The sequence below is a fragment of the Bombus huntii genome, chromosome 15 (genome assembly GCF_024542735.1).
Source record: "Bombus huntii isolate Logan2020A chromosome 15, iyBomHunt1.1, whole genome shotgun sequence".
Classification (NCBI taxonomy): domain Eukaryota; kingdom Metazoa; phylum Arthropoda; class Insecta; order Hymenoptera; family Apidae; genus Bombus; species Bombus huntii.
In genome coordinates, this window is record NC_066252.1 from 9,682,102 (window position 1) to 9,826,280 (window position 144,179).

At 47.0% G+C, this 144,179-nt stretch overlaps 1 protein-coding gene across 5 annotated transcripts; it reads right to left on the reverse strand.

The window, feature by feature from the left end:
* Positions 1-23,792: 23,792 nt before the first annotated feature.
* LOC126874083 (uncharacterized) lies at positions 23,793-99,726 on the reverse strand. Of its 5 annotated transcripts, XM_050635696.1 has the most exons (6): positions 98,978-99,726; positions 95,696-97,489; positions 94,997-95,092; positions 75,138-76,547; positions 29,093-29,245; positions 23,793-26,793 (listed from the first exon to the last, which is right to left on the reverse strand). In XM_050635696.1, the coding sequence occupies exons 4-6, from the start codon at positions 76,194-76,196 to the stop codon at positions 25,822-25,824; spliced, it is 2,184 nt and encodes a 727-aa protein (XP_050491653.1). In that variant the 5' UTR covers positions 76,197-76,547; positions 94,997-95,092; positions 95,696-97,489; positions 98,978-99,726; the 3' UTR covers positions 23,793-25,821. The 5 variants fall into 5 exon arrangements, with proteins under 5 accessions (XP_050491653.1, XP_050491651.1, XP_050491654.1 ...); XM_050635694.1 differs by lacking the exons at positions 94,997-95,092; positions 95,696-97,489; positions 98,978-99,726 and adding an exon at positions 88,368-90,260; XM_050635697.1 differs by lacking the exons at positions 94,997-95,092; positions 95,696-97,489; positions 98,978-99,726 and adding an exon at positions 88,044-88,341.
* Between the last annotated feature and the right edge of the window lie 44,453 nt (positions 99,727-144,179).

The following is a 144,179-nucleotide window of genomic DNA, read 5'->3' on the forward strand; positions in this document are numbered from 1 at the left end:
GATTTTCTGCGTGGCCCCGGCTCTCGAGCGTGCGTGTACAGGTGGCCGCGCGAGCACTTGATAACACATTGCAGGCCGGGGTATTACAAATAATAACGATCCGCACGCGGACGCGCATACAGTGTGTACGCGAACCCACAGCGAAATAATAAATCTGAAACGTCAAACGGCCGCTATCGTCGCCATTATAAATATTTGTCTCTGGCACGCGATTATTTACGACGGTAATAATAGTCCGATATTCGTTCGAAGATTCGAAAAAGTTTCGTTCAACTTCTTCAAGTGCTTCTGCGTGTTATTCGAGTAGGGTGAGGAATTGTATAAGAATTTTATAGAAATTCTTTTTCCTTTAATCGTCTCGTCCCCTGCAAATGCCTGTTCATAGCATAAGACGCGTGATAATGGAAAGGACATTCGTACGCCTGGCATCGATCTCTTCGATCGCGGTGTTTGGACAGTGACATCTTCCAGGCTGGTCGTTGGAAGAGCCGCGAAATACCGAACGATCAGAGGTCGAGGAACGATCGAAAGCTATCGCGGGTAATTTCAGCGAGGAGCTCGTCGAGAGGGTATATAATCTTGGGGCGTGTTCTCGCGTGCATGGAGAAAAAAAGAGGAAAGATAGAGGGGGGGGAGGGAGAGGAGGCAACAGGGGTGGCGCGCTTTTTCTCGACCAGTCCCGGCGTTGACCGCAATCAACGGTTCTCGCGGCGAAGTAGGATGCGTGCACGCACGTATGCACGGCCGTGGGGGGCCGGGTTCGGTCAAGTGTGACGACGACGCAGGCCGCCGCACTCACGGTGCTTCTGACCGCAGCCCCAGCAGCTCGGCTGTGCCCACCTAGACACGTGTGTCGACGCGCACGCACACGCACAGGTGCGTGGACAGTCCTCATTATAGAGCGGCCCCGGCCGCAAACACGAGCACGTCGGTGTCCGCACACACGTAAAGCATGCGGCAATATCTGTGCTCCGGCTCTGGTACAGGCCGGTATTCATGAACACTACTACACATCTACGCTATAAATACTTATAATCGAGCACGCACACAGCACGGCGTGCACGGTGACACACTCAGGGGCCCTCCAGCAGCGCCGGTTTCCCCATTATCCACTCGCCCACTCGCCCGCCAACAGGCAGAATACTCGCATGATGACTATTCAGGGAAACTAGCAGGGGAGTGGGGCGTACAGGCATGGGTACATCGGAGTGAGAGAAAGGTGGGAGACGAGGGGGTTGATGGTGGCAGCAGAGGCAGCGGCGGCGGCGGTGGCGGCGGCAGCAGGGGTGTATATGCCAGCGTAGGTGGGCAACCGAGGGGTGAGATGAGTAGGGGGTGGTATAAATTATACCGTTCAATCGATTTGCTGTCAGAAGACCCTCCACTGGCAGCGAGGAAGCTCATGCTGCTGTTGCTGTTACCGCTACCGCGTTGCGCTGCTACTGTCGCTGTTGCTATCACCGACAGCGTCGCTGATGTTGCTGCGAGGGTGCGTTTAAGCGAACATATAGACACGAAGGGGCGCACGTGCGTGCACCAAGGGAGATGATGTGCATCGACGGTTGCAGGGGCACCGCGAGAAAGGGGTTGCTACGGAGTACGGATATGGAGCTGATTCCGAAGGGTTAAGGCTCTCGTGAAAGGGTTCATCTCTTGCTAGGTGGATAGGGTTGATGGGCAAAAGAGAGAGAAACAGAGAGGGATAACGAGAGAGAATGGGAGGGAGTCTAGCGGCGATGTCGATGCGATGCGTTGATGCTCGAGGAGTCGCCAGTTTGCTTTAGGGCCACAATTAACCTTTCGATGCATCCGTATCCCGTTGACCGATATATCGCTGCCTGTTGGCGCGTTTATTTACGCGACACGGAAACCCCGATGAAGAAATAGCGGATTCTCTAACCATCCGTATATATGTCCTTCACGCTCCGGTTTGAAAGAATTTTTAGATCAGAAATCGTAGAATTCCGCGTTTCCATCTTATCAGTCTGTTCGGCGAAAATTTATAAACAAAGTATCGATTGAATTACCTTAAATGTATCGTTCTATCCTTCTAAATTGTCCGATTAAACTACGAAAATGTTCCTCCATGCACCTCCAACTAAGATATTAATTCTTGTCTACAAGATCAATGATCAGAGCCAGCTGCGGAATTCCAATACCCAGAGTGCAGTCTCAAACAACTACATTCGAAACTGCTAAGCGGTCGAAAAAGAAACGAATAACTTCGGAGAACTTGTACGATAACCCGTTGATCGACGTTCCCGGTATTAACTGGGTCAACGTGACGCGATCATTCGACGTACCTGGCAAGCGCCGAAATAACAGTCAAAAAAGAATAAGTAACGTCGAAAATAAACTTGACTTGGTCAGAAATTCGCCAGCGGAATGAACAACGAGCAACTAACTTCGCGAAACCTCATATTCGTAGCGGCGAAAGTGGCGCCAAACGGATTCAAATCAAAACGCAAACAGGCAATACAAGGACGAGCGGCGGAAGGGAAGCGGCGCAGGAGTGAAAAACAATTTCAATGAATCGCGGGAAGCGCGGGAGAGTTAATCGAACGGTCTCGACCGTTCGCGTACGGGGTGAAGGGGAGGAGTTTGGAGGAGGAAGAGCTAGAGGATCGTAAAGGGGAGGGGGTGGCATTGCAGGCTAGCGCGAAGGGAAGGAAAAGTTTCGCGGCAACTTTCGTAATGCACGCCGGATAGTTATACAAAATTGAACGTCGGGGTGCCTCGGAAGGCAACAACGCAACACTCCGGGCAATGTGCCGTGTCTGGCGTTCGGGGTGGAAAGGGGTTGAAGTGGCAGCAGAGGCAGGAAAGGCAGTAGTAGGTAGAACGCGGTGGAGCGAGGAGATGTTGCAGGTGGTTGGGGCAGAGAGTCGAGATGCGGGAGTGTGAGTCCAGAAAAGAGGGTTAGGTCCCCGAGTCCTCGGTAACTCACCCTCCACCGCCGTAGAGCATCGCCAGAACTCCAGTTGTCTCCCTCTGTCTCGTTTCCTCTCACGTACCTCTTGCCATCTGCCTGTACGACTCTCTATCTCTGTCTTCCTCTCTCTTCCTTGCTCTCTCCCCCAATCCACACCCTTACGAGCATCACCCCCTACTCCGTCCACCACCCTCGTCCAACACCGTACGTTCCTATGCCTTCTCCTTGCTTCAGGGACGCACGATGTGGTTGTAAAATTCCAAAATCCAGAGAAGCTCGCCTAGTTGCTCTTCTTTCCGCGCGTTTCTTCATCCGTTTCCCCGGTATACTTCTCCGTCTCCTCTCTGTTAGCTCCGTCTCCGTCCATCCTGCCTGTTCCACTTCTCTTTCCCCTTCTTTCCGCGAAACCGAGGAAAGGACCGAAGCGGAACTTTTGCACTGAACTTCCTAGGGTTAAGCGTCCCCTCTTGGAAATTCCGGGCATTTTTTAGAGTCTCGAGTAACGATGGCAGCGACGACAAAGTAGTACAGTCACGTCGATGAAAGTACCGACGTAATTACGCGGAAGATTAATAATTTCAATAGAGCAGCGAACTCGTCGAGCGGAACGCTCGAAGAAAAGAATTTCTTGTGTCTTCATTCCATCTTTTACTCTATTAATCTAACAAGTTTCGACAATCGATTAGCGAATGGAATTAGTCATTCGATATGGGGACTCTTTTCAGCGCCGATCGCGAAATAGTTCTAGCAATAAGTACGCGATTCTCTAACAGGTAGAGAAGAAAGGGGGATGGTTGCGTGGAAAGAGGAGAAAGAAAGACAGGATAAGGTGTTCGTTCTATATGAATTTCAATGGGACGATGGACCTAACGCAATCAACAACACCGAACCAAACATCCCTTTGCATTCATTTTTGACGTTTCGCTTATCCGTATAATTGGCGTCCATTACGAAACGAAATAACGGTTGATAAACATCGTGATAACATCCGTTACGATCATAAAGAATATCTTACTGATAATTATACTCTAAAAATTATACTAAATCGTAGCAAAATGCGCTGGTATAGCGAGGGGAAAAACTCAAACGTTGCTCGTGCAAAAATAACGGGTTCCAAGAGGTCGTACGGCATACGATCAGAAGAAGAACGACGAAATAAAGTGGAAGCTTTCACGAAACGCGACGATAATTAAGGCGGCCCTGCCGACCTCGAAAGTACTTCTCGGCCCCTGGCTACTACGCCATACAGGCGAGTCTGTTATTCTCTTTCTCCCTCGTTCTCTTCGTTACCCTCCTCCACCCCTGTGGACTGAAACTCTCCTGCTTGCCGCCTTTCCTCCTTCCACGTCGTGTACCATCGTTTCTCCTCGCCTTCACCACCTCCCACATTCACCCACCCCAGCGCTACGCCCGACCTAAGGGTTGAAACCACCCTCCATTTCCAGTGGCAGCCAAGGCAGAGGCAAGCAGACTCTGCCTGGCAGACTGGCAGGCTGGCAGGGGATGTGCACGTCACCGTCTTACACTATCGTCCCGAACAAACACCACGTTTCCAACCCCGCGCCTGCCAACCACCCTCCTGGCTCAACTCCGTACCGTCATCTCCAACCTCCTTTCCGCCAACCCCATCCCTCGTCCTCCATCTGCGCTCCACGGTGGCCCAACCTTCGAGCATCCTTGCAAGCTCGAGGTTCTACGTACGCGTCACGGGACGCGTAGGTCGTCTCTGGGACGATCTACCGACTCTTCCGGGGTGGGCGGACCGGGAAGAGAAAATAAGGAAGAAGAGGAAGAAGCACCGACACCGACAACGCCACCGGCGGCCGAAAGAAAAGAGGAGGAGGTCGAGAGAGAGGAGAACGGTACGCGCCAGTGGTAGGAGGTACGTTTCACGTGGCAGAGTTCAAACGCGAAGAAGAATCTCGAGGTACCTCGAGGATAAGGGATGTTTCCGGCGCTCGAGTAAGATCGCTAAGGGAACTCTGAAACGGTGCTACTTCCCGCCCTCTCTCTTTCCTTTTCCCTTTCCATTCCTCCTTCTCTCTTTCTCTCTGTCTTTCACCCTCGCCATCTCTGCAGCCACCTCGTTTGCCCTCTGCACATCCTCCTCTCCTACGCGTATCGATTCTTACATAAGGGATGTTTTCTCGGAGGTGGATCGTCGTTCCGCGTAGGATCGGAGGGACAGGATCCCTGAGACGAGGGCAGAGGGAAAGAGAGAAGATCCGGCTGACCTAGGCAGAATGTGATTCGGGAAAAAACCGGTGCCTTGTTCCACCTTGAAGAAATGTCCGCTGAATGGCCACAGAAGAGAGAATCGCTGTTTTTCGGCGAGCTCGACGAACCTGGCGATTTCCGGGGATTTAAGGAGATCGAACGTACCCGTAGAAAAGACTCGTTTATAAAAGAAATGGAAATGTCAGCTGATAGGACATGGCATTCAATTGGTCTTCTAAGCAACGTCCGATTCCTCTCGAAATAAAAGTACTGATATGCTTTTTAACTTCTCTACGCGTTATCTGGATCGGATAACACGGATCATTATAGTACATTGACATTATAGTACAACATTTACTAATAACTCGTTTACTCGCTTGTTCCTGTAAAACGGTTCTTTTTAGAAAGAAGTAAAAATTTAACGAAAAGATAAGATAGCAAGCTACAAACACGGAGCTATCGATTGAAAGTATTTACGATCGGAACCTACGGTATAACCCATTACCTAAATCGTTCTATCGGTAGTTACTGGAAATTATTACGATTCATTAAGTGAAACAAGAAATAATTAAGCTTAAGATACCAGGAAACTCAAACGTAACGTAAAATTCGATTTCACACCCGATAAGTGTAGTACCGCATTAGTAGTATATAACGAATTTAAAACGAGAGATCATCGCGATTCCCGTTATTCCCTGTACGAAATATTTTCTGTAGGAATGTGGCAAACACAAGACCAACGGTATTCGTGCGGTATAATTAAATTAACCAGCGATCGGTCGACGCCCCACTAAAATCCAAGTCAAACGGGTTCACCTAATTTGCGTCACCCATCGCGGCGTACCGACCCTCTCAGAAATATTAGGTCCACGTATGACAAAGCACGACCCCTCATGTACGATCAAATCAGTTGATCTTCCAGCAACGTGCGTCACCGAATGGTCGAAAAGCCGCATGCCGACAATAAGTAGGGTGATTTTAATTCCCTTCCATCAGCCATCCCGTCCCAAGTTCATGAATACGCTTAACGATGTACGGGGTGAGCCTCCTAACGTTCTCGGTCTAAAATGTTTCTCCTCGTCATAACGATAAAATGAAGTTATTCCAAGGAATATAGTATGATTCTCGGACAGTTAAGTAAAATGAGTATGGCTTCAAACTGTAGATAGACATTTTTCCCGCTTTGAAATATTCTTAAATCATGTATTTTCGAGATTTTCGAAATTCTAGTATGATTTATAGCGCTAAAGGAAATCTTATTGCGAAAATGTTGAAATGCGGTACGCAAAAGTTGTTAAACTCCTAACGTTAATATTAAACCCAAAACACATTGCTTCGTATAATAATTATTAACCTATTAACAAGATACCAAGAAGGTTTGCCGGTTTAATTAAATGCCCCATCAACACATTCACGCTCGAAATTTCCAACAAAACAACGGCCAGAATAAACCTCTCGACATTTACTTTTCCGAACAGACTAAAGTTGTCCGCGCCTCGTACACGGAAACAAGAGAAGATCCGGGGGTTGGTATGGGACACGGGAGAAAGGAACGAGCTACCCTCGTGCCATTTGCCACCTTGTTCCTCGTATTTATGCTAGCACAGAGATCCGGCGTGTTTGCACGAGCTTTAAATCCTCTCTCACCCCCGTGTATCCGCATCCTCGCGGAACACTTACACCTTCGACCTACGGCTTTTCACCTACGGAGCCACGGGGATAACGCATACACGCACTGCATGATCGCTGTGATTTACCGACGAGAAGTTCACGCGTAGAGACTCGCTCCAGGCATTGGAAGTTAATTGCGTGGAAATTAATTGAGATCGTCGCGGAAACCGCTAGTCACTAAATTTTGTAGGAGCACGTACTTGCGAGCGATCGAGCCGTGTGATCGGAGCATATGCAGCTACGTCGATAGCAATTACGAGGACATTCGCTTCTTTCTTTTTATCCTTCTTACAGGCTTGTAAACTAGCCGTAATTTACGTAGCGGTACGTGTCTTACAAGACGGGAAGAATTATGACTTTGAACGATCCGTTTCTGATTTCTACGTAGTACCAGGCAACATAAATTGGTAAGTCAACTGACATTATGAAATATGTAATAAGAACATAAAATTGATTTAATAAGGACAAAATATTTTGTAGTTTAACATGAAAAGAAAGTTGTTTGAAGTATCGAAAGACGTCACTAGGTAATTAATTGGATGATTTATCGTTTAACCTTTTATAAAATTAAAATACGTAGATGCAACTTATTTTTATGTTACGTTCTAATTTTAACATTATAATAACGTAGGAAACTTTTTGGTTAGGTTTACCCAACCAAAAGAAAAACGTTATATGATACTTGTTAATAAGCATTGTATCATTGCTATATACACATATAAAATTATCAGGTATAAAAGTTATTCTGTATGTGTGTAAAATTAATACGAAGATATATTCCAATCATTTTCTCCCTTACCTTTTTACACGTTGAATTTTTCCCAAAAATCCATAAAAGAGGGTTATCAGGCGTCGGATATAAATGGTGGTTATAGATTTTGAAGTGTCAGTTTTACATTGTACACCACACACTGCTACTACACTACTGCAATAAATTTATGAAATCCGTTATAAAATTCCAACTAATCAAAAATTAATTTAAACACAAATAATGAGAGTACTATCTCCAAAAACTCGTGAACGTACGGATTCAAATATCGATTCTCTGCGCGATGTATCACTCATCGATACGATCACAGCGCCACAAGTGTCAAAACGCAGTATCGTCTTTTATTCTGCGACAGGTGCATCGTGTATGTGATTAGTCGTTATATTTTTTGTGAAACAATTAATAGTATAAGACTAAAATTGGAGAATTCAATAGCGTAATAATGCAGTGCGTAAGTGTAAATAGTGCAGAGCAATTAACAATGAAATTATGGGACGGGATCTTAAATATAACAAATTTTTTCAAAAATCCCAACGACGAGACTATTGCATTGTTCTTTGTAGTGATGCAATCATATTAAATAATGCTATACTAACGTACATTTGAGTGGCTGCATCTGTTAATTCAAATATTTAAAGCCACTTCATTAAGAAAACCATATACATTATTCTGTACTTATTAGTGTTAAAGTAACTGAGATGTTTGCACAAAATTATTCTATTAGTGACATAAATTACGAAATCGTGTGACAAGAAAAGGAATTACATGTCACAGCTACCCTTCGTTTCATGTGTTCTACAATACGTACATATATTCATCTATTATACATATACCTATATGTTTAATTCGTGCGTTTTGACATTTATGGTATTGCTATAATTATTATTTTCTCTAGAACATTCTTTACGTTATTCAATATTTTTGTCGGTTGAAATTATTAAAAGCAGTATGAATAATAAATTAATACACCATAGGTCAAGTAAAATATATATCAAAAATATACCTTCATTTCATTCTCTATATTCGTCGTTGAATTTTATTTGGCCAATTTCTCTTCTAATATGCCCATAATTTCGAACTCACTCATTTATTTTTATCTTTCGTGCTGTTCACTGTTTGAAAACATTTCTCTTAAAGCGTTTTAAAGAATTTACCGATTCGTATTCGGATATGCTTGACATAACGCCGAGCAAAACATTCCCACCACTGTTTCGCATGACGAAACGTAATATGTAGAACCATTCAGTTGTGGAAAGTCGTAGCGGTGAGATGTATCAATTCGCGTCGCGAAACCTATTAACTGCGTAATAATTTGTTCCATCGCTAGTTTGCTGCCTTTATACACTACTATTAGGTTTGTTTAATTATCACACATTCACTTACTCGTTTATTAAACACTATTATAATAAAATTAAATAACTTTTTCCATTTTTGTTTGTTCTTTCTTTTTTGACGTATATTTGACTGTTAATCTCACCGATAGCTTGTATTATTTGCTTTTGAAATAGGTTTTGAGTTTGTTTATCGTTTTGTTTTAATTCATAAATGATTAAGAATGTTTCATTTATTATAACGAAAGTACTCTTATATATATATATATGATTCTACTACCTTTTCTTAGACTATTTGTTGCAATTAAAAAAGATTTTAATATATTAACTTTAATAAATTAGAATATATCGAATTACTTTTTTATCCCAAATAAACTAAACGAATTATTTTATTGTTTCAATTCATTATTCTGAAATAGATCTCTGAATAGTCATAGTAGGTTATGAATAATATCTTGCTGTACTTCCCGCGCGAATTCTCTATAGTAGCGTCATCTCCTGACTTTTTTCAATAACTTTTATTATTTCTATAATGCGACGCCATTACAAACATGTTTAACTTTTGACGCGTTATATTATTGTGCTCTTCAAGTAAGTTTAACCGAGCAACTTTTATTTGTTACAAAAGTTTTGTTAAAAAATTAGTTACATCGTATTTACAGTATTTTTAAATATTTGAGATATTTTCTAATATTCATATCTATCTTAAGGACATATCCCATTTGTCCCAGACGTATTCCATTTTCGTAATATTGGTTATGATACTTTGAAATAATATATGTAAATAACAATCATTTCTCTTTACAAAAGCTAATATGAATACAGTAAAATATGAAGATAAAATATAGTATTCTTTTTTCTACTAATACAGCTTTTTTTTAGTAAATGTTTGTGATCGTGACCGCGCGCAATGCGGTCTGTATAATCTAATTATAATAATCATACGCGAAATTAGAGTCAGTGTTTGTTCGCCGATTATTACATAAACGAGCATGTAGTCTTTTATTTTTCGTTCTTTGTATATACATTTTTTAAATTCACATTTTCGGCATTAGAGTCAGTGCTCAACAGGATACAGCCTCTCCACAACCTTAACAATGTAAGTACTTTTTATATTGTAGCCCAATTTACTTTATTATTATTATTATTAAAGTTTCTATTGAACTAAAATCTCAAAGATTAATATTAAATTATGAGACGAATGCAAACGTGTTCCATGGAATCATTAGTTCCATTTTTCATTGTCTTAAACTTTTCAAATAAACAACACTGTATGTTTTTGAGAATAAATTGTAATATTTTATAATTTGTTAAAGGTTTTCCACCACCTCGGCTTCTCGCTGTTCTCTGAATCTGATGGTGCTTTAAAAACAAATAATGTAAGTATCTTTGCATATTGTATTTCAATTAATTCTATTCCTTGTATTTCTTTTTATTTCAAGTAACTAACTTAAAGTCTCAATATTGGATTATGAAACGAAGATACATAACTATGCTTCAGAAGTTATTAGTTTTAACTTTTAGATTTCAGACTATTATATTAGAGATTATTATTGGAATTTCAATCCTTATTTTCATTATCAAAGTTTTATGTTTAATAAAGATCATTCTTTCATTTTTTTTTTAATTTCTAAATGCTAAACTCTATCTTTATGAACAAATTATAATATCATACGTTCTGTTAAAGGTTTTTTGCGGTCACCATGAAGTCCGATAATTCTTCCTCGATGACCTCTGTTACGACCGCTTCTGGGCTATTGCAGCATCGATGACGATGACGAATTTCTCCGCATTGTGAGTCGCATATTTTTTTATCCCTTCATTCACTCAATCATGTCATAGGACGAAAGGTCCGAATCAACATGGATAACTGATTGTGTTACGTAGAACTTTCTGCAAGCATAATGATCTTTTATATCTATGAATAGTAATATTTCCTTACTCTGTGTTTTATTTATTAGCTCAAGTAGGTTTTTTGCACAACGGGTTTTTTTTATATTCGTAACACAACATTGATAATTAACATTTTATATCGGTAATGTTAATATAATGTTGAATTAGCGTGAATGATATACGCATCAAAATACGATGCTGCTAAAGTTCATGCTGCTACCAATTCTTTTTGTACAAGAGATATTAAAGTTTGGATAATATTAAGTTTTATATGCAAGAAGAAATTTCGCGACAGATATCAACAAATTTTGAACACTGCTTTCATATTTTCGAAAGTTGCTTTGATAACACATTCAGCTGAGATAATTTGCGGTACACACATTTCATGTATACCGCGTCTGTAATATAACTAAAGCATGGTTAAAAACAATCGATCGTACAGTTATGTAAATGTCAATAGAAAAATTTATCGATATCTGCAAATAGTATTTTAACAGTGATCAATGACAGCTTTCGAGCTAACACTTAACATAGATTGATAGGTCTGAAAAGCAGCAAAACATCTAATAGTGCGTACATATGAAAATAAAAACGCACGAAATTTCGGTAAATAAAAAATATATTCGTTGTTTTTAGGAATAGTTACAAATTAAAATCTGTTAAAATCTTAGCCCCTTGTACTATCGCAGGAACGAAGTAAAAACTACAAAGATATAAGATTATGCATTCGATCGAATTTTATCTTCGTTTCGGATAAAACATGCCTAAGACATTCTAAAAGCTATCATTTTTATTTTAATTATCTAATTTATTGGAAACAGCGCTAATCTTCCACTACTGATACATTTATCGAATAACTTCTACTAAATTAGTACTAATAATATAACTAATATAATAATAATAAATAATACTAAACATACAGACAAAATATTAATCGCCGAAATGATAGTACGTAGTCTTTTATCGCATCAAGGGTAGGAAAGATAATTCGAATCCTCTCTCTGATTGTAGCACTCGTTGAAACGAATTGCGACTACCACCCCCTTCACTTGCAACCACTTTAAACCTCGTTCTGCGATCGCTTGTTCTATGGAAAAGGGAAAGAAATTTCTTTCACGAAACTCTCGTTAGTTCGTGACAAGCACCGAGTAGGCGATGCGATATACTCTTAGTATTTGACTCAGCTTTTCCCTATATCCAAGTCATCCTACATATTCGGCTTTTCCACGAAATATCGAGACACGATCGCTGTCACATACAGAAATACCCTCTTCTGGATATTTCCTTGATAAAGTTGACAAATTTACGATTTTTCTTTCATTCCGAAAAAATAGCAGCTCTACTTCTACTTCTGTAGAGCACAAAATTCTAGTTGGGTTCGTGTATTACGAATAGATCAAAAAGTATGGCATGAGACTAATCTTATTCGGATCGAAAGCATGACGTCGACATTAAGTTTTTATTTTAGGGAACATTGATGGTATTTTTCTGCCCTTAAATTTTAAAATAACCAAAGTTTTTGCATCGACACTAATAATAATAGGAACGGACGCGATAGTAGTAATAGTAGTAGCAATAGGACTCGACACGTTTTCGATCGTAAGAAACGACCGAAACTAGGATCGGAAGGCAACCGAGAAACAGGTAGACAAACAAAGAGGTCGTTTGCTTGAAACTGGACAAAAGTTGGCGCGGCACCTGTAAAAGCGCACACTGGGGACAGCCAGTAAAAAGGAGATCGAAGTTCTTCTTCAACGAACCGCCATCTTTAATAATTTCACACTTGAGAAAAATGAACAGTCTATTCATAATCCTTTCTCTTGACGGGGTTCCGTCCTCCCACCGAAAACCCGCCAAAAGCGATCTACAGATCTCCCACCCTCTCTGGATTCTCTCTTTCTGCGTCTCTCTCCGTCGGCCTCGTTTCTTCGTACACCCGTGAAACGCTGCCGGGTGCTCATTCATTTAATTTCAGTCATTGCTGGCAGTCGCACCCCTGTCGTGCGACCGACAAAAAATAATTAGTGAAGCCTTACACCCCTCTGCCAGCCACCCTGACGGCCTCCTCTAGTTCCCACCTCCGTCGCACTCCCCTTGCCGACTATATTCTCCCTCCTACGGTTACGACGACTACGACGTCGACTACGACGACGACGGCGACGACGACGACGGCGACTCGACGCCCCCTTTCAACCCCACGGGTACGTACCTTGCGCTCGAATTCTCTCTCTCTTCGCTCGTTCCCTTTCCCCCCGTTTCCCTGCCAACCCAACCAACCAACGAATCACCCTCCTCACCCCCCACGGACTCTAACTCCGCTACCCTCCTTTCCTACTTCCTCCTGTACCACCCCCGGCCTCCATCTACTCCTCCACACCGCCTCCTCTCTTGAGCCACCCTCCTGAGCAGCAGCAGCAGCCGCCACCACCACCGTTCTACCGCCAAAACCCTAGCTCAGTCAGCCACCCCCCGGTACACTCTATCTCTGTCTCTCTCTCTCTTTCTCCTTTACGTTCCCTTCCCCCGTCCTCCGCAGTCCGCTCACCCTGGTCGTGGCCTCGGGCGGGATGATTCAGGCGCCAGTAGGGCGCACCCACCTTCAGCAGGGGGTGTGTTGGGGTGAGTTGGAACGACGGATGAAGGCAGAGGTGTGGAGGGTGGGTGGATGTGGGTAGAGAGAGAGTGCAAGGCGAAGAGGAGGAGGAGAGGAAGGAAAACGGGTGGATGGTAGTGGGTGTTGGTGGGTGGAATCGGGGGAGAACAGAGGAGAACATAGAGTGTGTCGGGGACTAGGAGGGTGGATAGCTGACGGGGGCGAGGGGACGTGCAGCTCAGAGGGAGAACGGGCTGCCAGAAGGTGGATGGAGAGAGAGTGTGGCAGAGAGAAGGTGGAATGGGGCGGGAAGGCAGGGGAGAGAGATACGCGCACGGAGGGTGGTTTTCCTCGGCTGAGATATAGGCACCACCGACGCCGCGGTGGGTTATATCCTGGGCTAAGTAATACAAGGAAAAGTGCTACGTGAAGCCTTCCTATCCTCTCTACCCTTCGCACGTCCTCTTTCACTCCATTTCTCTCTCTCTCTCTCTCTCTCTCTCTCTTTCTCTTTCTCCTTCTCTTTCTCTCTCACCTTCTCTATTTTTCCCTTTTCCCGTGCTACTCCGCATGGGATCGTCCGTTCTCTTCCTCTTTTTCCTCCTCCTCCACCGGTACTACCGCTGCTCCGGCTCCTCCGCCTCTTTCTCTCCCCCATTCGTTTGCCCACCGTCTTTTCTCTCTCGTTCTCTGTTTCCACGCTTTACGGTGCCGCAGTCTCAGCAGTAGTAGTAGCAGCAGCAGCAGCAGCAGCACAGGTGCACGACGCGATGCATTCTCGAGGGGAATGCATTGCGTGGATAGGGGGCCAGCTTTGTTGCTCTGACGAACAAGGCTGCCAGCCATCGCGAGAATAACTATGTAATGAATTACCGTTGGATGCTCATTAACGGATACTTTGGCGAATTATGTTGCGCACGGATGGCATGTGCTCGGAGAAAGATACCTTCCTGCACCCCCTGCCCCTCCGCCTCATCCACCGTCTCGCGCCCCGCAAAAACTGTCGGAGATAATTGTTTCGATCCTTTCGTGTCTCCGCGCGTTGTTCTTGCATTTCCGCCCAGTTTTCTCCTCTTCAATGCTTGCAAATTGAATCGCGAGGTGCCTCAAAATTACTAATAGAGCAAAACTTTGCTTGGGCATCAACGAGGATGAACTCGCGTGGCAAACAGCACTCGTAAGGAGAAATGAAAACGTCTAACGAGTGACAGTCTTTTTCTTTTCCTTTTCTCGTGCAAAGGCGAAGCGAGTAAAAGGTAAAGGCTGCATATACGAGGCGTATTTCAGAAATAAACGCCCGAGAGTTAGTTATAGTCGATAGAACTTATGAAAAGATTTTAATAAGGCTACGTAGATACGCGGTCTAGTCAAGGTTAGTATGTAAACGGTTCTCTTCGTTTTTTTAAGGGAGCTTTTGGTAAAGAGACGCAGATATTTTTAACTCCTTACTGGTATCGTTCAGTTCTAGTGGGATTAGTATGAATTATAAATGAGTTCGACTATTCAGCATTGGAGTAATATTAATTTAACGTTATATTAATTTGTACCCTGTACTTTACACGATAGGTGAAACAGAAAGAACAGGTGAAACGAGATACTCTAAAATTAAATAACATTTATTGTGTTTCTTGCAATGCATAATTCTATTAATGAATTAAATTTGTAATTCTGGAACATTACGCATATATGGAGTGTATTACGTTAAATTCATTCATTAAACGCAAGTAGAATGCGACACGGAAGTTGAACACATACGTGCAATAATAAATGTAATCTTATGGTTGTTATAATTTATGCGGGTATACTATCTGACGGACAAATGAGATTCGTTCTGATTTACCTATATGACTTATAGATTTATGAAACTGGAGATCTCACTAATTGACGATGCTATCTTTTAATTAAGAACGAGTATAGATAGGAAAAAATATGAAGTTGATCAGAAAATTTAGAAACTTTTAAACAGCTGATAAGATTCTTATTTCGTATTACTTTTATCAGAGTATGTACTTTAATCCGCAGTGCGTAATGTATATTACAAAATTGTTAAGCATAATAACATAAGTCCGCTTCGTCACATTAAATACAAAATCATAACAAGCACCACTAACCCACGCTTTTTCGAAAAGTTGAGGATAAAAGAGGAAAAAAAGTAATAAGTTAAAAAATATTACTAAACCCCTGTGCAGTGGTGTAGTTTGCACGTCAGCTCGAATCCCCATACGCATTATCACCGAAGACGGGGTTATTCCATGGCAAGCAAAATCCAGGGGAAAAATGCGAAGGAACCAGCTGAGGTAGTGGAAAGTCGAGATGGTAACTTGAGAGTGGATGACGCATAGATATAGGTTTCCCTGCCCGCGGCGAGAAAAATGTGAGTAAGAGAGGTTTGCGTAGTGGAGCCGCGTTCTTACGCGAACCTACCACCACGATAAACCGTATGAACGTAATGTTAAGTTGGCGCCGAGCTCTTTGATAACTTCTAAATGATGCGAGGATGTCACCGTGGCCTCGTGTGCACACGTAACGCGTGTAAAAACGAAATTTCCGTCGCCATTCCAAAGGCCCTACGAATGCTACAAGGAAAAAGAAAAGCAAGAGACGATAGAAAAAATCTTGCACGATGATATTTTATTTTAAATTTTTGGTTTACGATCTTGTCAAGTAGAATCTCTTGCTACTCGGTTAGCACTTTCGGGTACAGTCTGTATAACGATAGAAGCTTGAAAACCGTAACCCATTTCTTCGGTCAGGGATCCTACTTTATAGTAAACATTGCCTTCTTTGTTATGATAAGAAAAGAAATTTAATATTACCTTTTGTTATCGGCATGCAATCTTTAAAATATTGGGTTTCCCTGGTTGTACTTCTCTTTCTCATACCAAGTACTCGCGAACCGTTCCGTTGTTACAACGAAAGGTGTAACGAATATTTTTTAGGACACCGTGCAGCTGGAAGTCTATTAAATATTAATAACAGCGTTGCACGCTAGCGTTCTCTTGGCTGTTAGGGCAAACAAGAAAATTGAAGTAGAATTTTGAATCTCAAGATACTTACGTGACGAGGAACCGGTAATTATAGTACCTAGAAAAGCTTGCCTTATGCTTGTTAAACAATTCAACAGCGGGAAATTTTAATTATCGTGACATAATGGAATATAGGTTTTATTATTATTTTGGGCTAGGAAAAAAGTCACTATCTTTTTTACTATTTTTCGTGTCTTGTATATATTTCTGTCGTATTTTGTACAACGCTGAACTTAATTCCGTTTTTAAAAACGGATGTAAAAAGATCTTATAAAGACGAAACAGTATAGCTTCGTCTCTTAAATAAGTATGACTTCCTCCGAGAGAACCATACTAGAAATTGACAACTATATATGTATGCACACTGTACACGTACTTTAAAAGCTTCAATGTACGTAAGACAAAAATAACAATAGCTTGAGGTATAATAGGTTCGCGTAATAGGTCGAACAACTTTCTTGTAAAGATATGACATTCAAAACGTGACGAACACATTTGGATCTTCGAATTGCGACATCGCCTAACATCTTCCATGGTTTAGAATAAATCGTCACGCTTGGCAAGATGTATAACGATATAGGCCGCCCCTTCTCCGCCAGCGCCGATGACTAAAGTGAAATTAGCAAAAGTGAAAAGTAAAGACACCCTTTGGTGTCGCTAATGCCGCGGTCCAAGGGTGAGCATTCCTTCGCACAAGGGGTAGTCAAGATAAATTACATAACAATATAAGTAGGCGTCGAGAGTATGAGCCTGGAGGGGCGAAAACCCCTGGAGGAAGAAGAATAAAGAGCCATGCAAACAGTCCTCACGGAATTCACTCACCCCGACGAAAGTTGCTTCGAAAAAAGGTCGCGTTTGTTTAAAACGTATTTTAGCCCTTACCGCTTGAAAAAACCTCTCGCTATTTCCCCATCGATATTTTCAATGATATATATACATATGTATAAACATATTATAGTATAATTTTTCTATTTTTAATTTGATAATAATAATATTAGAATATTAGAAATTTGAAGATGATTTCTTCCGACGAATATTTCTTTTCTTGTGGGTAATCAGACCCTCGAAGATATCAACTAAATTTAATTTTTATTCCGCGAATATCGTATTTTGTATATTTCAACGTATGCAAATCGACGCGAATTCGTTACTTGCTTATTCGTTCTTTCGTTATTCAGTCAATATAACTCAAGTAAGCTTATGCATTCTTGTTATGCATCGAGAATAAAAGGGAATGCATTCAAGAAATTTAAATGTGCATCTAAAAATGTAGTAGCTATTCAATTGTTTCGAAGAATTCGTCTGATTATCTAAACTAACGAATCGTTTAGCACAAAACATTGCCTGTTTCTAAGGAAAGTAATCGAAAACGTCCGTTTACGAGATAATCGTTCCTTTTGTCGGAATACCAAGAATTGAAATATCATTGGCTATTTAATATTACTGTTTAACTCTAACTATTTAAACAGAATAAATTACGTACTTCCATGTGCAAATATAATTTACTCTGGCGATTCCATCATCGACAGTTCTTCTTAATTTAGAAAAACAGAGGTGGGAGGGAGAAGAAGAGAAAAAATCACGACGCGCGCGATGCAAATAGGGGCTTAGTTACCCGGCGCCGGAAAAACTGAAAATCTCGTCGCAAATTTTCATCCGCGGCTGCATCAAGAATTCCCTGCCTCGCGAACACGTGAATTTAAAGTGGCGAGCAATGGCAGGGGTGGCGAGCAGTAAGAAAAGCAAGGATCCTTGGGAAATAAATGCGTGACAAATACCAGGGACGTTTTAACAACGAGAACGTGGCCGTGGGAGCAAAGGACCATTCATTTAAGCCACATTGTTTCGGTTAATGCGTGACATGTGGTTGAAAAAACACGGTAAAACTCCAACAATGCACCAAGTGCCGACCCCTTTATCGTCCGGAGAGGGGTTAGCGATTCATCCCTTCATTATTCGGGAATTAGTAACCCCATTTCGTTTCCCCTCTCCGTTTCCTCGTCCACCCTCTTCGTCTTCGCTGCTCCCTGACCCTGTTATCTCGCTGGTCGCGTCTGCCTTTTCTATCGTTGCATCACACCGACTAACGCCAGACGAACTTTAAGTCGACTTTTAAACCCGATGAAATTTACTTCGAGCCGGAAATCATTTATAATTGAAACGTACCGCTGCTTCCTATTTTCCAAGGATATCGCGTGTAAAAAGGAAAACGTATTTCCGCAATCCGCCGTTTTACGTCCGAAATTTGAACTGTGAAATTCAATTTCAAAAATTTCATGAATTTACAAAGAAGAATTATTCGAAACTGTTTTCTTAAATTGACCCTCTTGTAAATTATCTTCCGGTTTCTCAGCCCTTTCTCTCCGAATATTCATACGATTAAACACCCACGTCTTGTCATTTCCTATAGATCACGCGTTTTAACCGATAACACGACCAAGCCGGCGGTTCTCACGATGCAAAAGTCAAATAAAGCGATCGACGTGGAGCGTTCGATCGGCGGAGAAATCACGCGTGATTAAAATTTCACGAGTTGCACGAGCTGTCCTCCGAGCGAAAACGCGTCGATCCGGCCGTTGGCATACGGGAGGCTGGTGTCGAAGACGCGCATTACCTAAACCATGAAACATCACACCGATCGGCGAGATCAACGTCACGCCGTGGCACCGGCGAAATTATTTATTTAGATTTAAACAAGCCAGCCACGGAGCTAGGCGCACATAGCGTACATACGTAGCGTACATACAGGCAGAGAGAAAGGCCGACACCTCGGCGCCGAACTCACCCTCCTGAGACTCTGCAGACTCACCTCCATCCCCCTTCCATACACCCTTTCAACCACCCCGCGGGCGAAGCATCCCAATGGCAGCCCCCGTTTCGCAAACCTACACCACCCTCCTCCACATCCTCCAACCTCCTTTCTGTATTCTCTCTCTCTCTCTCTCTCTCTCTCTCTCTCTCTCTCACCTACCGGCTCTACCATTCATCCTCTCGCTCGTGCTGCCTCTCTGATCTAGCTCCACTCTCTGCGTCTCTCTTTCCGTTCCTCGCGTTCTATCTCTCTCTCCTTCTCTCACCCTCTCTCGTTCACCCTCGCAGCCGTACTCTCTCGCTACGCTACTCGTCTCGACCCGACCATCCGCCCCCGTCCAACCACCCACCCACCAACCTACAACTCCTACGTACCGAGCGACCCTCGAGCTATCTCCAAAATCATCCCTTACATTCTAGAGCTCGGCGCGCTATCCTCCATAGAGGATAGAAGCGAGCGGAGTCGGACGTCGTCGACGAGGCTGAAAGGGGAACGAGGGAACGACGGTAAAAGGAGGGATAGGAAGGTTGAAACGAGGGTAGACACTAGCCGGGATATAGGTAGGTATACTGGATACTACGGGAAAATAAGAGATCTTCCCGCACGACTCGCGATACGAATTACAATGGCCGGCGGGGGTGGCGGCGACCTACGTTCACCCTCGTCCCCCCTGCCCTCTGCTTCTCTGTGCGACCTGCTCTTCGCCACCAGTTCTCTTGGTTTCTTACACAATTTGAGCCGTGTCGCGGTAGTCGGAATTTTAAAACGACCAGCCGTTGCTTGATCGTGATCAGCCTGGTGCTCGCTACGATCACTGGTAATGGAGTTGCGCGATATGCAGCCCGGTCTGGGTATTTGTTAATAACTAGGTTTGCACCCGGCGAGAGTGCGTCGGCTTTGAGCTGTCCAAGTTTGCGCACGGGAACTTGGGTCGGATTCTCCGTTGTGAATCTACAGGGTGTACGAATATTTTACTACTTGACATAGAAAAAAAGAAAAATGCTTTTCACCATGAAACTTTATCTCGATGTTATTTTTATAATTTTAGAAAAAAAGAAACGAAGCATTCGCGAAAGAATTCTCGGCAATTTGATTTTTAGAGCCGCTCAAAATCGCTGATTGAGAGGTCGCGCTGCCGAAAATTGTATCTTCGTAAAGAGCTATTTATCCTTTTTCAACCTCAAACAGCTGCCAACCTTTAATATCGGTTACAATTGTTTCTTACCTCTGCTTATCGTAAATTTTTGTAAATTTGTTGTATATCGATCAATCACGCGATATGTAGATTAATTCCTACAAGCACTGTTAGCAGCAACGAAACTTTTAACAATTTATTTTCATCTGTCGCACTACATGCTACTCGCAGATGACACTTGCACACGCGAAACGAAGAAAAACTCCGATGAAATTTATTCGAGATAATATCACACGGCGCTGATCAAACCTCGTCACAGGTAAACCTAAAAAGAAATGGGCAGAACTGTCCCGTTACACCCGCAATACCGTGGGTGAAGAATAGCTTCAAACCCTACGATTTGTCATGGGTCGATCGTCGGTGGCGCCGACTCGATATCGATATTTAATACCGCCGAAGCCTAATGGACATCCGCGGTGACGAACGAATCGAAGCAGGCATTGTCGAGCGATGGCGCAATTTACATTTTTCCCCCGCTGGAGGAAGCCCGTGACACGAGGAGATCACGAGGAGCTCGACGAAGAACAATGGACGTCACGCACGAGTCGTGGCATGCTCGTGAGAGAGAGAGAGAGAGAGAGAGAGAGAGAGAGAGAGAGTGAGAGAGGGTGGAGAGGAGAATGTTAAATCACTGGCCGATCGAGTTACGCCACTTAAGCTCCGATAATATAGTCACCGTGTTAGGGACGCCTTAATCGGTCTACCGAACCATTGAAAACGAAAGTCGGGTACTGCGGGTGAACGTATAGAAACGTGTAGAACGGGTGGGAGGCGAGCTGATAGGCTTCGATCACGAGTTCGCAACGGATTCCGCGCAATGCCGCGGGAAAACGTACGACGACCGCGTACTACCCGCGGGGAAAGTGTAACCGTTCGTTGAAATCTCCGGCAGAGTTTCGGCGCTTCTTAAATTTCTGCCGCAGAATACGACGCTCGTCGAGCTTATTGCGCCAAGCAAAGATCGCGGAAGTTGTTCGCGATAACGAATATTTTGAAAAGGGTCGTAGAGATGGTGAATAAAACAGTCTGAAAGATTTGCGATAGGAATCTTTTTCTACCAAAGATTATATTTTAAGTGGAAATGCTTAGAGAAAAGACGCGATAAATCAGATCCAATTTGATATCTTAAGAAGATTTCTTCTTTATATTTGTTGAAAGATTTTTATTCGTTAATCCGAGATTATTTGACACGTTCATACAGTTAAGGTCGATGTTAGTACTGAACATTCGATTTTAATCGATTATCTCGTTAATGCAGAAAGTTGCTGTTGCTTTTAGCTCAGCGCATCCGTCTGTCATTTCTTAACGCTTCAGTTCTATATTCTTAAAGGATCGTTCAATGAAAAAGTCAAATTCCTACCTGCAACGTAAACGTAGTAATAATAGTTGTTGATTTAATAGCGTTAGATGGCGAATGGAGAGACGTCCGTTCGTTGAAATCACCTTCAATTTCGATACTTATCCTCTATCGATCGCTTTGCCAGCGGCGAACGAAGTTGCACCCGCAAACTTGCCGCGTTTCATAATGACTTTTACGGTATATGGTTGAAGACAAATCAGTAGGGATCTCGTTCGAACAAGCAGCGCAATGGCTTGAATCTACTTTTGAAGAAACTCCTCTCGTAATCGTCGAATATAATGGCGACTTCTCACTCATGCAACCGTGCAAAATTAGTCAGATTATAGAGCTTCGTCAGCCGTTTACCGAAAATCATCGAACAAGACGATCGTATTTTATGATAACGCGTGAATGGAAATCGCGTGGAAGGAGGGCAATAAACCGAATAGAAAATTTTGTATTTTCGTGAAGACAACCGTGAATATTAGCTCCTTGATTGGTCATCAAGAATTTGATATAGATTTTTCATGAAAGCGTTTATGGTTTGACAGAAACACATAAGTATTATCAACGCGTTGTTATAAATGAAAAGTATTTTTCGTAGAAAATAAAAAATACAAACGAGAAATTAATTTCTAAAACTAATCTCAAATTTTGTCGAATGTATATTTTCGGATCGCATTCTATCCACCCTAACGAACTCTTATAGGATCGAGTTTCGTACGAACGAAACTATACGGAAAAAGGAAAAGAAATTGAAATAAGAAAGACTCGTTGCTTGAACCGGAGTTTACCTTCCTCGGCAATCGAGCAGGCGTCAACATTCGGAAGGAAGGATCGCGACAAACGGGATCGCCGTTGCCCTCGGGCAGCGGATAAGACCTCGCGGGATGATAAGAGAAAGAAAGAAAGTAACATGGAAGAAGACGAATCGGGAAAAGGAGGGACACTCGGGTTTCTTAGAATTCTCGTTATTCCAGACGAGCAGAGCCGACCGTGGCCGGGGAAAGCCACGAAATATCCGAAGAAAAACACGTTTCCAGAGCCGAATCGATAGCAACAATGCTGTGGCAAAAGCACGAGGCCTCGGCTCGCGTGAGGACGAAGGGGCACCGAGGAAAGGGGAACTCTCTCTCTCTCTCTGAGCCGTGCGCTAGAGGGTAGGTAGAGGGAGCCAACGAACGAGGGTGAGACAACGAGCGGAATACGGCAGAGAGACAGAGAGAGTTAGGAGAGGACAGAAAGGGGAAGAGAAAGAGGGAACCAGAAGAGCAGTAACAGGCAGAAAGAGAGAGGGTGGAAAGCGTGGTGCGAGGCAGCCTTATTGGAATCGTGGAGAGGGAGGTGAGTTTTCCTAAGGGCAGAGGGATAGGAACGGAAGAGACAGGTGGCGAGGAGCGAAGAAGGAGGGGTAGAGAGAAAAGGGAGACTTAGAGAGAGAGACAGGACCGGTTGATGGAACGAGGCCGCTACAACGTTGGCAACAGCCAGATGGGAAAAGGCTGCATTACCTGTGGTGCCTCGAAGAAACGATCCTTACCTAGAGCGATAGAGGAAGAAAAGGAGAGAGAGCAAGTAACTTGCCCCTCTGCCCTTTCCTTCTTTGTTAAAGGGGACTCTCGATCATTCTATCCTCTTTGTTCGTGATATTAAAGTACGTCAAGGCGCCGTCGATTCGACTGTACTCGGTTCCACAGCCAGAAGTGTCAATTGCGTTCATTGTTCGTTCGTAGAGCGTAAGATCGACGGATCTTTCCACGGGCTTTCCACAGTTTGTCTCGTGAAAAGATTATATTGACGGATGAAAAGTTGCGCGTATCTTCGTATGGATCGCGTCACGCATATCCAAGGCGACGATCATCCGTGGGATCTTTAATTTTCGAGCGCAGACTTGACACGGCACCAACGAGATAGTAAACTTTATATTAGTTTTGGAAATATCTGGATAAGGTTCGTCTCTCGGCGAAACTAATGAAACGTGAATGCGAAGAAGGAAAAATGAAAACTCTGTTCGTTCGGATTTTGCGATTTTATATATTTTCCCATCTTGTTCGTGTGCAATTTAAATATAATAAAATAATAATAATTAATTATTAATTATAATGATTATAACTGTCGCAGTAATAATAATAATAATAATAATATTAATAATAATAATAATATTAATAATAATAATAATAATAATAATAATAATAATAGGAATAATATTCATAATAATAGAGCCGCGCGCTCTTTTCTTTACCCCTTAACGACTAACTGCGCTATGTTACAACGATTATATACAAAATAATAGATTCGGTATTATTCAACACTTTCGAAGGTTCCTTCTCTTAAGTTACATTATTTTCTTCAAACGTCTGTCTCTACTTTCACAACGATTATCAAACTCCTAATACGAACACGTTCGCGCGTGATCACACGTTCACGCCTGCGCGGCGTCTTTAACGACAAGATAATATAATACACGAAGAAACTACCTTCTATACTTTTTTTTTTTTTTAATATCATACACAAGGCTAGTCTACACGGTCAAATACGAAAATGTTTAGCGTCGTACGAGTCACACCCGTGGAACCTGTCTCGTTCTCGACGATAGCTCAAACATCGATCAACGATTCGATGGAATTCCCTAAAAAGAGGAGATCCTCGTCGTGGCCTTTTACGATGCCTTTGGTATAATATTCGTTCGCGCTAGGTGAGGTCCCGATTACACGAAGATTATATTTGTTCGTCCTTTAATATTAATCTACTCTTCTGAATATAATCACCATTTCGTCGTAATCATCATCACGAGAAATCGGATGCTGCGAATTGAACGTAATTGTGCGTCTCACGTATCCAAAGAATCGATGACGAGTCTCGCGTTCGAAAACTGAAAATGTCAACGAACGATTAAAACGAACAACGTGAAATCGAAATGAACATACTCGTATATCGCAAATATAGATGGTGAATATTTGTTATCAGATATCTAAACTCGGAGTTCGACGAGATAGTTTTTGTTCCCGTGCCAAATTATCGCATATTCGTCGAACTTCGTCGACGATAAAACGAAAGGCCGAAAAGTGTCGCGGGTCAACGAGTCAGAGGTCATCATCGATCTTGTTCGACGGTTAAATATTCAGAAGCTGTCCTTCTAGCTCCTGTCGAAACCGCCGTCCATTTCGGGGACCTCTGTCTAACGAGCGGATCGCGTTCCACTCGGATCTCAAAATATCGAACTCGATCGCGCGATAGAAGGGCCTGCGGTGCTCGGCTTGCGGTCGTTCCCTCCATAAATCGACAACGTGCGACAGAGTCGACCCATATTTTGACAGACTCACGAATAATTCGTCTCGTTTCGCCGTCTATATCGAGCGCACGAAACGAGATCCGATCCAGCCCCGGTCCCGACTTTAACTGACGTTGACGCCACGACGCCGACCAAGTAATTGATCTTATCCGGTTTAATAGATGATCGCGTTAGCCGATAGTTTGAATGGCAGCTAGGATCGGATATTGGCCGCGTTAACGTTCTCTCGTAGAAGAACGTGAACGCTGGATCGGTGGATGTTAGGTCTGATTATCTCTCGATCCGGTATACCGAATACGTTGGAAATTTATTCCGTAAAGTTTTGAAGAATCGTTTCTATCAAATATATTCGAAGCAAAATAAAGCCACCATATCTCAAGGATTTACAAAGCTGAGATCGTTCAAGAGTCTCTTAAGAGATCGTGAAATCTGAAACTTGAACGTAAAGCTGTACCTTCGTTAATGGAATTCGGTGTACGGTAGTGACGAGATTAAGATTAGTATCGATCGAGTCTGTTTATGACTGCTTCCCCTGTCACGTTCCCATTCTTAAACCACCTAACGGAATATAATAGAAAACTATACTTTTTTATACTCAACGTCCGATTAGAACAATATATCCATCGTATCGTCTCCCCGGCTGCGACGGCTGTAACAAAAACTCTTTCGCAACAGAAGTTTCCAACGAGGGGAAGAGTCAATAGAACGCTCCAGGATTCTTTCATATCTTTCGCGAATAGCGTCCTTTCTTTCACGTACGATTCTCGCCGGTTTGTACCGACACCTCGGGGCCTATCATCATTCCATTGGTCAGCACGTTGGCCGCCGTGGGCAGAACGAGCGGGCTTGGCATGGTTATCGACGGTCTGAGTCTTTCCGTGAGGGCCAGCATCACTTGGCAATGCAGGTGCTGAATAGTGGCCAATAGATTGAGATTGGTGTCGATTAATCCGGTAGCAGGGGAGTATCTGTCCCTCTCGACGGTATCGACGATCTCGTCCGCCGGCAGAACGGTCACTTTCTGCTCGAGCTCGGTCTCCTTGATCGCTGCAGCCTTGTTCTTCTCCGCCTGCTGCAGTAGCCTCTGCTGATGCTTCAGGTACGAGGTAGTGATGGGAAGACTGTAGTCGATGGGCGTGTTCTTAGGATCGAGTCCAGGGCTCCACGGCCTTGGCAACGGTTGGCTGGGCTGAGGGGACGGCGTTCGACCCTCTGGCAGCATCCTTTTCCTCTTGGACGAGGCCGAACTTCTCGAGCTCGCCCGGTCCGATTCCGGGGTTCTTCTCGAGTCCGGTAGGCTGTCCGCGCTCGGCAAAAAGCTACCGGTTACTGGCTCCTTCTTCAGCAAATTCGTGATACTCAAGGGATTGTACTTCTCCTCTTTCTCCTTTTCGGTTTTCTCCGTTGTCGATGGTACGGCGCTGCCCTTCTGATGCCTTTGGTGCCTATAACTGTACAGGGGCTTGCCCTCGCCGCCGTGATTTCCCTCGCGCAGCTTGGGACTGCTTTGCACCGTCGTCGACGTGGTCGAGAGGGCATTCGGGCTTAATGGCGTCGTCGTAGACGTTAGCGTGGTCGTCGCCAACGGTGTCGCCGACGTGGGCTGCGGTTGATTGGATAAATTCGTCGGGCTCGGGGTCCGCGGGCGTCGTTGGCATTCCGTACATCCCAAAAGAAATCGCGTTACAGCCTCTCGGGGAAGAAACGCGTACGTTTCGGTGATCTGAAACGAAATAGAAAGTTTTGCGTTAGAGAGAAGAAGATCCGTTCGAACGAAGGAAAGGAATTCTATTAAACTTAAATAACTCTGGAAATCTGCTGGCGTTGCAATCTCGCCGTTCGTGGCGTTCCTCGTGCCGAAATTCGGCGTCCTAGTTTCGTCGAAATCGGCACGAGAAACGTTACGTGTCGTTCCCTGCCGCGATACAGGCAGGATTAGAAAGCACGGGCCTGCACTCTCGTCGTGAACAACGTGAGTGACCCCTTTCGTTCCGCTGTCAAACGTCAGCGTCACGTGGAGCCGTTTCACGCGGAACGCCCACTAGGGAAAATTCATGAGCAGTAACGGAACTTTGATGTCTTTGCGAGAAGGTATTTAGCCGGAGGGATGTTCTCTGCCTCTTAATAGGAAACGTTTCTCTCTAAGGAGGTGGAGGAGCGGCATAACTTAATCAAGGATGGGAGACTGCGAGCCGAGAAAGGCAATGGTCGACCCGCATACACGTGTGCAAACTAGACGTATATGTGTCTGTACGTACGTGTGGCTGGGTGAAGGTGCACGACACGCTGAGGTAATTCGATAAGATTTACTCGAGGCTCGTCTAAAAGGCGAAGAAAAGAGCCGTAAGTAAGAAACAGGGATAATGGCTTCTGGATCGACGTGACATACCCACGAAAGATCACCAGACCAGTAGACAGCGATCGCAATTCGTACTCCTCTCGAACATCGACAGAAGTAAAACGGTTTGGAAAAACAGAAACGTGCGGAGAAATAACGTTTCACCTGTTTCTTACGTACGTAGTTTTTCGTATGTGCCTGAAGCTATTGTTACTGTTAATTGAAAATTACACGTTAGGTTGTGAATTAAGCTTTAATAGCGTGCAAGAACTTTTGCGTGAGTCGATTAGATCTTTCGCCGCGAGGAAAACGAACAGAGATTAATAAACGTCGCTGGTGGAACGTGATTTTTATTACTTGTTAGCGCACATACGTTACGTGGAAGAAAAAGCTCTTGTAACGTTAATTTCAACGTCAAATTTTCCTATTAGACGAGCATAATTCGGTAGTATGGTCATCGAGCGTGTGTCTAGTCGATGTCTCGATCAGTTAACGTGCTTGTAATTCTTCTCATTTTTCGAACCTCATTTCCTGCCGAAAGAATAAAAAAAAAATATGCACGATAGAGGAGCATTGAAATTAAAATGAGCAACGAGTTCGAAAAGACCGCCACCTGGTTAGCTTGATAAACGGGTATCGACTGAGCGAATATTTCGACACTAGTTGAAACAGCATCGTTGCGGGAAGGGTGAATCGCGAGACGAGACGAGGCGAAGCGTGGCGGCGCGCGATACCGCGGAGGGTGAGTTGCCGCGAGCCGATGAATCGCGCCTTGTAACAGCGACTTAAACGTTAAAACGGTTGCAGGGTCGCGGTTCTAGGCTGGCCGGCGGTGCACGCGTGCGTGCGTGTGCGCGCGGCCGCGTGTGGGTGCACCAGTAAGCAGGCAATGCAACAAGTGTCCTGAGGTTTTGAATCACAAGCAGATCGCGGTGGTCGAGAGAGAGAAAGAGGACAGCGACGCGACTCGAATGGGATAGGGTGGCGGTTGAGGGTGGGTGGCGAGGGCGGGAAGGTCGGAGGGGTTGCGAACGAGAGAAAGAGGAACGGACAAGCGGAGAAAGAGGACGAACCGATCGGGTCGCGGGCGGAGGACGGTGTCACGGAACAGATATGATACCCCGGAGAGAGGTTTACGCAAACGCGCGCCGGAACACGTGAGATGACGTGTGGTATCGAGTGTTCGACGCTTGAATGCCTCGATACCTTCTCCCCCGGGAACGGTAAATATCGCGTGTCGCGGTCGGCCATGCAAGAATTCGGCTCGTACGATCCCGAACGGATTCGGGGTCATCGCCGCCCGTACCGATATATCTTTTCTCTAGGGAGATCTGCTCGCCGATTGAATTTAAATCGCATCGAACATCGCAGGGAAAATGTTGCTTCTTCCAAGGGTTGCGATGCTTTCTTTTTTCCTTTCGCGAGGTTAACCAGGAACGCGATTAGCCAGAGACTTTGAGATTTTTTGATCGTTTGGTTTTCTTTTTCGGTACGTCCGATGCGATAGAATCGTAGGATTTTGTTCCTTCGTGGACTCGATTAATCCTCCTAAGGATATATCTTTTTCACCGCACTGCACGGAAAGTCCGCGAACTCTTCGAACGTAGATGTACCGCTTAATATCCAAGCGCATCAACATCTACGGGAAAGTAACGAGTAGTAGATATTCCTGTTTGAAACTTACCGTCCTGTACGTTCTCTTTTGACCGGCATGCTTCCCCGGACGACCCTCAAGGTCAACATGGACAGCATGAATAATGTCGAAGAAGTTTTCAACGATCGCGACTTTCTTGTACACTCTTCCGGGTGGAACGGTACCCTCGGCGCCGTTTAACGTCTGAAACCAACGTATGACATAGTTAAAAATTCAATCTAACTTTTAAATAGTCGAGTAGATAGAAAAAAGACGATCAGTTCCGGGGATTTATTAGAATACGTCGCATTAATGCTTGTTGTTGCCAACTTATTAAACTTGGCGACACCTGCCAATTAAAGTAGAATTACACTTTCCATTTGATCGATTAGTTTCTGTAATAAACTTGGACAAATAACAAACGCATTCTGGATCAAATTTCATCGCGCAGGATGTGTCTCCCTTTGTAATTTCGAAATATCTATTTAATTCGACGATCGTCTTCTAAGTTTGCGAGCATCGATGCCATCTAAGTAAACGGCTGTAACTGCGCAGCAAATACGAAGAAGGTCTCTACCTTCGTGTCTGATGCACGCTAGATATCTACGGTTCCTTTACCGACGGATGTTCACGCTTTGCTATGGTCGGTAAAAGTTTGGCAACATCGCGTTCGCCGACTCTGTCGTCGGTAATACAGATTCCTATAGGGTCCAATCTCCTGACTCGAGATCGTTGTAACACCTCTTTGCAAATACCTAATTTCGTTAAAAGACATTAAGTAACTTTGGGAAATCGTCGTACAGACATTTCTCCGTGCTCTCCGACCTTTCGCGTTGTCTAATATCTAGAAGCTGAAACTCGTCAACCCATGTCGAAAAAACAGATAAACAGCGGCGATCGATTTTTGCAAACTTTAAAATTGCCTGAAAAATCCTAACAGTCAGCTTCTCAATCTGACTGACGACAAACGACATCGAGATACCCAGCATTCTACGAATACGTACTGCGTTTCCGTATCGAAACACTGGGAATCGAGGGTCGAGAGAAAAAATTCCAACTACCTCGGAAACTCGATTAACTGCGGGACGCGGGTGGCGTGACGGTCCGCGGGCATGGCCGCGGTCAGATTGTTCGGACGAACTTTCCGACCTTAAGAAGTTACGGGCGCATGCGCGACATTATTGTATTTCCCTAAACACCTGTTGAAGGGTAAAGTTGAACTCGTGGGGGGTTTACGACTCGGTTAAGTGGCTGCGGTCAGGCGGGATAACAATGCCGATATCTAGGTGACCGCCGCCTTAAGATAACACGCGGTGCGCCCGATCGAACGACCACGGACCGCCCCCGTCTCTCCCTCCGTTTTCCTCCGCCTCCGCTGTAATTGGACGTAATCGTGGCGACGATCCCGCGCGTCTCTTCTTCGTCGGGCTGCCAACGGAAATCGATGCTTTCGCAAATATCAGGGCGACGCGATCATTCAATTTTAAGCGGCCAACCGAACGGAGGTGGATTAAAACGGAGCAGACCGCGTTCGATCCGACGACCGATTTCATCGGGATATTATAATACTGAAATATTTCGCGCTATCGCCAGCGGGTTACTCTGAAAATAAACGCGTGTCTGGTGTGCAGACGCGACGCGGGCTCTGATATCAAATCGTGAAAAAATATTTTTCGACGAATCGGTTGAATTCGAGTACGGAATTCTTTAGCGAAAGTATAACTACGTGGTAATCGTGCTAGATGTTTTACGATCGTTTGAATTCGCAGCGCAGATAGCTCGCTGCGACGAACAAACGTAGCGATAGAGGTAAATTTAGGATAACGAAAGGAATTTCGGACGAGAGCTTTTGGATAATCGGATCGTTTGCGTAGGCGGATAAAATCTCCGATAATGTTGCGCGATACGCAAATATTTGTACGATGACCAGAGATCCTCCTTACAGCTATTCGCTCATTTTCTCCCACTCTATTTTCTAATCTAACGAAACTTTTCAAAATTGTGAGTTTCGAAGGTGCGCGACTTAATGTCAAAATTAGTTGACCGTCTACCGTCGTTCTTGCCACTCCATAAACCAAGCAGAACCGCGTCCCTAAATTTCTCGACAACGAGAAATTTCATGCAGTAAGCGTCAAGAGACCGCGATCCCGATCCCTCGAAACCCCAATATAATCGTCGATGATCCAGCAGAGTACCGGGGTCAGACAACGTCCGGAGTCCACCCCCGTCGAGATAGCCTGTGTTCGATCGAAACGGGCGGAGATTAACCTACTTGAGGGAGTGTATGTGTCTTGCGTCCGCTTATGTAAACGCACACGGGGGTGAGTTTCATGGCTGAATACGGCCGAGCAACGGACAAGGAGAAATAGAGGGCGAGAGAGAGGAAGAGAGAGAGAGAGAGAGCTCGGCATTCTGTCGCCTGTGGATGGCCGTCGTGTCACGCAGTGCGTATTGGCATATAACGAGAGTCCACGGTCTGCCGCATGCCTCCACGGGCAGAGATGTGTCTGGAAACGCGTCGACGTTGAATATGTATGCCACTTTGAGCCAGTCGTTCTAAGAGCTGTTTTAATGTTTAATACAAAGCGGAACGCGAATGTTCGTGCTTTGTTTTCCGTTAGAGCGCCGACGTCGGACCTTCGAGCGTCTTCTTGGTGCGGTTGCATTCCAGCTTGCAGGAATTTTCATCGAACGGAGAAGTTTCAGCTCGAGATAAATCGATAATAGTTTGGATCGAACTCGATCGAGCGGCGCGAGTGACGATTCCAAGTATCTGGAAATCTGCGAATCGACGCTATTCCGTTTATCGACACGGATAGGCTATCGAGTTTTAGCTTCTCCAAAGAAACCAAACGTTGGTTTTCTCTAATTTTCGTAATTTTCGAAAAATCTCTTTCTCTCTCTCTCTCTCTCTACAGGTCGAAGATATTAAAATCTCCTTAACCGCGAAACTGCGTGCTAAATTGCGTTTTTGTTTTCATCTATCGTATCGCGTAGCGATAGGCATGGCGCGTGCAGAAGGAAAATGGAATGCCAATAGCAACGAAAGTGTTAAATCACGGCTGAATAATTGAAAGTAAACGACCGACTACATATCGCTAGCGATATGGACCGGATTCTAATCGAAGCATCGATCCGCATTCCATCTCTATTATCGTCGACTACCTCTTCAACCCCTTCCACGTGATTTGATGTTCGCAGAACGCGTTGAACGAGCACGTCGTTATGCGTAGGTATGCGCGTGAAAAAGGTATGGGGAAGCAGGCCGGAAAATGTCTGGCGACGGAGCTCGAGAATAGAAGCGAGTCGGTGACGGCATAAATCCGTAGGAGGCGCGGCACGGGCCAAGTTTGCGGCTCAACGAAATCCGGGTATAGCGGGTGTTTTAAAACCCCACGGACCGCGAGTTTGCATTTTAAACGAACGACCGGTCGTCCGGTTTGGGGAGGAACGGGGAGGGGCACGGGGGCAGAAAACAACGCGCGGCCGCCACGCAAACGCGCGGCGACGAGAATCGGATTAAAAAAAATTCACGGGGGACTCGCGGGCATCGAGACGCGCGTGAAACGTGCGTGGATGGGCGCCCGAGGAATCGGCTAACGGGTGGCCCGTTTCGAACGAGTTTCAAATTCGCCCGAAATCGAATTACAGCCGTTCCCCTTCGGTATAACACGGGGCTTGAATCGCATCGAACTTTGAACGAATCGGCCGCGCTGGAAAACCGAGACAATCCGTGAATAGCGCTCCACGCCTCGGTCGCACGGACAATCGAATAAACAGGATATTCGTTTTTATCGTCTATTAACCGTTCGGCATTTTCCGGCCAGATATTCCGCGTTGCGGTTGTCCCTTTACGACGATGCTTAGCATTGGCTATCACGCGTACAACTATGCGCCGCCGTTAGAACGTGTGATATTTCTTGCAAAAAAGTAAAAAAGAACAGAAAAAAAGAAAGGAATTAGAAATTGGAAAAGTCGCTCTGTTCGAAGATAGTTGGAGAAATTGGCAGCCAAACGGAAAGATCGAAAAGAAACTGCGTAAGTCGTTAAAGAAGAGTGTGGTCGATGGAACGCGCGGTTCTACCGCATCCAGAGTTGAACAACGAAAAGTCGGTCAGCCAGGGAGTGATCGCGTCGGCTAACGATTCGCAAGTTGCCGGAACAATTAATAGTTGAACGAAGCGAAGTAAGTCGTAAGTAAGCCAGAAATGCGTGGGGATCGGTCGAGATCCCCGAAGAACCGAGTAGGGTTAACGAAGCGCCGGCAAGAAAGTTACCACGGAGTATCGTTACCGTGGCGTCGTTTCGGTAACTTTGGATTACGTAACTCGCGCTGCACCGGCGTCAAGTGCTTTCGCAATTCGCGTATGCGCGTGTAACGACGACCGTGACGCCGATGAACGTTCTGCGCGTCGATTGCAATTCCTATTTCGACGTCGTACCACTCCGACCAACGAAACCGCGCCACTTTCCATGCTGCTGCTGTGTTTCGTTACGGCTCTCCATTAAATTCTTAAGTAGTCGACCAATGTGTATCTATATTCGGAGGAAGACGATACGCGGGCGTGGAAGGAAATCCGTTGCTTCCATTCGCGAGTCACGAGCCCGAGACGTTGCCCGAAAGCATCTCCGATGCTCCGCTCCAAACCCAAAAATCTCGGTCTGGCAACACGACCATCCGGCAGACTCGCCTACTGACTCGATGACGCAAGCGAGCGGCCGCCGGCTGACGTCAAGAAGTTCGGGAAACGTTCTGAAAATAGTATACGCGCGTAACGCGCTGTCCTGGCACGCATCGCGCTGGACGAGCGGATCTAGGCGAGGCAGCGCGGCGGCTTCTCTAACGGGCAACCGTAGCCATTGAAACGGTCCTGAGGTGGCGGCGTGTCCGTTGCATAACAACGATACTAGGAAGCGGCGCGAAAGTGGCACGGTATCATTGCGGCCGGCCGTTAAATATTCTCAACGAGGTCGGATTACCTCCATTACGTGAAGGAACGACACGGCTGGGCCGTTCAGGAAAGAGCCCGCGAGGAGTATACTCGGAACTGCCTCTTTCTCTCTCCTCGCCTCTTCTACCCTGCTCGTTTCTTCGTGCTGCTTAACGGGTTCCGTGCCAATGCGAACCATCGGTGGCCAGTAATAGCGGACAGCGGATGGCTAGGGCGCAAAGTTCGTCAGGCGAATGAAAACGTTATATATTTCGTAGCGTTGTTGTCGTGGGAGGCAGACGTAAGAGAAGACGAAAGGTTAGGAATCGATACCGGAATTTCGTTTGCGAATTACTTTTTTCCTAATCAAGCTAGCCAGCAAGTTCCACGTGGAAAATGAAATGAAACGAAAATGAAACGAAAGGAGAGCGTCGAGGGTCGATTCAAAAGCCACGATATGTCCAGGTTCGCTGAATCAGCGTATAACCGCCGCAACCAACACTCTCTCCTTTCCGAATAAGTTCTGCATTGTTCCTTCCTGTTGCATCTCTGTGTACGCGTGTTACGTCTAAGTACTCGTTTCCCACGTAGTATCGCGGTTCTAGCACGTCGTGCGCTATAATCGAAGCTCGTTACCGCGGCGAAGAGTTTCGAGCGACGCTGGAACGCTTGCTTTTCCCTCGGAGAACGTTTCTCGAAAAAAAAAAAAAAGGGAAAAAGAAGGAAAAAAAAAGAGGAAGTAAGGTGGAACAGGCCCGAAAGGAGCGGACCCACGTCGGAACGTAGAGAGCGCATGTATATACACCTGGATCTATCGGAGCCCCAACTATATCGACGTTTGTTTTTCGGATCCCGGCTCCTTTCTTCTGACCGACTCGGGTTAGTTTTCGTCCGACGGGACAGGGCGCTGGGAGCCAGGCCACCCAGTAGCCATTTAGATAAACGACCCGGCCCCCGTTGAGTGCCGCGGGACGCCGCCACGGAAACAAGTATACCCGTGCGACGAAAAACGAGCAACGAAGACGGACGTATGCACGCGTGGTGGAAAAGGAGAGAGGAGAAAAGGACTGACACGCTTCCAGACGGTCACAGGCTGCTGCCTAGAAGTCGGCGGAGAACTCGAAGGCGCACCATACGAGATCATACCACGAGACTCGTAGCGGTCGTAGCCTGAAAAAGTGTTTGGGTTTCGGTGACGGAACAAAGAGTCTCTCAGTTGCGGATCCTACTTTCGCGTTCTCGTTTATTTGACCAAACCCTCCGTGCTCCGCCCTGCGTCTCGCCTTCCAAGTCGATATTTGTTGATCTTGCCTCGGAGCCCACCGACGCGACGTCTGCCGTCGCCGATCGCCTCTGTGATTCTTCTCGGCGAATTCGCGAAGACGGCGTTTAGTCTGTCTTACGTTTGCCTGGCTTTCAATGGCAAGCGCGAGAACGGGTAACGATGGGGTGCGAACTCCGATAGGGTAGATTGGTAATGCGATTTGTTCGGTGTACAACGATTTATTTTTCCTGGCCTCGTTCAACCGAGCAACGTTTAATCTCTTTCGATTCGTTTAATCTCCTTCGATTTTCAATTTACTTTCGTAACCGAAATCCTGCGGCGTTGCAAAGACACCGTTCGATCTCGCAGAATTCACGCGATTGTCACGGTTTCGAAATATCTTGTCAGCGCTGGATTTACGACCGTTCGCTTGTTGGGACGCGACAAAGAGACGGACAACACTGGAGATCAAGATCCATGCTCGGTAATATTCAAATGCAAATGCCGATTATATAACGTTGTTCTCGCAGAAAAATAGAATAGCGCGCCTGTTGAGAATTTTTAACAAATCGACTCTCGCACTCTAGCTTCGGCTTCTCCCGCGCAGAGAAATTTCACGGTTAGATCGGCCTGCGATTTCTGCCAAGCTACGAAAGACCGACCGAAGGGGAGCATCGCCTGAGAAAGCTCTCGGAACGGGCTCCGTTTTTCAAGCGGCTCGTAGCAGTCGGTGATCTTGTTTCTCGTGGCGGTGTTTCTTTTACGAGCTGACCGGCGGAAGTCCGAGGTGGTGGTATCGACTTTCCTGCGGGCTCGTGGCATTTACAGACCCTCGGACGCGAGAGTATTCAGTTGTTCACGAACCGCTGGAATTTCGAAGAATGTTCTCGTAAAGCGGCCTCGCTACGAGAGAACGCTCTCTGCGTTATTCGCGAAATTGCTCCTCCCGCTAATCAGAACGCTTTTTAACCGAACACCGTATCTTCGGAATTCTTTGCCGGAAACCTGCCTTTTCTCGACGCTTATATCCATTCCTCTCGAGAGATACGAAACTTTCGTCGAGGCTGATTTAACTACGCGAGAATTTATAGAATACCACGATTGCTCGAGACGAAACAAAGATGAGACGGCAAAATTCCTCGTTCGAGCAGGAGGGTGCCACCGTATGAAAATACCAAGCAACTCTCCACTCGTACAACGTATCGAAAGTGGAGCAACGATTAAACCAGATATTAATTTTCACGGTCCGATACCGCCAACAAAATTTCAGCTTATGCGACTGAAACGACTCCTGCAACCAAGTAGAGACCGATAACGAAGACATTTTATCGTACGCAGTCAAAATAAGGCGTGGATTCGTTAAACGTGGGAGGTTTGCAAAGGAGTATGGCGATAAGATACGATGGAGATCGATTGCGAATTGAAGCGGCCGAGTGTCGTAGCTGATGGAGATCGACAGCCACGATATGCGAAAAAGGAGCAAAAATCTAAATTCGTTTCTTGCAGTCCGTTCGTTTTGCACGTAACAAAAGTTAAAGAACGTTGAAAAACGTCGGAAGAAGGGTAACTCGTATACGCGAAAATTACCGGTGAGATCGATCTAATTAAAAAACAAGAGGGGTCTCGTGGACTTTTGCCGTGAGCGCTGATCTTATTCATCCAGGACGAACCGCATCGCGGTGGCTCGCTTAAAAATCCCCAGGCGACCCGGAACTTTTCCAGGAAGTCGTTATAGCTTGGCACGGTGGTTCGCTAATTCGGCGCAACTTTCCAGCATTTTTCGCAGGCGATCTCACGGAGGAACTGCTGTTTTATTTATAGCGGAACGCGCTTCGTTACCTTTCCGCCCGATTATCGATCCTCGAGACGCTTTAGATACTCAACATACTACGTCTCACTCTCTCCTCCCTCTGCCCCTCTCTCTCTCTCTCTCTCTCCCCCTCTCTCTCCTTTGAGGCCCCGTTACTTACGGTATTACTTAAAATTTTATCTTCTGGCTGGAAACGAAACGAAAAACAGGAAAAGAGGAAAAAGGAGAGAAAAAGGCGGAATTCCTTTCGCGAGTCGTTTCATCGCGGACCAAGCGACAGCGTGGACCGAGGGGCGGCAAAGAGACAGACGAAAAAGAGAGATGCTCGCACTACGGTCGGATTCACCGTCAGTTCCCAAGGGTTTTTTGCTCGTCGCCTCCGCCTGAGTCGCAAATCGCGCGGTTTTATCGGCAGCAAGGCCATCCTGCTCGACACCTCCTCCTTCGCGTTAGATACTTAGGAAGCCCCGAACGACATAGACGCCCCCTCCTTTCCGGGCTGTTACGAAGCGCGGCCGAAAACCCTCAGGTTCGTTCATTTTAACGATTTACTCCGCGCCTACGGTAACAATGAAGCGCTACGAATTGCAGTCGAGTGCCTATCCGTGAGATGGCAAGGTTCGTCGAAAGTTCGACCGAGTGACGAACGTATTATCTTCGGATAAAGAAAACTGGTCTGCGTGGGCACTCAGATACGGCGCAATGCGATTAGAACGGAGGTTGAAAGACAGACGATAAAGAGATATCGGATTGTTCAGACCGTTCTTTGCACCACAGAGATCGTCGTGATTCGTAATGATCGATGCTATCCAGTATTTATACGATAACGACCGAATAAAAAATGGAATAAAACGAACAAGCCTTGCGTGAATTTCTGCGTCAAGTGTGTCGTATTGTAAACATCACGTTTCAGTGCGAATCTGCAAAACCAACTACCCATTGAAAAAAAAAGAGATGACCCGGGGAATAGCTGTCGGTGACCTTGACCAATCCAGCGATTCCAAATTACGCTGCAATCACCGATCAAATTCTAGCCGAATCGATAGCCCCGATGCATTCCCGCGATTCCATGCCAAACCCACGAGGTTCACCGCCGAAGTCCATCGACTCTCGGTGTCGCTTTCGCGTAAACCCAAGCCATTCTCCGCTGCAGTTACAATCGCGCTAAGGCCTTTCCCATCCTCCAAGCGGCGTCGATTCGCTCGTAAAAAGTCACGGATCTCGGATCTCTCCTTTCCTTCGGCTGTTCCTCTTGGTGCCGGTTGTTCGTGGTCGTTGGAGTCGTCGACTCTCTCTCTCTCTCTCTCTCTCTCTCTCTGTCCCTCTCTCTTTCTGTTTCCCTCTCATGGATCGCTAACGACGAGGCGCGAATCGATAAGGGACCGGCGGCGCTCGGTCGACTCACAGCGAGCGAGGCGGCGACCTGGAATCCGACGGCCCGTGACCGGAAACCGATCGTGTCGGCCGCACTGGCCGGCCAATCATCCGAAAAGCCGCGTCCGGCATGTCTGCAACGCCGATCCCGGAAAACCGGAACCTCCGGCTGCTCCCACTACGCCTGCCTGCCCCGCCCTGCACGTCCGTGCCGTTATCAAGATACCGCGGAAACGTATTCCGGCCTGTCCGCGTTCATTATCGACACGCCGGACGTTTTACGGCACTTCTACCGTCGCGCGGCTAGGATTGATTTCCAGATTTATGGCCGTCGAGCTCGCCTCGGTCGAGACGAGTGTCCTGTTGCTCTACCGAGGATACCTCGCCGCAATTTAAAGGGTTACCAGGTTTTTCACGATCGAGCAACGAGGAAGATTTCTTTCGTTGAGTTTTTACGACGATACTCGCACGTATCGATAGATCTTCAAAGTTTTGAGAAAATCGGAGGCTCCTTCGACTCGACTCAGACGCCAGTCGCAAGGCGAAAGGAAAAAGGAGGAATAAATTTGTAATTTACGTAAAGCATTGGCTATAAGAAGAGATACGTCTCTATAAAATTGCGCGAGAAAAATTCTTCGTTCATGAATATTTGATTTTGCCATATTTATAGATCTAAACGTTGATTTTAAACGCAAATCAGACCTCCTAACTTGAACTATTTAGCCCAAGGCAACTTTTTCATTAAAAAGTCATACAAGATCACACGACAAGTAAACTTTTTATACTTGGTGTAAATCGTATAAATAGACGAAGCCGATTGTAAATAAATCGTTCAAGGATATTATCCAAATAATGAATTATTAAAATCGGTTTTTCCGCGAAGACTGCTTCGAGGAACTGAGAGATCGTAAGGACTCGCGTATTCCGAGTATACACGATGCGTGCTTCTATCAAGAGTTTACGAAAAATTACACCAAACAGACTAAAATACGTCATTTGCGGGACGATGAACAACGACCATTTAAAATTCGACGTAAGAAAAAGTCTAATCTTATTTCTAGCCTGCGAACGTTTACGCAAATTCGTACTTTTACGAATATAAAGAAGTGGAAACCTTCCCGACAGAGGCTTTGTTTTCACGTCGATGTCGAAAGTCTATAGTCACTGGAAGTAATTGCGAACCTAGTTAGAAGGCGCTTCCGTCTTTGGTTATACAAAATTTCCAATCTCCGATTCTTACATTTACGTGTTCCATCTCGATCGCGTGATCAATTACTTTTCCACATAGTTTCATTACCGGCGCATTTTTATTCTCGGCGCAAGTACGACGTTACAGCGTAAGAACGTCGGTGACCCGAGATCAAAGAGAAATCTGTGTGTGACGTCCATGACGATAAAAAGGAAAAACGAATCATAAATGGCGGAAAAAGTAAAAAAAAGTCGATCCACGTGCGTGCGATCGAGCAATGTAACGGAGCAGCCGGTACGTCGTACATCGTGTACGTCCTTGACGAACCACGACACGACGCTGTACGTCACAAAGGGAGAGAGTTCCGGTGATCCGCCGTCGAAGAGACCCGACAGCGAGGCTAAACCGAATAAATTATTACGCAGGCTCCTTGGTCGTCGTCGTCGTCGTCGTCGTCGTCGTCGTCACCGCCGTCGCTGGCGTCCTCGCCCCTCGTCCCGTCCCATCCCATCGGCCTCCTGGATGCCCTCCTGGATGCCCCCCTGCCGTTAAGCGTGGAGCGCGGGCCGCCCTCCAGGCACGAAGATTCATATCTGACTGGAAGGCCTGGTTCGTCGTCGTTCCCTCGGCCGTCGCTGCCGCCGCGGCTTCGAACGGGACCCCTGAGCCCGGAGCGGGACGGGATTCGGACAATACTTGGCCTGTCCGCCAAGGACAAAACTTCGGCATCCTCTGACTCTCCGAGCCGTTCGTTTGTTCTCCGTCCTCGTCGGTCGCGCACAAGCACCGCCGCGCGCGTCCCGTTCCATCGTGCGCGACGGCTCGAAGCCGCTTGCCGCGCGCGCGGTTGCCTGACAAAGAGAAGTCGAGCCGACGCGGGTCGGACGAGGACAGAGCGAGAACGCGAACAGCGAACGGGGCCGACAGAGAGACGGTGTCTGCGTCAGACTGGAAGCCAGCGGCAAGCGAGACGAATAGGCGGACGAAAGAGAAAGACGAAGAACGAAATACGGTGAGACTTGCCGAGCGAACGAGCCAACCGAACGGCCGACGAAGAGGGAAGACACGCGTGGGACGAGGAGCAACCTACTAGAGGCGATCGCTCGGTGTTGGAGTCAACGACGACGGTGGGAAGAGAGTAAGGGTGAGATTGAGGAGCGGCAGCAGAGCACAGGGGCAAGAGGAATCTCCGGAGATTCCACGCATGGAGAGTCGTGGAACGGGGCAGACCGGGCTTGTTGGTTGCACGGAAGGCAGCTGCCAGCCGGCTTACCGCCGCCGCGCATTATACCGGACATGGGAGAGACGGAGACGGACGGACAGGGGACCGATGGCTGAAAGGAGATGGAGATAACGAGACGAGAGGCAACAGTAGGATAGAGCGACCGAACCAGGACGAAGAAAGAGGTAGCGCGTGCAGAGAGCCGCAAACGTGAAGGGAAGAGAGCAGGGGGAGGGCACGGCTGTCCCGTAAAGATCAACGCTAAAAAGTATACACGCTAGAGCCGCGCGCGGCCGAGTCGAACGGAACGGCTCCGTGGCCGAAGAAAAAAATGTGGAATCGCTGACGGGGCACGGGGCACGGGGAAAGGCGTACGTCGTGCTTGAGAGCTACCGAATCCGGACCGGAGAGGAACCCGGTAGCATTTTCGTGCCGTGCCGTGCCGTGCCGACTCTGCACGGGACCGGTAGAGAGACCCGTCTCGCCGGCTCTTGCCTTTCTCTCTCTCTCTCTCTCTCTCTCTCTCTCCGTTTGTCGGTTCTTTACTTTTTCTTCCTTTCCTTTCCTTTCCTTTCTTCTTTTTTTCCTTTATGTTTTATACTCGAACGCCGGGAATTCGTGGCACGGAGTTCCTCGAACGCGAAGAAAGGCGTGCCGGGAACTCACGGCGCGGAGAAAATGTTCCGTGAAAATAGGTGGCGCGGTTGCAATCGTGCCGCGGTTGAAAGGGGCGATTAAGGGAGACGGTTGAATTTCTAGGATGCAATTCTTTTCAGTGTAAGATCCTTTTGAGAATGTTCGTTGAGATTTTTGTATCGATTGGACGATATAATGGTGTCATTATGAATATCGCGAAATAAATGATACCGGCACGTTGAGAATGTTCTTTTTTGCCATCGATGGAGTTAAAGATGCTCGAAAATGAAACTAATCGCCGCGAAATAGTACCATCGACGAATTTTCCTTCCATTTCGTCGGAAAGCTTTCGTTTTCTTCGCGCGTCGACACCTTCGAACATTTACGAACGCTTCTAACCCTTTCCTTTTTCACGACAAATAGTTGAAATTTCGTGATAAAGAATCGGGGATGGAGTATGTATTACTGCATTTAAAAACCTGTTGGGATGAAACGAAAATTGTTTACGATACGTTCATGGATCTGCTAAAACCATTTTACAAAATCCATAATTCAACAGGCTTCATCCAACTGCCAACAGTTCATTTACAATCGAACGTATACAGGTTGTTCCACATACCTGTCGTCGCAAAAGTTCCCAACTTACGAAGATTCCGAACGCTTTGCCTCTTTCTTTTCTTTTTTTTTTTTTTTTTTTTTTGTTAATATGGAGTTTATCAACTGTGGCGTAAACTCGGCTTTTTCTCGCTTAAAATTTAATCATACCTCGTAGTTGAAACCTTCCAAAAATCTGCCAAGGGTCCGAGAAAGTATGCCTACCGGTATTTCGGAAAGTTGGGGCAAGCGCGGAAAGGGCGAAATTAATCCCAAGGATTTAATTCTCTATCGACGCGACGGTAAACGCAATTTTGTTGCTCGAGGCGGCTAAACGGCACTGGGAAAGGGGCCGGGGATGTTTCAATCTTGCCAAAGAAGAAAGGCAAGATTGCTCAAACGAACGATTCGCGGTAGGGTCATCTCGTGGCGGAAAAGGTCGCGAACTCTTAAACCAATTCTGGCAAGAAACGATTCGCGATGTTGGACGAGCACCAAGGAACGCTCGAGAAAAGAGAAACCGCGGCGAGTCGTGCAATTCCTGCCTTTTCTACCGCCGCGTCGTTGCTTCTGGGTCTGCGATCCAACGCCGAACGCTGAAACCTGTCAAAGGTGGAAACTTTTGGATTTCTAATCCTTCGTTTACTTAATTGCTAGTAGTACAGCGTCGACGTCTACAACCGTCGGTGTTACGATGCCATTTTTGGTACTCGGGAATCTGTCAGACTTGGTGAACAGATTCGAGTAAACGAGCTCGTTCGTTTGTTCATTTCTTTATAGCAACGTTGCAAACTTGTACCAGTGAAATATGAAAGTGCGTACATTCGCGTCGCATTGCGATATCGTTCCATATTTTTATTCCAACCCTTTGACAAAGGTCTTTATTTTATCGATAGTCATAGGAGAATTGCGAGTTGGTTAATCGTTAATTGTCAGGCAAATTATAAAAAAATGAGCGCACATTTTATGCACCTTTTATAAGTCTTTTCAACTTCCACTCCTTTACTCATAGACACAGGCAAAACTATTTCGTCAAACGTCAATTTCAATGTTTGCAAGTGTAAATGGAAATGTACAGATGCATTGAAAACCAGAATATCTCCAGTTAAATAAATTACCACGTTCGAGATATTGGCCATCGAGGTGACGAGTTAACTCGTCTTTCTTAGTTGACCAGTTTTCTAGACCTGTTTTTATGGTTATGAGTACGAGGATTGTGCAATGGTATTTCGAAATCTGTCCTTCTCCTTTTCAAGAGAGTAAACGTAGAATGATTTTGAAACGTAGTCCTGCCTGATGATTGCAGGTGGAATTAAGGCGACTCGTGGCGTGCAAGTGTTTCCTTCGATTCCATTCGCGTTTTACCAACGTAATTCTAACGTCTGTCAGGCTATTGCTGCTACTCTCCCAGCTATTGTCGCTTGTTCCGTACACGCGTCGCTTTTTGGATCATCGTATCCGATCTTTTGATAGCTCGGTTACTCCCTTCTCCTGAAAAACTCTCGAAAAACGGTGCGTAAGTCCATGTAGCTAAGGCGGTTCCTCGGAAAGGATTCGCAAATTTTTATCTGGTTACCATTGTGGTGATCGATGTTGTCGGATTTCCTACTTAAAGTTCAATTAACTCGTTAATATAAATCGATCGTTCATGACGCGAGATCGTGTTAGTTAAGAAGATAGGAAATTTCACAAATAATTCCCTCTTTGAACAAATTCAAAGCTCGATTAAGTACGTTCGATACTTGCAACAACGAGTGCAAAATTAGTCATAATTATATTCATATATACGTATCCTCGGCAAAAAATTCACCATTAAATTCCAATTTTTCGTATTGGTCAACAAAGAGGCAGGCAGAGAGAGAGAGAGAGAGGACGACCACGAAAGCGTCCGTGCTTCTGTCTTTCGTAAATTCTTGCTGGCGCGTGCACGGCTGCCGTACGGTGAAAAAAAAGACTTCCATTGTGGGACGAATTCGCGTTTCCACCCTCGTACGGTGACACGGGAAGTCAGGGGCCACGGGGGTAGAGAGCACGATCCACAGTCGAGTCAACACGAACGGCATAAGCCCACCCCTGTTCCGGCCCGGTCTGTCCCGTCCAACCCTCTACCTGTCTTTCTCTCGCTCCATTCCTCGCCCTTTTTACCTCCCTCTCGCTCTTCGTCTGGCTGGCGTGTCGGATTTCTGTTTGCGTTACCGTGTCACGCATCGAACCCCGTCGCTTCGAATTCGCCGCTACCACCATTCCACCCTTCCTATCCACCCCTGGACGCCTCCGTGCTCTTCCATTTCGATCGCGCGCCGCTCGTGTAATCTGGACCCTCTCAAGTGTGATTCCGGCTGATCCCGCCTTCGACTACGTGAATTATTAGACGGGCATTTAGGATCGGCGCGAGGGATCGATCGAACCCTCTTTTTCGCCTGGATACGGGCCCGCGGCCGAATGACGAACGACCAGCCGGCCGCCCTGACGATAAAACCGACTGGATCTCCGCCTAGCCCGACCTGCAGCAATTTCGAGAAATGCAGCCGGGAAGCAGATGCGACTCGAGGCTCGAAGCCGGCCGTACATCGGCAAGAGGAAGAAAAAGGGTTGCGCGGCGTGTTGAGTAGGCGGAGAGGTTGACGGAACGTGTGGGAGTTTTGTGGAAAGAGCGAAGGAAAGTTGACCTTTTTAATCGATCGAGATGTCTAGGATGGTGGAAGAAGTTCTTCTTCTTTTTGCGTCTAAACGGATATCGTTTTGCATCGAAGTGACGCGACGCAACGGTTGGCTGAATCGAAAGTGTTTAGTCAGCGTAGCGCGAAGGTGGATACCTTCTTTGTTTCCAAAGGCGGGATGACTTGCTCTATGCGATAATGAAACGAACCGGTACGATCGATGGTGTTTTCACGTTCGGCAACTGCTTCTCACGAGTCAGGTACAGATCGTTTCTTGCTCTCGCGAATTTCATCTCCGAACTCGCAAATTAATTCTACGACGGACCCTTCTACGGTTACGCGGGCTGTTGCGCGCTTCAACGATACCTCGTCGGATATGACAAACGATAATTCCAACGGAAATTATCGCAGAAACGCTATATCGAAATGTTTGAAAGCCAAAATAGCAATTGGCAACCTCGTTTTAACAGCGAATCCCAAATGTGCACGCATAAAACGCGAAAATGAAAATGAAAATTGAATTTCGATAGAATTTCAAAACAATGAATCGCAAACGCGAACGCACGAAATGCGAAAATGAAAATGAAAATGAAATTTCGACCGAATTTCCTAACTAAACCGGATCGAGCTCGGTAAAACCGAAAATGCCACGATGAATTGATAATTATGCGTGAAATAAGGCCGAAGTTTTTCCCATAGATCACGTCGCGAGTTGTGCGTATCTTGTCGGATGTCGCTTTCTCGCTTTCTCCCTTTTTCGCGAGTTCAAATCTAATGGTTCGCTTGTGTCGCTTTCCGAAATTAATAAAAATGCTCCGTTATTAGATCGCGCCGAGGAAAAAAAAGAGCAAACTGTAACCCGATTTTTGCGACGCGAACCGTTTCTAAATTCTATAGAAACGGTCGAAGGAAATCGTCAAAGTATACGATTACGTTTGAATCGTAAGTATCGAAGCGGGTTTTGCGCGTGACTCGAAAAAGCTACGAGGCTCCGCGTGGAAAACGTAAAAGGCGCGGCAACGACCGCCACTGCACGGCGCGGTGCGGCAGTACGCATGCTTCCTCTTGAAAGGTTTCATCGCGCTATCCATCCAGCCGTTCATCCGTTCCACTCCAGCCCATCCCACTTCAGGATCCATCGCGTCTATCTTCTCGCGTTCCTCACGCGCTGCTCCTTCCGCCGCTCTTGTCCCGACGCTTCTTTTTTCTCACTTCCCGTCGTCAACCCGTTGCGAACGGCTCCGCTTCGACAACTTTTCGCCGTGCCACGTACCGATTTCCGTTAACTCTTTTCCAATGAAAGCTTTTCGCAGCAATTTCTTGACGATTTTGGAATCTCGCGATCTTCCTAAACCGATCTTTAAGTCTATTTTAGATACATACGCGATCTCTTTAACCGTAATCGCTTTCTCGTCAATGGTCAGCTGATTAACGTCGACTTTCGTTTTTCATTGATTTTCCAACAACAAGGAACCAACGAACGACGTCGATCGTCAAAAAGGTTCTCGAGGAGACTCTATCTATCGTTTCTTAGATTTTTAAGCAAATGCAGAGTCCGCGGTCGAAATTGCTTTCGGAGGAAACGTTCTGTAACTTTCGAAGTAAAAGTTATCATACTTGAAACTCGATTTTTGATCGTTTTCCGCGAACTACGGCGGAAGGAAACGATTCCTGGGAGAAAAGATACATCTGCGAGACCTGATTCGCGTATGTTGTCCGGTGAAATTGACTTACTCCGTAAGGAGAACTACTCCATTTCACAGATGGTTATTGCAAAGAGAAGGCGTACCAAGGTTTCTTAAAATTGTAACGAAACTTGATATCTTTTTCCGACTGCACGTATCAAGCACGTAGATTTTATTTGCAGGGAGACAAGTAGAGCGAGTGAAAACGAGAATTCTAGTCCGATGACTTTATTCGCATAGTCTTGTTAACTTTTACGCACACCTCCTCCTTGTTATTCTCATTTCGTACGTAAGAACGAGATTTACGTGGCTCTAGATATTTATTCACAGAACTACAAAATATAGCGCGAATGTCGTACCTGCAACTTTGTCGCGCACAAAGCACGCTGAATAAGCATTCAATTAGGCGTCTTGTAAGGAACAGAAATATCTTGATATTACGTGTATCGACGCAAAATGTTTGACCAATGCATCCTTGCGAACTTGGTTCCAGTTCTTTCCGTTGCACAGATCCTGGCCGTATTCTCTTAAACGTAGTCGAAGAAGCCGCGATTTTTCACGCGCGCAATACGTACTTTCGCGTAATCTTGGACGAGCAGCGGAACGCGCGTACCTGGAACGATAACCTAGAAACGGGGCGACGGCGGTGAATAGCGAGAGATCGTGGCTCTCGGCTGCTCGTTGGAACGTGCAGGTTCAGGCGGGGATCAACGCGACGTAATGAACGGGGGATTCCTCCGGTCGGATCTCTTTCTTTTTTCCTCGGGGAAAATGCCTGGCCGCGAGACGCGTAGGAAGAGAGAAGCAGGAAGAAACGGTGGCGGCGGGAAGCTGGGGGGCAGAGAGGCGGAAGAGGTAGATACGGGAAAAAGGAGGAAGACGAGTGGAGCGCCGCGCCATGCCGCGCCGGCAGAATTAATCTCTTACCGCGAAGCTCGAGGAAGCGGCGAGCCGCGCGCGGTCTCTCAGAAAAAGGAACGCGTTAAAACACTTTCCGGGAGCGCGCGCGATTTTCAGCCCGGCAAGAGGAGAAGAGGAACGAGCGAGCGAACGAACAAACGACACTCCACTGCCGCGTTTGAATGAAATTGTTCCGATGGAGACGTGGAATAAGCGGGCGACGAAGAAAATTGATACGCCGGAAAGCCGTCCCAGGAGGAATTTCCGGCGCATTTTCTGAACATCGTGGAAATAGCGTTTCCTCTTTTCTATGTATTCTTTTTTCGCCTCTCTCCTCTTTCGTGCCGTGTATCTTCGTCTCTTCCTGCCTCTTTTTCCCCCCGACTTTTTTTGTTTTTCCTTTGAGATAGATCGGGCGGAGCTCGCGCGCGGAAGGCTTCGAACGATTTCCGTGAATTACAGTCTGCTGAATATGACGATCAAGAGGTTGCGAGATTTTCGAAAAACTGAGAAATACGCAAGGGGTTCAGAATTTTCTCACGATATTCTTTGTCCATGCAATACGTAATGATTTTTGGTAGATAAAATTCTACATATGTTATACTTTCGTTGCAGTAAAGAAACTATGATTCTCGAAAATCATTAATAATAATTCACGGACTATAACGCGGAACTCGTATCTTCGGTGCAAGCAGAATATTTATTTGAACGTCTCAGCTACATGGAAACGATTCCATTAATGTCACCTATTCGCACAGATATAAAGACAAAGTCTGATAAAATCTATTTCTATGCCACTTCTTTCCTACGTTATTAAATATAACGAGTCAACGGTTTGATTCGTTTAACGATCGTACAAAATGATGCGAAATTCTAATCAAAAAAGTGTAGGAATACTGTAGGAATACGTACAAATTAATCCACGTATTAAAGTCTGCATAAATTTAATCCACCGTGGATTATACAGATATATAATAAATAATTAACTCGATTACAAATTACATTGACGTCTGAATACGACGTCGAGAGATTTGCGAAAGTTTCGCGAGCAAATCGGAATCTTAGTTCAACGAACGTTGCAAGTTCTTCAAATCTGCCTACTCTTTCTTTCACACCTTGTATATTCTACAATTTCGTGAAAAGTTTCCATGACGTAAATCATAAACCTCCGCCTCCGAAACCGCGACAGAAAAAACGAAGAAGGAAAAGGCGAAAAAGCTAGGAGCGTAACATCTCAAAAATTCACGAAGCCGCATCCGTCATGAATCTCGGCGCGTCACGACGCGGCGCTGTCGAAATTACGAAGCTATCGGGATATGGCAGATCGCGAGCATGCAACGTGCATCGAAAAGAGACGAAACAACGGTGCTTTTCCACTCGCGTTACGCTCGCGTTTCTACGGATTTCCGTGGTTCCGTCGGTGGCGGTAAGATTCGACGACGTCGGTTTTCCCCTCCCTCGCCGAGCAATCAGCCGCATCGATACGGTAATCACCGGCTCTGTAGTTGTTGCCGGGTACCACGTTCTCTGATTGCATGTGGGAATATTAATCTCCATGGACCGTGGGCCGGCTTTACATCGGTGCGTGCCGGTAACGACGCGCTGCCGGATGGATTTTAAATGCTTCCCGCTCTGCCCCCTCGTGTACCAGCGTTAACATTATCTGGCTCGCAATTTAGAATATGCGCTTCGTTGGCTTCCCGGTAAGAAAGAGAAAAAGTGAACGACGAGCAGAGGTTGTATCGGTGATTCGCGTTCCGGTGATTCGACTGTGCGTCTACCGACGATTCGCGAGATGGGACACATTTTATTTAGAGTTTTATACGCAACTTTGCGAACGCACAGTGGTGGATGTGATTCGCACGCCGAGATGGTAGTAAAGCATTAGTTAACCGGGTAGATAACTATTTCTAAATCATTCTATCGCGATCACAGCTGTCACACAGGATAGAGTCGTCAATGTCGTTTCGAATCATGTGATCTCTCCACGCCCATGACTCCGCGCGTTCTATTCTCGCGTCTTTGGGTGCGACGCAGTCTTTTACCTGCGTTCTTCGAAAATGGAGAAAAATGTTAAAACTAACCGCGAGCCGCTACCTCGTACGACCAGACAAATGCCAAAATAACGCGACCCTCTTTAAAATTAATAATAAAAAGATTCCCCTCGTCTTTCCACCTCGTTTCGGCCAGACTTCGACGAGGTCTAACGTAAGAGCATCTTCTCTCCACGAATCCAACGGATTGTTCGAACGAGAATCGAAGCAATAGAACCGTCGTATTCAACGATCGGACCGATATACCGTCGGAGAGCATCGGATTCGTTGTCGATATCGATCGCGCGGCGCAAGGCCGTGCGGAAAGCAGCAACGAGAGAGCCGAAGATTCGCTCATGCAAAAATAATTCTTGACAATTTCGCGGCCTGTTCAATTACGGTCGCGCATATCGGATAGTTTGTACGGGGTGGCTTCCTGACCGGACAGCCGCTACGTCCCAGCTGCTGCCATAGCATCGCGTCGTTGACGTCGACGACGACGTTGTCGCCGACGGTGTTGCTGTTACTGGTGCTACCGGTCGGTCGCGTCGAGAGAGGAGGACGTCGCGCGCTTCGGTATTGGTATTGGTATTGGTATTGGTGTCGGTGTCGGAGTCGGTGTCACTGTAAGCGGCGATGGTGGGTGGTAGTGGTAGTGCGGTGAGACTGGTGGCAGCATAGCTGCTACTGCTAGGCGGCACGATATCGGACATAACGTGCATGTGGGAGTATGTCATTACCGTGACGCCTAGGCAGCGCGACGTGGCGCATTGTGTTGGAGGCCGGCGGAGAGGAAAGAAAGGAGGATGAGGAGGACTGTACGCGGCGTGGTGGTGCAAGAGGAGGGCGTCGCCGTTGAGGGGACACGTACGTTGCGCGTGCGCGCGAGCGTGTGTGCGTGCGCCTCATTAACCAGACGTTTGCGTTCGGCTGCCAAGGGTGGAGGAGGTGGAGGAAGAGGAGTCGGCGGAGAAACAGGCGGCAACGGAGGCCAGGCAGGGTCGAGCACAGCACGAGTCCGAGTCGGGCCAAGCAAAGCCAAGCTGCGCCACGCCGGGCCAAGCTCCAACCTCTGTTTCTCCCACTCTGCCTCACCCTCGTTGTTATCTCTCTTGCGCACTATTTCTGTGTCGCTCTTACGCGCACGCTCTCCATCTCTCTCTCTCTCTCTCTCTCACACACACACACACACACCAACTCTGGCTGACTATGTCTCTTGCGCGGTGTTCTTTCTCCGTCTGTCTGTCTGCCTGCCTGCCTGCTTCTGCCTGTCGGTCGGTCGGATCCCGCTTTCCCCCCGTGTTCCCCAGCTCTGACTCTCGTGCGCTGTCTCCCTGCCTCTCACCCGGCTTGGCAATGTATCGCTGGCACGGGGAATCAACACACCAGTCGGCCGATTGCGGGCTGCTAAACGCCCGAAGCCACGATCCCGCAAGCGGCGACGTTTATACCGGGTGACCCCGAGGGCCGCGTTCGTTGCACTGTGTGCAGCCTCCGAATCGATCGTTCGGAAACTGTTCCAACCGATCGGCCCACCCCGACTTTCGAGACCACGGCGTCATCATCCGACGCTTACTTTCACTCGTTCTATCTATCTTTTTGTCCTTTCTTCTCTCTCTCTCTCTCTCTCTCTCGCTCTCGCTCTCTCCCGTCCCTTTTGTTCGTTTATTCTTTCTTCGCAGCTGTCCGTTTCGCCGCCGCAGAGAGAATCGAACGATGACGGCCGAGTTGAAAGGCCGACGTCGAGGTTTCGGAACGGTAACTCGGTCCATCTGGTAACGGGAAGCGTGAGATTCGCGAACGTCTTGGTAATCGGTACATATCGCCTCTTGGCACGCTTTACACCTTCACCAGTCTGCCAGTTGGGATTTTCCCGGACGCGCGGCTTATTGGCGGCGACGGATCTCCGAGCCGGACGTTTACGAGCGTGCTGCTTTATTGCGAACGATCTTAATTGACCGTGCCGGCAAAAAACTCGTCACTTCATCACGCCGCCTATCGATGCCTCCCTTCTCCGTCCCATTCGAGCCACCTATACGTGCACACCACGAAGAAACCGCTGGAACGAACCTCGCGCCGCCTTTCCCCGCCGCTCTCACGGCCGCGCAATAAAAGTCAGGCAACAAAAAAGGAAACGCTAACAAGAGAAGAAACGAGAGCAAGAAGGAAGACGGGCTGTAAAAAAGGTGGTGAACGGTGAAAAAACTGCGGGGAAAGGAGGTAAAAGGAAAAAAAATTCAGCAGTCCATTCCACGGTGGCCGCGCAATGGATTCACGGATCGCTGCATTACGCGCCCACGTTAAAAGAGCGCAGTACGAGCAATTCCAAGGCGGGCCCCACTCTAACCTTTTACATCCGCTCCGGTCCGGTGCGCGCGGTCTCCGTCGTCGTTGTCGTCGCCGTCGTCGTCGCCGTTACACACACAACGAGCCGGCGCCACGACGCCTACACACGCACACACACACACACACACACACATACACACACGAACGAACGATCCCACCGCGGCGCGCTACATGTTACGAGAGTGCCTCCGCCCCTCGACCCCGGTCTCGTTCGGTGATCGTTGTCGCGCTCGTCGTCGGGCTCCCACAGCCACCTCAAGTTTTACGATCCGCCGCTGCCGCACGCTGGAAGTTTGAAATTTCGCACGTAGGGTGGCCCGAAGCCACGGGACGTGGGACGTGGGACGGGGTTGGCGGTGCCGGTAGTAGCTACCGTCGCGTCGTCGAGAGAAGCCGTCGAGCAGAGTCTTTATGTCGGTGTGTGCGGCGCTATACACGGAGTTGGCCAGAGTAGGAGGAGGAGATCCGACTACGACCGCCGGCGGATCGCGTGGAAGGGGTTAGGCAAGGGGAGGGAACTGACGTCAGCGAGTACGGAAAAGTTAGGAAGATAAGAGAGCGGAGGCGCGAAGCGGGCACCGTCGAGCGACCGCGTCTCCTCTTCTCGACCGATGCACACCATTTCACGATACACATCGTCGACACCGTACCGCGTTACAGTCACAGTCACAGTCACAACGGCGCGCACACCGTCGACTCCGGTTTCGTCTGCCTCGTGATTGTGCGCGGGTTAATTCGGTTGAGAGGGACACACGTTGGCTTAGGGGCGGGTGAGAACGCGTTGTCTGTAAAGAAAGAGGTGAAACGTGTAGCGAGGGGATGAATCCAATTACACGCAAACCTCGCACCTACGACCCATTACCTCGCGCCGTCTTTTTCTCTTTGTTCAGCCGTCTCTGTCTCACGCTCCGGCTGTTGCCTGCCTGACACCGCAGCGTTTTTATCCGTGACTTTTTTACCTCGTTCCGCGAGCAGGCCAACGGCGGCGCACAGGGTCGGTGGTCTCGGGTCCATACGGCTTCTTTCTCCGGCTTTCTCGTCTTTTTTTTTCCTCTCCTCTATTTCTCTTCCTCTTTCTGTTTTCTCCTCTCTCCCCTTCCCTTACCCTTCGTCTCTTCTTTCCTCCATCACTTCCGGCCGTCTTGGTTTACTTGTATTCTAACTCGCTTACACGCACGCGGATTTGCGGTACGCCCCGATTATCCGACCGCCCCCCTCCCTTCTTTTCCGAGTTCCTCTCCGACAACCATGGTGCTAGCCAGGCTCGCTCCCTCTTTCCTACACGACCCGGCACAATTCCTCTCGTACACTCGTCCCTTTTTCTCCTTCGTCCGTATCCGCGCGCGGTCACTCTCTCTCTCTTTCTCGCACCTACCAGTATCACGCTTCTTCTCTTTCTAACCGACTACTCTCGTCTCCGTCTCCTCGATGTGGTTTCGCCGTATCGGCCTCTCTCTCCCACGACACGGTCAGCCGAGAGCCGCGCGCTTAACCGTCGCTCGTATTTCGTCGGCCGTCTCTTGGTCGGCCTCACACCACGTCGGCGGGGCAACAAATTCCGCGACCCTCCAATTACCCCAGGGCCGAGTTTCGTCCGCTCGTTTTTAGATTTAAATGTCCGTGCGCCGGCTTCTTTCGCGGCGCCACCGCGCGCGCTACCGCTCTCTCTCTCTCTCTCTCTCTCTCTCTCTCTCTTTCTCTCGCTCTCGCTCGCTCTTTCTCTCTCTTTGTTCTCCTTTTTCTGCCTTCCTCTGCCTCCCTCTCTCTCTCCCGCCCTTTCTGGCGTCGAACGCCTGTTGAAAATCGATGATCCCCCCGCGCTATCCCCCCGTCGCCGCCCAACGCTCGCTTTTTCGCCCGTCCCGATCAGCGAGAAACGAAACGGCCGCGAGAGTGGCTTCGATTACCCGAAGCTGGGTTTTACGCGGTTCGCGAGCCATGTTCCATCTCTTTTCACCTCCTACTTTCCGTCCCTTTCTTTCACTCCGCTCCCAATTCCTTCTCTCTGCTCTGTTGATTTTCTTTTTTCTTCCCTTTCCCTTCCGGACACGAAAAACGTTCCTTTTTCGTATGCGCGCGCGCGCGCGTGTATATGTGCGTTAGAGGGTGAGCGTAAAAACGTAGTTTCCTCGAAGTTAGCGGCGGAAAGTTTTACGGAGCTTTCCGAATTTTCCGCCGCGATTTTTTGCCGGTCCCGCTGGTACGTCCGAGACGGCCACGTTTAACGTTCCGTCGGTGGCGTGTTTTTCCACGAGTACTTGTTTCCCGATGATGCTTTTTCTTTATTTTTTTTGTTCCTTCTTCTTGTTTACGATGCACGGCCGAAACGCGTTCCACGTTGCCGTGTTCGTTAACGCAGTTTTTGGCTAGTTTAACGATCGTTGCGTGATGATTTGATTTTTCGTACTTTCTGCTTAAAATGTGTACCTCTAAAACAATATAGAGTACATAAGGTACGCAAGATGCGTACGTCTTTAAGGAGAACTGACGAGAATTGTAAGAAAAATGATGTCGGAAGAACGAGGGACAAATGCGAGTTAATTCGAAACACGATCAGCTCCAATCGAAATAAATCGATGCTCCATTCGTTCAATCGTAAATCGTAAGGAAGAATCGCGGCGATAAATAAATAGCGAAATAAAAGGTGGAAAGCCGTATTTCCCGGACGTCCAAGGACGTCGATAGGGTACGTAATTTTTCCAAAGCCGCGATTCCTAATGGATTCGCGACGGGCTTATCCTGTGGTCGATCGGAATGAAAAGGAGCGAAACCGAGAATGAAGTGCCGACTCACGCCACGCTATCTGCCAGGACAATCGATATCGTTGTCGAGGGAGATAATTCCAGGCAGAAGGTAGCCGCGCATAGTGGCGATAACTATCCTCGCTGTCATTCATATTGCCGACGATATTATCGGCTATACCTCAGATCTTTGCAGCACGACGTCCGATAACGCCTGCCCGTTAACCAGTGACTAGGAACATACATATCTGTGTATACACCATCGCACAGAGGCATCCGGCCACTTGCTTATTTTTCACGCGATATACGTAACTTCGTTTCTAGTTCTTCGTTATCCCGGTCTATCTCGTTGTTTCTTATTATTTTATCGTTCTTCGTTGTATCTTAAATCGTAGAGAATATTCACTTCAGTCATTTAAAATACATTTAATCGCCTATTAACAGTAAGCGGGACGTATATGAAATTCACAATTCATAGAAGAGTGACAGCGTCTAGACTACAGCCAGACTTAATTTTATGCAGCGCAAAAATCAATTATATTTTATTATTCGTAAAATTATTCGTAAATCGATTATAAGCCACGTTTATTTAGACAAAATTGTACGTTTCTCGCGTAACTTTTATACTAAAATTGTCGATAAAGTCTTCGAAATACTCGGTGCGACCCACCCATTTAACGCGTCATGGAATTTTTAGTATCTCGATCTTCGCAGGATCATGAAGCGTCTAGAGCAAGTATTCGATCTCCATTCAATCTGTATCTCCGCCATCGTTCTCCGTATACCCGATTTTCCGATCTATCCGGCCAAGTAACAAGCAACAAAGGGCAAAAACAGGAAGGGCGGAAGGGATGAAAAAGAGGATGGCGCGCGGGAATTCGTCGCACGTAGCCGATCCTTAATGAAGAACAACGCGCTGATCGATACGCGCGGTTAAATCCTAATTTGCAACAGTCACGTGAACGCTGGCAAACATACTGCGGACGTTACGTCGTTGATCTGCGCGACCTGTGTAACGACACGGTGCTCCGGTTCGCCACAATTAATGGAAATTCTTCCACGACACAACCCTTCCGTCCCCTTTTCGACGCCGATAATGGATTTCTGTAGCAGACGGTTTGACGCAGTCACACTTGGCCTTTCCACTCTCGTGACCGACTCCAACAACTACCTAGCTCGTCGTCGGGTCAGATAAGCTAAGAATAGAGAAAAAAACTTGGAAGCTCCATGCATCGAGAAGGTTATTCGATGATGACTTTTCGAATGACTCAGAGTTCTGAAATGTGCGATCGTGTGGCGAGTGACAATTCGTAGTTGATCGGAAACGATTATTCCGAATAAGATAGTTGAACCAGTTGGATGTAATTTGGTGTAAAAGTTACGGCATTGGATATTGCGATTTACGATATTCCAATTTATTTTACAATATTCGATTAAACGTAATTAAAAAGTCATTGTCAGACTGATGTTCGTTTTGAAATCGAAAATTCGTTTCTTCCCATTTTCGAAAATTTCTTCTTCGAGTTATTTTTCGCAAGAGGAAAGTATAGCGATTTTACCTCGGCTCAATTAGAACTGAAATAATGGAGATTGTATAGAAATCGCCTGCTCCTGACAGTCTACTCTAGCCGGAACAATTTACAGTTCCGAGACCTGACATTATTCCTCCGCTGATATAATGTTGCAAAACCATTGAACGTATAAATTTGTCGGAAAACGAATTGCCGACGCGATAATTCCCATAGGCCGGCAATATTTATCATCTCAAGTTCAGAACTTTGATAACACACCAAAGAAATATGGAGAATTAATTTTATATTCCTTGGCTAATATATAACGCTCGAAATACGCACCGAATAGAAGCGTCATACGCTGAAACTGGAAGAAGCGGCCTTAGGCGACCATTAGCTTTTGAATATAGAATAATAGAATAACAGAGGAAGATCATATTAACTTTATAAAATAAGCGTTCGGTGTAAATTCAATCAACGGAACTCTGGCGAGATTTCTCATTCCATCAAGCAGTCCAGCTTAAACCACCGTTATAAATATCCTGCTAACGAAAGACAGAAAGAAGTAATCGAAGAAGCTTACGAAATTTATCTATCGCATATTCCACAAACTTATATACTCAAATTGTAAAATGAATTGATCGTGCGATTAACGCGTCATCCGGCGTCAACGAACGTACCAGAGATGACGTTAAAAAACAGCAGCAACCGACGGGAGAAAAGGATGCCACGGACTCTCGATCTGGCGAAACCCGTTTAAACCGTCAGAATTCTGTCCCTGGGATGTCCTCGAGGCGCGAACGAAGTAAATCGAGTTAGAACAATAAAACGCGAGCTCGCAACGGTGTCCTGCGAATTCACGAGATCTTTCGCGACCAGCTGTCATCCTATCTGGGTCGCTTCGGCGACGGAACAAGGGCGCCATTTTCCGCACTTGATTTTGATTTCCGCTCGTAAACACGCCGCAGTTTCAGGGAATTAGAGTGACTCGTCGACTCGGTCCAAGGGCCACAAAATCCCGACGTCGCGGCTCCCATCTACTTTTCCCTGTTCATGGTTTCGGAAATGAAGAGTGGCGCTTCAGGAGATGCGATATCCGAGCCTCGAGGAAACCGTCCACCGAACGTCTTACACGGAAATTCCATCGTTCCATGGATGCAAGGGAAATTAATACGATAGAAAAGTCATCCTCGCCCGTGTCTTACGCGAATCGATCGCTTTCGCGACCCATGTCCCATGGTTCAAATTGTACTTCGATACTTTGGTGCATATTCGATCGATGATACACGCCACGAATATAACTCGATATTCGAGGAAAAAAGATAAAGGAGAGAGAATTGCGAGAACAACTTAGAAGAGAAAGATTAATCCGTTCTGGAGGCACGAGCACGACAAGCGCGTTCCGCAAGATTCGCCGCACGAACCGCAAATTTCTCGCTATGACCGCGAAAACAGTTTGACCGTTCCGTGAAATAAACAACTCGTCGTGGCACAGAGGGCCGATTCGTGGACGGTTCGTCGAACAACAAAAGAAGAAAGCTATGGAAATGCTGGAATGATAAAAGAGCGCAGGCGAGGTGCGGCTAATTAGCCGTGGATACCGGATACCAGCCGGGCCGCGAGAAGTTTCACTCGACCCTCTCTCTCTCCCCTTCGCCCCCTTGCCGTTCTTAGCTCCGCTGTCTAACTCTATCTCCGTCTTTCCCTCCCCTCGGCGTTTTCCTCGGCGTTCACTCGGCCGCGTTACGTCGTGGCGATCGTCGTCTCCGGGGAACGAGGGAAACGTGTTCCGGATACTCGACCGTACTTCTGCATCGATTGTCGACAGGGGTCCCCTCTCGGACAAATCGGAAGGCCTACGGACGCGGAATTACGAATCGATCCGTGGAAAGTGTTCCGATCGGTAATCTCTCGGACGAGATCTTTCAGAAATTCCGATGACGTTAGCAGTTTTTTGGTAACTTTGACGCAACTCATTGGGAATAAAGCAGAGCGCAGCGGAGTCTACGGCGCGCTACTGTTTTCCAAGTTACGCGTTACATCGATAGATTTAATAGCTTGGACGTGAAGTAGGTGCTGAAAGGTATTGGAAAATTATATTAAAATAAAGGATTATGTTCGAAGCTTACGACATCTCGGAACATCTGCTATCCTGGCCGATCGTTACATTCCCATATCGAAATATCCGCGTATCCGCGGAAAGAAAATTTGAAAAGAAAAAGCGTAAGTAAACGTAGATAATACGAATCGCTTGAAAAATGTCACGCGGTATGGCACTTAGTGGTAGATAGGTAGAAAGATAGAAACGGATAAAAAACGAACTAATTTCTTGGTTCGAAAGCAGCCAGTAATACAGTTGCGCAGGTGTTGAGTACATACGTGGCATTTGGGATCGTGGAAACTTGTTTCGTGGGTAGTCGAAATAGGTAGAACTCCGTTTTCACACGGACGGAACTCGCGATACTCGGTTTCCTAGCATTTGGGGCGCGCGTACCGCTCGAGTATGCGGACTTCCATGTACGCGTAGCTGGAATACGCGCGGTGCTTCCTTTCTACGTAAGTAGTTAGAGGCACATGCCGCTCCGTTTTCAAACCTTTGGGACATCCAGCGCTCCGTTTCAACGTAGAACGCACGGTATAATACTTCCTTTCCAGTCGGATCACATACGGCTCTAGTTTCAGGGATTTCTGATACCCTCTGCTCTGCTCCGTTCCTACCTACGCGTATATACGTATATACGTAAACGGAGCTCGAGTTCCATTCAGCTTTTGTTTCGTTTTTTAACGTTTTCGATGATTACACGAAAATAGAATTCCTTTTCTGAAGTTAAATCGCGCTAGTCGAACTTTCACATTTTTCTTTAATCAGCTCCTTGTGACAGTTGCAAGTTACACGCGAGTGTATGTTACAATCGCGAAATCGGAAGTACAAAATGACACGCGATCAAAATTTGCTATATGTGTATCTTTCGTGAAAGAGCTAAAATCGTTCGAACGAAATTGAAGCTTGAAACGAAATTCGTGTTTTATCCGAAGGCAAATTATTTTTTAACGTTAATTTTCCCTATCTATTTCTAACATGTTCCTCGATGTCTTAATTGTATTAAAATTGAAAAAATTTAGCTTTCGCGTCGATGAATGAATGAGAACACTATTAAATATCGAATGAGTGAAACCCGCAGAGTTTACAGTTTATGCAGAATGTCGCCTACTGAAATAGCAAAGGAAACGGAGAAGAACTTTTGATTATTAGTTTCTGCTACGATACTACAACTCGAGTTCTCAAAATTTCACGTAAAAAGATTCGCCGTCCGATCTTCCACTACGTTCGATCGCTTGAAAAATTTAAAAAGCCAAGAATTTCGTCGATAAATATTAAAACCGAGTAAGAAACTCCGTGCTCGAGCATCTGCATCGTACACGATCGCGGTCCACCGTGCACACCGAATCGATTTGTCGAATCCCACGAAGACCTGTGACGCACAAAGGGTTTTCGAAGGAAAAGAAGCCGTAGAAAGAGAGATCTTGATTACTGGCCAGAGACAGGAAACATTGCGAACGCTGGAAGATCTTGTCGCTGACGGGAACATCCTTGTATCATATAAAAATGTATGACAGCGAGGAAATGCTATTTTCCAGCCAGGAGAATTCCATGCACGAAGAGAACGAATTCCTGATGCTCGACGGAGTTCTGCTATCGATTACCAGCCACAAGGAGAAAGAGAGAGAGAGAGAGAGAAATGCATATCAGCGTAGAATCGAAAAATTCGCGTATGCAGGGTCGGTGTTAAAAAGTCTCGCAGGATTGGAAATGTGTAAGAAATTTTGAGCCGAACGAACCGACAGCCCGCTGTGCTACTTATTTCGTATTTATAGAACCGCCGACAAAATTGCATCGAAATCTCTAGTTTCTACTCGCGAGAATCCGATTCCGGTGCTTCGCGGTAATTTGGAATTTTAAGCGGTATTTCGAGAATTGTAGTAAATTCTACGTTACGTTTTAATTTGCTAGGCATTGGATAAACGGTAGGTTAGAATAACGTTGTATCATAGTCGCGCGTGACGTTTCGCCCTAAATACCAATTTCCCTTAGCACCAAGCTCGATGACCAGGTTGACTTCCATCCTTTCCTATCTCCATTTACGCGTAGCCCAACTATCGAATTCATCGAACGACACGCCAAAACATCGCATGAAAAAAACGGTCGCCCGAATCGAAGCAATTCAAGTTCATCGCTTCCGTTTCGCCAAACCACGGTGCACGACCAAGCGCGCGCGCGCGGGGGTGCGCTTTATCCGCTGGAGCATTCGAACCGTGCTCGAATTACTCGAACGCGTCGAATTTTTCCAATAATTTCTCATGTTCCAGCGTCCAGTCTCGCTTTTCCCCTGCCATCGGTCGCCACCCTAACCCCGGGCAATGCTTGACTCGGTTTCACCGCGCGCGCGACGTGCGATCTAAACGCGTCGCTTTAAATCGTGCCGCGGCGTCAGCCGCGGCGAACAAGTGTCAACCGCACCCAGGAACGTAATCCAACCCCACCTATCCCGCGCTCCAAGCCGCTCACCATTCGTTCTCGCTCTCTCTCTCTCTCTCTCCCTCTCTCTCTCTTTCTCTGTCCGACTCGCTTCGGGATAGCCATCAGCGCGACGGGACGCGAATCGGGAGCGACGAAGGGAGACGGCGACCGTACGCTCTGGGATCCCGTCCGTGGAAGGAGTTTGGCAAGTTATTTGTAGGGAAGGGGGTCGTAGAAAGGGGTCGATACGTATCGCGATTTGCCGGGCGGCCGGGTTATCGGGCAGAAACGAGGGCTGTGAACGAAGGGGAAAAGCGGTCTCTCTCCGGCCTGTCGCGGCTTGCGTGTAGGCAGCTCGCCGCCTACGCCCACGTTACCGGACGCCTGGCAGATAGGGATCATCGAGGCGTGTTCTATCGGCCTCATCTCGGGCACCCTCTAACAACCTCGCGATCCGTTCTCTCTCGCTCCGTCGCTCGCTCTCTCCGTTACCGCTCCGATCTCCGTGTTCGGCCCGTGAAGAAGCAGCAGCGTGAAGCGATGAACGCGGGGCAAGGAGAACGTGCACGACGACGAAGAGGAGGAAGAAGAAGAAGAAGAAGAAGAAGAAGCAGAAGAGGAAAAAGAGGGAAGAAAGAGGTGGAAGGGGGAGGAGAACGAGGACGGAAGACCCGTTGGCGCCATTGAAGCCCGAGATACGAGCCGAGGAGAACGCTTCTATGGCACGCCGGGTACCCCGTGCGCACACAGACGAGCCCGTTCTGGGAGGACGGGGAACACGAACGGGGTCTATTTTTGTCGGGTGGCGGCGGCGGTGGCGGGACAAAAAGCCTGCGGCTTCTACCCTGCTCCTCGCTGTCTTTCTTCCTCCATCGTCGATTCCACGTTTTTTCCCCTTCGTCCTCACTTCCCTTCCTCGTCCCCCAACCGCCGCTCTTTTCACTCCGTGCGCCTCTTTTTTTGCTGCCACGTCGCTTCTACCGCACTCCGTTCTCGTCGTTCTCGTCCGTCCCTCTCGCTCCACCGTAACAACTGTTCCGTCGGGTTTGCTCTCGCTCCATCCTCGTCGCACCCTGCTAAACTAGCTACTCCCCTCCTTGTCGCGCGCGCTTCTCTCTGTCGCGTCCCGTTCCGACGACGGCCAAAGCAATCGAGTGTACGAGCGACCGAGACACGCGATACCACCGTGCGCGTTCGACGAAGACGACGAGAAAGAAAGAGGAGAAAGGAGGAAGCCACGGCGGCGGAACGGAGACGGAGGGCAGTCAAGCCGTTGAAGAGAAGAGAAGCTCTGGCCAAGCACGACCGAATCGAGTCGAGTCGAGCCGGGTCGCGTTGCTTCGAGCCGAGTCGAGTCGAGTCGAGTCGAGTCGAGTCGAGTCGAGTCAAGTCGAGCCGAGTCGAGTAGAGAGTCGAGCACCGTGCTCGGCTAAAGAAGGATGGAGAAGCAACCAGCGCGGCGATGACTACGCCAAGGGCAAAGAGGCGGAAAGAGGAAGAGGAAAGGGAAGCCGCGCGCGTGAAAGACAGAGGGAGAGTGAGATCAACGCGGGAGATGGAGCACGAGGGAGACGAACAGAGAGCCGGCAGAGTGAGGACGGTATGGGCGCAGCGGGTTGGGGAAAAAGGCTGAGGCCGTGGCTCCCTTGGCGGCCCGCTACTAATTGCCGCCGGCCGCTCCTGGCTACGGGCCGCTGAGCATCGTGCCACGCACAACAGCCAGCACGGTTATGTTATGTTCCGTGGGTTATAGGCGTGACTGTATGGCCGAGGCCCGAGCTCGGACGCTCGAATTATATACCGCGCCATGCGCTTTCGGCGCTCGAGCTCGACTGTCGCGCGTCCCGCTTTTCGAATGCAGACGACTTTTCCGGGACGTGGTCTTGATCGCGCCGCGAGACCTCGACCGAGTATATTTCGAGGACGTCCGTTTGAAAAGTTCGATGACGAGGCACGGAATACGAATATGCGAGTGTGTTTTGTCATGGAACGAAGAACATTTGTAATCTGTAGTCTATAGGATCGACGGAAGTTTTCAAAGACAGATACAGTTGGACGCGTAAAATGGTTTCGACAGGAAAACGAATAAAGTTGCGCCTTTCGTAGAATTTACGCTTTTGCTAACCGAGCGATACTCGGTATTTTGGTCTAATTGGTCAAGTTGTTTGTAATTTGGCGATACTTTCATATTGCCGTAGCTCGTCTGTATCCGCCGATATGCGTATTTCTACTAAGCTAACTTTTAGTATCCCCCAACCGAACGAAAGAACGAAACAGAGCGTCCAAGGAGAAGTTTGTTCGTTCTGGGCTTCGTCGCCTCTCGATCTCGGCGAATTTTTCATTCTCAGTTATATTCTCCGCGATTGTCGCGTTATATTCTAAGATGAAATTTTCACCGAGCGCAAGAATTTGGTACGAGGCGTTCGTACAAGAATCGTCGAGAATTCACCGATTCTTCACCAAGCACAATCGCTGTTCTCCATAATTAAACGCTCTTATGCAAATCTTCGACTTTTGATACGCTTTGTTTTTTATTCCACGTATCAGCATCGACGGAGTGTTTAAAGCGGCCAGACATGTTCGCTGCCTGCATACATCGTTGGTTTCTTTATAAAGCTTGCGAACAAACGCGGCGAGAATAACCTTCGAACGCGGAATTCTTTGTTCTCAGAAGGCAGCTGTAAATTAAGTTCTCGCCAAAAATTAAATATTCAAGATACGTCGCCGTCATCCGTCGATTTATCTTCTCAAGGATTACTTCAAATTCATCGATATACCAAATTCCCGAGAACTGAGAACATAGCAAATAGCTACCAAAAAATAGGAAGAACGGAGCGCGCAAAGATACATTAAGTGCGTATATACGTGCAAAGAGATCCCCTTGAGTGGAGGCGGCGCGGATAAGCGTCAGCGGGTGAAATAACGTTCATTGAGGCGGCGAAAGCCAACGGAGAGCGACGTCGAGGCGGCGGCGTCGACGGGTTGCGCAAATAAATAAGAGATATGTATAGGTGGCCGGTGGGATATATAAATCGATCGTTACGCCGGTTAAATTCAAAACAGCCGTCGGCTACGTAAATAGGAGGGCGAAGTAGCATGATGCGCGCGATGCTTTTCTAAATGGCTCGTCGTAGAATCGTAGAGAATTCTGTGAATCGAAGGGGGCTGGCGGCCCGGGGGGTAAAAGGAGGATCGATCACGCACCGGGATTGCGTCGAAAGAGGAGGCGAAATCTCAACTTTCCGACCCGATGATCGGGAAAGATGGCTCGCTAATTAGCCGAACCGATGACGACCACGAGTTATCGGCACGCAGAGTGAGAGAGAGAGAGAGAGAGAGAGAGAGAACGATGGAGATAAGCGGCGCGTCTACTCGCACGATCCTCGCGCTAATTTGCGGCGTGAGGCATATCGGGTTTAAGGCCAAGCTGTCTGTTCCGTTTTGCGTGATAACATCTCGGGATTGGCTCTGTGTCGTTTGCTTGGTTACGTCGCCTCCGTTTTTGGAGAGCATAACGAATTCGAGATGTTTCTTGGAATATCTTGAACGACCCTTCTTTCCTTGTTCGAAATCAAACGTTTAATGTTTCGAGTAAAGTTACGGCATAAACTAAACGCATTACACCAGAAGCGTTTAATCGTACGAATACGATAATTATTTTGTTCTCGCGTGGAACACATTTTGTAGCTGAATTTCAATATCGTTTCTTTGTCGATATCAGGATCGATGCGTCACGACGGCTCTGGATGTTCGCGATTCTCGGATCTCGAAAGAGCCAACGCGTGACTAAACGCGAAACCACCCTCTGGCTAACCTCTTTTCCTGGGGACACGGTTGAATCGCGAAGATAGCGCTTCGAAACGGGAAAACTAACGGTAACGATAACGAGCCCTATTCAACCGCGGAACAGATATCAGCTCATAAACCACCGACGGCGTGTTTCTCTTCGCGGGCGGAATTTCTCGCGCAGAAAAGTGTGGCGTGGTTGCGCCTTGGCGCGCAACGACGATCTCACGGAAACGCGAAGCGTTCTGCATGTATGCTCACCGATTTCGATCGTTCGCGTTGTTGAGTGCGCTCGTTCGACCCTGGACACCGCAATAAACTTGCTCTTCCCGGGGAAACCGAGCGGTCTGACGATTTCTTAGCTTTTCTCTTTACGGCGGATAGGAGAAAAGCCTGTTTCGTTTTCAATGAAACGTATCTCGAAAGTTGATAGTTCGATCGTCAAGATTCTTACGATTTCGATACAAATTTCCCAGTTCTGTGTACTTTACAGCTCGCTCCTCAATGTTAAGCGTGAACATTTTAAAAATATTCTAAATTATAGGTTTTTGATAATAAATTATATCGAAGACGTTCCGTATATTAGGAGAAAAGGATCTATTATCGTGTATTGCCTTGGCATAGTAATTTTTAACGTATAAAACACCAAATATTGGTTTTCATTAATGTATCAAGTATTGAAACGCATTTTATTAGAACTGGTTTCGTTCGTAACGGTCTACGAATAGTTGTTTGACGATTAAATATCATAATAGTTAAATATCGCGAATGATCAAATACTGTCGTTAAAAATCTTCGCGCTATTTCTCTCGTCGTTCGATTAAATTCGGTAATACACGAGGCATTCGAGGAATTCAAATTGCGCCAACTTCTACCGCACGCTCAACGTCAAGCAAAAATTCACGATCGTCTATATCGCACGCTAACCCCGACCCAAGCCTAACCCTTCAAAATATACCCACCTTCTTCGACATCGTCGAGCCCCTGCACGCACCCTGCATAAAGAAACGGAGAAAAAAAAATTCGAACGACCGGTGGGTCTGGGACGAGAAATCGAAAGGACGACACCGGAACGAGCGGGATGGAAAAAATATCGGCGCTCCCCCGCCGGCCCTAATGGTTTCCAACCCCTTGCCCTAATATATCCCGTATTCCGGATCTGGCGTAGCGCGCGCACCCCTTTCGGCCTCTCCTTTTCTATTCTTCTCTGTCTGCGTCCCTCTCACCGCGGGCCAACGGCGCACGATTATTATCACCGACCCTGCCCCGATAATGAAAGTACACGCACGTGCTGGTATTAGTGTCGAGAGAGCAGCAGGGTTCGCCGCCTGGTTGCATTCAGGCCCCGGACAGCCACTGCACATACGAGTGGGGGACACAATGAGGGTGGCTCCGGTGTTTCGGCTCCGCTGAGTCACGCACTAAAGAGAAACGCGTGAGGTCTCTCCGCGTGGCCTGTGGCCCGGACAAGCCCCGTGGATCCGTCTGTTTTTTCCTCGTGGAATTTTTGTTTTTTACCTTGGCTAAAGTATAGGGAACCAACGGAGCCTTTCTCATTGCTTCTTTTCGTATCTCGATCGATGGGGAATTAATCTATCGCGCGATACTCTTCGGCTTACGTCGAATCCAAGAGCGATCGACGCTCCTTGCGGAAAGAGGTTTCCGGAATTTTTGATTCACCTGTAAATTTACATCCTAAATAGGTGTTTGTTACGCTTTCGTTGGCGATTTTCAATCCCACTCCCAATCATTCCCACTTCCAGACAGTTTTCTAGAAAAGAGAACATTTTTACAAAGTGTACGCTCCTCTGAATCAAACGAACATCGCATCTCTCCCTTTCTGTTTGCTGGTACCAGTTTGGATATCATTTTTTAAACAAAATCCACCGTTCAACCCTGTCGGCTATCCATACGCACGGGGCAAAGAATAAAAGGGCTGAATCGAACGAACGATTTTCGCAGTGACCAGAAAGCTATTAGAGGAGGAGGAGAAAGAGAAGCAGAGTCCAGGTTGCTTGCCAAAAAATCCAAGTGCACCAGTCAGCCGACGGCGGCGGTTTCTAGCCGCGGCGCATTATTTTCTGCTCTCCTCGAGGAGGTCAACTGTTTTATTGACTGAGGGTCGAGGTGCGCGGCCTCGGAGAACCACGGTTACGGTTAACCGAGCCAAACCTCTGAAATCGTAGCGGGGAATTATCGGTTCAGTTAGCCGCTCTGCTCCGTTTCCCCTTTTTCTCTACGCGAAGCAAGGACGTTGGTTCTCTCCTTGCGTCGATGGAACATGCTGCGGAAACCCTTTGAAAACGTTCTAAAAATATCTGGAATATTGGAACTGCGCGTTTCTACCCTCAAAATCGCAATAAGTTTCTACGATTATTTCCTTTTTCCAGGTTTTAGTTGCTTTGTACTTGACTTTAGCTACGAGCAGAGCGCACGTACGAGAGAACGGCAATTTAAAAATGTATTTTTAAGGAATTTTGGTCATTCCGAATCGTAAATCGGTAGGTCGTGGATTTTTGAATCGTCGAGAAAAGTTACGCCGAATGTTTCGTCGTTCCATCGGTCGATATAAACCAATGGGCTCTACGTTCAATTTTTTGAATTATCGAGAATATTTCCTACCCCGCCCCCTCCCCCTCCCCTCCCAAACTTTACACGGCATAAGCTTCATATTCAAACGAAAATTTGGACAAATATAAGGTAAATAATTGAACGCGTTACAGATTTTCGGAACATTACGAAAGGAGCAATAAAATACTTACGATTGTTTCACAAATATTTTTCAAGAATTTCAACGTGAAAAACGTATATCGAATTTCTAGTTATTTTTACATTCTATACCTTCTAGGTGTAAAAACAGAACTTTTTCTTTCGCAACGCTTCGGAGATATCGGAGAAATGAAAATAAAATACGTGAAATTAATCGTTGGACTTCGATAGATTAAAAATTGAGATCAATACTTTCCGATATATGTATATCTTGCGCAAGTTGGAAGTTATGGTACTGATAAAACCGAAGAATATTAAAGGAAACTATCTATTTCTCTTTCTCCTAAATAACGTAAAGCCTACGATTTTTCTACTAAAAACGTACGACCGTAAAAAGATTCAAATTCGAAAACCGCTGATAACGGCGTTGCAGTATATTTCTTTGCGACATCGCTTTAAAATTGCGTACAGGTTCGTTTCCGACGTATAAGAACGCGCCAGATAAATCATTCATAGATAGAAACTAAAAATCCAATTAGAAGCAAAAGAATATTCGCAAGGATGACCAAAGCTTTCGCTGGAACGAGAATCATTAAGTCATTTTTCCCCTGTTGGTCTGGACAAAGAGCTTCGGAGAAAAAAAAGAAACGAGGCGCACAAGTTTTCCACTGTGCAAACAGCGTACCGTTCCATCGGGAAAGCAAACGACGTCCCGACGATTAGCTAGCTCGCCGGATAAAAAAGGAGAAGCGAAAATCGTCGGTCGATCGTCACGGTAACAGATGCCGCGATTGCGGTGTCGGATCGACCGCTTTCTATTGAAGCACCAGCCAGCCGGCCGCAATCTTTTCCGAGCGACATACACACTCGCGCACACACGTGCACGTACATACAATGAGAGAAGGCCGCGGCGACGAAAAGCGTGCAAGCCCAGCACACGCGAGAGTAATCGCTTTCCAACGCCGCCCTTTCGACCAAATTAACCCCGTTAAACGTCACCCTTCGATTCAAGTTTCCAGCTTCGAATATTTCCAACGTCGATAACTCTCGATTCCTAGAAAGTATTCATTTCTCATTGGAACTATTTAAACATCGTAGGGATATCGGACGCTAAATAAAACGTTTCTCATCGAGGGAGAGAATATTCTTCTAAAGTATCGTCTTACGCGCTGAAACTTGCTCGCTAGAACTCTTCTAAATTTAAATTTCAATTTTTTTTCAGCTTTCATATCTGTCCGTTCTAGCTGAACTTTTGGGAAACACGATTTCCCGAGGCCTTGTGCCGATCGAATCCACCCCAATAGTTCTAAACCCACATCCCTCAACCCTTTTATCTATCGCTCTCTCAAAACCTACATTCCTGTTTGTACTTTCAAAAGCAATAGAAAAAAGGACGATTCGAAAAAAAACAAGGCAAAAAAAAAAGCGGTCGTGAAAAAAGCCCACATCGTCTCTTTCGCAACGATCCTGGCCGTTTCACCCTGCGCGGTAACCATTCCGGCAATTTCCAGGGAAAAAACGGACACGAAGAGGCAAGCAGGGGAACGCGCGTCCTTCTCCGTAGCTCGGGGCCAGTCGTCGCGTTTTTTCGGCCGCGATCGTTCCGGCGCGCAACCGAGCGTGCCTTTTCGACGGCGCGCCGCTCCGTGTAGTCGGTGAAACGCATGCGTGCGTGCGTGCGTGCGTGCTCACCAGAACGGCGGCGGACAGAGAGAGCCGGTCGTCGTTGGCACACGTGTGTAACGTGCACCGTGTGTAGTATGTGTATACACGCGGCAGCAGGCTACGCAGAACCGCGTCGAGCGCGATCGTCACGTACACGCACGCCCACACGCGGACGAGAGAGACGGCCGCTGCCGCCGCACGCTCACGGGCCCGTACTTGTACGGGACCTTTAGCGGCTCGTGAGCCACAGTCGGGACGATCAATGACAACCCGCCCCTCCCGCCACGTCCCTCGGTGTCGGTCGTGTTCACGGAAGGCACGATAAACGCTCTCTCGCTCCGGATCACGGGTCTCGGAGAGAACGTTCTCCGACCGCTCGCCCCGCGCTCCTCCTCTCCATCGCGTCTGCCACCTTTCCCCTCCTGCCGTGCGCTTCCACTCACCCTACTCTCGCAGCTTCCCTTTCCCCGTACTTCGCTTCTCCGCGGCTCTCCACAGCCGCCGCTTCATCGTCGTTCTCTGGCACAGGGCACAGGCTGTGCCGCCGCCGCGCGCTCCGCCAGCGTCGTTCCTCGCTCTCAATCAAGATAGACGCGCGCGAGAGGCTTAGCACCGGGAGAGGAGGCAAGAGAGCGTCGGCAGAATTTCTCCGTGACTCGAGGGAGCGACCGATATAGGGGCGGCGAGGGTGACGCGGGGACCGGAGAACGGACCGAAGCCACAGGCGGCGGAACCGAGAAGGGAGACTTACTGCTTCGAGTCGCAGCCGACGCCGCCGCCGCCGCCGCCGCCGCCGCCGCCGGCTCGAGGGGACGACGAACGGACGAACGAACGAACGAACGAACGAACCAACGAACGAACGAACGAACGAGGCGGGCAGGGTGGATGGCTTGGATGGGTGGGTGGCTGGGTGGTTAGCGATGGGCGCTCGAGACACGAGCTCTCGAACAATTTCCAGCGCGAATACGCCACGATGATATCTCCGCGGGGAAATTGCCGCGACGCTGCTGCAGCAGTTGGGGTGGAAAGGATTAATTGGTGATCCGGGTTTGTTGATAGCGCTGCTGGGTGAAATGTTGGCTTTTTCTTGTTTTCCCTTTTTTCGCTCAGCAACTTTTTGCAGCGAGGTTGGTGTTACCGTTGGTTTCAGGGATTTTTGGCGGTGGGATCTAGCGTCTGTCGGGTTAGGAAAATTGCGATAATCGAACGAATAGCGTTCTTCCTGCTTCACTTTATTCTTCTTTTTTGTATTTTAAATACTTTTGTCGTAAGCGTTCTAAAACGCTATTTCATCGACTTGCTGACTATCGCTCGAGATGTACGAGTATCACGGATTTTTATTTTCTCTCTCTTTACGTCAACGTTATACAAATTTTACTGTTTCTTTCGCCTGTAATTCGATATTTGTACTTGTGTTTATGGACCATTGCTATCCGAATTGCTACATTTGAAATTTCATACGTAAGTTGCGTTCTTTTGGAACATCGTCAGGACTTTTCTCCAATATGATGGTAGCCAACTACGATAAAAACTTGAATATATCGCACGCTGGCATCAGCAAATGCGAAATAAGCAAACGTACCTCGGCTTAATTGTCCTATCGAAAATTTCAGCCACGATATGAAAGTGCAATAACCAGTCTCTTTACTGTCGAGAATACATACGTCGAGACGTGGGTGGCTGCTATTTGCGAAATTATCATCTAAAAGATCATCGCTAAAATCATAGAATCATTGAATCGCATAGGATCACACGGGATCGCTAAAATCCAGTGACGTCTGAGAAGTTGCTCGAATTCGACTGGTTGCCGTCGATCCTGGTGCGTCTCGAAACCATCGCTGAGGGTGGCCGGTATAGAGACGCGGCAAAGCGCGCGACTGAGAGAAGGAACGGCACGGCACGGCGTCGCTGAGAGAAAGAGAAACGCAGAAGAGAGCTCGCCGTCGTGCGAAGGCAGCGGTGCGGACAGAGAAACGAAGAGAGGCGACAGAGGCGAGGCGCGAGCGAGCGAAAGAGAAAGAAAGGCGGCGAACGGATACCGGCGCAGCCTGTCTGTGCCTCTGCTTCGGAAAGTGACTAATGACTAGCCGGCCAGACCTACTCTTCTGCCACCCAACGAGAGAGAGAACGAGGAGCGCGCGCCGTAGCCGGGAGAGAACAGATACCGGAGAGGTGAGCCGCTGTTATCTCGCGGCCCTCGACGACGGTCAACCGTGAAAAATGACTATCGCGACGAAGAAATATTTTACGGGTGGCGCGTTCGAACGGCGTCGTTACGCGCCGTGAGCACACATCGTGCGCAACTAGAGGAAAAATAAAGGAAAACGAGACGAAAATAAGAGAGAGAAGGATAGAAAAGGAGGGAATCGAAATATAGAAAACGAACAAGAGGAAAATGTAAAAAGATCGGCGACTAGAAATCGTGTAGAAAAAGGAACAAGAAGGAGAGGTGTGCGCCGTCCGAGAGGAGATCGTTAGGACGACTCTATCGACTGTCAATTTTCTTTCGTTTTTCGAAAAACGCCTATCTTATCGAGTTTCTTCGCGATTACGAATATACGTATCTTGAAAATATTCGTAACGATCTAAGGACAGTAGAAATTCGATTCGTAACGAACTTGTTAATTACGAAAGAAATATCCGAGCATTTATTCTACATGGATGATAATTTTGCCAAACGAAACGGAAAAATTAAAAAGAAGAAATAATAAACCGGGCAGTGTTTCCGTAGATTGGGAAATTTCCCGTTTATCTCTGACATTTCATATTTCTAGCGTAAAAAGTGCTCCGAATGCCGACTGATATCAATTTCAGATTCGCACGTGGCGTTTGTTTGGCCAGACAGAACGCATATACATACGTGTCACGATCGTCGGCCTCGAGCGTACTAAGATCTTGGTCGTTGGGGAAGATTCGAAGAGCTAGAGCATCGCGAATCGAATGGAAGAGAGACGCCTCTCCACTGATCGATCTCCGACGCGACTAGCACGCGGAACTGAATCCGGATCGGATGAACGAGGGAACCGGGCAACTTTATGCGCCTGCTCTGCTTCTCTTCCTTCCGTGGGAAGCGGGGCCAATCTCTCTCTCTCTCTCTCTCTCTCTCTCCTTCTCTCTGCCACCGTCGCTACCGCCTCGCTCTTATTCTCGCTCCTCCCTCTCTTTCTCTCTCCCTCTCGTTACTTCCGCGCCTGGAATCCCACGCTTACGCCGCCACGAACGTCAGAGGCGTAAATCCGAGAGAGCTTCCTGGGCTGCGAAGCGTCGCGGCGTCGTTAATGATAGCTCCGAGCCGCGCTCTGCCTTTCTGCCGTCGTGTTCTCGCTCTCTCCCTACCTCTCTCTCTCTCTCTCTCTCTCTCTCTCTCTCTTTTGCTCGCTCGTTCTTGCTCCGTCGTCGCCTGAAAACGCGCCCGCGCGCGCCTCGAGACCCAAAGCCTCGGGAAAACGCGCGTTCGTTCGCTCGTTTGCCTCTCGCCGCTCGCGGCGACCATGAGTCGATGTCGTATGGCGGGTGAAACTTTTGGGTTCCGAGATATACTACATCCTTTTAACCGGTTCATCGAGTTCATTTCGCGTTGGATAACGCTTCTAGCGGGTAAGACGAGTTCATTCGAACTAGTTAATTGGTTCGATGACTGCGTTTGATAACGCTGTTGGATAGTGTTTCGCTTTTGTTTTTTTTTTTTTTTTTTTGTCAGTTCCATCGAGTCTCGCGGTAGTCAAATTACTTCGATTCGAGCGATTTAAGGTCCGCTTTAACGGCGCGAACCTGTTACTTTATTTTACTTTAAATACCTTCCCGCAAATTTTTCCGCACGTTCTCAACAGTCGAGTTATGTACTTCGACTAAATTTTTCTAACTCCGATCGGTTGCGTCTGTCGATGTCTATGCGCTTTCTTTTGTTAGATAATGCTAGTCGAACGGTATAAAATGCCGGATGTTCGCGACGATGCCCGTCGTTCGCTGCTTCGTAATCGGATGGCGTGGAAACTCGAACTCGAGCGTTTCTTTTTTCACGTCATAGGGACTGCGTCTTCGAGATTGGAAAACATCGCTCATGGATATCGAGCAAATACCGTTCTCCGTAACTTTAAAAAATATCTCGAACTTTTACGCTAACAAACGCGAAACACCATTTTACGAGAAACAGCGTACGACGCTAATACGTAACGTTACGCGTCACCGCGATTCTCGCCCACGTGTGGCGCCAAGAATCTTGGAAAAGAAACTCACGCCCGAAAAAACCGGAGAACCAAAGTCTCCGGAGAAAATGTACACGTACATACATGGACGAAAGACGACACGGAACTATTCGCAAGAGAACGATCGAGACGAGTCTCGATAACAAGAAACGGTCTCGGTGAGTGGAAGAAAGCCTGAGGAATCGATTGCAATCGTGGTGGGATGATAACGACGGCGCGGCGGTCGTTGGGCCGCGCGCGCGATCATCTTGCCGGAAGATCGATCCGTTCCGCGGACCTGGGATTACCATACGCGTTCCCCTCGCCGTTCCGCCAGACAACTTATTATCGGTTATTTATCACGGCAGCCCGTGACTGAAATTTTTCGCGGCGAACGCGTATCAAGAGTTGGAGATGCACCGTGGCGCGCGTTCCACTTGCGAGACGGCAGCCGGCGAAGAAGAGAACCGCCGCGCCAGATCCCGCCGTGAGAAATGGACAGGCCATTACGCGGCCGAGATCGAAGGCCGTGGCGCGCGTTACGTTGGGAACTGCCGCGAGCTGGATCGAGCCGCAAAAGAGAGATCTGGGCCACCGGCCAGTCGACAAAAATGCGACAAAAACCGAAGGAAAATGGAACTCGCGGAATTTTTGATCTTCGAAGAATGCACACGACCAGCGCTGGGAAAATATCGGTTGTGCGCTTCTCCTAGTAACTCGGAATATTTCTTTTTTCAAGAGCACAAAAGCTGTTGCGGCTACAAAATGTATCGCCACATTCCTTTGTTTTCCAATGAAGCGTTTTTTTTTTATCAAAGTATGCCAATATTTTTTGCAGACGCTCTATATATTTTTAGCCATGCGACAGTTCCAGTGTTAAAAACTACGTGCATTTTTGCCAAGACGCTTCTATAAATAGGAAAACACGATCCTACCGTTTGATATTTCTCGATCAGATCTCTCTGACGAACCGTGTGCACTCGAACGGTTAAAAATCGATCGGGCATCGGAGGAACCACGTAGATCGAGAACCGCATAGTTGTTCGAGATTTCTTTGGCCGGTCGAGCGGCGAATACGCCGCGCCGGCAGCCACCGCGGCTGCCTATGCACGTCCGTGTAATTAGACGTAATTAGGCAGCCACCTTATCCGACCACCTCCTCTCCCCTTTCTCCCTCGCCGCTCTGTTCTTTCTTTCGCTCACCCTTGCCCCGTTCGCGTTGTATAAGAGCGTGCTCGCGATCCATTTTCCTGGCAACCGTGCCCGAGATTTCTCGCGGTTTTTCCACTTGCCCGCTAGATAAATTCTCTCGACCCGTAACCTCGCTGGACCGCCGCGCGAATCCACCGAGAAATCGTCTGCGGTCTACGCTCGCGCGCGCACTCACTCGGAGGCGTTTAAGCGCGACAGCTTCCGGGGATGCTGGTTTTATGGCGAGTTTTCGTGCATGATGATACGTATTATCTGCCTGGTTAGAAACGCGCTCCAGCTTTTTGTCGTTGATTTTCTACCAACGTCTATTTCTCGTTGATTACAATTTTAATGCGACTGGTACGCACGAGTTTCGTCTTACGCGTTTCTTCCTAGCGAATTCGAACGCAGCGACGAGAAACGTAACGACGAATGATCTAAGCGACAACGAATCGGAGAAAACGTGACGCAACGCGATGCGTTGAGTTTAGTCGCGCGAAATGTCCGCAACTATAGTTTTAGAAATCGATCGAAGTTCACAGACGGCGAGGAAAGGAGCGACGCGTGATCGTAACGCGTTTGCCTAAGGTTCTCACGAAGCGAAGTTTAAAAACGATGACTATAAGCGAAACCGAACCGAAGCAGACTGAAGTGTGTTTATACGTGGTCAGAGTATATTCAGTCCGGCGTCGGACAAATGTGCGAACTCAATACGAAGTATTTTTAGCGTGGCTCGCTTCGAAAACCCTTGGGTACCGACCATACGACTTGTGATTTTGGAGTAACTCGTTTCGCTTCGTTTTCCAGGTGTTTTCTTGCTTTCGGATCGATCCCTTCCAGTTTTATCCGATTTCGGAAAAATTTAACGTCTCGACGTCTACGAACGAACAAATATGCTTTCTCTACGTTATCGAAGCATCATCCTACGGAACCGCTGAAACCGAGGTAGACCGTTATCTTCGCGTCCTGTTACATCTATCCGTTAGAACAAATAAACGATTATCCTGAAACGTCGAAACTTCGTTGAGTGCACGCGATTCCCCGGAACGATTCGTACAGCTGGCCACAGAGCTGCAGCCTATAGCCGGAAGCGCGGCGAGATCCACGAGGAACACGATAATCCATAGAAGAGACGGACTGACTCACCTTGTTGTGCGGCAGCTGTGTGGGCACGTACAACGGAGGATCCAATCCGGGACTCGTCACCGCGTGACGGCCGATAATCCTGTCCGCCGGTTTCGCGTCGTATCCTTCCGGCTGGCCGATGTGGAAGCCCTTGCTCTTCACCCAGAACCGGAACTTACTGTTCTCCGCACTGTTCACTTCCTCACCTCTCAGCGTTCGCAATATACGAGCGTACTTTTTGATCGTGATAGTCTTAGTTTTCGCCAAATCTCCGTACGTTTTGATCACCCACGGTTGATACGCGTTGAACATTCCGTCGTTTTGGAATTTCTTGGGTAGACCGGCGTTCTCTGGTTGACCCTTTTGCATCCCGTAACCAGCGCCGTTCACGCCAGCCGACATTCCAGGGAACGGCATGGGTACGCCGTTCTTCGAGTCCATCGCGTTGCCAGCGTTCCCGTTGCCGACGTAGCCGCTGTTCAAGCCAGCGGACGTGCTCAAAGAGCCACCGGTCATGTTGGAAATGTCCAGGTACGACACGGACGAGCTCTTGCCTAGGTTGGTGGCATTTCCGACGAACGTCGCCATCGACGACGACATGTACGGGATCGGAGTGGGCATGCTGAGACCACCGGCGCACAGGCCAGCGGTTGGACTCGCGGCCATACTCAATCCGGCTACCGATGCGTACGTCGACACATCGGACATGTTCGACGAGGTCTGCCAGCTATTGGACAACACGCTGTTGTTGGACACCGCGTCTGACGTGGACACGGATGCCGAGGATGTCTTGGATTGGGCGTTGGACCTCGACACGGAACCACCTCGACTCTTGGACGAGGGACTGGTTTCCGGCGACGAGGACGACGAGCCCTTGGTCGCGTTGGTCGACGTGCCACGTGACTTCTTGGTCGGTGGCTCGTCCCGTGGCATAGAGTTGAGATTACCATGGGACGGGCTGTTGTTGTTCTCGGATCTAGAACGCTTGCTGGACGAGCCGGTGGACGAGGATTGGCCCGACGGGGTCGGCGAATTGTTCACCGGCACTCTGCGACGGAGTCCCATTGTCGCGCTGGCCATTATTCCCGGGTATATTTAGTGCGACCGCTAGCCGGTTTCCCTGCTCACGATCGATTTCACACTGTCACTAGTTCACCGGCCGCGTCGTCGTCGATCACCGAAACCGTCAGCCGCCAGCATTATCGTTCGTACGCGGGTACACGCGCCGACAGACGGACGGAGACACAGACAGCAGCCACGTACACAGAGAGACGATACACGAGGCCGAGCGAGCGACAGGGGGTGGTCGTGTGCTGGCTGTTGTATATCGACGTCCACGATGTCCACTGGCGACGGTCCAGTCGTTGTCGTCGCTTCCGGGATGTTGCCCGCGGGAAAATCGACCCGGTTGTCCTCGTCTAGGAATCTTGCCTGCAAAAGAAAAAGAATACCGGCACGTGTGACAAGTGGAATTAGCTATGCACGATTAAGCGGCGGAAACGTTTTAACGAGGCCGGCCCGCTAATGGACTGCCGACCAAGTAGGTGGAAACCTAGCGGCGTAGCGGCCACGGTAATACGCGCTACTGAAATTCACCTACAGAAATTGGTTTCGCCTGTTCACGTTGCCGCAATGCCTTTCTCTTTCTCTCGAGAGAAAAACTTTTTTCGCCTAAAATTAGCTTTTCGACCACAGGCTTACGACCGCCGATTGGAAAGATCGGTATCGGCGTAGATTTCACCAACCACGTGGATGATTACGAGATTCCAGCTCCAGCTTTTTCGAAGCGGCTGTAACTTTGCAAAACAAAATCGTATCGATCCGCTTATTCGTCCACTAAGCTCGACTACAGTCTACATTTTCCGTTATTAGTTGACAATTTTCGTTCAAGTCGACTGACATTTTTTGGTCCAATTATTTTCTTCCATTCGCTCCTGCTACCCTTTACGGCAAAGCGTAGCCTCGCGACACCATGTGTTTCGTACAACGGGCAACAAACGGGTGAACGTGGCAAAAAGATTAATATTAAAACAGAGTTGCATTAATACTAACAAATTATATTAATATTAAATCGACCTTGCAGCCTTTTTTTAGACTAAAAATTAAAAGAATATCTGCCGTCTGCTGATTGTATCAAAATAATTCAAGATTATCGCATAAAGTGCGGTGTGATTTGCGAATTAATATTCTACTCAAAATATGCGCATTGCGCGAAGAATAACAACTCACGTATTTTCAGAAACAGCTTTCGAAATTGTAGAATGTATGGTTCCGATACATGAAATGTATTTAGATATCTCGGAAAGGACAGAGCAGTTAAGTTAACATCGCACGGCCCTGAATTAGGCCGAAGCTTCTTATCTTTTTTCGTGTTTCTAAATTGTCGCCTCGACGCATATACTTTAGCGTCTAATCGATTTCACCTCACTATTCCGACCTCGCGGACTCGAAATTCTTAATTAACAAACGTGGTATTCATTTTTCAAGGAAAAATGTCATTTTAATGAACTTAGGCTGCTTCGAGAGCTTGTCACCACGTCAGAATCCTTAGCTCGTTCGAGAAGACTGTCAAAGGACTGGTGTCTCTTAGGATTAGCCTCGATGATGTGCGAAGAAAAGCTTTATGAACGCGGGCTACGTTTCCGTCTATCGTCGTAGCGAGTACCGCGGCCGTTAACGGTGTTTCCTAGCAACAGTAAAAGTTTCTTTCGCTATTATATCGTTCCTTCTTCTCGCGACTTTTTGGAAAGCACCGTAGGCTAACAAACGTACACGGAAAGAAATATCGAAAATTTCGAATCACTAATCCTTTGGCTGTTTGCTGAAATAAATACGGCGTGGTTAAAACGTTGTATTCGTGATAAAAGGACAAGGAAAATATGTTTCGCACGTATGCAAATATTGCTTCAATAATTAGTCCCCACGCGATAGGTATCGAAACACGCCGGTTTTTAAATATTCAGTTTCCCTGAACGATGGTTTTTACATGAAATTCTGATCCGTTCTGCCGATATTTTCGCCAAACGATAAAATACCTTGAGATAATTGAAAAACTGTGTCTTTGCCGAGCACATATCACGCACTGGTCGCAAAACCAAAGAAACGAATGCACGATCGCGATTCACACATGCGTTGCAAGGTATCCAACCAAAACTGAAATAAAAGGAAACGCTCGAAAAAACAAAACAGGAACGCGTCGACGTTTTTTAAACGACTCTCGACGCTCGACGAAATCGATATAGAAACCAACGCTTCATCGTGGCGGTGTAACGAGCCGCGACGTTTCCGACACGCGAAAAACGACGTTCGTCCTCGAGAGGATCCCAAGACGCGAAAATGGTGATGGAAGCGCAAGAAGGGGACAGGGATTGTATGGTAAGCCGGCGGCGGCTGTCATTCGGCTACGACCACGAAGCTACGAATTCGCACGTCAGCCGACTATTCGGACTCGTGCATGCGCGCCACTAATGGATTTTCGTAAGACAGGTGTTAGAACGGCGGCGCGACATAAATGGTATGCAATTAGACACGAGCGCGACTCGGACGGCGGCGCAGCGAATTAGGAAACCGGTTATTTAACCAGCCACCGATTTCCTTTGCGTATCGCGATCGTCTCGCCACGCTAACGTCTCGTCATTGACGATACTAGCGATATACGCGCCGAATTTTTTGACAATCTTCGCCGACGATTTTTTAGCTTGCCTCCTGCATATTGAGAAAATCTAGTCGACTGATTTAAGAAGTCGAAATATCGTACATATTGAAACGCGCATCGATTCGAAAGCGCGCAACGCGTCCGTTAATTATCGACTACCACGAAATCGAACGAGCAGAAGGAAGGAAGCCGACGGAAAAGCGTTCACGAAAATGGAGAAGCGAACTTTCAACATCCCCTCGTCGCGCTCACCCTTCGCCGTTACGCCCCATGATTCCAGCCCTATCTCAGATCAAACTAACCCCTGCGTCAGCCTGTTATGATCGAGACGAGACCCTCTTCGATCGGCCAATGGAATCATCGAACACGTTTCGAGTTAAATATTCTACCCTGCATGTAGCAATAGCCTTCTTAATGGCGTTTCTAAGAGACAGAGCAAGGTTTTGTAATGTTTAATTAAACTTTGAATATTCTCAGTTTCGCAACGTACGACATACGAAACATCCGCTAATTCGTAAGCGATACCGATATCATTCTCAATGCAAGTTTTTCGTGTCATTTAAATCGAATTTTTACGTCGAAAAAGCGACGAACAAGCGAAAGTTAGTCTCAGCTTCCTAGTAATTGCGAAGAAGAATTAATCTCTAGATTAGGGTTAAAGATTAGGGAAAGGAAAGAAGTTATTGGCGCGGACTGCTCGTATAATTGAGTCAGATTTTGTTTTCGTAATTATCGCAAAGCGGCGCGACAACCGTAACGAACGACAGGTATATAGAGATAGGCCGCGTCAGATAATCGCCAAGCAAACCCATCGGCGAACGCTAATTCAATAAGGTCGATCGGCAGACCATACGCCGCGATAGCCTGAATCGTGTAATGAACTCGCCGCGATGTATCCACGCTCCTTTAGATAACAGAATTCAACAGAAATGAAGGAAGAGAGGGGAGAGAAAGAGAGAGAGAGAGAGAGAGAGAGAGAGAGAGAGAGAGAGTGCAAATCGGTTATCATAGGAGTTGGTGGAATTTATAGAAAAGTTCCGACAAAACCTATCTTTTTTTTTTTCTTTTTTATAGATCGTCTAATTTAAGGATTTACGTAAACCCTTTTTCAAATCTGTTAATCGAAGACCAAATGACATAGGCGAAGTATATCGCACGTTAGTATGCGTTAGCACACTTAGGTCATACGCTATTTATGCGTTGGATATCAAAGTCTACTTTTTATCAATTTGTCCTTGATAAGTTATGAGAAAGTAATCATCGGTCAGCGGTAAACTATCGAAAGTCGAGCTTCTAATAATTTCGGTAGCTATTTTGGAATACGGATTACGCGAACCGTCGTTTATTTTTCAATCTTTTACGCGATATTACGCAAGCCAATTTTAATTTCTAACAAATCCAAAACCATTTACCGTCGATCTATCCGAATCGACAAAGACGTAGCCGAAGCAACGTTAAACCGAAAAATCGGGTCGAAAAATCGATTTCCAAGATCTCGACTGGGAATTACTATCCACGGGGAGCGATAACGAAGCTAGAGTCCAAGAAGGGAACCGATGGAACGAGGCCGATAGCCTCGTCGCGATATAACCGCGCTCCTTTAGGTGGCAGAAACGAGGTCTTTAGCGCGGCGCGGCGCGGCTGCTTAAGGCGGCGCACGGCTTACTGTAAATTATCTCCGGCGTCATTATCAAAGATTGCGCGCGCGACCAAGAATGAAAATCGAGGGAAAACCGCCGCCGGATGACGACGAGGCCTATTCTCCTTGGCGACTCGTCGAAAAATTTCTTGCGTATTCTCTTTTTCGCAAGGACGCGTTTCTTTTTCCTTCTACCGTTATCGTCGATCCAAGTTTTTGTTATTACCATGATTATTATCATCGTTGTTGTTGTAAAACCGCAAGGCTGTGTTACTTGGTGCAACTACACGGGCCTAGAAAACCCAGGAACGCTAGCTGCGCACAACCAAAAAGCTCTAAGCCCATGCTGTTCGTTGGCCGTTCGGGAATTGGTGCACTATTCTTGCACTATTTTTGTTTTTCTAGTTATTTATTTATCTGTAACTGAAACGCGAGATGAAACGGAAGACGATAAGATTTATTTTTACCTACGATACATTGCCACCTTGACGATAATTATTAGCCGCCTATTGATGTCACGTAGCTTACGATGCAAGTGCATTCTGATTTACATTTTTAAGCACTACATATTTTACATATTAACTGCTGTATCGTTTTACCTTATCACTGTGGCATTACACTGTGCTATTGGCTATAAAGTAATTCCTTTAGTTATAACGGATATTACTTCGCATTTCTCTAATCTTTAGATTTAGTCGACCATAATCAACCGTAATCTTTTTTCTTACGATGGGCAAAAATTCCGATTGTAGTGGGGGCGAATTCCATTAATTCGTAAAATAATTTTTATAGATTACGCGTTGTCGTTGCAACAGACCCGCCAAAATTCTCACTAACTTGCGAGAACCGATCCGATAATTTCTAGTTCTTGGTATTTTACTCGTTGTTACTGTCGAATCGAAGGGAAAGATAGCAACGGCGAAGGAATCTAGAAAATTGTTTTACACAACGTACGAAACGGCTCTTGGCCGATGAAACGTATTCGGAAGAGCTGAATTAATTAAACGAGGATCTAATTAATCATCGCGAGAGGTCAATAGCCGCGTAAGCGAGAGAAATGGCTCGCGGTGAGTGGGATTAGAAGATTCTTTTGTTTTGGAAAGTAAATGCTTCGCTATCGTTGGAAAGCATTTTCGTTATTTTACGTTCGAATTAAATGACTCGCGTTCGAAGAATAATATGCTACCGCCGTGCCGTGACTTTGCGGTTTGCGAATTTTGTTATTCGCGAATTTCCTTTAACGATGACATTTCATTAAACGAAGAGCGTGCCAAACTTTTGTATCGAACAGGGTGTCTATTTGCGAACGATAGATCGTACTGTATTATCTTTTCGCGATCGATGCTAATGTCACATCGCTGTTTCTTCCGTCTTAATTGCAAGGTTTTTTATTCGTTCGAATAAAAAAAGCGAATAAACATGCTTTCCCGATCCAAAGTTGATCTTTAAAGATGAGAAACGCAAGCGTCCGTTTTCTGTGTTTCACGAATATTTTCGTAATCTGTCTTTTCTTTTCTTCGAGTATAAAACGCGAATCGAAGAGACCGGAACAATTCGGAGAGAAAACGGATTCTTGATCGTATAGAATATATTTCTCCACGCGTGAAAAATTTCACGTTCGATACGTTCGGTGATTTTGCGCAAAAACTACATTAGTTCCTCGATTTCCAGTTGTTTGCCATCGTATACGATCAAGTTTGTTGACGAAGATTAAGTACTCTATAAAAAGTGACGCGTCACAAAAAAGGCATTTAACTCCTTAAAGAAAGATCGACGTCACTTGGAATTGCAAATATATACGACCTTTGTTGGCAGTCCTGTCGAGGAATGATTATCGTGGTTATTGTCGGCTGGGGTATCAATGAATCGAAATTAAGGAGAACAATGGCGGAGCGAAGCGAGGATAGAGCAACCTTGACACGGGGCTCTTCTTCGCGATAATCAGATACTTCTAATCAGCGTGGCGGTTCGTCTTGCAGAGAACAGATCCTTGAAATTATCCGACGTGCCGCGGAATTCAACCGGAAACCGCGTACGAGATCGATCGGAGGAATGCGACGCGCACACTGCGAAAAATTGGAGCGGCCGAGAACGAACCGATACGCCGACACGCCGAGGACGTTAATCGCGCGACGGAATCGAGAAAATTGAAGGCGACACGTCACCTTTCACGCGAACGGGACTCGCACGTATCGCGGCTCGCGCTGCGCCGCGCCGTTCTACCGCGATTTTCCCGATCGCCAAGCACGCAACGCCGAACCAACGATTTTTCTTATCGCTAGAATGCAACAAGTCTTTGGCAGGTAACGACTCTTTTTTCAGCTTGCAGTTTATTCCCTGCCTCGAGATTTATCTTTACCGGAGCTATTAGACGTCGCAACTAGTATTCTAAAATTATATTTGTAAAAAAAAAGCCACTTTGATTCTCAGTGTGCTATCCACTTAAGAAAATCATCGTTCGCCTTGCTTCGAGTTTGATTAAAAATATCATCGATTTCTATCGGGACAAAGGCTCGGCTACAGTTGCCTACTTATACCGATGGCCTTGGCGAGTTTTGCGAATTTTCCAAGAATAAGATACGTTCCGGTTTTCCGACTCGCCCTACTTCCGTCTGAACGCGTCTTCTCGTCGATTCACCACCCTTGCAGCTGCAACTCAACAATCCCAAAGACGTATTCGATTTTTCTACGAACCGCTACGTTCCCTATTCACTTTCTCGAAACCCTTAGATCTTTCATGACGATTTCAATTTTCTGCGAAAGCATCGCTAACACGACAATTTGTCACGACATGTTCGTTTTTAGTTTCCCTTTGCGGTAGGATTTCCAGTCTTAATACACATAAACCCTTCTCTCTCTCTCTCTCTCTCTCTCTCTCTCTCTCTCTCTCTCTCTCTCTCTCTCTCTCTCTCTCTCTCTCTCTCTCTCTCTCTCTCTCTCTCTCTCTCACTCACACACACACACACACACACACACACACACACACACACACACACACACACACACACACACACACACAATACACGTATTCTCTTTCTAAATATTCCAATTCTAGCGCGATAAATAAATTTTGTTCCCATTCGTAGCTAGTAAGATAGCGCAAGTGGCAACGAGGTTTCAGAGCTAAATCGAATTCTCCTTCGAATTGTTGGGCAATTCCAACGAACAAGTTCAAAACGCAAGATTCCCGTTTCTGCGAAACTACTCGCCCTAATCCATCTCCCTTATCAGGATCAGCCTGCCTTCGTCTCGATTACGGAGCGAGGTAACGCTGCCGATTTTCCGCGAGACGGCTCGCTAAACGGAGCCTCTCGGCAATTTGCCGGCACGCCGCACAACTCGCCGGCCCCGAGAGCGCAATCGATTACCGTGGTCGAAACTCGCGGCCACCCGATACCGGATACAATAACCCGGGCGCAATAGGAGCCGTGCGCGCTCCTTTAGGTGGCAGAAACCGGGTTGGTGTTCTCGGGAAGGCCACGACTCGGGCGTCCCGGCGACTTAAAGCGGCACACAAGTCACGTACCGGCATGGGACCACCGGTATTATGGCGCGTCCTCTACCCTCGGTCCACCTCCCAACACACTCTCTTACTCCTTCTCCCTCTCCCTCTTTCTGCTGTACCCTCTGCCTTGGCTGGTTGCCTCTACGTCGACCTTCTCCCTCTGTCTTCGTCGCACCGGCGTATCCCGTCATATACATATTACGCGCGGCGTATAATGTGGGTGCCGCTTGCACAGCGAGGCGGCCCGGTGTCACGCTACGTGCTTCCTGCCCGCAGGCCATGGTGTGACAAAAGGCCTTATGTCCGCCCGCTCGTGGAACACTCGTGATCGCAATGTGTAATCAAGCTCGCATGGCCACTGTATTACCACGTACACCTCTACCGTGGCCCGCGGCCATCCGACCGTCTCTATATACAGGCGCGCGCACACGAGCCACACGCATCCAACAGAGCCACGCAAGCATGTACGCACGCACGCACGTACGCGAGTAACGCGCCGCTTTTGGCCGGCCGTTTCCCGCGCACCACGCAACCCGACTCTCCTCTCTCCTTTCCACGATCGGTTTCGCAAGCCAGACCAACGCAGAGAGAGAGAGAGAGAGAGAGAGAGAGAGAGAGAGCCCAGCGGCGCCCACTTTTCTGCTCGATTCGTCGTGCCATCGTGCACCGCTTGCAACCACCGGCCCTGTGCGCTCTTTCGGAAACCACCCCCTCTCTCTCTACCTCTCCGAGGGATTTTTTTCTTTTACCACGTCTTCTTGCTTTTCGCTTTTCTCTCTCTCTCTCTCTCTCTCTCTCTCTCTCTCTCTTGTTTTCCTCTCGCTCTTTTTTCCTTCTGCTATCGGTGGGTAGTTTGGAATTCTAGACGGTAGACCGTGATTTAAGTTGGAACGTGGCTTGGAAGGAGGATTGCATCGAAGGTGAATCGAAGATGCCACAGGATGTTACGTTTTGACTCGTCTCGGGGATGAAATTTGCCAAGATCGCGAACTAGGTGCGAGCGAAGCTCGAAAATTTTTCCCCTAAAACGCATGCAACTGAAATATTTCTACGATTATGCCAGGATTCCTAGTGACACGTGTAAAATGTGAAAATAGTTCGCGAACGTGTCTCTACTATACGCGAAATACGCCAATTGTCGAAGATAACTGGCAAATCTCAGATGATATAAACGACACTCTGATTATAGAAAGTGCATTAACCCGTTCATCGAACCATATCGAACGATCGTTCCCGTGTCTACCCGTGGAAAATCGAAAGAGGCAATTTCTGTGTGTTTTAACGCGAATTGGGAGAGTGCAAAACGGATCGGGACGGAAAGTTAAGAGCGGAAAAGGGCAATCCTGGCGGTCGAGCCCAGGTCCCCCGGTATACGTTGCACTTTTGGCAGTTTCCGACCGGTGTCGGGATGCAGTCTGCCGCGAGTAACGTGTTTACCTAGACTATTGATCGAGGGGGGCGAGAGATCCGTGTTCAGGCAGGGGTGTGCGGCTTCTGGAAAACTAGGACCACGGGAATAGAAGATGGGGAATTTTTGCCGAGTTTCCACCTTGTCGAGGATAGGTGGAGAAACAGAGAGATAGGTTACGGATATTCAAGAGCCAACGGGATAGCTGAGCGTATCCATGCGTCAGAAAACTTTCCAGACCTCGACTCGACAACTCGACGAGGACGCTCTTTGCGTCGCGCTTTGATACTTTTCCTGGCCCGATTGGAATTTTTTCGCCACTCGATTCCATGTTTCTCCTCTTTTCCTCGGTTTTATTTCCCACGTGATTCCGCGAGTATAAACTGCACGCCATTCGATATTTCTTCGAAGATAATTACACGACTTTGATAGTCGAAGCGTTCGAAGCATCGAAACTCACCAACCTTCCCATGCGACGATCGAATCGGATTTTTGATAATTTCCAGTCGACTAAATCTTTCTATCGCAGTACGTATCGGCGCTATCTTTTCGAATAAATGGAATGGGCTGTAACTGATTTTTTGTAGAATCTACGTGGCTATTTCGGTATGTATTTTACGTTATACGAAGTTTACAGTAGGTTTGATCCCAAAGCGTTTCCTAACAATTTCGATGTCTCCTTTTCGCGACGCAATTTGTCTCGGTACAACACTTTCTAACTTAGAACGTGGTCCCGATTTAGATCGAACCAAATGATACTGCACTTACATTTTGACGGAATTGCAAAGGAAAATAAAGGAACCACGAAAATCGCGAAAAATATAAAACACGAGTTATTTACCACGATAGACCACCTTAAACACATTCGTGGCAACAATGTAAAAACAAAGACAAAGACGTCTCGACGAATCTTGGATCGATCGCAAATTCGATAAAGAAAGTCAGAAAAGAATCGTAACACCTTACCGAAAAACAAGGGATAAAACACCTGCTCTACAGCGCTCCATGTAATTTCCACACGATGTAACTTTCCGAACTTTGTCAATTTAAAAAAAAAAAAAAAAAGAAAAAAGGAAGATAGAAACAAATCCAATATCACCACTGAAATATTCACCTATTCGATCCTCGGTTCATCGCAAATGATGCCGCGCCGATTTTGGACGATTCGTGTACACTTTCGTTCGAATCACACTTTTTTGTTTATCAATTGCACAGTGGTCGACGTTTAAAATCAAATTAAAAATCGCTCGATCCGCGAAACACCATTCGAATCGATCTCTTTTTTCTCAATCACGATTTCTGATCGCTTCCGTTCGATGTTCCATCGTTACGTATCACCGGGCACGGCGGTTCAAATGTCTGTAACGGCACGGAGCGCGGCGCAGAAAAGCGAAAGACCGTGGGGCAGCAATTTCTGCGCCGGTCGGAATCTAATCCGCCGCGAACAGCCGCCTTTCGTGATACCCGTTACACACACCGTGGAGAAAACGTCGAACGCTTCGGTGTCCCGAGCGGCAGTAAGTTGAATTCCCAAACGGGCGGGTGTGGCGACCGTCCCGCAACGGGCACCGAAACGGATGCCGCTATCTCCTCCGACACACCGACGCGACTCCCGGCGTTTCTCTCTCCCTCCCTCTTTCCACCACCGATTCCCAACTTCTCTTCAACTTTTCTCCGTCGACAAGCCTTTCGCGATTTTTCTACCTTCCACCGTTACTTCTTTTTTTCTTCCACCTTTCTCGTCTTTCTTTTTATACCATGGGAGGAGAAATCGTTAGGAAGGCGACCTTTTTCACCAGAGAGACTGTCCGATTCCACGTACGAAAACGCGTGGCATTTCAAAAGAGACGCGTTTTCTTTGGATCGATCGACGTAACTAAAAACATTTTACGAGATAATTCGCACAAAATTCTTTTACACCGAAACAATCGTAATACGGATGGCTCGTTCGATCGATTTCGACGAATGGATCGCGAAAGATCGGCACGCGAAACACGTCGAAACACTGCTGTCACAGGATTTCACGAACGTGACGGACGATTTTCAGAGAAAAGGAAAAATAATTTCGTCGAATCGGCATTCCGGTAAAATTCCTGGCGAAACGCGGCTCGTCCAAAATCGACTGACGGATCTGCTCGTGGTTCGACACGGCGCGGCGATTCGACTCGTGAAAGCGTGACACACGCGCGACAGCGTGCCATCGGTGGCCGATCGAACGACACTTTCCTCGTGACACTTTTTTTTTTTCCAGCACGGGAAACACGACGGTGGCCAAATATCGGGTCGTGAACGGAACGGCGCGACGGGACGCGTTCGCGTGGCGTGTTGTCACGCGCGACGGGTGAAGCACGGCGATCGCGTGCGAACGCTCGAAGGAAACTCGAGCACGTCGCCGTTCGGCGACGATGACGGGGCGACGGATGAAAGAAAGGCGACGCGGAGCAAGGGAAGGATCGACGGGCGACCGTTCATCTCCATATTCATGGGGGACGACGTCGAAGCGCGACGATTCCGTGAGCTTTAACGAGCCGTAAAACGTAACGAAAAGAAAAAAAAGAAAAAAAGCGCAGGCGTGCCGCGACCAACACACTTACGAATTATCGCCGCCTTTTCGAATTGCGAAGTTATCGGCGGCACCGGTCGTCACGCAGCTCCGACACGGTGAAGAGAAAAAAAAAGAAAAAAGGCAGACGGCTCACAGACACATCAGGGACACTCACGCGCTCACTGTTTGCATTGGTTGTCGTCGTCGTCGTTATCGTGGACGGTGTCGTTGCGGCTGTCGTGGTCGCGACGATCTCGAGACTGGCCGATATATACTCGCGAGACTGGCGGTATGCTCGCGAAAAGGAAGAGAAAGAAAGAGAAGAGAAGAAAAAAAGCAAAGAGAAAAAGAACGTTGCTCGAGCGCGCGGAAGTAAAAAAAAAAAAGAGCACGGCACGGATCGGAGAGTCGAAGACGAGGAGCAAAAAAAAGAAGCGGGACTCGCAGAACACTTGACTGGCCGCGCGGTTACGAACACACAACACACTATATCACCGACCTGCACGAGAGCACGGTAGCCAGCGGAGTTCTCCTGGATCCTCGCGTATCCAGCGTGACGATCCGTGCGTGCCGCGTGTCCACGTTCCGAAAGTGTCACCTCCCTCTCCAGTCGGTCGGCTTCAGACGTGTGCACCGGCGAAGATCCGTGAAAGGAGGAAGAAGAGGCGAGAGATCGGCCAAGCCAGTCGTGGTTGGACGATGTCGGTGGCGCGCACTTCTCTTTCTCTCTCTCTCGTACCCTCGCACTCTCGATCCTCCGTCTTTCTTTCCTCTTGCGATTCTCTCTTTCTCCCTTTTACCGTCTTTTTCCCGTTTCTTTTTTTACCGTGTGCCTATAGCTCCGCCTCGGTTCATCGGTTGTTTTCCACGTCTTTGACGTTTTCCCTTCTTCCTGTCTCGCCGCTACTTTCGAGGGTTCTCTTCGTTTTCTTTTTTCCCTTCGTGTCGTTCCCTCTCGAAAACCACCAGCTAGCCGCGTGCACGTTCGACGTAGCGCGGCGGCAAAGAGCCGAGTATAGGAAGAGACCAGCACGACGTGTCCGCGCGAGACGGAAAGGAAAAGGAAAGCGCGCGCGCGTCCCGTGAAAGAAAGAGGAAGAAGGAGGAGAGTAGGAGCAGATGCCGAAGGAAGAGGCGGCTCGGGGTGCGGAGGAGGAAAACCGAGCGACGGTGGCGGCGGCGGCAGACTCGGTTGACTCGGTGGCCGAGCGGTATCTCACCCGCGAAAAGCGTCCCGCGATCAGGTGACAGCGGGAGTACACACCGGCGCTACTCAGGAGCGAGAAAGAGGGACGGAGCAGCCGTGTGGTGCGCGCGGAACACGAGAGGAGTCGAGCGAACGAGACGGAACGAATGGCCCGCTCGCGCTGCCAACGGAGACAGAAGCCTGGTGTCGGCGGTGGAGGGGCTGCTTGTGGGACGGCGGGAGGTTAAACACGCCGAACGCCAGCCAACCGACAGAGAGGAAAGTGGGAGCGAGCAGGAGGGAGAGAACGATAGTCGGCGCTCGTGCGTTTCGAGTGTGACTGACAGCGAAAAAAGAAAGAAGAGCGTCGGGAGACTGGCGGCGAAGGAGGAAAAACAGAGGCAGAGAGGAAGAAGAGAAGAAGAAAGAGAGGAAAAAGGAAACCGGGGAGGAAACCGATGGAGAAAAAGAAGACGACCGGTAGACGGAACCCGGGGAGAAGTTGGAAAAGGGGGACGAAGATGCTATCGTCCCGCCGGGAAGAACAAAGAGAAATAACGCGCGTGTAACGAAGACGAGGGCGTAAAGGAGCGAGGGTGAGACGAGAGGAGACGAGAAACGGATATAGAGGCGGCGTATAGCGGCGGGGTACGCGATGCGCGACTCGCCGGGGTGGAAGAGCGTGCGCGCGCGCGCGCGCACGTTTCTCTCGAAGGGGGAAGTCGAGGGAGAGAAGGGCTCCCTGATCGCTTCTGAGTGCAAACGGTTCGGCGTGCGGTGGGACACTGGCAGGCGGGCGGCTGGCTGAAACTGCTGTGGATAGCGGGTGGCGAGCGGTGCGATACTCTACCTACGGGACGGGACGGGCCGAAAGCCGGGCCGGGACCCCCATCCACCTATACGAAACGCACACAACCGTTCGTTCGTCGGTCGGGTCTCCCCTCGCACACACAAAGAGAGCGAGAGACCCGACGGACGCGCCACGCAGAGAGCGCGCCGGCACACAGCCGCGTTCTCACACTAACGGTGAGTCAGGCAGGCGAGCACAGGCGGCTGCCAGGCAGACAGGCAGGCAGGCAGAGGCAGGCAGGCAGGCAGGCAGGCAGGCAGGCAGGCAGGCAGGCAGAGGCAGGCAGGCAGGCGGGCAAGCAAGGCAGCCACGGCACGTTACTACGCCAACGGCACTGCCTTCCCTCGGCTCGATTCGGTCTCGCTCGGGCGGCCGCGTTAGTCCGACTTTCCCGTCTTCGTCGACCGCCACGCTCTGTCCTCGTTGTCCTCCACTAACTCGTTCTTCGTTGCTCGTTCGTTCCCTCGTTCTCTCTGGCGCTCCGTTCCGTGCCGCTACTCTCCCTCTGCCTCTCCGCCGCCACCTCATCCCCGATCTCCTCGTCGTCGTTCTCCTCCCCCTTCCTCACGCTTCAGCCGATGCTCTCTTCCGCAAGCGCGCACGATCCTGCCTCTCTTTTTCTCCACGTTTCTTCTCCTTCTCTCGGATTCTCGCCCTCCGTCCTTGTCTATTAAACGATCCCTCGGTCTGATCGTTCCTCTCGGATCGTGTGCACCGCTCCCTCGTTCTCTTTCTCCAAGCGTCGGCTTCTCTTTGTCGTTTCGTCCTCGTCTCTCCTCCGCTTCTCTCCCTCTCTCTCGCTCTTCCTCCGTCTGTCGCGTTCTCTTTCCGACCCCGCGATCGTTCCTCGTCACGCCGTTCTCGCGCCGTCCTCTTCGTTTTCCCGCTGTCCTCCTCCGACCTAGTCGGCGTTCTCTGTTCTCTCTTTTGGAGAGCGTGTGCGCGCGCGCGCGCGCGCCCACACTCGAGCGGTAGCATATCGTAGGTCCGCCTGCCTACCGGAGCTTTTCAGACACCGATGAACGTGCTGGAGGCCCGAAAGCACGCGAGAGAAAGAGAGAGGAAACGAGGGAGAGAAAAAAAGAGCGAAAAAAAAGAGGCTGCGAACGAGAAGAGGCGAGCCGAGTGGAGAAAGAGAGGGACGAAGAGAGATAAAGAGAGACGTGACCGCGGGGATGTAACGGGTGTGTATGGAACGGCGGCACGACGACGACGACGACGACGACAACGACGACGACGACGACGACGACGACGACGACGACGACAACGACGACGACGACGACGACGACGACGACGACGACGACGACGACGTCGACGACGACAACGACGACAACGTCGACCGACCGCCCGACCGACCGACCTCCTTGTTCACGAATTTTTCGTCGCTCAGCCGGCTGGGATGAGTTTCGGGAAGCCGGCAGCCGAGGTGGAAATTGCTTCCAGAGAAATTGGATTTCACGATAATGGCGCGAATCGGTTCCAGAGATTTCCAGGAAACCAAAACGCCGGGAAAGGAGCGGGATGCGGTGGTCCCGCTTCGATTCGTCCCGTATTGCCGGGCGACTGTAAATTTCTCGATACACGCGACAGAACCCGTAGTACGTGAACTTCGCTGTTCCCGTTTCGGCTTTCTGGGGATCTCCGACAACTGTCGCGACTGCCGCCACAGGAATTACGTTCCACTTCGAATTTTTCGTCGCTTTTTTAACTCCACGGAGGCGGAATTCCACGAAAGATATTGTAATTTATTACTATAATCTGAAATCTAGGGACAAGCAATTGTAGGATAACGTTTTTCGTAATATCGGTGTCACTTAACGTTTTAATTTCTGGGAATATCAAGTTGAAAATCTCGTCACATGTACTAAAATTCATTTGCGAATTGCAATTTCAGCGATTTCTTCCTTTCGAGCTTAAAAATGGATCGTTTAGCGAGGATTGACATGGATTTTTAAGACTGTACGTGGCTGTGTATTTCACGGTAAATACAAGACCCTTGTACGGTTCGACGTTCGCTCGTTTAAGTAGATTTACGTAATATCTTCGTCACTACTAATTGGCTGGCCCTTCAAAGCGCAGCCAGTCACTGCGCTAGTTACTATCGCAAACAGAATTAGTGTGATTTGCGTTTGCGGATCTTTCCCTGAAACCTTGGTCCGAGTACAAAACTAACGGAGCTCGCGGTTGAGTTCCAACTGCTACCATTCTTGCTTCGTGTGCGACTATCCTTTCGGCGTCAATGGTCAAACCTGGATATCTACTTAATTACATTGCCACTTTCGAAAAGACTAGGAAATTGAAAATACATTTCGACGTGAAACCAAAACGCCCGGTGATATTTCGAAGATCGAACTCGTATCTAGCTTAGCGAAACTTAGCGAAGGATCGAGCACGAGTAGAGACATGCTCGCAATCAAATATGATCAGGAAAGAGACTCAAGCATTAATAAAATTCAAACCAGTTTAGCACGGTATATTTAACAGCAACTTACGCAGCTGTCATTTAAAAAACATCTACCCACCGTGCAAAACGAACCAACCAAGAATCTCATTTCGAAAGGTTTCGTCGTCTCGAGGAATCTACGAAAAGAAATCAGGCTGGGTTCGCTCGAGAAACTTTCTTTCGCGTTTGAAAGTGAGCTGCCGGGATCCAAGGAGCCGACTCGTCATCATCGCTATTTACCATACCGGTGTAATTCGCTGGAATCAGAGGAATAGTCAATGGTCTTCAGGAGGAAAAATCGTCCGTGGAGATACGAGGAACAAGCCGAGGCTATTGGCCGTTCGAGGGGTTAGCCGTCGGCGTCGGTGACAGGAAACGAAGGAGATCGGCCGGCGCGAGACGCGCGCGGGTGCCTGTCCGCTTTCGTCGTCGCGGCGCTTCCGATCGGGGGCAAGGCGGTCTCAGCTATTCCAACAAAGTATTCCGCACACAGAGAGCCGCGGGCGCAGTCGCCGAGTCTGCGAAGTTGCCTTAATCTCGATCCGCCTGTCTTCCCTTTCTCTGTCCTTCTCGCTCCCCGTCTCGCCACCCGTTCCCGTCGTCACTGTGAACGACAGACTTTGAGGGTGACTTTGAACGAGATAGAGAGTTCGAGAAACGAGAAAACGAACCGTGGAACGGAGAAGGACCGGCCGTAATCCGGGTAAAGAAAGAACCGCTACCGAGAGAGGTAGAAAGGAAGGGAAACGAAAGGCGACATCGCGCGGATGGTAGAAGCTAGGATGAAAGAGGAAAGACAGACGGGCAGAGGGAAACGACAGAATACCTGAGCACAAAGGCGTGCTCGACATGGCGAAATACAGGCGATCCACGGTCCACGGATGGCCGCGTACAGCATAGAGAAACTATGGACCCGCATCGCGCCGACAACCGCCGCGCTATGCCACCACCGTCCCCGTTCGTTTCACGCTCGACGCATCGCTTCGCAACTCCGAACACACGGCACTCCGGGCCGGCGAACGTTCGAGCGGCATTCGTTTCGGGTTACGCTGTGATTGTCGCCTGTGAAAGAGGCCCGATCTTCGTCCGCGAGAACGAGGGTTGCGTGCGGGGGACGAAAGAGAAGTCGAGCCGGGAGATGGAACGCAGTGGGAGGGCGGTACCCCCTTAACACCGGGCACGAGGCAAAAAGGGGTCCAGCTGCGCTGCATCCTTGTTCGGGCTGCTCCGAAGGGAGTTCGGGGATTATTAAAATGCTGCAGAGGGGTGGGGAACCTCGTTCGTTCTACTGTTACCGGGGCTACGTAGCCACGAAACCGGTAAAATCTTCCTCGTCGCTCCTATGCGTTTCGTCGCTTTCCATCTTTTTTTCTCTTTATCGCGTCCCCCTGTCCCTCCGTTTGGCTTTGCTTCTCTGCCTCTCTGCTTCTCTTTCGACCGGCTGATTCGGTATTCAAGTTCGAGTCGTGGTGCACAGGCCGCTGCATAAAATGTCTCCCCTCCCTCTACAATGATACCAATCAAGCCGGCCGCCATCGAGCCTACCAATCAGGGAAGCTTTGACGCGCAGCGACAACGTTTTTTGGGGTTAATTCCAGGGAAACGGCTGGCTGACGACGCGACCCTGAGATCGATTGCCGTTCTACGAGACGATAGGAAACGCGCTACCGTGTAAGATGGAAGATCGTCCAGCGTTCGAAGGAAAGTGGATCGATGTATAGTTTCGAGGACGATGACCGAGAGACTCGAAACATTTTCGTTAGACGATCGTGGAGGAGGCTGCGATAGTAAAATTCTGTACGCGTTTCACCGTATCGGAGCTAAATGTTCGTAGACACGAAAGCTAAGTCTTTGGAAACCGAGAACACCGAACCGATTTGTAATCTACGTGTGACGCGGGCGTCGGACAAGGTGAAGCCTAATTATGCCGCGCGATCCCTGTCCTCGCTTAACGATCTAAACAAGGGAACCTGACGACCCTTCGACACCTTGTACCTTCTTGACCACCTTGCCTCTCACCGACACAAAGAATCCGTAAAGCCACTTGCACTATGTCCCTCCGGGTTTAGTTACCTGGGAGGCTTAAGGGATCCTAATACTTCGTTCATTGTCAAACGACGAACGTTAAATGAAGGTATCAGAGAACGACTCTGTACCATCGAGCCTCTACGGAAAAATATTTTCCCTGGGGCGTCTTTCTTGCTTCCTACGTAGAAGCTGTTCTATGTTAATCTCTTCTCGGGACTATTTGTCGTTAAGTGCTCGAAAATCGTCACAGGTAAAAGTCAAGCGGAATATTTAACGTTACGATGAATATATTCTGCCTGGTCGCTTCTTTTTTACTGGAATAATGCCTCTAAATATAGTGGCACGTGTAAGGCCGTAAATTTTGTTACGATAGTTCAATGTTTTATAAACGAAGGCCAGTTACGTTCGGTCGAACGTAGATAAGTGCAATTAATAGCGTTTGTCGCGTGGCATAATTTAAAAGCAGTGAAATTAAATCGACAGCGTGGAGAAAATCCTTTCTTTGGTGAAAAGTTTTGATTTTTAAACGATTACCGTGGACACGTTGAATGTACGTCGTTGGTGTCGTACTTCGCGAAACAGAGGGTATTGTACTTTGCAAAACTGAAGGAACACACTTACCCTGTTAGATAAATGTTGTTTTCCTTCGAGTAATGTTTCCAACTCCTGAAATCCTTTCGCCTCCTCGGTGGTCCTTGAAGAGTAATGACCGCTTCGCTGTCGAAAAATAACAGCGTCTATTAGCACACGCTAAATGAAATGATCGATAAATCATCCTGCTAAGCTACGAACTAACTTTCGCGCTCTTTACAATTTTTCGGTGTGTCTCGTCGTTAAAACGTCGATATTAGATAAAATTAGCAACTTTGAAAGAAACCGCACATTCGACGAATAAAAGTACGACAGAGGAGCCGCCACTACACTCTTGAAGAACATTGCGATATTAATCGTCGATATCTCGTTCGAAGTACCTTAACTTCTGCTTCGACTCAATCCGCGAACAACACGGAACAAGCGATAAACGCGAAAAACGGCACAACCGTAAAATAACAGAAGCGAGGACACGAGATCAACGAGCTGCTGTTGACGTTTCTCTTCGCTCTCCTGTCTCTCACCTTCGCAGCATGGAACAGCTTACTTGCGGCCTAGGCGCGCATAATCGCACGGAAACGTTCCGCAAACAGCTCCGTCCCGGGGTCCATAGATTCCCGCCGAGTTTGTCCCGGATATCGTGCAGCCCAGTCGCGGGAAGGGATCGCCGGCAACGTCCCGTCACTAATTACATTCTCCTCGCGCAATCACGGCCGCGTGTACACTTACGCCCGTCCCGTTCCGTCTCCCTGGCTCGTGTCCAATTGCCCCGTCGGATCAGAAGCTCCTTCTTGGCTGGCCCCACCGAGTTCTCCTCCGTTCTTTCTCCGTACGCCACTATCTTCCTTCTCGTTCACTAGCTGCCTGCCTGTCTGTCTCTGACTGCTTGCCTGCCTGTCCGCTTGCTTTCGTCCCGTTCGAGATACCTGGGATTCTGAAACACCTTGCCCTCGATTTGCGCCGAAGTATTCCGACACTTGGGTATTCGTAAAGTTTCCCAAGTCTGAATGAGAAAATGGAACAGATCAAGGGTCATAGGGGGGGGGAGTTTTTTTTTGGGTTGGAGCCAATGATGTCGAATGGGCGGCGGTGGAGGGTGGTTCCGATCGGTGTTCGGGAGAAATTTTTGGATTTAACGTGGAACTTATCTTTCGAAATCGAAGGTGGTCGAATTGACGGAATTTTGACGAGAACTCGAAACTGAGAATGATGCGAATTCGTTGCATTTACTAATACTGGATACTACCTTATACGAATGCAGGTATTTCCGCCGGTAATTGTGAAGTTAGGAACTAGTCTCTGTCCGTTGGGCTTAGTATTTTTACAATTACAAATAATTCAGATTCGAAGAAATTGAAAAGCACTCATAAGCAACGGGATATATACATTTTTGAAGGAATTATAGAAAATTAGAATATTCTTTTCACTATCCTGAAATTTCGAGAAGACGAGTGGTTTTTCAGAGCATATTTTCGCACGGGTCACAGGCAATTTGCTTTGACGTTCTTGGGGTTAGGAACGTAACGAGTTTTGAGAAAGGGATGATGGTTTTTCAGGCGGATTTTGGAAGTGGTGTAGAGTGAAAACGCGGGAGACAGGAAATTGGATTCTAATTCGAAGCAGGGCTTGATAATGCACGAAGTGGCAGGGAAGGTGGAATCTGGAACTGGATTTTTCGCAACGATCGAACACACGTAATCGGCTCCGGTTAATTTTTCGTACGATAATGGAATGTTTCGAGCGAAACGTTATTTCGTGACGGTCTTGAAAAATTGATCGTAAAACAGAGAGATTCTCGTCTGATATTATAAAAATTGAAAATCTTACAAATAAATAGTTCGATCAAAATACTCGATCAAATGTTTATACCGCATTTAATATCAACTTCATTTAAAACGTCACTTCAAAAGTTAATCTAAAAGTATAAATCTGACGAAGAAATAACTGTGAAAATAATTACAGATACCAAATTAACAGATCTGTCAATCGGATGGCAAACAAAATTAAAATAATCTTTGCCAAAATTCGTAAATCAAATCGATCGAATCTATATCTTAAAATTATAATGAAAACGGTGATAATGACGAGGAAAAAGACAGAATAGTGCGCGTGGAGTTGCATTAAAAGGAACAGCGTAATGGCCGAGGCGTCGAAGGCGATAAAATTTTATCAGAGGCGACGTACCGTGGTGCACACGAGCACGCAAAAATCCATACACGCGGCCAACCCCCTTAACACACACCCTTTCGCCCGTTACAGGGTGAGATCTGTAAAAGTTGAAACACTCGGCCCTGGGTAACGTCGCGCGTTTATCCGCACGATTGCGCGCGGATATCGAGCCGCGGAGGATGTCTTCTCGAGTCGTTTCCGTTATTGGAAACTTTTGCGGAACGATACAGAGAGAAACGATTATCCTTGGACAGGACCTTGGGCTTCCGCAATGGACATTGCGTTTCAGCGACTTTGTTTTCCTCGAGTTGTTCGTAAAAAATTCTCCAACGCTTCTCCGGTAGACACTCCTTCCTAGAAACAAAGTTTTAATCGGCGAGCGTCGATAATTTTTTCATTTTAATCGTGCCAGTAGTATTTTACACGGACGATCGTTATCTGTATAATTTTTATTTACGGAATGTACGAAACATTTGGCCCTCGGAGATTCTACTCTGCAGTTTTTAATTCGAAGGTCCTCCTATTGGTTCTCTACATGTAAAAAAAAAAAAAAAAAAAACGATCGATAATTTCTTTCTTTCGTCGAGGATTAAACATATCGCATGTACTTTTTCATTCTCCGTCAATCGATATCTCTGCCAATGTTAATTTTCAAATCCTCGCGTCTTCGCGTACCTTAATTTCCACCGCACTGCTGCCTCCTCTCAACGATACACTTTTCTCATCTTCTCGCCAGGAGTTTCGTCGATCTACCAAGATTAACACCTTCAAAATTCCTCCCAGAAGTTAATCAATTTTCTTCGCGAACGACGCACACGAGCCACGTGTCTCGTTTTAAAGATTCTCTCTTTCTTTTTTTTTTTTTTTTTCTAAACGCCACGCGAAGATTTCTCCGTTCCGGGAAGCCAAAGTTGGACAAAGTTGAAAGTCTCGCGGAGGACCGCGACGAATCTCGACTCTGGAGGCGAGGATGAGCGCGGAAGAAGAATGGAGACCGCGTTAACGACGAGAAATTTCGCACGCGCGCGATATCTTGGAAGCCGCGCGTTCCCGGCTAACTGGCGACTTCCTACTGCAGGAACATCCTGGCCCACGATGGATGGGGTTGTACAGGAAACCGGGATTCTTCTTGCTCGGGGATTCGCCGGCTAACGGAAGCCAGTTATCCCGCGTGTTGATCTTGGATCGCGCACGGAAAATACATAGAAAATTCGTATCTCCGGCGAAGCTTCGTGGGGAACCCTCGAACGAACTTCAATTCAAGGCGAACAGCATGGAACCTCGCTGCCGGTAATATTTGGCTCGGTTCGATACGGCGATGTGTTTCTACTCCTGCAAGGATTAACAGCGTGCGCTACGCGGTTTTACGGTTTCTTCGCTTCAATTTTGGAAATATCGTATTTTCGTTTAATTTTAATTTAGGATTTGGAATTTAATTTCGCGTTATTCCTTTGCTTCTTGGAGCAGGAAGAATAGAAGCGTCTCGGTGGATTACGAATGCGCGAAGCTAGACAATACGTTCTACGCTTAGAGACAAGTAAGGTTTCGTTGGAACATTACATTCGGATAACAAATATCAAATAGGAATATTTGCCAGAAGAAAAATAGAACTTAGGCCGATAACAAGCTTCGCGAACAATGAATTATAAATGCGATCGCGTTAATGTTTAATAGATGGAGGAACAAGCGATTATAAAAATAGGTGAAAATGGAAATGGAAGATATTTGAATTTTGAAGAAAAAACAAATTAATGACTTAACGAATTTCAATGAATGTCGGAAGCAAAAATAATCCTTGGCTTCTTCAATTTCTGAGGGAATATATTACAGAATTTTACTTACGAATTTAACGAAGGACCGTGAACTTCGCAGACTCGCGGAAATCAACCTCCGTTGCACTTTGCTTTGTTCTGGTTACCAAACGATCCAAATTTTTGTTAATTAGCTGTCGCTAATGCCTACAGGTTTGACAAGTTCCGACAAACGCCGAAGCTCGCAGAGATTCTCTTTCGCATTCAAGAGATTATATTATACCGTAATTAAAAATATCCCATGAAAAATGCCAAACAGTCTTTTCTACTTCGTACACTCGATAAAAATTATAGTTACAAAGAAAAGAGTCTCCGACTGGTCGAGTTTCCCGATACAAATGAAATTTGAACACATTATCGTACATTTATATACAATTCACCGAACAGTCAAAAATTTAACCAAAAACCCGTCACCGTCAATTTTTGTACAATCAACGAAATAAAACGTTGGGTCGCTAAAAAATGTTTCTATCGCAATCTGATATAGTCCCGCCGTTGCTCAAACAACTACACCCTCAAAATTCCCGTTCGATATCCTTTCAAACTCGCCAAAAATCTGCTCCGCGTGCACCTACGACCCTTTTGCAAACCCTCTCTACAGAGGAATACAATGGCAACGCGAAAAATTACAAGCGAACCTCGAGACTCTGGACTTATCACCTCGGCAAACCGGCGAAACAAAATTTCCACGCAGTTCCTCAGGTAGAATCTCTTCAGCTATCGTTCATAGAACCACAACGAGCCGGAACAGGTGAGAACGAGGGTCGGGAGGAAAAATCAGTGAGCCGGTGAACCGGTGACGCGAAGCTTAGCGTCGACCGCTAACTGCTCAACGTATAACCGGTTAATTACGTTAAGATGGATTACTCGGGAAGTGTATTTCAGTCGAACGAATTGGCTTAAAGGAAACGGAGTAGGCGGCGAGCTTTTAAAGGCGATGTACGCGTCGAGGTGGATCGTTGGTGGAAGCGATAGCGCCCGCGCGCTCCGACCAGAACGGTCGCTTAATAAATTAATGCTAATAACGAAGAAGGGCTAATTACAGGGGCAGGAAAAAGACAGGGGATGATCCGCGCGGCGGGCAAACACGGCCCGGCAATTAGTTAAGCGACAGAAACGAATGAACCGGCCATAAAACTCGCCGTTTATAGGTGTAAATGAAGCGAATCATTTAGGGAGTAGCGAACACACCGACGATTTCGTCGGTTAACGCGAGTTGCTGCTATACGAACGATCAAACGTCCCGTTTTCCGAGAATCGCGTAGATTGAGTTTTCGATGGCGATCGAACGACAACCGTTCGGGATATCGATTCTTCGTAGTCCGACCGGGTAGGAGTGGTATCCGGAATGATGGAATACACGTCGAAAGTTAGGGCGACGGATTCGAAATTTTGCTTCTTACGGTTTGCTGCGGCGTGTGAATTTTTGGAAAGGTCTAAACTTAACGCGGTAATATTAACGTACAAAGTAGAAACAGATAACACCACGAAATGTGTTACAGACTGAAAAATGCATGCGATTATAAAGGTAAATCGATCGAACGCGAACAGTAGAAAATGTATCGTGCAAATGTAACCGTAGAAAACGTAGAAACAATGTTAAAGAAAAAGAAAAAATACTTTCCCATTCTAACATGCACGAGGATAAATGCAACGACGAGCAAAACTTAACAAACTCTCTCTTCGCGTCTTTGTACTTTTTATCTATTCGACGCTTCGAGCCAAATCATCCAAAGAACGGAAAAACGATCACGAAAATTCCCTTTTGTCAAAAAACCATCTCGACAGCTAACTCAAACGAAAATCACTGCACGATCGAAAATTTAACACGCTCGTCGCCGTGTCTCCGATATCCTGAAAAAAAAAAAGAACGATCTTCTTCGCGAGGTGCGAACCTCCGCCTCGTTCCAACAATAGCCCAGTTTCCGGGTTGGCTCGGAGCTGGATCAGGCGGGCGTTGGATGGCCGGAAAAACGGCGGCGTCGCTCGAGCTCGATAACGACGCGACGCCGGCGAATGTCGGTCAATTAGAGCGGCAATTAGCGTAATCGCCACGACGCGACGCGTGGAATCGCAACCGCTTTCGGCGCCGCGATCTTCGACCTCGCGGTTATCGCTTCCTCTCTCTCCTCCTCTACTCGTCTCGTACAAATTCACGTTTCACAGAACGTGAACTCGGATTTCTCGCCTGCCACTGGGCCGTTATCGTCACACTCTGATTTCCGTTCGTTTGGAGGTCACGCGAGTCGTACCGTCGCGCCGAAACTGAAGACGAACATCATTTTTCCCCGGACTGGTCCCTGGGGTGCAGCCCGCGCGATTCTCTCCACCTCTCTCCGCCAATCGTGCATCGGATTCTAGGATCCGCGTAACGCTGGACCAGTTTTCGATTCCAGGCTGATTCTCACGGGACGCGCACGGGCTAGCGAACGATGAAAAGCAGGAAGAGGGAGAGGGATGCTGAGAAACTGGACAACGGTCAAGCAGTTCCGTCCCGTTTGCAGCTAAGCGAGCGACCCTGGTGTCGTAGGGGTTGAATCTTCGAAGATCGTAAGGGGTTGCGCGCAGAGTAATTCTGGTTTGATCCGGCGGGATGGCGACGTCGCGTGAGAAAGGGTCTTCGGATACGACCTCTGTCTCTTCTGTCTCTTCTGTCTCTTCTCTCCAACCGAGAAAACGAGACGCGCGCGCTCGTTCTTCAGCGACGAAACGCTCCGGATGCGATTAGAGAGAGGCCTTCGAGGAACTGGGTTGCTCGTCGTTGTTTTCTTTTCCTTCGTATTCTCCTCGTTCCGCTTCTTCCTCCGCGCTTCGCTTTTCTTCGCCTTTTTTTCCTTTGGACGACGAGCAGTCTTTTCGAAGAACAGAAAGTTTCTGTGACGCGCTATCGAGCAATACGGCTTAGGGTTAGGTTAGACGGTTGACGGTACAGGCATGCTTTAGGAAGATAGGTTTGAATTTTAGAATAATTTTGATAAAGCGAAGGTAGATTTTGTCATTTTTCGAGTATTATTCATTTTTTTCTTTTTCTGTATTATTTCATCGTCGTTGGATTGGAATCGATGATTTTTCGAGCTATTTCACATCGTTTTATATGTTTCTTTACTGGTTTTCCAATTGTACGCTGTAAGCTGTTAAACCATTCGAAAAGACAGAATTTTCAAAGACTCGGACAACTTTGTCGGGTACCTCGATCTCTGACGAAAGATGGATATAATTGGTAAATTCGGGAACAATTAAATTATTCGTTCGGTTAAACCAGCATCCCTTTTTATACAGTGTTTGCGAGCAGGCTTCGGTCAACCTATGGGACTGTATTCTATTTGCATTTGGGACGAAGGCCAGTGAAAGAGACGGCGATGTTTCCCCTCGGAGTTATGAACTTTCGGATATAACGTGTGTAATAAAACGCGGAAGCTCGTGAGATAGGCGAAGACGGGCGAAACGATCAATTGGTATTTCGCCACAAAATTCATCATCACCGAAGCTAAACACGTTCAAGAAATAGAAGAATAAAACGTTATGGAGGAACGCCCCCGATCTCTCGAACCTCGAATATACATTCCAAATCGTTCTATCGAACAGCGATTAACCCGACGCGACAGAACGCAAAAAGAAAGAAAAGGCGCGAGTAGAACGAAGGGGAAAAAGAGAAGGAAAATGAAAATTAAAAGTGGTCCTGCGAATTAAGTCGACGGCGCGGCGGCGAAAGAATTGTCCCGGCATTGTTCCACGGGCAGGCTTTCCCCCGGCTGGAAACAAAAGGGAGAACCGGAGGGGTGGCCAGGCCACGCTTAATTCTAAATTCGGCACTAATAACGGCCGACTCCGTGTTTCGTTAGCCCCTGAGAGATTAACGGGCTGAGGAACGATGGCCTAATGGCGGCGTGCACGCGGAATTCGAATAATATTTGCCTTTGCCGCGACGCATGGCCACCCAAAGTCTCCTGGGAGCGGCTAATGCGATTGGATTCGACGCGTGCATAATACGCCGACAGCTCTGTAGCTCCGGGCAACGCGATTTTTTCAACCTGTCGTCTATCCCATATGTCGTCGATGTTCCACCGTGGGCGGAAAAAAATGAAGATGCTGTCGAATTGAAAAATCGAAGGAAAAACGTCACTGCCCATCCTGATCGTTACTTTGTTCTACGATGGATGGAAAGAACGAAGATTTCGTCGAATTCAAAATTAAAGCGAAAACGTTCCTCGATATCCTGATTCTTACTCCGTCCTTGTAATTGGTCGCGTTATGCCGCTAGTTTTAGCGTTCAAGTTAGCTTCATATCGATTCAGGATTAATAAGTAGCCTGGTTAGCGTGCTTTGAAACACAAAATACCGTGTTTTCTAGATTTCGGTATCCTGTATTCGCGGAACGCGTTCCAGCGGAAAGGGTTAATCGCGAGCGAGAACGGAGTGGAGAGATCACAGCACGCTTGACACCCGGCTGTGTCACGTCGTGTTCGATCGGTCGCTTGTTTTCCTCGCGTGTCCGCCGAGGAAACGGTAGTCGAGCGGAGGATCCTCTGCATCCACACGGACGATCAATCACTGTCCGCCACGAGGAGTCCCGATTCCAACGGCCCTGGGTTAACCATCGATCGCCGATCGAGATGAAAGATCCGTTCGAGCGTCGCGGCACATCCATAACTTTCGGCCCCGGTTATTATGATTTACGACGCTACGCGGCCGGGACAATTAATTTTAATTAAGACGCGCCTACCGGGCCAGAACCGAGCGCTCGCGCATCATCGCCATTGCGATCATCCTAATAGAGTATGATCGTTCGTGACCGATTTTCATCGTGACCTGACGATGCTGAACAGCAATCCGACGAAGATCGAAATATTCGAGGATTTTCGCTAAATGATTTTAAAGCTTTTTAAAGCTATACGGTCAGTTTTACTCGTACGTGACGAAAATCATAGGAAAATCCCCTGAAATGATAAAAATCACAAAGACAGAGATAGAGGAGATCGCGATAATAAATGTGTCGGAGATGAAAGAACATCGGGACCTTTCTTTAGAATGTTCGGAAAAACCCAATACCCCAATCCAGATGTTTACGACAACGACATTTAACAATAAACGAAGAAATAGCTATGCGGGTACTTAAGGTTTAAGGTACGATGGGTTTGAGCTCGAGGTGACATAATGAGTCACCTCGGCCCTAACCTGAACCACGGTCACGGAAGGGACGTGTAATAACGGAAGTAGAAAATAGTTGCGCGGCTCTCCTCAAAAACAGAGATTGACCCAAGGAGTGAGAAAAGGACTATATAAGGGCTATAAAAGGACTATATAAAGGGAGTTAATTAGTTAGTTAGTTAGTTAGTCGTTGGGCGAATTGCTGATTGAGTTATCGAGAGAGTTATCCGAATCGTGTCCCGTCATCCCGTGGACCGTGGATTCGTTGTCGAACCTGAATTCGTTGTCATCGGCATCTCGACCATCCTATCGCCGCTGTTACTTGTAGCCTCTTGTAGTATCCACATTTGTACCGGTAAACATCGGCTGTATGCGCGATGGTAAATTCGAGTAAAGGTTCATCGAACGCCCAAAATTCCAACCTTGATCCGACAAATATAACGTAAAAGTCAGAAACCGCGCTAAAAATATACGAGCGAATTTCTGAAATTCCGCATCGACCAAAATCTGCCCAACCAATCTGCCGGTCGTTCGAAACCAACATCTCCAGCGAGCATCCCCCTCATCGCGATATCTTCGGTACGCCTCGTTGAAGGATTGGTTCGTCAGGTCCCCGTTAATCTCGGTCAATCTTCGTCGAATCCTCGAGCAACGGAATCCCTCGGTGGAACGTCGTTGACGCGGGTCTTCGGGTAACGACGGGCATTTTACTTTCCCGCGGCGTTTTCCATAGCCACGCGCGACTACCCCGAAAGGAAAAAGGGGCGAAAGAGAGACGAGGAAAGGGGAAGAGGACGCCGGTTCGACGGGTAACCGAGGAAAGGATTACGAAAGAAGCCGAGAACGACGGGATCACGGCAAGGATCGGAAGAATTTTTCCTTGACACAGATGTCGGATAAAGAATCTTGGCGGTCGCGTCGAGCGAAACACGCCACGAGATATCGATCTTTTTATTGTGCGAGGAAAGACGCTATCGACGAAGATTGCTCTCACTCCTTTCGTCCATAATACGTCGCGAGTTGCACGGCCGCGTTTCGATTCCGAATCGGTCCCCAGCCATTCGCCTCTCGAATCGTCGACGATACGTACCGAGAATCGATTCCAGATAGACGACCACGATCGATAGGTGTCGGGGGCTCTTCTCGACGGAATTCCGCAGTTTTATATTTGAGACGCGCGAAATTTCGCCATAACTTGGTGAAAGAATATTTCTGCAAAGTTTAAGCAGTTTTTTTTGGACGCGGTCGTCGGAAGGGGAAGATGAGGTTGCCGGGTTGGGTGAAGAATTTTGCAAATACTTGTTGCTGAATAGCGATCGAAATACGATCGAAAGTAGGATGATATATTGGAATCGTAGGATTTTTAACGTAGACTCGTACATTGCTTAAAATATTTCTCGTGGTATCGTTCCAATGCTACAATAAATTGCACGAACGTGTAACGTCTAGGAAGCTATCGCATTTCACGCATCGTTCGTCGATCTACCGTCCGATGTATTACATCGGAATCGCGTCTCTTCCGCTAATTATTAGTAAATCGTAGGATTGCTATTTCTAAACTATCAACCAACGAATTACGTAAACTTAATCCGATACAAACGCGTATGTGTATCGAGCGATGCTAGTTCGTTAGCACTCGTAAGCTAGTTGCAATTTTTCCCCGATACCGTCGACACTCGTGACGTCGACGCTAAAGCCACCCTTTCGTTTCGTTTCAAATATCAAAGATCCTTATAATCGTCGAAAACTGCGAAGCTCGATGACCTCGCCTGAACTTTCTCCCGCAGGCATTCGAGCTCCACGCCCAGAAGTCCTAATTTCCGGTAATCCGAAGCCCGCAAAACGACACGAAAGGGGTGTTGCTTTGGCAAACAGTGCGTATGTCGGCTCTTGGAGAGTAGAATCGTCGATTAGCGAGGAACAGGCATGACGCATTAACCGTTGACGGGGAGGCGCGGCAAAGCCTCGTCGGAAGGAGATGATCGCCGCGAAGGCTTCAGGTAATCCCTTGGCAGGGTTGGTAGAACCGCGGTGTGGGTAGTCTTTATCGGGCGCATATTTGCCGGCTCCTGCAAATCCCACCCCGGGATTCCGCGCCGCCAGAGGACAAAGAGACGACGAGGGAAAGAAGGACGGAGAAAAATCCAACGAGAGCTTGCCCACCGCCGTACCACCGACACCACTATCACCATCGTGGAGCCTCGTGTCGTTCACGAACACCGGCAAAAGCGACCCTTCGTGTGCCACCGGTTAGACTGTACGGCTTTGAGGGATGATGGAACGACGGGGGGTGGCAAATAGAGTGGGACAGCGCGAACAAGGGTGGCGTGACAAAAGAGCGAAGGGCCCACGAGCCGGAGGCGGCAGAGGAGGCAAAAAGAGAGAGAGAGAGAGAGAGAGAGCGAGATAGAAAGGGAGAGAGGCGAGCAACAGAGAAACCAATGACAAAGAGAGCGTAAGAGGGAAAAGGGAAGAGAATAGGAGCGAGCACGGGAGCGTGACAGAAGGAACAAGACATAGATCGAGCGGAAAAAAGAGGAACAAAAGGAGAGACGGAGAGGAAAGCGACAAGCCGGGCCGAGAATCCGACGGCGACAGAGTAAATGGAAGCGGACGGGAAGAGGAGGGGATCGGTAGCCGAGGGAAGGCCGACGGGGTTGAAAAGTTCAATTGCGCGTATTTTCGCAGTGACGTCTCGCAAATCCTGCGCCACCGTCGGCCTCTCTCTGCTTTTCTCTCTGGCTTGTTCTCTTCGTCCTTTAGCCGGAGAGCCAGACCGAGGAAAACTGGAATGACACTCCGGGACCCCCTTCTGTCACCCCCCTCCCCCAGCCGATATTTAACTCCGGCTCCAACTCTCTCTCTCTCTCTCTCTCTCTCTCTCTCTTTCTCCCCTTTTCTCTCTCATTTTGACTGCCGAGGTGTTCCTCGAGCCTCCCTGTGTCGTCGAACCGAAAAATCCTCACGGAGACGCGTGCTGGTCAAATTAAACGCGTGCATCGTGTATATACGTACGCCTCGCTGATTGCATGTACCCAACGGACGCGAGAGTATGTAACCGTGTGCGGCCGGACTCGTCGACGCTGTTCACATTTCCTCTTTGTTCTCGATCTCTTTCTCTCCCTCCGCTGCTTTTTCCACGCGTCTTCCACCCTTTTCCAGGCTCTTTCTCGTTTTCCTTTTCCACGTCAACCTGTTCTACCGCCACTGCCCCTCCCGCTGTCTTACTCGCTTTTGCTCGTTCGCATTCGCTTTACTCTTTCCTGCGTTCTTTCTCCGCTTCGGTTTCGTTCCAACTCCGTGGGGCAGCCTCTATTTTTATTGTCATAACCAATTTAATTAAGTTTCGCGTTTCGACGTCGTGCTCTCGCGGCTGTGTTAAACATTTTAATTAAGAGCCTCACCCATCTACGCTGCCACCGTTCCCTTCCTTCCGTTCGCTCGCGCCGCTAAACCGTCACAACCCTTACCGATTCGTCTGACGCTCGTCTTTGCCCTTTTCGATAAGCATGCTCGTAAAAAACCACGCGAGAATTAATGGCAGCGGAAGAAGCTGCCTGTGCCCGTGTATTCCGCGATAAAGGAATTCCGACAGGCAAGTGGCGTACGAGCGAAAACATCTTCATTCTTGATAGATTCGATATCGCCACTCTTTTCCTTCCGGCTAATTTTCAAAGAACGCGTCCCTCGAAATCTAATTACGCGAACCGGTGCTACAGTTTCTCGATCAAAGAAGTCTGCAAGAAGCTTGCAACATTTCTCCGCTACACCGAATTATTACATAATTCGTTTTGCACGACTTCCGCGACCCCAGGGCGCGCACTCCCCTCGTCGATCGATCCATCGACACGGAAGGAGTCGTTCGATGATTTTACGAATTAATGAGGAAACGGTTTCGCTGTGGAGCGACGGGATTTTCAGTTCGTCGCGCAGATGGGCTGACACGGGGCTGGGTATCCGACGACGCCGACAACGAGGGTGGTCGTAGTAGAAGGGAGGTGTTGATTCTGTGATCAACAAAACTACGGGTTGGCGGTTTAGAGGTACACTCCATGGTACCGTGGTTTCGTGGTTAAGGAGAGTCGACGTCGCCGGATATGGGTCCCCGTAGACGTCGTTGAGGATGCACGCCGCAGAGAATATCGGTTGCTCCCTGATTTCATACCGACACCTATACCGATAGGAAATGCGTGTATCTAGCCAGGGAAAATTAAAAGGAATACGGTGATTCAGTTAGAATTCGTAATCCTTACGATATCCGTTGGATCGTTTCGCGGGTATCGCGGTTTCTTTGAAAGCTTTTATTTATCAGAATTACAACTAGCAACAGCGAGTAATTTGGTAACATGTTTAAGCAAAGTCAGTAATTTCAGGAGTATTTAGAACTCTCAAGTACCTGGTGACAATATCTTTAACGGTGAGACTTTTTCTATCGCGCTTGTCTTCGAGTACACACTGCCATACCTTTGGCAACAATTACCAATTCAAATGAACCTAAAATTTTAAGCCATCCTATTGAATGTCCGGAGACAATGAGAAGATGTATGTCGATCCTCCTTCAGACAGCAGTGATGAATATTCGCTTAGTGGCAGTGACAGTATAGTCAAACGTGGTAGTACGTAGACCCATTATTCAACGAGTGTAGCGAAGACGATGAAAAATATGCCACGTTAATGACACTGGCTAACTAAAAAAAAAAAAAAAACAACGAATAACGCGTATTTAAGAGAAGTCAATTTTTATAGAGGGTCGAAGTTACACGATCGATGCGTAGCATTAACATTTTTCTAAAAACGACTCGGAGCAATTTTTCAATTAGATATTTGTCAACTAACCAGAGCTCAAGGTTACTTTATCTTTTTATGGATACGGAAACGTCGAAGAGAGTGCGAGGCCGTTCGCGTACGACGAATCACGATGATTTTGCTTGGCATCGTAAACGAAGGGACCGCAGTCGTCGACGCGATTTTTCCCGGCGCGGAGGAAAACGGTCGCGCGACAAATCCGAAGTTTTACGCGCTCGTTTATTGCGCTCGTTCGAATGTTACGTATGAATTATTTAACGCGTTGTCCATTAATTACCGGCGCGGTCCGATAGCCCCGCGCTGACAGTTTCGAATAATCCATGGATTTTATGGAAACACGGCCAGGTTTCAGGGCTGTTTTAGCTACGGACGATTAAAGCGACAGGGGAAAGTACAAGAAACGACACGAAACATTCTTTATTAAGAATATCACAGTTGAACACTTTAGTCCATAAATAGAAAACAGGGACGAAAATGCATTTGGCTATGTTGTTCATAATTATCGTGTTAATGCGTAGAAAATGCCGTTTCTTCGAATAAAACGCTTTTTCATTGGGGTTTTAATATTTTTATTGCAAATGCTCTTAGCACGAGGCTGATAACCGATAATGGCACAGAATCAGAGGCGCGATATTTGTTCGTCAAAGTCGACGTAAGCATGAAACGTGTTACACGAGCACTAATCGATCGCGTTATAAAGTTTTTGCATTTAAATGTAAAACTTTCGTTGCAATCGCTGCAATATGGCGGTAGGTTTCTACTCGGGAGATTTGTAAATTATACGTCCGATGAAACGTAGTTAACCAGGTTACTTGCGACAATAATTCCAAAAATTTTCAGGACCAACGATTCTCAACTCCTACGTAAGCGCCATTAGCGCGAACGCGTTATTTTTTGAAACATTTTTGAAAAATGATCTTTACAGCGAGTTGCAGACTGCAACGGTTTTCCTTTTTCACGTTCGAAATAATATCGGCGCACGCATTATGCATTGCAGGTTTAAAGAGAGGAAATTTTCGAACAGGCCTTGATAGAGTATTTAAATAAATTTTCTCGACAACAAAGGACATGCAAAATGCCCATTAGTTTTATTACACCAAAGAGATAGATCAAAGATATTTCTTCTCTCTTTTAGCATTGAAAGAAGACACATCTGGCATCATAGCTACGATTTTATCGAAACTACAATCACCCAATTTACAAGTATTTTCGAACCCTTAAATTAAGCGCGTATTTCTTCTTTCAGGCGTATTTTTGAATTCATGCTCGAATATATCGGAAATAAAATGCAGAAATATACGAAACCGTGCAAGTTAATTATAATTTGTGTTTCTAATAACGAGAGACGTTATAACTCAAATTTTCGTCGTGCTGCTACAGAAATATCATCGAAACGCAATCGAAGACAGAGATTCCATTCCTTCGTAATTTCGCGTTAGTTTCTTCTTCTTCTTCGTTATAGAGATCCTTGACACGCAATCTCCCGAATTCACGCATTTCCTAAAAAGTTTCGCGATTAAGCGACTCTTCGAAAAGTTCCCAATTTTCCAATATTTCTAATCAACGGTCTCGCGATCTCCAAACTTGGAAAGAAAAAGCCTCTCAACGGTTTTCGAAACTATCGATCGAGGATCCGTAAATGCTTGACGAGAGGGGCGGGGAGTGCGAACGGGTTTCGCAAAGATTCAAGCGGCGTTTTCTTAAGAAGTTTCGGAAGGAACGGGGCCAAGGAGTGGGACTTTTACGTTTTATCATAGCCGCGGAGAATGACTAATTGCCCTGCTTAGAGCCACGAGGAGTCGAGCGTGGGCGGCGCAGGAAAATTTACGATAAAGCGACTTTAATTTTGATTCATGGCACAGTTTCCCTCGAACTGGCTACTGGTGACGGAGAGAAACGGAGAGCGAGAGAGAAAGAGAGGGCGGAAAGATTTTCTCCGGCGTCTCGCAGTTGGCAACCGGAGCTTCGCCTCCTCTCGACGCAAAGTTGCGAAGAGACGAGCCAATGGGGTGGTAGGTGTTGCAACGAAGTCGGGGCTGTTTATCTCGTTGCCGGTGTCCCTTTTCGAGGTCGATATTAATTGACGCGAGATTAGACCGCCACCCCGGCGATTATTTCAGTCGGGCTTAACGCCACGTTAAACGAAAGATGATTCAATTGCGTGATTAGTTTCGGGTCCAGGTGACGTAAATTATGGGAGCCGATGAGATTAATTAGTCCAGGACTCGTGTACGGGTTCGATGAAACGCCAGAGAAGGCGAGGGCGTGTCGTGGTAAACGATAAAACGGTTAAGATTATTGTAAATATTTAAATGTTCGACGAAAGCGACGGACACAAGACGACTATTTCGTTCGTTAATTTCTAAACTTTGCTTCCTTCTCAATTTCTCGCGATCAGAGCAATGTACTACTAAATTGAAATTTCTTTCTACAAAATATAACAAAGCAGCCGTTTCAAAAACACCGCTAGTTCTCGTACCAACGATCCTCTCCATTAACTCGACCGACCAAGCCCATTTAAAATTTTCACAGCTCAACTAATTTCGAATACAGCTCCCTCGAGATCCAAAGCTGTAAAGCTTCAAACTGAAAAAAATGAATAACGAAAGGGTATATATATATTCTATATATTCTAACTTTACTCTACCGTGTTTAACAAAATCCTGCAAACATCCCGAAATTTCTCCCCCTTTATCCCCTCTTCAATCTCCCACTGTCATTTGCTCTTCGTCCAATACCGGAATTACAACCTACGAAGATTCTATGAAAAATCTCGAATTGAACGTTTCGACCATTCAGATAGTTCCCATAGCGAACCTCTTATCCCTGCGGGCTACTCATTCACAGTTCGGTCCAGCGAGTCGTCCATTGACTCAACGTTTGATGCTCGTAGCGGATCGGGCCACCTACGAATCTGTATACCGGGCGACGATGGTTCGGTCACGATCAGGCCTCCCCATCGATTCGCGCCGAGCGGTACAAGAGGGTGAGAAGACAAGGGCGGTTTCACGGTAGCGTGCCACGCGGCCTCGAACCAGGGTGGCTTCCCCCTGGCTCTATACCTTGCCACGGGGGTCGCCAGCCTTCGTAATAGGGGCTCGCTATAGCGTTATGGGATTATTGAGTGCGGGAGGGTGGCTCCGGCAGGCTGAAAAGTCCCGGGACCCGTTTGCCACCGCAAGCTTTATGATCCCGAGCACGGAGACAACGTGATTGCGCCCCCTTCCTCTCTCTCTGTGTCTATATAACAGTGTATACGCATGCACACATATAGGATATACCTATAGGTACGTACGAATTTGTCATTGCAGAATACGACGAAGAAGAAGATGGAAATACGCTAGTTGTCGGTTTAAAAGTCGTATCACGACGCTACTTTGAAATGAATATTTAGACGTTTCGAGGGATCGCGAGTCGAGCAGTTCTTTCGAAGAAATTTAAAACATTCGGTGTATGCATATATATATTGGATTACAGAGCGTTCGTTTTCACCCTTTCTCCCTTTACGAGCCGGTGAAAGAAGCCCGATTTAGAAACGAATGGGACGCGTCCGTCCGCACGAATTAATGCGACGATTTGTCGCGAGGTCGGTTGTCCGACACTTGAGTGCCGGCGGCGTTCTGGCTGACCGAATCGAATGGGGTGCTCTTTCGAGGAATCCTGCCAGGCAGTCGCTGATAGATTTTGCAACCGGGATTGATGTGATCGATGGTTCGGGGAGTCGACGGGTACCAGGGTAGCTTCCTTGCACGCTAGTTTAGTTTGAGCTAGGTCTTGTAAATGGTGTTCTGGGTGCTTCTCGAGAGACGAAGAAAGGTTGCTTTCGACTTTAGGTCTAGCAGCCAGATTTTTGAGAGTCTTTTTGTCGGTTAAATTGTCCCTCCGATTGCATTTAGCGACCAGATCTTCGCAAACCTATGTTGCATTATATCGCTCGTGTTTTCTTCTTGCGCGTCAACTATTCCCCTCGTTTTATTCTCCTCAGAACGAGCATATTCGCAAACATCGTATAAATGCAGAAATTTTAAATGCCAGCTAGAAAATTGTTGTCTTTGTTCGTCATAAGTTAACATTACATTTGACGCGTCACACATTCGCTATTATATTTTAAAATTTTGTATATTTAAACATATTTTATTTTCTGAATTTACCGCATCTGAAAATCTCGTGGACATTACGTTATTCTGTTCTTTAATTTCGTATTTTGATATTCTTTATTTTATTGCAAGCGTGATTACCAAATAATTGTCCGTATATATTAACGTTTATCTTTTTTCGTTATTTTAATGTGGAATTAAAGGAATGTTATATCTTTAAAGAATATTACGATTTAAACTTCTTTATAAATAAACAGAATCATTTGTCTACGTTAAACGAACGTGCTACCGCTTTATATTTATCATGCCTAATTATTTATGTTCGTTGTACGCGCAACTTCTTACAATTCCTAATTTTAACTAATTCTCCTATTTTTCCCGTGTACAATTCATCGAACACGTCGTCCACTATTTTCTCGTATAGAAATCCTAATTTTCACCATTTACAAATCTACCGATAACTGTAAGCTATCCATTAAGCCTCGTGTGTTTTCCGCGAAAACAACGCCGAACGTTCGTGAACATTTCCAGCAGAATTGCCAACGTGAGATCGCATCGCCGATGGAATTTCGAAAAGCCGTTAATTAGCGGTTTTTTTCTGGCCGGCTCGCTCGTGGAAACGACACGAGACTCCCAGCAGCGCGCTTTAGCGCGGTCCGCCGCGATAATTAAATTATAATTCGCGAAATCCACGGATTCTCTCTGTTCCGTCGCGCTCTCCGCTCGAGAACTTCTCGATTTTCCTGACGCAACGATAAAATCCGTCGACGCGCAATTTTCTTGCAGCTAGAAAACACGGAAAACCAGAGGAAGAAACCGGGTCGGATCGTCGTGAAATTTCCGCGGTTTTTTAACTGTTCACTTTGAAAGAACACGACTCCGCAAGAGAAATTTAATATCTCTTTATAGAAAAAGAAATACTCGCGCTAACGCGATACAAGAACATTTATTCCACGTGTATAAAAATTTTGACGGTTTGGATGGTTTTTTCGAGAAAAGATATAACAAAAAGGTGGGATACAATTTTTTCGTTTGACGTTTTGTTTTTAGAGAGAATCGGGCAGGTCACTTTTGTAAATGTTAAACCCATTTTCTTTTTTTCAAAAAATTTGCGGGAAAGAAATTTCGAAGTGAAATTTTGCTTGCGCAGCCAACCGGCTAGTTTTATATATTTGACAAATTATTTGATACGTAAATATCCTTTCTTATTAGATATACATTTTCAGTTACGAAATATGATAAAAATTGGGAGGTTGATGGGTATTCTGCGTGACGGGATTGTTTGATTACAGATATAGTCAAAATGTAACGCGTATTCATCGAGTTTCCAAACTCGATTTACACAAAAATGAAATCTCAAACGAACAAATTTTATTCCACATTTTCGATTCGTTTTCACATAAAATCAAAGAATTTCTCTATCAAATCGTGATTTACGAGAGGCTATTCAAAAATTCATCGATTTTTATTTAAAGATGAAAAGCTCAAAAATTGTCGTCGCGCAAGAGATCGGGGGAAAAGGAGAGGCGGGTACGTGGCACGCAGCCGAAAAAATGGCAAGTAATTCAAAAGGCGAGCCAGCCTCCTAGGAAAGCGTTCCGTCGCGTTTCAGTCGCACGCGTTACGCAGGAAATGTGCGATTTACCCCTATGCAGGCAATTTCTATGCACGCATTGCAACCTACGTACATGTTACCGGCGCGCGGAAAAAAGGTGTTGGGTACGCGACAGCTGTAAGCCCCCAGGGTATACGAGTCCTCGACTCCTACCCCCACGCTTACCCGCCAACCCTCCATTCACCCTCTCTTTCACGCATGCTCTCCCTCTTTTCCCTTCTCTCTGTTCTGTATTTCATCCCCTTGCGCCTCTCCACGTTCGATGTTCGCCTCCACGCGGATTTCTCTTATCATTTTTCTACGACCATTTTCCTGGCTGGCTCTTTGCGTCCGCATCCATTCTCTTCGGTTCCACTCTGTTCTTGCATCCGTTCTGGATTTTCCTGTCTCTTGCTTTTGTCGCGCCAGTTTTGTGCATCTTTCTACACTGGTTTTTATTCCGACTGTTTAAATATCGCGGCAGTGAGAATCGAGCCACTCACGAGCCGAACTCATCAACTGCATATTCTAAAAGTTTCTTAATATTTGTGCACCCGTTATATATCGACGCAGGCTACGTCGCGAATGGTGTAATTGTCTACGTTTTTTTTTTTTTTTTTTTTGCAATTTCATATCTGACAATCTACGTTCTTATTAACAAAAATTACTTAGACTACACGTAATTTCGCATCCTATTACACATTCGTTGCGGAATAATATCTCTATTTTAGATGCGGAACGTTGGAAAGATTCGGAATAGAACCTTTATTTTACATCTCGGAACGAAATCGTTATTCTTCGAACTACTTAATTATAGAATTCGATTCGATTAACTGGAAATTATGAAAATTTTAAATTGGCTTTCTATTCTACGCCATAGAATATTTTGGTGTCTCGATAAGCTTCTCCGAAATTTATTTCGGAATTTATTCCGTGATTTCGCAAATTTACTCCTAGGCTTTTCTAGTTTTGGCTTCTTGAAAGTTTTCTACCTTTTCTCGTCTGCTCTTCCTCTTTCCCTTGTAGCCTCTTTCACTTTGTTTCACACTCGAAAAACAACCGAGTGTGAGCTTTCTCTTTTAACGATATTCTCTCTCATCTTCTTCCGTATCTCGCATCTCTAAACACAGTGGACCCTCTAGATCGCTTTCATATTCGTATTATTCATTTCCTCTATACTATAAAAATTCCGTCGTTTGTTTCTTCCCGTTTTCGACTTTTTAAACCAGCCTTTTCTCTTTTATAACATCTCTTTTGCCATACGTTGTTTCGTACACTCGATCCGTAGACTCGTCTTATATTTTTCAATTTTCTAAGCTTTTTACTTTTAGTTCCTTTTATTTCTCGCCGTCCCATTCTTTTACGTCGTTTCGTCTACCGCTCAAATCCTCTCAGTTTCATCTTGTTCCTCCGGTTTTTTTAATTTCAATTTCCCAACCCCTGATTTTCCCCATTAAACGAACGAAGATCCAAATCCACCAATAAACCGTATAATATGCCATCTCTGGCAGAAGGTTAAGAATACGCAATTCCAGTTGCAAACGTCTAAAACCCAAGTCCCTGCGAAAAACGCCTCTTCTTCCACCTGCACACCCGCCCCTTCGTCTTCTTTCACACTACTCTTCCCTTCCACGATTCCATCTCCTCGTTTCTCATATTTCCGCTCTTCTCCACCCTTCGTTTCTCACCCTTCTATGCACTGCCACGACCAGCCCACCCTCTCCATCCCTCATCGACGTTCTCGTTTCCACCCGCAGAGTCTACTCTCATCCCTCACTCTCAGCCGGTGTCCCAGTGACGTTGCTGCCCCCGCAGGCTACACAGGAAGCGGCGGAACCGACAGGGTGAATCGACAGGGTGGGTCGTGAGGAGAGGAAGGGCCAGGCCGATGTAAGCCAACGATACCAGAGCCGGGCTGACTACGGCGATTACGTTATTCAGAGGAACATGCACGTCCGCGGCAGATCCTCGTTCGCGTGCCCGTTTGTCCCGCGTTTATTCCACGTGACGGCCGACTACGCTGTGCTCGACCTGCTCTCTCTCTCTCTCTCTCTCTCTCTCTCTCTGATTCACCCCATTAAATTTAATTTCGACGCCGCTGCCGACCCTACTTGCCTCGGATCTCTCTCTGAAACCGGGCCGTCGATTACACACTCAGGGCCGCGTGATCGCCGCTATAATTGCCCGGCCAGGAACCGATACCCGCCCTCATTTGCCGTTTTAAGCACGTAGATGGGATTGCTCACGGTGATCGAAGGCGTAGTTTTGTAATTTAGCTTTCGGGTTGAATCGATGCGAGATTGTGTGTACGGTTCTAGTTTTTTCAACAGGGGTAGATCGAGAGTTCGGTCTTGGGCAGAGGATTGCTTTAATCGACGATGGTATTGTCGAACGATCGACTAATTGTTTGATTAGCCGAATAACGCGGTAGTAATCTGACAGATTAGCGTTGTACAAGGTGGTAGAAAATATTCCCGCGTTGGCTGTGGAATCGATTTCAGATATCTAGAGAGATATCCTTCGAGATTTGATGGTTTCTTATGTTGGAAAATTGATAGTTTAATTTTTTGGTTAATCGACTGATTGGTCAACTGCCTAACTAACTGACAGATTAATCAACTAAACGATAATTTGTTGATATTAGTAACTTGGTAGATCGACTAATGACTAAGCGACTAATTAATTTATATTGCTAATTATTAGCGTATAATTGTGTAATTGGCAGATTAATTGGTTAGCTGGCGTACTGATTCGTGCAGTTAGTTAATTAAGCAATCAGCTAATCAGGTGATAAAACAATGAATCCGACTAGCGATCAACAACAGTCGATAAACAAACCAACGAACTAACGTATCAACGTGATACGAAATCATTTCGCAAATTAATCAAATCATCGACTGACTGACTAACTCCGATGGTTAGCGTTATAATTAGTTACACGATATACCGATTAAATAACTATTTCCTTGATACCAGTTTCACGCTATAATCGTTAATAATTCTCGTGTTAACACTACGATCGATAATAACCTTTGCGATAAAATAAAAAAGGGATTTTCTTCGTAACAATTTTTCACTAACGTGCCTTCCAAGAAAATAGAATCTTAAATTCACTTTCTTTTCGCTAATTTTCGAATTCCATATAGCGGCAGTAGCGATTCCAAAGCGTCGACCGGCAGTGTAGGTATCTGAGAGAACACGAAGCACGTAATTTAGACTGAAACGAAGGAGGAAAAGAGAGACGAAGAATTAATATACACATCATTCATCGGAGCAGCCGCTTTGTCCGTAGACGTCGGCCACGAGCATCGAGCGGAAAATTTTCCGCCATTGGCGACACGATATTTTATTAAACCTGTCGGAACGCCGATCAGAGACGCGGCAGATGTAATCGATTCGGAATCAGTTCCGAGTTCGATGCTCGCCCAGAACCTGCCACATCGTCGCTTCTATTCTTAATCGCACCGTTTCTATTCTTAATTTTCCCTCATCCCCTCGCTTGCTATTACGCGGACCCTTTAGCCCAAAGATTAAGGTTTCATGCGCGGAACACTTTTGCGCGATTAACCCGATCGCTTCCGAGTCGCGCTATTTGTCGAATGGAAAAAATCAATAGAAATTTTGAGATCGTTAAAATGGACTCTTCCGTGTTTTAAATAAAACTATCGCTTTGACGAAAAGGCTTTTTGCCTTTGGCGAGCGCCTCTTATTTTTCAATGTGCGTCAAGTATAGAAAATTGAACTGATAGAGTAGAGAAGCTGTTGGCTTCCGATGACACGGTGCAATTATTTCCACCCTTCGAGAATGCTTGCATCGCTTGCCGAGCTTCCAACACGCCTCAAAGGCACATTGATCGATGACGTTGTTATCTTGCCCCGTACTCACGACGGAGATCGAATGGACATGTATCGCAAAATAAAAGACCGCAATGTCTAGGTCTTTGTCCATTCGACCAACCTACAGCCATTCGTGATAATAAAAAATAAAATAATTATTTCGAGGGTAAAATTATCTTAAACGCTGGTTGCCGATAGAACGGCGATAAGATCGTCGTATTGGTAATTTCCAGCGATAACCAATTCTAACAAGTAATTTCTACTCTCGTTACGCGAAAACGTAGCTTTGCAAAGACAGCTACGAAATTACGAATTATTGATCGAGCAATCCATAAATTTCTGCGTAAGGTAGACCACCAGAATTTTCAATTCTACTCTCCGTTTAATCCCTAATTTGTATCTTTAATCGCGATGTCGCCTAAACGTTAGAATTTATACCTGAATCGTAAATCTTCGCGAAAGCATAGATTATCGTATGCAACAATGTGTTTCTACGGTTCAAATTTTCGACCGCCTGTTTGAACGAAATTAGTTGGAGTTTAGCTGCCGTCGTAATAAATCTAATTAACGTGCTGCTAACAAAATTAATTAACCCGTAGCCAGTTGTCAAAGAGACGATTGTCCGTATCTAATAATTAAATCCTAACGAACGAGCGAAGAAAAGAAAGGGAAGAAAACAAATGTACAAAACGTGCGGGATCTGTAAAGAGACGTATCCGTGAAACGATATCGGCTACAGATATTTTTGGCAGACCGTTGCTCCTGCTGATCTAATGATGCGGCCGCCACTGACCGTACATAACCATTACCTAGCCGCAAGATAAAATGACGCCGTCATCGATCAATAATGCTGCTAACGGCAGAACCGAGCAAGGATCCCGTAAAATTGCACGCTCGCTGAATTTCCACGCCGTTCGACCCGATTGCCACTCCAGCGAATTACCTAGAAGCTTGAAAAAATGAGGATTATTTTATTTTATTTAGAATACTTGAATTACCTTACTCACGTAGAATTATTTTATTTCGCAATTATTTTACGTAATTTAGAAGCGCTATTGGAATTAGAAATAGAATTGACACCTTCTCTCGGATATTATTAATTAAAAAACAGAAGGCTTAAGGATAAAAAATCGCGTCGAAGTTTCGAATGAACGCGATAAGAAGGCGAGACGAATAAGGCATATATATTATTACGTATAAAAGTAGAAAATGTTTATATTAAAAAGTAAAAGTGGAAAAACGAAGATCCTTAACGTTATAGGATTTTATGAAAAAAAAAATTCAAGTGAATAGAAACAGATGAAACATGCCAGAAACCGACCCCAACCTTTCGTAAAATCGTGTTCCAGGTACGACTGCGCAGACACTTTACCATCGTACGTGGAGATAACGGTATCATCGATCAATGATATATGTTGTTAAGGTTTCTGAGCTTACGTCTGGACGATAAGCATAGCCCAGGCCGTGTTTCTATCAGCTTTTTGATAAGTGGTGACAAATCGGTAGGTCGGTTCTAACGAGAACGTTCGAATGTTCACTCGTCCATATGGAAAAAAATCTTTTGAAATTCCGCGATCGTTCGTGCAATGATATACATACGTTTAATTGTGTAGCAGCCGAAAACATACAATAACAACATTTCAAAAATACAATAAATATGTGCTCGTTGTGACATCTTTGCAAATGGGAACAAAGGTTTCTCGTTTGAAATATACGGGGTGTTGGAATTGTTTTACAGGCTGAAACGATCGAATATAGGCGATTTCACAAGCAATTTAATCCCTTGTCTTGTCTCGTCCTATATCGTATTATCGAGTTATATCCGTACGACCGAAATGACTGAAACAAAACTCTAATTTTATCTTGTCCTGTATTCTTCGAGATTAATTTCATCTGGACTACATCGATGAAACGGTATTTCTGATTATTTTAACGAGCACCGTATGCTCAATTTCGTAGATCACCTTGTACGAACGATAACACGATAATACAACGTGGAGAAAGATAAGGATACAGGAAACACAATATCTGGAAACTTTGTGAAATCAAAACGCTTTAATTGTTACAAAGACGAAATACGCGTGTCAGAGTGTACCTCGTTAAGAAAAGTTGGCGAATTTTAATCGCGTACACTTCGCTTAATCGTAAATTGAAGACGAATCGCTTTTATTTCGATTAAGAAAAACGATAATTTCACGTGGCGCGGCCTAAAATTTTGCGTTTATGCAAAACGTACGAAGGACACACGATCTTCGATTCTCAGGAGCACGATATTAAGCATCCTTCCGATTAATTGAGTCATTTCTGATCTTTTCTTTTTTTTCAGTTATTACCACGGCTGCCTATCATAACGTCCTCGTTGCTGTACGAAGTATGACTTTCCATAACCTGTTCTTACCACTCTTGAGGCGTGAAGCGAATGCGGTTTATTTCTTTTTTTTTTTTTTTATGTAATACTTTTCGTTCCAACATTTTTAATAATTAACGTAATTATACGCCATTAGGATATAAAACGAGAAGTCGTAACCTGATAGAAAGGCGTGAACTCGGATTCGCCAGTCGAAGGAAAATGATCGTTTCCGATTATACCCGTGCATCCAAGGACACGGTGTACATACCGATTTACCATCTTTCGAATTTTAATCACCACAAAATGTATCGCCCAACCTTGTCAGAATCTGGTAAAAATAGTCCAGAGTATTTAGCATTTTTTTCATTTTTAACGAATTAATTTACTCTTTCGGATTTACGTTCCACGTCCGATATCTCGAGAATATACGAAATTGAAAACTAAAGAACTGCTATCGAATTTCTCGAAGAAGCTGTCTTCCGACTATCTTACCTTGTACGCATTTCCTATTCTACTTTTTACCATCGTCCGTCCAAACCCTAGTTTTTAAATTCTTCATCAACGCCACCCTTTTGCCTTCATTTTCCATCCAGTGGATAGTACTCGACAGTATTCGTTCTACCTTCCATTAATTTCCCACAGGAAGTTGTTTCTCGAACGTAAAAAGCGAAATTTGGTCTTCGCCATCGTTCGCCATTAGCGACCAGCAACTTATTCTGAATTCCTCCAAAGTTCTTTTCCCCTTTCCTTCCCTGATTTCGCCCTATTTTTTTTTCTTTCTTTCTTTTTTGTATTTCATCGATAGAATAGATTCTTTGTTTCCGTCGGACGTCTTCGCTTATCTCGAAAATCTATCTCTAATCTTTTACCATTCCAAACTCTTTTGCCCTCAATTTCGAAATTTCTCATCTCTCTTTTATATTTCATCGAAGATCAGGAAGACCGATCGCTTCACGGTCGCAACGTAACGCAACGCAACACGACGTAACTTTGTGGATTCGTTAACGAGGACGAACGTTCGAAGATTACAGATTATATTCCGGTTCTGCTAAGCTCTAATCTTGCTCCGCGCATCGTCCAAAAAGTGGACGTACAAAGAGTGGATCCTTGAAAAAAACCAAGAAAGAAATAAAAACAGGACGTGGAGGTATCGACGGATGCTCGTGGGCTGGTTACGAGCTTATAAAGAGGCGATAAACATAACCAGATGCTCCTCTATATCGGCTTCTACGAGCGGCAGACTAGAAGGTCGGTGATGCGGAGGAGGGTGGTTGCCGATGGGAGGACCCACGTGTGCTGGTTTCCCTCGTGCCGGGAAGCGGAGGACACGCGGCATGCAGAGGGGCGTAGAGGAGTACGGGGTTGGTTCTAGGGGGAGAAGAGGGTGGCGGCGGTAGGAGGCCGGCTGGGTTATCGATTATAATCATCGGCGTACGGGCGCCGCGACGGATCCGCAGTCATTAGGGACGCCTGGGCGTCGTTCCACCTTATTCCGACTGCCGGAAGCGAGAGGAGGCAAGCGTTTGAATATCTACGCAACGAGCCGCATAGCGAGTGAACAGCCGCCGCTTGTAGCCGCCTCCTCCTCCTCCTCCTCCTCCTCCTCCTCTTCCTCGTACCGAGCTATTTCTCTTTGAACTCGTTCGAGCGGCTGTTGACCTTCCGCGAAAGAATTTCGCGCGTTCCTCGATGCTCCGCTTAAACTTGCCGCTAGGGGTGGTGGATTACTAATCGTTTCACCGCCTGATAAGAGAGTCGGAAGTGTCGTTGATTGGAAAAAATTGTTCCGTTAATCTTCCTCTGATCTGAATTGTTTCTTTCGAATGGAACGTAGATACGCGTTCCTTTCCGTGTAAAAGTATTCCTTGGCTCTCGGAGAACGAGAATGAAAAATTGTCGAAGAGCAAACGCCAGCTTAATAGATCGTTTCAAATGGAATTTTTTTGCTACGAAAGAGTTCCTTTCGTGGTTTTTTAATCGTTCGGTGAAAGAACAGTTTACCAGATTTTACTCTTCATCGGGTATCCAGTTTACGATAGCTTGCACGCTCTTCTCCGATATAACTATACTTTCACAATTCGATTCGGATACGACAAATGTTTTCCTTCTGCCGAACAAGGAATTGTCCACCCGCCACGGCATTATCGTAAAACTGTAGGTTTTTCTCAGCAGCGAAATATTACATTGATCGATCATCCTTAGCCAAATAATCCAGCCACTAAACGAACATGCACGTTTCCCCCTCGTAATCTAACCACGAAAAGCGCAGCGAAGCTTCCATCGAACGTTTCCCACGAATCGCCGCGCCGAGGTTCGGTTATCCGAAACGGCATATCGTGGCGCGGGTGCTCGATAGAACGACGTTTCGCCGCTAATGAGCAGTTATTAATCGGTCGGTTCCCATATTCGCTGATCGAGAAATTTCTCGCGAGGCCCGCGGGTGTGGGAAACCAGCACAAAGCCCGGCGAAAGAATATCGATTATCGAGCAGAGTGTCCGACTTTGTCGAATACTCGCCGAGAAATTTGGCATATTTGTACAGCGAACAGGCGGAGCTAGCCTCCGTTCGAATATTTATGCCAAACGGCATTTCCGCGTAAACAAAAGTCGCCTCGTGGTTGTACCATCGCGTTCGGCTCGGCAAAGCCGAGGGCGGAAAAAGGGCCGCGCGCGTGTTGACCTTCGTCGAAAACGAGCCAGGAATATTTATCGATTATCAAAGTTTAATAATCTGCATAACGAGCTCCCCGTTTCTCGCCGTTATTTTCTTCCCCTGCTTCGTCACCGCCACCCTCTCCCTCTCTAGAGAGAGTCGAGTCACCGTGATCGAGATCACGTGTGTAACTTTCACCCGATATTATTTTAAGCGCTTTTAACGAAACGCTCTCTCCCCCTCTGCCCGATAATAACGAGCGCGAACGCCAGGCTACGTTTCAGCGGCCGCTGACTAATTACACCGGCTCCATTAATGACCGCCGCCCGATTCCGAGCGAACTTCCAGCAATAAATATCCCTGTCCCACGAGCTACGAACGCGTTCTGCGTTCTCGCCCCAGAAACTGATTTTCGCGTTCACGCTGCTTCCACTCTGTATATACAGACGTTCGAAGATTTTTTTACTCTTTTGCACATTTTCCAGAATTTCGGTGGTCGAGGTCCGACTAAGTTGGAGTAAATGGGGTGATAAATTGAAGGGTTGCAGATACGTCTAGGTCGAGGATGGGGCTTAATACTAGCTCCGCTGTCGGTGGTTTTTTTTCCGACCCAGGAATTAGTTTCCTTAATTTTCCACGGTACCGAGGTTCCTGCTGTATTCCGCGGCTACTTTCAAACACGTACGTATGAAACAACGCTCGAAGAATATTATAATTGTTAGAAATACACGAATTCTCGGACGAAGAGGAAGGAATACGATTTGGCAAGAAATCCATAATGAGTCGTCCGGGATTCGCTTCACGCGAGAGACTCAAATTCTGCTCGCGTCAAAAACAATACACCCGATAAACCACAAAGATCCTCGGCCTATAACCCAGAATAAGCAGCAATTCCAACGATAAATATTCCTCAAATCCGGACTTACGAAACTAGCCTGTCCAGCCAGTTCCTTTCCTCTTGCCACGCAAAGTACCCGGAAGATACAGTTAATAACCCAGAAACCGGACGGGAAGAGATAGCGAGGCGTCCCAATCTCGTCGAATTCGAGCACACGGATCATCCACTATCGCAAACAACCGGGCCAGCCTTCGCTAAAACTCCCGCCGGACTTCCATAATTATTCCACGGACGATTCCGCCGGAGTCGGGCTGTTTTCCCGCAGGAGACGATCCCACGGTGCCGATAGGATCGATCGTCTCGGTGTTTGGCAAACGGAGAGACGCTAGCGCGACTCGTGGTCCGTGTGGACGAGGCGCGCAGTTTAGGCAATAAACCCGGAACCGTGGCCGCTCGTCACGCAATAAACTCCGCACTACGTCTTCCGAACAATAGGACATTCTGGAAGCGTTACACGCAACGCTTGGCATCGACACGGACCCTGGATCAGCCGTTTGCCAGTAACGCTCGTGGTCGCCTCTAGGAACGCGATCAATCTTCCCTTTTATTCCGACGAGGTCCGCGAAACGTTGCTCCCGCGAGTCGCCGTTGGCGTCGCGACGACCGCCTGCACTTGCCAAGGGATATCTAGAACGGTGCACCACCAAGGGAAGGAGGTTCCTCGAGCATCGTGTCGGAGATGTTGAAGTACCCGATGGGAGAAGATGGAGGAGGATTACTTTGGTGCGATTGGTTGTTTTTGGATGAGGAAAGAGGTGCTCTTATAGGTGTGATTAATGACTGGCGGAAGCGGAGACCGGCTGATTCAGTGGCTAAAGTTGAAGTTTGCTTCGTGCTGAAGGGTATTGTAAATATGGGAATTTGGTGTGAAACGTCGAGAATTAGAGAGGGGCCAGAAGGGACCAAGTGTTTCAGTTGAGAATATAAAAGAAGAAGCTAAAAAGGTGTCGACAGAAAATAATCGCAGAAAGGAAATTCCCTGTTACGTTATTCTCGTATCACGTAGTTATTGATTTTTCCCTAACATATATTCTTATAACATCGATATAACGAATAACAGTCGAATGGCCTGCTACCATATACCTCTCGAACCAACAAATTAATTTCTACGTTAAAATCTGCAGCGAAGGGACCGTGTTGCATCAACACGATCATTGCAAAACGTAGAAACGAATAAGTACGCTTTCACGTAAAAATTCAAGCTCTGCAGAAATCTACATCCGTAAACGGAGGTAAACCGATACTAATCAGATGCAACGAGGGTTTAACACGATCGTTGAACATAGAAATATCGGAGAACGTTTCGCATGTATTATAAAGCACTCGGTTCCCAGCTGGAACAGTTCTCGCTGGGACCGCGAGTCACGCCACGTGAAATTTCACCGTCTGTCGCTTCGTTTGCCCCGCTAATTCCCTCGCCGTGATCGTAACACGCAGCGGTGGCGGTGGAGGCGGCGGCAGCTCGACCGGGGGGACTTGAAAATTTCAACAGAAGTTTTTCTGGGTCGTGATTGATCGAGTGCACGCGTCGCTCTTACTAAAAATATTCCCGCCGTCGTGTCAGCGCGTTGCCCGAAACGGCTCGCTTTATACCCGATCATTAACCGTAATAAGCTTTAATGCCGTTAACTTTTTACGAGGTGACGTCTTTCCGTCGTCGTCGAAGGGCCAGCCACGGGATTAATCCAATCCGAATGTTTATGCCATCGATCGATGACGTTACAAAGTATCCATTATCGATCGCGGAATCGGGATAAGTGTCACTCAGCCGGATTGAAGGTATCGATCCTTGGACAAACTCGACACGTTCCCTCGCGGTCTTCGTCTTTCCGAATACTCTCGTGCATGAAAGGGTTTTGGACGGTTAAGCGGCGGGAAATTAGGTTGAGGTGAACAAGTTTTACTTTATATTTTTAAGCTGGGTGTAAAGATCGAAGAACAGTTTGGAATTATCGTTGATCGATTAATTTTTTAACGCTACAGAGGGAAATACGCGACTGGAAATCTGCTTTTCCAAATAAATATTGGTTATTATTCCGTGAAATAACATCAGTAAACTGTAACGATATTCTGCTAAATACGAGGGAAGATTTACGTTTTTCTAAAGCAGTCTAACTTTCTATCGCCGTATCCCCGAGCAAAACATTATAACCTCCGCACAAGAAGGAAAAAAAAAGGAAGAAACGGAAGAAGAAAAAAGAGAAAGAAAAATAACGGCCTTACCCCTGCTAAATAGCGTGACCCACGCGACACACAGCACGTTAAAGAACCCCGATCCCGTGACCACAAAATTCTGCCGCGCCCCGAGAACGCTTGAAAACCGTGCAAAGCTCGCAATATAAATTACCCATATCGCGTCCCCGTATTCCAGTCGCCACTAAACTGCCAGTCCCCAACTATTTCCCCTGGTTTCCCGGCGCGCATCACCCATCACCAGGGGTTGTTCGTTCGACCCTCGCCGTCACGAGCCGGCTTAGGTGGGCGGTGCCCTTGCCCAGCACCGCGAAAACAAACGAATTTTTAATTGATCACCTGCTAATGAGTCGGCTGTCGAGAAGTAACAAGAGAGAGAGAGAGAGAGAGAGAAAGAGAGAGAGAAGAGAAGCCTACGTTCAGGAACGTGGCTCTCAAGTAGGAAAGGGAAAAGGACGAGAGAGAGAAGGGCAGAGGTTAGGTCTAGGGTCGAGGGTGGAAGGCGAAGAGAACACGAGAAAAGAAAAGGAAAGGAAAAAGCTGCGTGGCAGACGGTTGAAACTTCATCATCGACCGTTCCGAGTCTTCGACGAACGATGGCTGGAGGAGAAGTTGGTAACGCGGGGGCGGTCGAAAGGGTGAGTTCAGACGCGTTAACCCTTCCGCATCGCTTCGGCTCCAAGTTGCAGAATTCTTAGTTTCTTCGGAGAAGTTAACGTAAGTGTGTTAACTTCGACTCGCTTGCGGCGATCCGGAGTTTGTCACGCGTTTTAAGTGCGAAGGAATTTTGGTTTGTTAATTACGACGAGCTTTAAGTGTTCAACGGTATACGTTGAAGCGATTCGTTCCGATATTTTGGAATTCTTACTGTTCAACGTTTGTTATCGTTGCTACGCGATATGAAAATTCTAATTTCTTTCGTAACGAAATATCGTTGCCGAGGAAGAGACAGCGTTACTGTAACTTGCAAACATTTTCCTAGAATATTAAATTATCGCATTTCGAGGTACGTCCGACTAGACTCGCTTTTGCTACGAACTCGATTCCTACCGATGTATTTCAGAAAGACAAATGCGTTGGAATTCCTGGCTGACTCCATCTCGCTATTCTAAAAACGAACAAACCTCCATGGTCAAACCGACGTTCTACTATAATCCACCTCACCCGGTATATCGTAATGTAACGCGAAACAGAAAGAGCGGAGACTGGAGGGGGAAAGGAAGGACGGTTTCCTCCTCTAACGAAACTTTTTTTCCCGGCGCAGATTTACACGGGCATGCGTTAACGAGCGGCACACCGGTGTAATAATTAGTGGCACTATATACCGTGACTCGCAAGCGGCCGGGTTCACGCGCACACGCACGCCTACGTACGTATGTACGTGTGTGTGTGTGTGTGTGTGTGTGTGTATATATATATATATACATATTATATACAGACATAGTTACAGACACACGTATACACACATAGACAGACCATGGTACGGAATTTCCAGGCCGATTATCAGCGTCCTGTCGGGAACGGGCCACCGAGGATCGTGGCTCCGCTCGAATATCGATTCCTCGAGCTTATCGGTCCGCTTGCATACCCTCCACTCTGGTAGACCCACGTCGCGCCCCACTTTTTTTTCCTCTTTATCCCTGCTGCCTCAACCGACTTCGTTTTTGCCCTTCGACGATGCTTCCGTGAGGTTTTCGAAGGTCCTCTCTCCGGGGAGAGCTAAAATAACGCCAGTTCGTCAGGGACGAACTGTTCGTTTTCGTTGGGTCCTCCCCCGTCCTTCGTCCGCCTGTTTCCTTCGTTTCTCTCCCCGTTGTCCATTCTTTTCCCTCCCTTCGCTCGTTTACTTTTGCCCGTTCCTTGCTCGACGCGCTCCCAGGGTTTAGATATTTATAAGCGAGCAAGGCTCGCGCCAAGGCAACCGAAGGAAAAACCGGTGGTGCCGCGTTGAAATACGACACGATGCACCGGGACGCGACCGGCAACTTTCGAAATGCCTCCTTCGAGAGGCGTAATTGGAGGGTAATGGCGGCAAGAAAGCGCCGGGCAGGAGAAGCGAAAGTATCTCTCGTTCGCGGCCAGACTACTCGCTCGAAAGCGACGATTAACCCTTTAAGTACGCGCGTCCGGTGAAATGTCAGCTTGATTACGGAATATCTCTGGTTTACGTGTGTATGTAATACATAGGGCGAAAACTAGACCCACCAATACTGTGCGATCTGTTCCAAAGTTATAGAAATATACAAAGTATCCAAGGTATTAATCGTTGCAGTAAGAGAAGACCAATCGTCGCAGTAGCTAAAGGACCAAGGAACCCGAGAATGTTCCCGTTTGGAAACGGATAGCCGGATTCCCGTTTAGTATTCAGAGATGTTCGTTGTGGGTGTTTGATTGTGATTGGGAGTAGATTTAGAAAGGAAGGTCTGAAAGAAAGGGAGCAGTAGATTAAAGTGGAGTAGAAAGAATCGGGAAATACGTAAGTAAATCTATGTACACTTGGCTAAAGTAGAAAATGGAAATGAAAGAACGATGGCAAATGTTGAAAGAATATATTAATCGAACGAGAAAAGACTTCATAGGCGATTTTACCATCTTTGATTTACATAGAACAAAGTCTATCGATTTTTGCTTTAAAAAAACTGTTATTCTAGTCTAGTTGTCGCAACGATGCTGCTTTGCAATTAGATGAAGTTCCATACATTTTGATTTTGCTATCGGTTTGTTCATCGATGGCGGCACCAAACCAAAAACCAAAGGTATTTTAATAAATCGAGAACGCTAAAGGTATCGCTGCATATTTTAGCAAAGATAAAAATGTTGCCTACGAAAGGCCGACTTTTTATCTGCCTAAATTTTTCATACAATTTTACACATTTTCATTTATCCATCGATCGAATCTTAAAAACGCGAGCGTATAATACGCGATACCAACAATAATTTCGCACCGGCATAGTATCGATCTATCGCCCTTTGGAACGCTTTAATCGCACCGTCCATTTCTGCGTGAATTTTTTAAAAGCGTATTTTTCCCCCTTTTTTTTTTTTTTTTTTGAAAAGCCACCACGCTTCGGGAAAACAGCAACGCCCACAAATATTTACAAAATCGCAGCTGCTCAGAGCTGTTCACACGAAAAGACCTCTCCACCGCGCGAGAACCTGCCCCACAAACAATACCCATTTTCCCCTCTATCGATCTACCTTGTAACCAACATTAAAAACCGGAAAAAAGGAGAAATGTAAAAAAGTAGCAAAATATAAAGGAATCGCGTACTTTTTTCAATCGATGTACACGTATAATTTAGAAATCGTAACTCGCGATCGTAACCCTGAGTCGTGCTATGTCGCAGCAAACGGCTAATATTTTATGGAGGAGTTACCGAAACATTTTGCTCCACTTTACCGTATTTGCTTCGCGAAAAATCATACAAAATCGCGTAAATCTTCGATTTCTCTGAACCGGTTGCTAATCTCGAGAACGCGTACATTTATAAACGTAGCACGAAGAACGTGGATCGATTAATCGTGTCGCAATTTCGAGCGAAATGGCGTGTTTTAAGGTTTCTGCGTCTCGGCCTGCCATCGTCGACCTCTGAATTTCGATTTGGAGAAATCTTATCTGGCGACGTAGCCTGCTGTACCTACTCCCCACCTTCTACGCAACTTTTCCGGCTGAAAAAGCGACATTGTCGGGGCAAAATATCCGCGTCTCGTTTCCCGCGGAGCTAACTAAACCTTTGACGGCTAATTATTTCGCTTAATTAAAGTGAAACCCGATGCGAACCCCGTCGGAAATTAAACAACGTTTTCGTAATCGAGCCCCCTAGCCATCTCTTCCACGGCCCTCGTCTTCTACCTGGATTTATTTACCGGCGTAATCGCTCAGTTTGCGACCTCACCATCGTTACACTCCACATTTTCCGATATGGCCGCTCCATACGTTTATCGTTCCAGTGAATTAATAATTTCCTCCTTGTTCACCCTGTACGTTTTCTTCTTTTAGTTTGGTTTGTTCCAATGGCTTGTCGGACGGGTCTCGGTTACGCGAATTTTTATGGATTAACGTTCTATCAACGCCGGATTAAAAGCGTTCCGTCGCGGATACCGGTTCGATTAGAGCGAGTTGCGGCGAAAATTTCTTGTTTGAGGCAGATTTTGTCCTTTGTGCACCGAGCGATGGACCAGCACTTTTTGGTCTAGGTTTTTGCTCCGCGTTATTTTTTTATGTTATTCATGCGTGGGATTCTTTAATTGATAAAAAGAGAAAAAAGAACGCTCGTTGTTAACTTCGTAACGTTAAATTTGATATTCGAAATGAAAACAGGAATATTCTATACGTGTAGAACGATTGTTCAATGGGATACTTTCGACAGAAGGTATTATTATATTCGATAACGCGATGACGTATGGTTAACGTACGATATGTTTATTAAATATAGGCAAATTTATTACCGGATTCTTTCTATTGAAAGACGTTACCGATGACTAGCACGACGTCGCCAATAATCCTAATTTCGTTGCGATCGATCTATTGAAATCATTCGTCTATTCTTGCGACCTAACTTCCATCCGAAAACCACCGTTCTCTCGTAATAATGCGTCTTAAGGTGCCCATTGCACGAACGATCGCACGTCCCCGTTGACATCGGGCGTACGAGGCTCAATTACTTTTGCTCGGTACCGCGATGAGCGCGCGTTGCCGCATAATATGTCAGCGTAATAACACCTTGACACGTTACACGCTCGCGATCAGCACGAGCTGTGCGAGTCCCGTTGCGATCGCGCTAATATCCAACCATCGCGAAATAAACTGCATTTAATTACACGCGCGTACATCGCTCGCCCCATCCTCTCGATCCCTCCGCCCCCGGCCACGTTCGAATCGCGTAGCTGGCGGCGGCAGTAGCAGCATTGGAAACGGGTATTTATTTCCACACGGAAGAAAGAGAAACAGTAGGCCGCAGGGAAGCATTAGCCCTCCTCCAACTCGCCAGCCCATGGATCCTGGATGTTCATCCATTAATCCTGCGAGCAAAACGATGCAACGCGTCCCACACCGGCGGCGGCGGCGGCGCCGTCGACGATGGGAACCCTTCTTGGTTCTCTTGGATGCCGGCCGAGTTATTAATGAGTTAACAGGATTTCCTCCGGTCGGAAAATACGCCGGGAAAAGCCTCCGGAGGATTTGGATTTCGGGTCGAGAAGCCAACGATCTTCTTCCTCTCTCTCTCTCTCTCTCTCCCTCTCTCTCTTTCTCTCTTCCTTTCGCTGCCTTTCTGTCGTTCACGACCCGTTCATTCCGTGTTCCATGCCGGTGTATGCGTGCGCCGCGCCGCGCCGGAACGATCACCGGTGTGCACGAGAGCGCGTCCAATTGATTGCCTCGAGAAGGTAGTTTGTGAAAAATTTAGCCGCTCGCTGGATATGGGTCGAGGGAACCTGGCTCCAACTACCGAGAGATTCCGCGGATCTTTCGGAAATACAACAGCCTGGAAGGAACGATTCTACGGTTGCTGGGTGGATTGGCTTCAGAAATGGAGAAGCACCTTTTTTTCTTTTTTTTTTTTTAAGTAAAATCGGCCAATCAGAAGATTTTGTTATTGATTGTAGACGTTGGAAGAAAATGGGGACAAAAGTAGACGCGGTTTGTTAATCGACAATTAAGATACAGTTGCGAATGAAAATGATTCTGATCGATAAGTATTTTCTAGGTTGGTTTTTAGAATCTTAGGTTTATCGTTTCTAAGACCTCGTAGTTCGTTGCTCGACGAAACAGAGTCATTTGTCACTGGAGAATTTCGAATAGCATTTTACCATTTTTAATACGCCATTAAATTAACGAAGATCGTACATTAATTTTTCCTATCGCGTTCGTACGCAACGTGGCACGATTTCCTTGGAATATCGAATGTGTGCACGTACACACACATTTAAAGCACGAACCACCGAGCCGACATTCTTTCGCATCGTGTCTACGTTCGACCAATCCAATCCAGGTTATAGAAGGCTCGACTGAAATTATCGAGAAGACTGGACGTTCCGCGAAAAACGGAACGAACTACGTAGATTCGGAACGAGGGTTTAGTCATCGCTTTCTAAGCGGCTTCCGTGCCGATTCGAGGCTCTATAGAGATCAGGGAATACGTTGAGACCCGGTGGTTCCAGCCAAGGATCGATATATCGGCATAGCCTCTATTGCGAGAGGCTAATCGCCCGGTCTCAAACTCGTACTACCTTTCGCGATCATCATTTCGAACACGGTTTCAAAAATACCCCGTCTAGAACATTCTATATACCGTGAAAATATCTTTTTTATCTGTAAGATTTCCTGTATAAATGAATATTATCAAAATCCGAAAGGGTTGTACTATTCCCCTGAAAACGACGTTAATAAATTCCACTGAAATTGGAAGAAAATGTTTATACATCCATTTGCTTTACAATCCTACAAACTAGAATATCGATTCAACTTCATTCTTCGACAGAATCATATTTTTATCTACTGACTAAAATTTCATTCGGTCTACTTAGAGAACATTAGGGAAAGCAGACCCATAAAATACTTTTTTTTCGTGATGCAATCTAGGAAACCGAGTGTTAGATCAATCTCATTTCCGAATTCTTTTTCCCAAACCCATGGCTTTCCGTAAGAAAAGCCCGTTGCTCGTTCCCTTCTCTTTTTCTTGCTCACTCTGCTCATCGACAAATTTCCAATCCCCATTACCGGACGAAAATTCGTATCTGAAAGCCGGCGCTCGTCGACGCCCTCGATGTCGCCGCCGTTTTCCAAACGATCCTCCGATTTCCTATCGTCGGCAGAGGCGAGCGCTCGACGGAGGTGGAACGCGTGCTATCGGGGAAGAGAGAGCAGGAAGAAAAAACGGCCCATAAATATTTATACAACGCGCTGGTAGCCAGGCCGCGAACGCGAGCCCCGCTGCATCGATATAATTCACGGTTATCGATCGAACGCGCCGGAAACGCGTTTCTTCCCCGCAATCCGCTTATCGCCGCGACACCAGATAGGAAAGGCGCGCGCGATGCCCGACGTCGCGTCGTCGAAAGATGCCGACCGATTCGTTCAACCTGTTGCAAGGCCATTAACATCGACCCTACGTGTCCTCCATCGATTCAACCGACATGCAGCACGGCTACCGTTCTCGCTGGGTGTGGCGGCCGACCTCAGAAAACCGGAAAAAGAGAAAGCGACCGAGCCGGAACGAAAAGCGGACCGGTGGCCACCAGAAATCGGCACGCGACGCTCGAAACACGCGCTCCCGCTCGAATCGCTCCACCATTTCTGACACTCGCGGGGGAACCGCCTTCCCTTTTTCGCCAAATCATTCTTTTCCATTTATTTTTTGTTCTCTTTTTTTCTTTTTCGTTTTTTTTAACTTTCTCACGGTGAAGTACATTCCGTGTTCTTTATTCCGTCCTCAAAATTCGCAACGTTAGAGTACCGTGTTACGCTGATGTTGAACGTTCGATCAGCAAATTAGTGCGACGATGAAGGAACAAATTCAGCGGAAAGACGGCAAGTTACTAGAAAATTTCTAATAAATTTCCCCGACGTAATCAAGCGAACTTCATTATCGAAATGCTTCGGCAAATCGAAAGAGTTTTTCTTAAGCAACAAACGTCCTTCGACTGACAAGAGTTCCTCCACGGATACCAAATTCATCGGAACATCCATTATTGTGATTACATACATCAATGCTCTCTCATGATTAGTTTGCAGGCACACCTGTCTGCGTATTAATCCAGCGTTTGATACCGCGCTATGTGCTCGTACGTACGTGGCATAATTATCGTCCAAGAATTTCCATCCTAACGTCATCCGCATATATATACCAAGAGTCTGGATTTCCGATTTCGATTTATAACGATGGCAGAAAAATTGAGGATGAAAAGCACGCGGCTTACGTTCGAGACGATAACATCGATCGTGGTTCCGGTAACGATACCAGTTCCGATTCAAGATAAAATTAGGGTCACTTTCGATCGATACCACCAAGTGGCAGAGTCAGAGAACTACCGTTGATCGCGATCGAAGGTGAAATTAGCGTCACTCGCGATTGATAGTAGCGAGTAGCGAATCGTACGGAGCAGTCCAGTGCCGATTGCGATCGCAGGCCGTAGGTTAAATTAGTCCTTGGTTCGATCGATACTAACAAACGACAGAGTCCTGTAAGAACCGGTAGCTACTTCTGCACGCAGATGGAACCGCTGGCGTATAACGTTTGTTAAAGAACAATCTGCAAAGGGGAATTGCACGTTGTCGAAGTAATCGGGCAAACGTAAGATAACGAGGTTGTTAATTTATGAATGAGATTAGCGATTATTTCTGATCTTAAAAATTCATATAAATTCTATTCGAACGATATCAAAGTGGGAAAAAATTAATGCCGCAACAAAATTGACGTACAAATTATTGTAGCTAAATCAACGTAAACTAATTTTCTTCGTTTCAAAGCATCGTAAACCTGTTAAATCGTAAATGTTCGAATTTCGCGAAATTATTTCATATACAAAAAACGTCTAAAATGTAAAGAGTCGAGCATGCCTGCTATGCTGATAATCCAGTGCACGTAACGCGATAAATGTCAGCAGCGGCATGACCAAAACGTACAAACATTCTAACCATCGTACCGCAATAAATTACGAGACACCCTCGTCGCGCACCTCTGACGACCCTTTGCATCGAGCCATCATGCACAAGCTCGTCAGCGAGCGACTCGTCGAGTCGGAAAGCGCCCCTTATTAGTATCTCGTGCGCGATCTCTGTCGCATGCGATGTCCCGATTAATCAGCCCCAGCCACGTACCCAAAACGAGCAAAGATATCGACTCGATAATCCAAAGTAGCGTGGAGAAGCGTGCGACGCGGTCGCGCGAGCGTGACTCGCGATCAGCCGGAAAATCAGACCGTGTACCCTCCGCCGTCCTGCCACTCTGTGCCCTCCCGCGCGATAACTTCTAGCCACTGTTTGTGAATGAGGAAGGGATAATGATTATAATAATAATAAGAGAGCCACCCCTGGGCGGCGTATCATAGACGACGACCTATTACGCGAAACACGACACCGGCGCCGGTCCGAGGTTGGAACCACTTGTAAAAGCGAGCGAGAGGATCGAGCGTCGATGCGGCCCGATGGGTAGAGGAGGAGGCAAGCTAAAGCTATGGGAGAGAAACGATAGAAAACGGGAACAAGCGAGAGAAAAGGATCGGCCGCAGGCGAGAGAAGAGGACGAGGCGAAACAGAAACGGGCGAAACAGAAAGAGAGGGTGTGCAGAGGGGTTGGAGAGGGCCACCGCGCCACCGGTGGTGAAACAGAACGGGGCAAAAAGAACGCCGAGAACGAGCTGGCTGGCTGGCTGGCTGGTTGGTTGGCGCGGGGCGGCAAGACGCCGGGAAACGAAAGAGCGAGAGAGGGTGGTAGTGGTAGCCGTATAGCTGGAACACGCTCGAGGGAGCCAGGCTAACGGAGGAGCAGGAGGAACAGCAGCGGCAATGGCAGCACGAGGAAGAGGCTAGAGAGGAGAGAGAAGAGAAGGAGAGGAGAGGAGAGGAGAGAGGGCACCGACGAAACGAGAGGAAACGAAATGCACGGGGATATATATCGAGGGTACGAGGGACGTTGAACGAGGCCAGGGGAGAGGGGCCAGGAATTCTGACTGTGGATGCGAAAGAGCCGGTACCGCTCTCTCTGTGGTGTGCAAAACTTCCTTGCGATGCACCGAGACCGAGAGCAGCACGGTTGAACGAGAGAGCGAGTGAACGATGAAAAAGGGAAAGAGGAAGAGAGGCGCACTGAGAAAAAGAGGGAAACCGAAAGAGAGAGACGAGACCCGACCGAGAGAGTCAGGAACGGGAACGGAACGGTGGATGGGGTGGACGTGGGAAAGGGGTTGAGGAGGATAGGAGGGAGGGTGTCGAGTATCAGGCAAAGAGGGAGCGAAAGCAAGAGAGAGAGAGAGAGAGAGAGAGAAAGCAAAGGACGGTGAAAGGAGACGGAAGATGAAATCGTAACCTGGCTCTGGATGAGAGCCAGCATGAAACCCATGGTGTGTGCGAAACTCCCCGTGAGAGAATGGGGGGAAAAGACAGCCGCGCCGGCCGAGATAGCCCACGCACGCAGTCAGAAAAGAAAGAAATCGGTGAAACCAACAGACGAGAGGAAGAGAGAACGAACGAGAAGAGACGCTTGTTTGCCGGTATCGTAATCAATGGGTTAGGAGGATTTCAGCGAGCAGCAACCTCTAGTCTCGCGAACAAACCAGCTATCGTTGTGTCTCTTTCCCATCATGGACCAGGCCGTTCGTCCGTCTTTGTCGGAGAGCATCGGTTTTGGTACATGGGACGTCCCGTTATTGGGTAGCCCAGCCCGCAACGCCGGATTTATTTTGTTTATTTATTTATTGATTTATTTGGAATGATTTCGCCGGTCATTACCGGTCGATTGCAGGATATTATCTGCATGATAATGGGCCGTGCAAACGTTCCGGACGGTGGGCTTCATTTATCCGGCCGATAATGAGCAAGGAATCTGCGGTTTGAAATCGTATTAACCCCCCTTTCGAACGTGTCGAGCCCATTTTTCCCGTAGTTCCAATGTAGCCGAGTATTATATTGTAATATATCGAAATTGTCTTGGTGAATTGAATAGAATTAATCGAGAAAGTACTCGCGGTTCCAGTGAAATCTGTTCGCGAACGACGCCACGCTTGCCTGTATTTGGAAAAATATATATTTTAGTATTACCCCAACTTAGGCGAATGTGACTAAGATTATCTTCGAAATCCTCGAAAGCTACAGGGACGAGTCGTATCTTTGAAAATTTTGTATCCTTACTTTCGACAACTTTAACTCTTCGATCGGAGATAGAAGACGACTCTTCTGAAATTACGATAGTAATCTGTTCCTTCATTGAAACCTAGTTAAGATCTCTGACGCGACGTTATATGGTCGACGTCATCCACGTACATAATACATATATATCTGCAGCCGAACGGATTAGATAGCTGTGGAACGGAACTTTGTTAATTAGTCAGGAGTTTTCAACGGAAATCGTGGCAGACGCGAATAAGATAAATGTATTTGTCGAAAGATGTAAATTGCAAGAATATAAAATACGAAGAAATTCGAGTGGAATTTTCTAATCCACCCGTACATTTGTTAGAATTAGATCAATTTTGATTCTTTTCCATTTCACGATTTCCTAAGGATCCAAAATCAACCTGCTCGATTTGCAAACTCTCTGTTCGTTAACGAGCTTGCATTCGGTCGGCGTTCACTTTTACGGGAAAGGGTTGAAAGGGAACTCCGTCCAGGCTCTGGTACAAAAGGGTGAGGAGTCGGCCAAGGAACGATGTAAATTTAAGCAGGCGAAAAGCGATACGCGCGCAATGGTGTGACATTCAAACGTTCGATGCTCCAGCGACCTTAAAGCGTAATGGTTTTACGGTACGTCAAAGCTGGAAGAGTACCGGAACTGTCCGGGGTGAAAATGGGGGTGGCTACAGAGAATCGAGGTTGCTCGTAGGGGGTTTTCGCTCTGACGGGGCCATTACACCCTTGATTTCATTACGGCAGCCTTGCTAGTCAACTGCAATCTCTCCTTCTGCCGCGCTCACACCCTCGTCTTTTCGTTCCATCCCCGATATTTCTCTTGGCTCCGCTGCTCCCTCGTTCTACCCCTTTTCGCTCGCCATTCTTGATTTCGCCGTTTTTCTCTCGTAACGTTGCCCTTTTGCCCTTTTTCCTTCTCTTCCAGCCGATTCCTCGTCCGTTTCTTTTCCCTTTACTCGACGTTCTTACTCGTTACTTCTCCCACTATGATTCTTCTCCTCTTCTTTTTATTTTTAATAATTTATATCGCTCACTTACCCGCCACATCCTCTTCCCTCTTCCCTCGTATCTTTTCACATTTCCAACCTATCGTTAACTTGTACTTCTATTCGACCTACATCCGTCTCCCATTCTTTTATCCCCTTTTTTTATCGGTCAAACTCTTTAACTTCTCTTCGACTTTTCCACCTCTTCCGCCCGTTTCATTCACCACACATTCTAGCCATCTATATATCCCCCATTCTACACTTTCGCCCTTCCCGTTTCATCCCTCTTTCTCCAACCCTTCCTCCGCCATACCGTCATCCACCGCCTACACCCACCCTCTCTTGATATTCCACGCCTCGAGTCATCCAGCCGCCTCATCGTTATTCTTCGCTCGCTCGCTTCTTCTTCTTCTTCCTCGCCACCTCCTCTCCCCGACCTGTCTTCTCATCCTTTTCCCAGTCTCCTTCTCCCTCTACCCTCTGCTCGTCCTATCCGCCGTCCATATCGGGTCTCCGTTACGAAATTCGTTTACCGAGCGGCTAAGATCACCGCGCGATTTTCCGCCACCGTTCTCTCCTTCGCTTCTCCGCCTCTCTTTCCCCTCGTCCCTCCAACCAGTTCCAGGGGCGCAAATTGGACGATGAAGTTTTTACGAGGAGTGTTGACAGTTCGCCCGGGCGCGGGCGTCGCTCAGCCCGGCTCGAAGCGAGACGGCTTAATTGTAAACCTCGACCGGAGTCCCGTCGCCATCGACGCCGAGGGAACGATCGGAAATTGGATGGCCTCCGTTGGAGGGAGCCGTCCCACAGCCCACGGCTAGATTGAAATCATAGGCCACCCCGGTTCGCGTCGCGCTATCGGCGTCGGGTTAATCCGTCGAGCTCCGCCGATATTTATCTTGTCGAGTTCGCCCCGACAACTTGGAGCGCGCGCACGATCGCTTGATTGACTGCAGCCGAGTCGTGCGTCGGGCCTCGCAGCCAATTTGCATGAGTATTAGGAGATAATTGATAGAGAGGGCCGGATGAAGCGTGAAACGAACGCGAGACCTGCTGCTCCTCGCCGCTCGCACCGGATATGGCTGTGATTGCCAAGATTTCGAGGCTAATTAAATCGTTGACTACAGGCATGTCCGTGGTATTACGGAAAACACTGTTGTGGTCGAGAAGTTTTTTACGATCGCGAGTCGACGTACGTCGAAGCAAAATGAACGCGATATGTCATTTTTAGAAATATTCCGATATAGTTGCCAAGATAATTTTTAATTATAATAAGTCAATAAGGGCAAGTACGGCGTTGACAATTCGATAAATACGATTGAAGGTAAGACGTCGAAAGGTTTGCTATCGAGAAATCGGACGATGCAAGAAGAATATGAACGAAGAAAAGAAAGATTTCCGGTAAAATATATTTTCATTTTTTCCATCCGCGGTTTAGTTGGCACTTGCGATCGTAATGCTGTCTTGCGATAGCCTTAAAAGCTAAAATAAACTATTCGGGCACTTAAAACTTTTCACGCCGTATCCTAGTGATATTTACATCCTTTCCTATCAAAAACATCCTTTTTTATCTTTACGGCATTTACGTCGTTTATCGTTTCAACTCTTGACTCGTGCTCGGAAACTTCCAAAGAGTACATAATCCTATCTTTATTGGTCGTGCTTGAAAAAGAACATCAAATATCGTAATTATTTCTCTCGAACGTAAGGATATACGCATTACGCGCGCACCGATGCGTGCAAAGAGTAGCGATTCTTTTATCTAATTCATTATTCGATCAACCATTTCGTTGGAACGTTGATTTCTAGACCGCAATAGCGGTTCATAGAACGTTACCGTGAATTTCACTAGCTTTTGCCGCAGCAATAACTGCATCATTTCAGCTCGCAAATTCGCGGACAATTGCCACGGTGAACGCGAATTTCTGTAATCGGCATTTTAAACGATCGTAAAAGGCAGACCCCGGTTTAATTGCGAACAACGATACGCTTTGCGTGAACGTCGAATTAATTATTTATTTCGCCCCGTTTAAAACGAGTCCTTGAAAAACTCTAATTAACTACTTAATGCCCCGTGACAACTCCACTAAAAGCGAGCTCGCAGCGCGCGGTATGCTCCGAGATCGGGGTGTGGAGGTTGAACAAAAAAAAAAAAAAAAAAATCGCCATTAATTATCGCAAATTGAATTTCGGCAATCACCGAAAATGCAATTAACATTTTACCCCCAGCTCGCTCTTTTATCGGAAAGGTATCAAGGAGATATTGTACGCAGTAATATAAATTTGACGAAATATTAACGAAATATTGTTACTCGTGTAACGTTGTAGAACTCGAAGACGCGTTAATTATTGCTATTATTATTACCATCGATATGGCGGCTTCGCTACGCAAGTTGATTGGTTTCGTTATTTTCTGGATGAGTGGACTGATTCAAATAGTTCACGTCTCGTTTCGAGCTGCAAGACTATCTTTTAATTTCTCGAAGACATCTTCAGATCTTTAAAGAAGGAGAAACGAGATGTAAATGTATTCAAAATTTAATAAATATAAGATGTATTTAACTGTTTTCAAAATTCATTTTTGGCGCTGATGTTCTCTTTGCATCCGTGTTAGATGCTTAAAATGCATAGCGCGAATGAAAGGAAATTAAAATTAATTCGACAATGAGTTATTTTGATCGCGATCCGAGAAAAGACCGAAGCTAGATGGGACACGGATAAAACGTAGAACCCTTATCAAGTCCTTCTCCCCTTGCCAGTGTTCAGCGATTGACCTTCGACCCTCGCAACCACCCTTACCCCTGTGTCTCTGCTGCGACCACAGTTTGTGGGTGACCGCAAGTGGCTGAAAATCGCCGCCACGAGATTGATCGTCTCCCAGTGATTGCCGCTCCGTCTTCTAACGGAGAAATCTCGGTTCCTCGATTGATCTACCGCCTCTAACGATTTACGAGCCAACGTACTCTTCTTGTTCCCTTTCGTTTAACAGAGTATCCTCTTCTCACATACTTTGTTAAAAAGTAGCGTAATTGCGAAGCATACTACCATCGTGTCTGGCATACGCAAGATACCAACGTATACGAGAAAACTAAAGCACGCAGGAAAATTTTGAACACGAAACTTCACCGGCAGCCAAGCAACGAATAAAGATCGGCTAACTGAGCGACGATCGTCTTAGCAAACCGAAGTCTGCGCGCAAAACTAATCTTGCGATCGATCGGCGCTTCCCACTGGCATTGCCTTCCTCCCAAAAAAAAAGAAGAAGAAGAAAAGAAGAAAAAGGAGACACGAGCGTCAACAAGCCCGAGCGGAGGACAGTCCTCGAAAGGCCGCTGGCCACTTGTTGTCCACCCCCGACTTCCTCGAGTCGCGCATTTCCCAGAGGGTGGAACCGAGGCCGGTCGGTTGCATGTCGACCACTTCCTTCTCCGCGGCCAGGAATTATATTCCGTCCGGCAACAGGAACCCATCCTCCCTTCCTTTTCGTCCATCCTTTGGTTTCTCTCTTTCTCAGCCTGCAGCCATCGCCGCTCGTTTCCAGGGGAAATCTTCCCGGACGTTGACAGGGGGAAGGGGGTTCGTCGGATCCGGAATGAGTTGAACGACGACTCGGCAAGTAGTCCGGGACGAGGTGAAACGGGTGAGCAATCACATTACCGGGGGAGCCCACCCTAGCCCTATTTCGATATCCCCGTGTCGCCTGTCTGCACCGAACCTTCGACCCTCCTCCCGCTTCGATCCACCCCCTTCGCCGATGTTCACCCTCTTTCTCCGTTCCCTGGCCACGCTCGTTCAGCCTGGTTTCTCGTCCCGCTTAGCAGCGTGCGCGCTGGAATCGAGCCGTACTCGCCGGATTATCAATCGAGAGCCACTTTCGGCCGGTCGTGAATAACTCCAGGGCGAATCGAGACCGCGGGGATGGAGCGGGGGTTGGTTTGCAGCCTCCGCTGGTTCCGCGGCGGGCCGAGGCAAGGAAATCGCATCGAGGGAAAAATGCGGCCGGAAGCTCTGGTCGATTTCGAGAGACGGTTTTCCGCTCGAAGTGCCGCGAGGATTTCGATGGCCGCATGCATGGTAAATGGGATATGAGTGTCCTTTTTTCGACGGAGGACATCAAGAGATCGTGCACGAAATGTTTCGAACGAAGCTGCTTTATTTTTCTTCGAGCGTTTAAAATGCAGGTTTCGTGGATTTTTTGGAACATCGGATTTCGAGACCGAAACGATGGAAACGAAGAAACGTGGCGAGGTGTGGCCTTTGGAAATAATCGACAAAGTCTTATTTTTGCGAGTGATGCGTGCTATCGACTTAGAGATTGGATTTAAGATGGAATTATCGACATTTTCTTTTACCGTTGCTTTCACCGATGTCTCGTGAAAAGAATTGACGAGAGAGCGATGTAGAAAATATTTAAAAATATTAATCTTGTTAGAAATAATACACGATATAGCTACGTGAACCTTCCTATCGATCGACAATACAAATTATTAACAATTCGATTAAATTAATTAACTCGATTAGCGTAGAAATTATTTCTTTTGCAAATTCATCTTCGACGCAATTCGTGCTCGATTGTCGCTTAAATTGGTCGTTGCTCTCTATTTAGGCTTATTCCATCTTTAGTCGACTGCTCGGTCGACCGTAGAGTAGAAAAGTTCAAAGAAGCTTTGGCTTCAGCAGGTTCGATAGCTCGTAAATCGAGGTCGCGAGATCAAAAAAGCCCACGGAGTAGCTGTCAGGGATTAAGGAGTGGAAAGCGCATTCACGTAGCCGCTTACGAAGGCGAGAGAAGGTATTTCTTTGAGTTCTTCACCGTGCTTCGCCAAGGAACGTCGAGATTGCCGTAGAAAACTGGTTGCGCTTTTTCCAGCGGTGAAAGCACCTTGCTCAAAATAATTAGGCGTTCGAGTGACCGGACAGTTCTGATGAATGGATCAGGTATGGAGGATAAAGAAAAGATACGCAGTCCAATACGATAAAACGTCGAACAAGCGTTCAACAAACGTTTCTAGTAAGCAAGTAATATTAGAAATTAAAATATATATGTATTGTATGTTAGTTTTAATTCGTCCGAGCAGTGTTTTCCACTCTAGTTGAGCAATGCTATTTGATCGACCTTATTTTGGTGCATTCAAAAGCACGCTTGTCTTGGAAAAGACAAAGAAATTTCAGAATATCGCTAATCAGCTGCAAATGACGTCAAACTTATTTTAGAATAACTATCTTAAAATTAGAAAGGATTGTGTCTCGATTTTTCATTAGCACGATCCATCGTTTAATTCGATCGTCATCTCTAACGTTAACCATCTATGAAACGCACTCGTATCTACCAACACCTGTGAAAAGATCGACTAATCTTAGATCGGGGCAAAACTTGAATGTTCTAAAATCGCGGTCGGCAACATACGCCCCATCGCCCAATTTCTAAAAGCGGAAAGATGTCGCATAAAAATTACAAAGTTTCTATTTCGAAGGTGGGAAACAGAAACTGCAAGATTCCGTATGAATTATGCGAAAAATGTTATCTAACCTCTGGCACCTCCTCCGCTCGTCGACAGTCCCCGAAGAAGCAAACAGACCGTCGCGTCTAGCAAACTCTCCGCACCGGGGATCCGTGGGCGCGATAAACATGCCTCGTGTCCGGCGGACGTCCACGAGGCAAACGCGGCACGGTCGAAAGCATAAGGTATTGGACGTGGTGCACGTCAGTGCAGTACGGTGAAAGCGGAACGTCGCACACAGGGTGGCGCGCACACACGCGCCAGGGCAGCGCGCGCGCCAGGACGGTGTCAGTTTGAAAGTGCGAGCAGGCATCGGCCCGCGGC

Coding starts and splice junctions, on each gene's coding strand:
- LOC126874083 (XM_050635696.1), bottom strand. CDS start 76,196: ATGGCCAGCGCGACAATGGGACTCCGTCGCAGAGTGCCGGTGAACAAT. Junction 29,246..75,137: donor CACAGCTGCCGCACAACAAG/GTGAGTCAGTCC, acceptor CGTTGGTTTCAG/ACGTTAAACGGCGCCGAGGG. Junction 26,794..29,092: donor AAAAGAGAACGTACAGGACG/GTAAGTTTCAAA, acceptor ATTTCGTTTCAG/ATCACCGAAACGTACGCGTT.